The 113312-nt window shown below is 41.5% G+C and overlaps 2 protein-coding genes and 2 long non-coding RNA genes across 5 annotated transcripts in view; 1 reads left to right on the top strand and 3 right to left on the bottom strand.

Moving 5' to 3' along the window:
• Positions 1-13397: 13397 nt before the first annotated feature.
• Positions 13398-82728, top strand: pafah1b3. Its single transcript, XM_034173989.1, has 6 exons — positions 13398-13497; positions 13755-13848; positions 72049-72138; positions 72279-72395; positions 72567-72689; positions 81697-82728. The coding sequence occupies exons 2-6, from the start codon at positions 13768-13770 to the stop codon at positions 81955-81957; spliced, it is 672 nt and encodes a 223-aa protein (XP_034029880.1). The 5' UTR covers positions 13398-13497; positions 13755-13767; the 3' UTR covers positions 81958-82728.
• On the bottom strand, positions 35966-47507 carry LOC117513761. The gene is made up of 3 exons (XR_004561706.1): positions 46805-47507; positions 36091-36096; positions 35966-35976 (listed from the first exon to the last, which is right to left on the bottom strand). It is a non-coding gene; the product is annotated as an uncharacterized LOC117513761 (long non-coding RNA).
• Positions 70178-81311, bottom strand: LOC117513762. Its single transcript, XR_004561707.1, has 3 exons — positions 81010-81311; positions 70303-70308; positions 70178-70188 (listed from the first exon to the last, which is right to left on the bottom strand). It is a non-coding gene; the product is annotated as an uncharacterized LOC117513762 (long non-coding RNA).
• Positions 82729-98997: 16269 nt separating the features above from the next.
• The window catches only part of LOC117513752 (carcinoembryonic antigen-related cell adhesion molecule 5-like), a 55809-nt gene continuing 41494 nt past the window's right edge, over positions 98998-113312 (bottom strand). Inside the window, exons 6-11 of one of the 2 annotated variants that reach the window (XM_034173985.1) lie at positions 111207-111458; positions 110820-111095; positions 109842-110093; positions 107214-107486; positions 100289-100543; positions 98998-99916 (exon numbers count right to left, since the gene is read on the bottom strand). In XM_034173985.1, coding sequence (XP_034029876.1) covers positions 99825-99916; positions 100289-100543; positions 107214-107486; positions 109842-110093; positions 110820-111095; positions 111207-111458 — 1400 coding nt within the window. In that variant the 3' untranslated portion in view covers positions 98998-99824. The remainder of the gene's footprint in view (positions 99917-100288; positions 100544-107213; positions 107487-109841; positions 110094-110819; positions 111096-111206; positions 111459-113312) is intronic. The other variant, XM_034173987.1, reaches the window with a different exon arrangement.

Below are 113312 nucleotides of genomic sequence, written 5' to 3'. Positions count from 1 at the left end.
CACGGCTCATCCTTAGCCAGCAGGTGCTCCTTCAGGACCGGAGACAGTCCATTTACGAAGGAGGCGCGGAGTGCAACGTTATTCCAGCCGGACCTCGCAGCCGCGATGCGGAAGTCGACTGCGTACTCGGCTGCACTCCGACGTCCCTGTCTCATAGACAGCAGCACAGTCGAAGCGGTCCCGCCTCTATTGGGATGATCAAACACTTGTTTAAACTCCCTCACAAACCCAGTATATGTCTTAGGAGCCGTGAGTTTTGCTCCCAGAGTGCTGTAGCCCAGGCGCATGCCTCTCCTCGAAGCAAATTGATGACATAAGCCACCCGGCTAGCATCTGACGCGTACATGACGGGACGTTGTGCAAAGACGAGCGAACACTGCATTAAGAAGTCCACGCACGTCTCGAGACAACCTCCGTACGGTTCCGGTGGGCTTATGTATGCTTCAGGGGATGGGGGGGTTCGTTGAATCACCACTGGAATGTCTGTATTTTGTGCTCGGTCGGCTGGAGGAGGTGCTGCAGCAGCGCCTGGACTGCGCGCTTCCACCTGGGCGGTGAGAGCCTCCATCCTCCGATTGAGTATAACGTTCTGCTCGGTTACTAAATCCAACCGAGCAGTGAAGGCGGTTAAGATTTGCTGCAGCTCTCCTAACACGCCTCCTGCCGACGACTGTGCACCTTGTGTTTCCATTGGCAGTTCAAGCGATGGTTGACGCCCCTCGGGATCCATGACGCTGGCCGAGAAATCCTGTTGTGAAAAGTGTAGGAACACGGACCCACAACAAGGGGCGCAAATGAACGGACAATGGAATAAGCCAAATATAACAATTTAATGTTGTGAATGTGCACAACAGAGCAACAGACAACACAATTGAGATCAACAGTCAAATAAGTTACGGTGATGTGTGAGCAGGCTCGAGGATAGAAGACGCCCGTCCAGAAAAGAGCCGGATCCCACTCCACCGGACCTGAAGCAATCCTGAAGCCACCAAGCGCTGGGTCCCCAGGTGGCCACTGCCTCCGGCTGTCAGATCGGGTACTGCTGGCAGGAAGAACAGACAGGTGATGGTGGGTGCGTGAACACCCAGCAAACAGTTCAACATAAAGGTGGAAAGCACCTCCACCTCTCAATCACAATGCACACGGAGCTCATACAGATCCTGAAGTCACACTAAACAGAGTCTGCAAACTCAGAATTATGTCAGTCAGCACAGAAGTAAAGACGTTACCACTGTATGACACCAAAAAGGCTGAGACGTTTACTTGTCGGTAGACGATTTCTCGGCAGTGAGGTGAAGATGCTGCCCGGCTCTTATGGAGGTGTGGATGATGGTGATGAGTGACAGCTGGCGTTGTCGATGAGTGACAGCTGCCACTCCCGGTTGCTCCGGCGCCCTCACGTGCCTGAAGCCCGCACTTCAGGCAGGACGCCCTCTGGTAGTGGGCCAGCAGTACCTCCTCTTCAGCGGCCCACACAACACAAATTCATCGAAGAATTTAGAATATGGGCGAGGAGGCCTATCTACAGTGACAAAGTAATACGGCTAATTTTTATTCTTCTGACCTTGGCAATGCGTAATATTCTGAGCAGAGCGGAGAATCAGATGCTTAAATGAGTTATATTTGTGACCCCCAACAGCTAATAAGCTAAACCTTGATTTATAAATAAGAGCAACACCCCCGCCTTGCTTCGTATCACGAGGGACGTGACTAAATGTATATGCCGGTGGGCAGGCCTCATGTAAGGGGAGGACAGCTGTAGGTTTAAGCCAGGTTTCACATAACCCAATCATATCTAAGTGATGTTCAATAATTAGATCATTAATCAATAATGATTTTGAGGATAGTGATCTTATGTTAATGAGACCCAGACTAAGGACCTCAGTGGGGTTGACGGACTGTTTGGGTTTAGGGGTGGTTCCTGAGTAGTCTATATAAGATGCCTAGAAGTAGGTTTTGGTTTGAGACATTCCACACAAGTTGTAGGTAGCAGACACAAAATCTATGATATTGCTGGAACAACCATTGGGCCATCCTCAATTTTAACATCATCTAATGTAGTAATGGGTATTATTTGCAAAGCATATCCCTCTATGATTTTTATGGCCATGTCTACGGAAGCAGGCCACAGTCTCAACTTGTTGAATTTCTCTCCCTGGCATTTAACTGCACTATCATCATAGTGGGTTTTCTGCACTAATTTCCCTGCTAAACTAATGGATTCCACACCCACATTCGTCATAAGCCTTGCAGGGTCTCTAATCACCTGCTCCGTAGCATGTGATTTGGTACCCGCACTCTTTTACTATGAAGCCATGCTGTTGTAACACGTGCCGAATGTGGCTTGGCACTGTCTTGCTGAAATATGCAGGGACGTCCCAGAAAAAGATGTTGCTTGGATGGCAGCATGTGTTGCTCCAAAACCTGGATGTACCTTTCAGCATTGATGGTGCCATCACAGGTATGTAAGTTGCCCATGCCATGGGCACTAACACACCCCCATACCATCACAGATGCTGGCTTTTGAACTTTACATTGGTAGCAATCTGGATGGTCTTCTGCCTCTTTTGTCCGGAGGACACGACGTCCATGATTTCCAAAAACAATTTGAAATGTGGACTCGACAGACCACAGCACACTTTTCCACTGTGCGTCTGTCCATTTCAAATGAGCTCGGGCCCAGAGAAGGCAGCGGTGTTTCTGGATGTTGTTGATGTATGGCTTTCACTTTGCATGGTCGAGTTTTAACTGCACTTGTAGATGTAGCGACGAACTGTGTTAACTGACAATGGTTTTCTGAAGTTTTCCTGAGCCCACACGGTAAGATCCTTTACACAATGATGTTGGTTTCTAACGCAGTGCCACCTGAGGGATCAAAGGTCACGGGCATTCAATGTTGGTTTCCGGCCTTGCCGCTTACGTGTAGAAAGTACTCCAGATTCTCTGAATCTTCTGATTATATTATGGACTGTAGATGATGGAATCCCTAAATTCCTTGCAATTGAATGTTGAGAAAAAGTGTTTTTAAATTGTTGCACTATTTTTTCACGCAGTTGTTCACAAAGTGATGATCCTCGCCCCATCTTTGCTTGTCAATGGTTGAGCCTTTTGGAGATGCTCCTTTTATACCCAGTCATGACACTCACCTGTTTCCAATTAACCTGTTCATCTGTGGAATGTTCTAAACAGGTGTTCTTTGAGCATTCATCAACTGTTGGAATCTTTTGTTGCAACTGTCCCAGCTTTTTTGAAACGTGTCGCAGGTATCCATTTCAAAATTAGCAAATATTTGCACAAAAACAATAAAGTTTATCAGTTTGAACATTAAATATCTTGTCTTTGTGGTGTATTCAATTGAATATAGGTTGAAGAGGACTTGCAAATCATTGTATTTTGTTTTTATTTACATTTTACACAACGTCCCAACTTCAATGGAATTCGGGTTGTATATCACCAGACATAAAGTCTTCGGGTTTTAAGCAGAAAAATATTGTGTCCTCTGTGTTGATAACCATTTGTAAAAACCAGGCGGCTTTTGATGGCTTTCAGTAGAGTATCTGAGAAATTGTTTAACAGCTGGACATGTTCCAACTTGTCCTTAAGGCTTCCAACGGAGGTGTTTTTCCTGTGGCGGCGCGCCACGCTGGCTGCCTGCCAACGCGCCAATCCGTCCGCACGTCTTTCATTACAAAATCTCCTTTAACAGTGGAATGTCCGGATAAACTGCTGATCCCGACCTCTTCTGAAAGTTCTCTGTTCTCTCACGACGTCCTGGGTCAACAGAGGCTTAAATTTGGAGGTTTTCAGCTCGAAACAGGCTGACAACGGCACCTCAGAGCGCGGCGACGTCCCACTCCGTGGGAAGTCCTTAAAGCGACAGTAAGACTCCATAATCTCTCATCAGCCGTTAAAATTTTCACCGAAAACCAGTTGAATTTCTCGAATGGTGTCCACTTCGATTTGCCTCACAGGTTCTGAAAAAATTTTGATCAAGCAAAGCGCCAGTCTCTCAGGAAGAAGTCAGATAAAGGAATTCCGACGAGGGGGTAGACCACTCCTCACTCAAAGCCTGCCCAGAGGCGAATGACGTAACCGACAGGCGTGAAAAAACTCTTGCATGCCCACGAGGGTTCAAGCTTGTTTGATGTAATTGCACGTGATTCAAATCCATATAGTTTTTGAAAAAAATAAAAAGGTCCGATACTTTTCTCACAGACCTCGTATATATACACTCGACAAAAATATAAACGCAACACTTTTGGTTTTGCTCCCATTTTGTATGAGATGAACTCAAAGATCTAAAACTTTTTCCACATACACAATATCACCATTTCCCTCAAATATTGTTCACAAACCAGTCTAAATCTGTGATAGTGAGCACTTCTCCTTTGCTGAGATAATCCATCCCACCTCACAGGTGTGCCATATCAAGATGCTGATTAGACACCATGATTAGTGCACAGGTGTGCCTTAGACTGCCCACAATAAAAGGCCACTCTGAAAGGTGCAGTTTTATCACACAGCACAATGCCACAGATGTCGCAAGATTTGAGGGAGCGTGCAATTGGCATGTTGAAAGCAGGAATGTCAACCAGAGCTGTTGCTCGTGTATTGAATGTTCATTTCTCTACCATAAGCCATCTCCAAAGGTGTTTCAGAGAATTTGGCAGTACATCCAACCAGCCTCACAACCGCAGACCACGTGTAACCACACCAGCCCAGGACCTCCACATCCAGCATGTTCACCTCCAAGATCATCTGAGACCAGCCACTCGGACAGCTGCTGAAACAATCGGTTTGCATAACCAAAGAATTTCTGCACAAACTGTCAGAAACCGTCTCAGGGAAGCTCATCAGCATGCTCGTCGTCCTTTGAAAGGTGCAGTTTTGTTTTATTGGGGGGATACCAGTCAGTATGTGGTGTGACCACCATTTGCCTCATGCAGTGCAACACATCTCCTTCACATAGAGTTGATCAGGTTGTCAATTTTGGCCTGTGGAATGTTGGTCCACTCCTCTTCAATGGCTGTGCGAAGTTGCTGGATATTGGCAGGAACTGGTACACGCTGTCGTATACGCCGGTCCAGAGCATCCCAAACATGCTCAATGGGTGACATGTCCGGTGAGTATGCCGGCCATGCAAGAACTGGGACATTTTCAGCTTCCAAGAATTGTGTACAGATCCTTGCAACATGGGGCCGTGCATTATCCTGCTGCAACATGAGGTGATGTTCTTGGATGTATGGCACAACAATGGGCCTCAGGATCTCGTCACGGTATCTCTGTGCATTCAAAATGCCATCAATAAAATGCACCTGTGTTCTTTGTCCATAACAGACGCCTGCCCATACCATAACCCCACCGCCACCATGGGCCACTCGATCCACAACACTGACATCAGAAAACCGCCCACCCACACGATGCCACACATGCTGTCTGCCATCTGCCCTGAACAGTGTGAACCGGGATTCATCCCTGAAGAGAACACCTCTCCAACGTGCCAAACACCAGCGAATGTGAGCATTTGCCCACTCAAGTTGGTTACGACGACGAACTGGAGTCAGGTCGAGACCCCGATGAGGACGACGAGCATGCAGATGAGCTTCCCTGAGACGGTTTCTGACAGTTTGTGCAGAAATTCTTTGGTTATGCAAACTGATTGTTTCAGCAGCTGTCCGAGTGGCTGGTCTCAGATGATCTTGGAGGTGAACATGCTGGATGTGGAGGTCCTGGGCTGGTGTGGTTACACGTGGTCTGCGGTTGTGAGGCTGGTTGGATGTACTGCCAAATTCTCTGAAACACCTTTGGAGATGGCTTATGGTAGAGAAATTAACATTCAATACACGAGCAACAGCTCTGGTTGACATTCCTGCTTTCAACATGCCAATTGCACGCTCCCTCAAATCTTGCGACATCTGTGGCATTGTGCTGTGTGATAAAACTGCACCTTTCAGAGTGGCCTTTTATTGTGGGCAGTCTAAGGCACACCTGTGCACTAATCATGGTGTCTAATCAGCATCTTGATATGGCACACCTGTGAGGTGGGATGGATTATCTCAGCAAAGGAGAAGTGCTCACTATCACAGATTTAGACTGGTTTGTGAACAATATTTGAGGGAAATGGTGATATTGTGTATGTGGAAAAAGTTTTAGATCTTTGAGTTCATCTCATACAAAATGGGAGCAAAACCAAAAGTGTTGCGTATATATATATATATATATATATATATATATATATATATATATATATATATATGGCTGTACCTTCAAAAAGGCAAATGCAACACTCCTAAACCCCTTGAATTGAAGCTTAAAGTCTACACTGCATGTACATCTTGATTGTTTCATTTAAATTTCATTGTCGTGGTTTATAGAGGCTAATGTACTTAATGCATGCTTTCCTATATTACGTAAAAAAGTTATACAGACATTAACTTACCTCATAAGTGACATTCTTGTCTTGGTCCTCAGCCTTTGAGGTTAAGAGATACACAAGAAAAGCTTGTGATGTCATGAAGTTGCTGTTCAGAGATGTCTAACAATGCCTAACCTTTGCAACAGAACAGAGATCTACGTTTTTAGGGTCCTGGCACTTCTTTTCGAGACACATTATCTTTGGAACTGAGTGTTTATGGATGGTCCTTGGGTACTGCTTCAATAACTGTGTCAAATTAACTTAGGGAGACTGAGGTGAGAAGTGGCAACAATATTTTTTTCACACAGCACACTGTTGTTAAGGATGCCAATGGCTCTACAAGTCCAAGAGAATGCCTGCCTTTCATCTGGCTGCAGCAGATAAGATGGTTACTTTTAAGAGGTGGAAACAGATAGTCTGCCTGGGTGGTCACCATGCATGACCCCAGGGTTCTCAGCAGGATTTTTTCCTCAGCGTAATGGGATGGAAAAATCACCTTAAGAAGCCAGGGGTTTGGGGCCTGCTTAGGCTTTGACCCCGCTGAAGCTTTTGCTTAATGGGCTTATAAAGGGCCTTCTTTGGTGTTTTTTTTTTTTTAAACTTCAAAATGTAATCAGAAATTAATCTAAACATTTGGGTCATTCCATATAAAAATCACCAAAGGTCCCAGTTTTATGGTTTTAGAATTGCCTGGTTTTGATATATTTTGTAGCCAGTGTTGAGAGAATAAGAATGGTCTTGGCGGCAACTCAATATCTTGTTTCATTTAGATTCTATGGAGGTTTTAAAAAGGGGGCGTGTCCGTGTTAACCCTCTGTGTTCCGTTTGTAACCATGTTTACTTGAACATAATTCAAAAACTAGAAAATATGATCCCTGTCACAATCAAACCAATGCAAGGTGAGTCTGAAGTCAACATTAAGGAAAAGTTCCATTCATATAATTAATAACCACCTTTGTATGAACTTAAGTTAGTTCATGCATGGGCACAGCTTATGTACAGCTAGCTACACGTTAGCTTTGTTTATTCAGTGATACAGACATTGTTTATAATGTAGCAATGTATGTGTATACACGCTGGATGGATTTCAGAATGGCTATCATACAGACTGTCATATTTCCTGTACATTTATCTACATTTTCATGTACATTTTGATTAAGCTGAAAACTGAAGATTACCAATAAAGAGGGCACTTGTTTTCCCATCAAGCCTCTTTGTTAGATGTTGGTAGTACCAGGTTTAATTTGAAGTTCCAATGAAGACCTTTCATTTGAGACCAACAAAACAAAAATCAAAAGATTCCCACATGCCCAAAAGGGGGCGCCAAAGGAACATATTTGGTAAAAATAGCCGGAAAAGGGTTCATTTTGGGCAAAATCTAAAGACATTGTGGTGTTGTTCTTTGCATCTCAAGGAAGCCTAACATTAGTACTACCAACATGCCAAAGAGCATTTTTCACATGACAAGGCAAATAAGGTTAAATGCACATCAAAGTCAGCACACTTTCGGTACATTTTGTCCAAATTCCATTTTTTGGTAATTAATTGCATGGCCCCCAGGGGGTTAATTTCTTCAACTGTACATTTTACATCAACTTTAAGACAGAATAAACAAATACTGAAAATATCAAGTTAATATCTTTTCTAGTTTTTAATTTATGGCGAAGTAAACATGGTCACAAATGGAACACAGAGGGTTAACACAGACATGCCGTCTTGTTCAAATCCCCATAGAATCTAAACGAAACAAGATATTGAGCTGCCGCCAAGACCATTCTTCTTCTTTTAACATGAGCTACAAAATATGTCAAAACCAGGCAATTCTAAAACTATAAAACTGGGACTTCCCCTTATTTTGGATGATTTCATATGGAATGACCCATTTGTAAGGATTTTTTATAGTAAACTCCTGTGTATAAATTAGCAGTTCTGATGCTCCTGTGCAGTGACACACATTTCTACACTCTTCCATGTTTTGGCCTGATGCCTAGTTTGTTTTGACTTTAAAGTAAGGCTGAAACAAAGACAAAAAACAAAAAAAACCTATGGCTTTCCTTAAAGTAGACCTGCATTGAAATAAATGTGGTCAGATTTCAGAAAGAAATAGCTGATATGTATTTATAAGACCCTTGTGAATGCAGTAAAGTAAATCTGTAAGCCAAAATTTGTAATTCAACGGAGTAATCTTCGTTTAAAAATGACAAATTTGCAGCTAAAGTTTAGCCCTCTGTGAAAACAGTTTGTACATCCGTATCATTTCCATGACGTCAGGGACAAGACGATGCTCTCCCGCCTTCAGTCCGATCCCGCACTGAAATTGATTTTATTTGTTAGTAATGTTACTTATACACGTCCTGGTTTCAACATCTAAAAGTAAGCTGCAATGAATGTGAGATACAGATCTGTGTGCTCAGATCAGCACCGACATCGACAGCGGGCGCCGTTCTTCCTCTCCCGCTCTCTGCCTCCGCTGCGCTTATTAAGTCTGCAGGCTCGTTAACGAGCTCATTAACCGCCGACGCGGGCCACTCACACCGCCCATGTCTGCTTTGCAGCCGGTGTGCCAGATTCAGCGCACAACACCGGCATCACCTCTCTGTCTACTGAATGGAGCTTCAGCACACTTGGCACAAGTCCTGAGATTACGGTCGTTGTTTTAATGCGAAGCGGCCAGTACACCTGTTGCTGCAAGGACAGACTTCTTGCGGCAAAATCCACAGCACCGCACGTCTCGGCAATCGGAGCCCCAGAGCTCCATGGACGCTGAGAGAGGTTTATATATTTTTAATGACTGGGATTCTTTGCGGGTCTCGCCTCCATATCCCGCGATGGTACCGGAAGCGAAAGACAGTAGATTTTCATTGCGACACCACTCAATCAAACGGGCGTATGAAAAAGTCCCCCAAAATAATTTTCAAGCACAAATAAAAGAAATGTGTACTCACCAAACGTGCCACAAGACAATATGAAGTTTTAAAAAAGTAGATCCTTCCGTATAAGACAAGAAAAAATGTGCAGATACAATCTGACGTAAATCCACAAATTACAGTTGGTGCGCAATGCATGCTGGGAGAGGGTCTTGTCCGTGTTAGCTGTAAATTTGTCATTTTCAAATGAAGATTTCTCCGTTGAATAACAGATCTGGGCTTGCAGATTTACTTTACTACATTCAGAAGGATCTCGTATAAATGTAAGTCATTTTTTGTTCAAAAAATCTGACTGCATTTTTCTCAATGCAGGTCTCCTTTAACAAAATTTGGCCCTCCAAATGCAGGCAATAGGCAATACTCGCACCTGGAGCGCTGCAGCGCGGTTGTGCTCAAACTGGAGCGCCGAGACTTTGACATTGGGATAAGGTCTCCCCGATGGAACCGAGGACGTCTCATTTTGGGAAAAAACTGTTTTGGTCAGTTGTAGTATGTCTGTCTGTTTTACAACGTTTGGAAAGAGATGTCATTTGATTTAAAACGGTGATTCGCTTTGAAGTTATTGATTTCTGAATGATCAGGCTTTCCAACTTTACTCGGCAGAGAGCCGCAGCAAATCCTGCAACACGCACACACACGAAGCAGAGGATATTATCATTATTATTATTTTCATTAGGGACAGTAACTAAAATTTACAAACCAGAGAAGCTACAGATATTAATGTTCCAGTCCACGACAGAGAACCGCGTCGTTGGCTGCCCCACAAAAAAAAACGCATATTAATGACGAATGAATAAAAACTGTCTGTGTGATACGGTGGATGATTCTCGCCCCTGCCTGGAACAGCAGAAAAAGAGTTTAATCAGTTTCATTAGAGACTTTAATCAGCAGAAAAGGTGAGTCACGACTGACATATTTAAATGGCTTTGATATTGGTTGATGAACAAACAATCAATGCAGAAAAATGAAAATTTTCCCATTACACACCCTCAAAAACATCGTAATGGCCCAACTGCAGTGTCATTTTTTATTAGAACAGCGTAATGGACCGTTACGCTGTTATAATGCTGGTGAGAACTCTGGACCCACGGTAGTTCTGTGGTGTGGTGGATGCCCGACACCAGTACATGCTACCAGACCTGACCTGATTTGCATTTCAGACAAGCTACAGTAGAGGATAGATATGTTCCATGAATTATGTGAACTGGGATAAACCCACCTCCACTTCTGCACTCTTTCAGTGTTGAAATTAGGCTCCAAACATTACTTATCAGCAGCCTAGCAACTTACTTTATTTTAATAGTTTCAGGTAGGGGTTAAGATAAAGGGTTGGGTTTAATTTCTCTGAAATGCAAAAAACTTTGGAAATTTGAGCAAAACTTTCGCTGCTCCCAGAAGTGTTGTTCTGTAAAAGAATTCCAATGTAGTCCAATCTCAATTAAAGAATAACAGACTTTATTATATGGCTACGACGCTACGTACACTCTGAATGGTTGACTTCCGGTCTGATATTTTCCCATATCAGACTGTTACCATGACAATTGGTTTGGATCGAGTATCACATTTGCGAGTTTATTTACAATTTTCACGATGCAAAATAAAACAGAACAAAAAGCGAACAAAGAAATTATGAGCGACAAAGAGGACCATTCTCTGAGCGAATCTTACTACACTGACGAGTTTGAACTGGAGGAATTAACAGCTTATTACACTGACGAGTTTGAATTGGAGGAATTAACAGCAAACAAGCTCGAAGTACAGATGCAAAATGTAGGTACTCGCGTATGACCTAAATATGGCGTCCGTTGCTGTGGATGTATCAGCGGTACATGGCCTGAGAGACTTTCCAGGCAGTAGTGGTGAGTTTGCAATTCGTGGAATGTGTTTATTTTTTGACAATCAGGAATCCCCCTATTTGATGACGCAGTTGAAATACCGCCTGCAACCTCATTTTCGAGCGGCATTCCTGTGACAAGTAGAAGTTGGGAAATTCCGTGATTGAAAAATTGCGTTGATAAAGTCGAAGAAATTCACCTTGAAGGCGAGTAAGATCGGTTTTCAAATCATACAGAACATGTCTTTCATGTAATTACATACCTTTCTGCGAGGTTTGGTGGTGATCGAAGTCTTCGCATGCGTATTATTATGATCTGCAAAACTGATGTCGAGTCAGCAAGACAACGGACATGGCGAAATTTATGTTTTTTTTTAACCTTGGAAACTACTGTCAAAAAACAGTTTATACAGCTGATTGTTGCAAATCACACATTTAAATGAGATAATAATTTGGTTTGACAGAATGTCCATAATTTTAAAATGTAAACAATGAGACACCGGCCACGGCTTTCTGGTGTTTGTCCCTTAAAGCACACAGACGTAAATTACCAAGATCGTCCCACCTTCAAATGCTCATAACTTTCTTCATATTTGACATAGAACAAATATTTAAACACCATTTTGAAGGTCTCTATAAGCTCTCTATAAGCTCAACCAGCATTTCTGTTTCAATTCCTTTAATTTTTTTTTGTCACGTACCTACAAAATGAAGACCAACAAGATGAAAGCCAGCTTCGAACAGGCATATAATAAACAAATTGGTAACCTCACTTAGTCGGTCTGTACAGGAATATCAGACCTCTGTGTTTTTTTGTTTGTTTGTTTTTTTTTTAATGTTAACACCTCGGACTGATATTTTCCCATACAGACCTCATGCTTGGTTCATAAACCTTTAGTATTTATAGTGGATTGTTCCCTTTGATACAGATGCTGAAAATGCTTTAAAGTTTTTCAAATATGCTTACATCCACTTCAGAGATTGTGCATTGTGTAATTTGGGAGATATTTAATATAGGAAGTGGGTGTCTACCATGAAAAAAAAAAACCCCACCCCATGCAAAAAAGAAAACTGCAATATATACTGTAATTTTAACATCTTTCGAAATATTAGAATGTAATTGTTTTGACTTCATGATTAGTTTTGATGAACCCTGCATTGAACCCAACATTCAAGTTTATGATATATAATGCTCCTGACTTGGTAGTACTTGTTTTAGAGAAGTCACAAAAGCTACATAAGTACTGATATTATTACAGTGATCATGCAATTACACATGTAATTTCAAGTCACAGCATGGCAAGTTGTAGTAAATCAAGTGTCATGGCCAAGCCAAAACCAAAATCTCAGGCTAAAGAATTTGATAAAACCTTTGACAATGGTTTATGTTTTTAAAGTTTTTGAAGAGCATGGCCTCCTCCTACACATAGCGGAATAGCCAGATAATTGAAAATAGACCATACTTTTTTACATTAAAGGGGGTATTTTCAAGATATAGGATTAATTTTGATGCCAAAATGCTGGTATTAATATTGTGAATCATTTCCCAAGTGGATGTATTGAAATTCTGACTTGTGATTTTACCACCTCCTGTTAGTCCATCAAGATTTTTCGTCATTTTTTATTGATTTAAAAAGAGCAATATTAGCCAACGAGCCCAGGGGTGCCTAAAATATTTAATTAATCTCACCCAGGTGCAGCAGTCACAGGGCGTGAGGCGGAGGTAGGTACACCCTGGACAGGACGCCAGTCTGTTACTCAGGTACACCAACGTTAATTGTTAGCCAATTAGCCAACAGGTGAACATCAACCACCAGGTGAGAAATGGTACAGTCTGTCAACTGTGAGCTGGTGACTTCTGGAATTAAAACATTTATGTCTCACTTAACCAGTTACTTTGTAGGAAACTAATTTGCTCTTTTTTATTTTTTGTTTTTAAATTCCCGGTGTGAATAAAACGTTACTCACCAAAAAAAACCTCATTCCTTCCAACACGATCATGTCACGTTGCTCAGCAACATGCCGCAGGGAGCGCAGCACTGACTTCCTCGAACGCCAGGTGGAGGACGAGTCCACTTACCCTGACGGGGAGGTACGATTTGTTCTTTCTTTATATATATTGTTCTGCATTTGAAGGGCGTTTTACCTATCATCTTGTTTTAGATTACATATTTTTCATTTATATTAAAACACAGGATGACAATAAAACATCCGAACAGGAAATACGTCAATATATATGTTATTAGCATATTAACCCACGAAGCAAATGGTACATTCAAGTCTGGCTATCAGGAACTGAATTGGAAAACCATATGACAACGGTATTTTTTATTTTTTACATCATTTGTTGTTTTCTTTAAGTCAAGTAAATTATATGCCGTCTATATTATTAAGCATAAGCGCCATATAACACGCTTCACGTTCATAATCAAATTTGTGTTAGAAGATACTATTTATTTCACGGTTTTAACTTCACCTAGCTGTTGTTTAGCACGCTAGCTAGCACATTTTATAGCTGCAGCGAAGCTTTGAGTAGTATCAGGCCACTTAAATACACGTTATTGCTTTCCGTTTCCAGAGAGAAACACAAGATGAGTGCAGGAGACTGGAACCCAGCTGCCATACCTACGAGTTGTGAGGACGTCCATGGAGATTGTCGGTGGATGTCTATGGTGTGTCACATAACTTCCATTTATTTCAAGAACTGCAAGAGCAGCTGAAAATTTAAAGTGCACTTAATTTCAGTAGGAATAATTGTTCATTATTACCGCCACCATCTCAAGCTATGTCTTGTGCAGCATGCATGTAGATCTTTGTGATATCACAAAAGTTTAATATCCGAAGATATAAAAGGAAAACAAAGTAAAACAATTTTGAATCAGCTCTCCATATCTACCTCAAATTGTAACGAACTCATCCCTGACTCAAGGACCATATCCCCACAAAATTTCCTCTAAATTCATCTTTCACTTTTTGAGTTATTGTGTCCATAAACCACAGGCTACATATACTGGACAAACTCTCCGTGATGTCACCCATAGGGTTTCTATAATGACCCAGAAGAGCTGTTTTGGACCTCAGAAAAATAATACTCTGCCAGTGCTTCTGCTTCTTATGTACGTCACAGTTAATGCATAAGTAGGTAAAAAGGCAGTGCATGGTTGAGAGCATGCATAGCCTGTGTAGGGAGAATGAAGCCTGAGCACGCCATGGACTATGATGTTTACAGATGGCATTGTGTTCTATAGTGAGAGTAGAGAGCAGGTTGAGTCCAGCCTGAAAAGGTGGAGATATGCTCTGGAGGGCAATTCCACGCCGAAGTGGACAAATGAAAAAATGTAAAAGTCATCAGTATTTGACTGGCATCAGTTGGGATGATACGTCTAAGGTCTATACCTCATTTATTCATGGAGATGAATTTATTTCAATATGTGTTTTGTTTTTTTTTTGTTTTTTCAGCAGATCATCATGCAATTGAAAAGTACAAAAATAAAATTGAAATAAAGGGTTTATCTACTCAGACCCTAACACTTAAAGACAGCAGTAATTTAAAGTGTTTTATGCTTACTGAAAGGTTCAAGGCCTTGTCTAATGATTTCACAAACATTCAATACCAGATATTTGTCGTTTTTTCTGAAAATGTATTTCCTGGCATTGAAGTAAAATATGTAACGTCAGTGACTAAAAAGGTTCTATGTTTATGCTGCAAAAATGCCTTTGGAGATATTAATGTGACCTATTAATTTCTCCTACTAGGCACTGGGAGAAGCCTGTTGAGTACTTGTTTCAAGCTCTATGAGTTTTATGTAGGACGTTATGAGGGTGTAAAGTTCGTAACGTCAGTGACACTAAAACTTTGATGGTTAAGAGGAGTGACTGTTGAGACAATGGATAATTATCTTCATCAACACAAGATGGCAGCACATTGGAAACAGCAGCAGTTTAGCCTGTTTACAGCTGCACTGTACTACTCGGGCGAACTTCATGCTAAAGTTATCACATCCGATAATCTGACTCACCAAAGAGACTTTGATTGCTTACTTGAGCAGACTGCTCAAAGATATGCCAGCATCTGTGCAAACAGTCTAAATTTGGTCCGGGTTGGTCCGACCTGCATGACTTCAGATTACTTCAATTTATATGATTGATGATTTAGTAGTTTGATACATGCAAATAGACGTATATATCACTATCAAACATATTTGTCAACTGTCAAACATATTTGTTTAATTATCATATTCTCATCATAAATGTGGCTAAAATCAACTTCATATAGTTCTTTATACTTCAATAAAGCCACAGTATAAGGTATGGCACATAATACCTGATAGTTTTCATGCACTCTTTAGATGTTTAGAGGTCAAGAATCCGTAACGTCAGTGACCCGTAACGTCAGTGACGCAATTTTCCATTCGTACCAAGTTCAGAAATCATTAATTTTGAATTAAAGTATTGTGGATGATTTTGTCAGTATTGTCGTGGTCCTTCTTTTGGTCGTCTCAGGATGACTTCTTTTAGCTAACATAAACTAATTGCAAGTGATTTGCTAGAAAAGGACACAACACTTTGGAATAATTCAGCCTTAAGCAAGATAAAATGCACAGAGTTTTTAAGTTTATTTAAGCCTTCGACACAGAGCTTATACAAACTGAGTCCTCTAGAGAGACTGAATATGTGACGACCGCGCTCATCTATTTATTGGAGACCCGCGGGCATCGCTCCTCCTTCGACTTTTTTATTTATTTTATTCCCAAAACATGGTTTTCTATTGGAAGCGTCCTCTAGTGAACCCTAAGCAGGTGTTAGGCCATTATTTCAATGTGACAAACGCTCCCATTAAAACTTGAAGGATTTACAACTGATTTTTTTAAAAGACCTTCGGCCACAGGTGCAGCTGGCCTGAGGCCCCCTGCACGTGGCCTGCGGGAAAGCACCTAAAAGGCCTTGGAAAGCCCCTGACAGACCGAATGACTAATAGAGCCCCTTTTTTTGGGGGGTTGAACACCTGCTAGTTCAGCCAGAGGACATACAGTTCAGATCAGGACACTTGATAGTTCATCATAGTTCAAATAAGGACCTAAAAATTCTTCTACAGTCCCTCCTCTGGGACTCGAAAGAGTCCCATTACATCAACTATACTCTTGGGTTGTTTACTGACAAGACATCCTCATTTGTGTATTGCAATAATAAAAAAAAGAAAAACATCACTCGACTTACTGATAACTCTGGTGCGGATATGAATATAAGTGATACTTCACACGGTAAATATATTTAAGTGCAGGTGAACCTATATACTAAAGCACAAGGTGATCAATTAGCTGGATTATATCAACGCAAGGTGACATTCAAACATTGAGTTTTGGTGTAATTCAAGGCACTTAAAATGGCCACATAAAACAAGTTACATCAACCTCTTAATCATGGCAAAGTAAAGGCATTACATTGGCATTAGTGCAACCAATCATCTTCTGGCATCTATTGTCTCACTCAACCAGAGGCTCCAACCCATTATACTTGGTTCTACATATTATTTTGTTAAAGCGTCACACATTTATTACTTAAATGCATCAAATAACCCCTATGTTACCACTATTTAGTCAACCAATCAAGAAACTATTCTAAGGTTAGCGCAGCTATATCTAGTTAAATGATAAACACAATAAATGGTTTCCCTTCATGTCCGTCCTTAAGGCATTTGCCTTAATCAATCATATAATGGTTTTCATTATAGGCCATTTCTCAACATTTTCCACTTTGTTTTTCGTCTTTTTCAGCTTGTTTTCTAATGCCCTTTTTGGCCAGACGCCAAATTTAGGCGATGCATGCCTCTTGAGGCATGCTATAATTTAAGAAAAAAAAAAAGGGGTCCCTATGGTGCATTTTTACTACTAAATCTCCAAACACGCCGTGTAAGGGTCCCCTTTTTATAACTTTGCAATGTGATATCTATGTGTATGCATTTAGCTTTATTTGTGTTACGCAGATGATGGTAAGGACAGACATTTACCCGACCTTCGTTACTAACATATATCCTTCTTTGTTTTTATTTACACTCAGATTTCTGAAACCAGTCCGCAATTCAAACTCAAGAACCAAGATCATCGTCCGTTTTCAGTGCCATTACGTCAGTCCGCGCTCCTTAGCATTTACTCAGCGTCTGAAGTTTTGGGAGAAGTTGGGGAATATGGGGAGGTTGGCCTTTCAGGGGTAGTGGGGGAAGGATCAGGAATTCTGGCTTTCAGACAGTCGCGCAGTTCTCTGATGGATCTTTCCAGCTCCTTGTGCTGCTTGGCCAGGTTGTACAGGGCCCCCAGAGAATTCTTGCCCACATTCAGGGTGGTGGTGGCCAGCCCTAGGTGTTCCCTCTCCATATGCTCCATCATGCTGGCTAGCATGTCCATACTAGACTGAAGACCACACAGTTGAGTATGGAGGCCCTCTTGAGCACAAGAGATGTTGGCATTGTCACGGTGTATCCTTAACAGGTATGCAGCTGTCTGACTCAGTTGTGGCATGAGTTCCTCAAATAGTCCATGGGGAATGTGATTTGTGAGGGGCAGGAGCTGCTCCAAGGTTTTTGGAGCAGACTCTTGTGGAAGACAAAGCTCTCGAACCAAGATTGCCATGTCCTGTGGGGTGACCATGACCAGATTAAGGTTGTGCAGTCCAGGGGACAGGAAGTACAAGGGGGAAGGCATCTCGTGTGTGGGGGGAGTATTGCTGATGTCGCTCGGGCAAGTGGTTGGGACACTCTGGGCATTTAGCAGCCTGTACAAAGCTCCCCTCTGTCCTGGTCGGTGAGTTCGGCTAAGGTCCACCCCTGCTGATCCTCCTCCAGAGGTACTGGGCTGATCGGAATATCTCTCCTGCCTTGGGGGTGGAAAGCTGGGGACAGGTCCTAGCAGTGAATTGGGTCTAGGATGCACTCGGGCGGTTGCTGCATATGGCTGACCTTGGCTGCCTCCCCTGGAGGGTATCGTTGCCACTGGCACATGTGACTGTCTCCATGGCATCTGCGGAAGGGGTGTGTTCCCGTGGCCAAAGGGTCCTTCAGATGATGGTGGAGTCCTCGGGCCGACTCTTGCTGTAGGCAGATTCTGTGAAGCCGTCATCGCCAGGTGCTGGAACGATGAGGATCTTTCTGTTGCCAACTGGTTTAGCTGCTGGATGGATGGCGGCTGTGGCGACCAATCATGGCTCGACCGTCCCTCCAGTATATCCTCTTCTCCAAACAGTTCTGAGAGTCCAATCAGACTTGATAGAGGCAGATCAGGCATGAGTCCCTGATCAGGGGAGTCTGGTCTCTCAGCCATACTCCTGTGTCCTATTAATATACATATACGTTCATTATTACAGCTCCATGTCATTCTTTCAGATACTGTCTATCCTATCCCTCATTGTTGTGGGTGCATGTGTGTGAATGTAAATGTGCGTGCATGTCTTCTTCCTCGTCTACAATATCACCAAGCATGGTCCATCCCAGTCCTCCCTATCTGGGGTATACGCCACAATATTAGGTAGCGGGGGGCTGTCGGGGAGGATAATTGGTATTTCATCCATTTCCATATATTCTGGTTCTCTGTCTATTTCGTTTGTGCTTTCTTCTAGGGCTCGGACGGCTAACAGTGGGAGCTGTCCTACTGCGGATGAAATCAACTTATTGACCAGAAATTTTATCAAGGGAATACCACAACATATTACCAGCAAGACCGCCACCCCTGTTAGTGCCAAGACTACACCTATCTGATAACCAGTCTTTCCATGATATCCACCCTCTCCTTAGAGCCCCAAACAGTGAAAATAGTGGGCCAATATTCATTCCATTCCCTACAATGTATCCAGAATCGTCAGTTTCATTTCTCCCTCCTATGGAGTTACTTAATAGTTCCTGTTGCATCTCTTCAAGTGTGATTAAGAGCTCTGTCAAATTTCTGTCTTCCCCTGTACGCATGGGAATAGCTGTGCAACATTCGGTGGCTTTGATCATAATACAAACTCCTTGTTCATCAGCCATCATCATCTCGATAGCTAATCTATTTTGCATTGTCATTAGCGAGGTGGCGTGCAGTTCGGTTAATGCTCCTACAGCTGCCAATGTCCAATTCAAATATCTTTGTTGATTATACCACAAGTAATTAATCCACTGCACCTCCTGGAACCTAGAACGGACTTTTGGAGTAACCCCGAACAGAGCCAATGCCCATCCCCATTTATCCCCGTCTTCATCTGCTTTAACTCTGCTACTGTCTATGGCTTCTAATTGTCGGGGTATCCCTTCTGATATCCCGTTTCTTACTGTGACGTTGTAGTCTGTTTTAAGTGTCATTATTCCTCTTACGAAGTTCCTGTGGCATGGGTTGTATTGAATTTGGCATTTCAATTACTGTTATTGCTCCTGTGAGCATCACGGGAGCACAAAGGCCTTTCCAATTAGGGGGCAGCGATGACAGGAGTTTCCTTTTTTGTCCGCATATCCAAAAGATGTCAGCCAAGGGTACCGTTCCCTTAGCTAAATTTGGAGTAGATACCCATGAAGCATGGGTGAGATTCAGTCCAATTACAGACCCCCCTGTGGCCGGTACTATTTGTTCACACTGTATGCCTGCTCCTGGCAGGGTGTGACATACGGTAATGTTCCATGATGCTTTGGCCGGTTTATATTCTTGCTGCTTTTGCATACACTGTATGTGGTGTTTTGACTGGGTCGTCCCTACCTGCCAATCGCTTATGTATTGTGCTACTAAGCCTTTAGCTATACAGAATGGGTGTATCATCCCTTTCTCTATTTTAATCATAGGTGGAACGGTTCCTTCTGTACTTAGGGGCACTGGACAAAGTTTACTGTCGGCAGCATATTTTTCATCACCTACTGCCATTTTCATAACACATTGTGTATAGCATTCTGCTTGGTCTGAGTTATGTTGGGGGCTCCTATAACAGTTGTTGATATCAGGTAGGGGTTTAGCCTGAGGTATCACACCCTTCCGGTGACAGGCTATGCAAGGCTTTTCACTGATCTGCCTAGCCGAAAATTTCAACCATTGGTAAAATAAATTGGTCTTCAACCCTTGTGTGCGGGCTAGGTCTGTACTGGGATCCCATCTCCCTAAGTGACTGCTTGTTTCTAGGCTTCTAATTGTCCTCTTTTTCCTTGGTTTGATTTTTACCCATTTTGTGGCTTCATGTACTGTAACAATTACGTCTTGCTTGGTTTCCCTGCATCCTCTTTTATCACAAATTACCTCTATGTTGAGTGTTCCCTCCTCTTCACATTTGATGCTAATGGCTTCGCCTAATATGTAATCCCCCAGCTTTCCCTGTATTCCTATGTTCTTGTAGGCTTTTGATTTAATGTATACCAAATTATATGTTTTTCCTGTGTTTAGAATGCCTTGTTAGTTGCTATTGCGGCCATGGCCACGGCACAGTCCGTTGTATGTTTTGGATGTCTATTTTCTCCCATACTAACCACCAGTAGTATTGTCAATCCCTTGAATAATTCCTTAATCATTGTTCTGGTGACTGGTGAGATGTGCTACTAGATGTGCTACTGAGTGAGCCGTCGCTAGATGAGCTGTCACTAGGGATGTGTGGTGTATCTGTGCTTTGTCTGGGTTGTACTTCCTGTGGTTCTTCTGTTGGTAAATCTACTGAGTTGCTGTCAGAGTCTGATGTCTCCTGTGGCCTGTCTATCTGTCGGTCTGTATCTCTGTCTGTCTGTTGGCCTGCGCCTCCAGTTGTTTCTGAGTCTGCCTCTGAGTCTGTCGCTGCTCTATCTGGCAGGGATCCACTACTCTCTGAAGCTGTGCGTCGTCTTTGTTCAATCAGTCTCTGTAAGCACCTTGGCCGGTGTTCGCCTGGCTGCAGGGAGGCGTGGCCTTCCCTCTGTGCTGCTTCTGGCTGCAGGGAGGCATGGCTGTCCCTCGGTGCTGCTGTAGGGTCTCTGGCTTCTCTTGCTTCCCCCCTTGGCCCGGCGGCTCTGCCAAGACGAGCTTGCCGAGGCCGCAGGGGCGCTGGGCCACCAACCCTACAGCAGTGGTTTAAATGAAACCAAGTGTCCTTACCGTCTACTTTGACTGCTGTACGTGAGGCAAGAATAACTTTAAAAGGACCTTCTCGGCGGGGCCTGTCCCACTTCTTTTTGAACACTTTGACGTAAACCAGATCACCAGGCTGGATGCTCTGATTTTCAAGTGGAATCTCTGCTTCTCTGTCTTCTGTAGCACCTTTTACCTGCAAAAAGATAGTTTTGTGTATTTGGGTTAACTGTCTCAGATAATTATGCCATTCGTCTTGTAGCTGCTCCAGCGATGGTCCTTCGTAGGGTCCTCTCAGGTATGGAATAGGCATCGGTCGACCTGTAAGAGCTTCAAATGGTGTCAAATGGGTTAGTCGGTTAGTTTGTGAGCGCATTGACAATAAAGCAAGCGGCAACGCATCCAGCCAGGTTAGTTTGCCATTGCTGTCTGCTATGATTTTTGCTAGTTTGTTCTTTAAAATGCCATTAGCCCGTTCCACCGCCCCATTTGATTGAGGGTGATAAACACACCCAAACTTCTGTTTGATACCCAATTGTTTGAATGTTTCTTGTGTAACCTTGGCTACAAAAGCCCTACCGTTGTCAGATGAGATAGTATCTGGAATGCCAAATCTTGGAAAGACGTCTCGGCACAAGAATTTGGCTACCGTTTTATGGTCTTGATTTGCAGAGGCTACTGCCTCAATCCATCGGCTGAACCTGCATATCACTACCAAAACATATCTCATTCGTTTAACTCGGTTTTCAGCTCCCATGTCTATGAAATCCATCATAAGATGTCTGAATGGCCCATCAGGGACCGGAATGTGGGCTAAAGGGGCTGTGAATGATTTCCGGACATTGTACTGTGCACATACCTCACACTCATTCAACAAACGGTCCACTGTAGCTGCCATATATGGTGACCACCAGACAGCTTTTAGTTTGTTCATAATTTGGACTCGCGAACAATGATCGGGTCCGTGGGCCCAAATGATTGCATGTCGTAATAAATTGATGGGTAACACAAAATGTCCATGACTACTACGCCACAGCTTGTCTGCTGGCCCCTGACTGCGTGTCTCAATAGCGCCTCGTTTAACCCACATTCGTTTTTCTTCTCCACTGGCCCTACTTTGAGCCACTATCAGTGCGTCAAGTGAAACCAGTGGGGCACAATCTTGGATGGTTAGTAGGGGAAACATATTTTCCCCTTGTGCTCCTTTGCGAGCTGCGTCATCTGCTAGGTTGTTACCTTGAGCTATGATGTTATTATTCTTTTGATGACCTGCACATTTAATGATGGCTACCTCAGACGGTAATTGGAGAGCTTGTAACAGTTGGGAAATTGCTTCTCCATGAGTGACAGGGGTGCCATCTGCTCTCAGGAATCCCCTTTGTTTCCAAATGTTTGCATGTACATGACATACGCCATAAGCGTAGGCTGAGTCTGTGTAGATATTAACACGTTGATCTTTAGCTATCTGGCAAGCCATAGTTAAGGCTTTGATTTCTGCCAGTTGGGCTGAACAAGGCTGATCAATTCCTTGGGACTCCAGTAATTCAAAGGTCTCGCCATCCGTGTTTAGTTTAACAATCCCCATACCTGCATGCAATCCCGCGGCATCCCGAAAGCATGAGCCGTCCACGAACAGGGTTAGATCTGCATCTATGGCGTGATTATACAAATGTTCTCTGGCTCTCAAAAATTTCTCTGTCTCTGCCACACAGTTATGTGGAGTACCATCTAACGGTGTGGTCAATTTGGTGGCGGGATTCACCATGTGACAACGTTGTATTGTTATTTCTGGAGCGGACAACACAACTTCATATCCAGTGCGTCTAGCTTGTGTTAAGACAAAACGTTGACTGGTTAGCAGGGCATGTAACTGATGCGACGTGTACAACGTTACTGCATGTCCCATGATTATGGATGATGCTTTTGAAATGCAAAGGCAGCTGCTGCTAGACCCTGATAGCATGGTGGCAATCCTGTTTCAATGTTGTCAAGCTTTGTAGTATAATAGGCCAATGGTTGTTTTCCTTCATTTGTTTCCTGCATTAGTACAGCACAAGCATAACCAGCTTTTTCAGTAACATACAAATGGAAAGGTTTCCCATAATCTGGGTTACCTAACGCGGGAGCAGATTGCATGTCTGTTTTTAGGGCCTCAAAAGCTCCCGTTGCCTCATCTGTCCAGACGAGGAGAGCTACATTGCTTGTTTGCCCCACTGCTCTAATCATGGCACGCAAAGGTGCAGTTTTTATAGCATAATCACAAATCCACGGCCGACTGTACCCTGCCATCCCAAGGAATGAAAGCATCTGTCCCACTGTTTGGGGTTTGGGAGCCTTGATTATAGCCTTCACTTGGCTTGGGGCTATACATTGCATGGTCCCACACAACTGTCTTCCCAAGTATTCTACTTGTTGTTTGCAGAACTGCAATTTGTCCTTACTTACTTTATGACCTCCATCTGCCAATGCATGCAATACAATTAATGAATCTTTTTCACACTGTTCTTGAGTCTCTGATGCAATAAGGAGATCATCCATATATTGCATCAATGTACTGGGTATGTCAAGGTGTTGTAAATCTTCAGCCAGGACTTTGTTAAAGATGGCTGGGGACAGGTTCAGTCCCTGAGGTAGCCGTGTATACGTTAGCTGTTGTCCCAGAAATGTGAATGCAAACAAATGTTGTGAGTCTGGGTGCACAGGCACACTGAAATAGGCTGAACACAGATCTATTACTGTGTACCATTTTGCTCCAGCAGGGATGCTTGATAGTATAGTATGCGGATCAGGTACTATAGGTGCATCCATTTCTATTATTGCATTGATAGGACGCAGATCATGTACCAGCCGATACTCTTTGGTATGTTTTTAGGGATAGGATAGATAGGAGTATTGCAGGGGCTTGCAGTTTTATTAAAACTCCAGCTGCCATTAGTCCCTTAATTACTGGTTTTATGCCTTCAATAGCCTGAGGTTTTAATGGATACTGCCTTTGGTGAGGCAGTTTTGCTCCCGGTTTTACTTTTATTTTTACTGGTAAGGCTGTTTTACTAGTCCTACATCTGTTTTGCTTTTGGACCACACCACTGGTGGTATTTGCTCTAACAATTTCTCTTGTTGGGCCGATAACACCATCTGTCCCTCTGGTCTAGGATTGAGCTCCACTTTTTGAGCTATAGCCTCATCATTTACTTTTAAGTTAATTCGTATAAACTGCTGGTCTTTTGACAGATGTACTTGTGGACTTTCCATGTTTTGCCATTCTTCAACTTCTGAGGCTGTCTTTACCATTGGACCTAGGTCATGGGATTCGTACTTTTCTGAGACTAAAAGGGTCACATGAGGCATGGCATTCGGCACTTGATATCATTGTTGTTCAGCTGAAGTTAGCTTGACAGAAGCTGCGGCCCCTTGGGGGCCTAAATAAATTTCTGTGGTGGTTATGTGAAACAGCTGTTGATTCATCAATGCATCCCAGCAGCATGCATAGTCAGTCTGTTCTTGTTTGGCATCGAACATCAGGGTGACATGTAAAGGTAAACTAGGTGTATATACTGCTGCATAGTGTTGTTCTGCTCAGGGCTTCCATTTTTGCCATTCCAGTTGGAGATTTGAATTTTCTGATTGTAACTTCAGCCAGTATACCATGGGTTGCACAGGTCGGACCTTGTTTTCCATGTCTATAAGCACCATAATGTTGGTGAGTGCTTCGTCAGGAAAGTGTATTTGCAGTCCTTGATGGGTACACACTATCTGGGTTTGTAGCTTACATAAAATGTCTCTTCCCAGCAAATTCACAGGTGTATTTTGTGAGTATAACGGGTGCTTCAATTGTTTTTCCTGCAATTGTTACAGGAAGTGGGTGTGTAAAAGGTATTATTTGAGTTTTCCCAGAGAAGCCGATGGTCTTAATTACAGACCCAGAGAGGGGGAGATGAGCGCCCATTTTCCCTATGCAAGAGTATGTTGCCCCTGTATCCACCATGAAAGGGAAATCTCTGTTTTGTATATTAACGGTGACGGTTGGCTCTTCCTTAGGTATCATAGAAATAGCCAATGCCACCGTTTCCCCCTCTGTCTTCTCTAGGCCCCCCTATTGCCAATAGGCAGAGGGTCCAACCCAAGGTCGGGCTGGATAATTTCTCATTCGATGTCCAGGTTGTCCACAGCTCCAACACTCATTAGAGGGTTGATCCCCTATTGGGGGTGTTGGTCCCATAGGCGGTCCCGCTTGACTGTTCCTGGGAGCTGAGTTTTGGAATCTGCTTCCAAATGAAGGTTGGTGAGATCCTCTTCGCCACCCTCCTCTTTGACCTTGAAAGTTCCGTGACTCTCCTCTCCACCCATGACTGTAGGTGGGTCCATTTCCGGGTGTGCCAGTGCTATGGTAGTGATAGTGATGCTCCACTGGTGCTGAGACTTCTCCTGTAGGAGTGCTTCCTGCTGCTCCTTGGGGGCTCTGTGTGGCTGTTACCACAGGTGCCTGTATGGTGGCAGCAGTGTTTGCCATAGGGCCTGTGCTTGCCGGCTCAGAAGGAACAGGGGTCATCATTGGTGCCTGGGTCTTTGTTTTTTCTTTCTTGCCTTTGGTTAGTTCTCCCAACTGCATCTGCACCAATTTTTTTCGTCAGGGATTTTGCTGCATCTTCTTCTTTTTGTTTTTCTTTCTTGTAGATTTCAAGATGGTGACAAATATGCTCAGAGTATAAAGCCCAATTCATTTTCGATAGTCCCACGACTCCATCTAGGGCTTTCTGAACCTCATCTGGTAGAGCCTTTTTTTACAGTTATTTTAAACAGGATTTCAGTTGCTGGAGAATGGTTCCATGCATTTCCTGTTTCCTCCGCCCATCTCTTCTGGAATCGGTGCAGGAACTTCTTTGGGCACTCTTCAGGTGTCCACTCCTCATCATCCAATTTAGAGGGATCCAAGACCTCAGGGTACTTTCTTCTCAGTCCTTCCCACATGGAGTTTCTGTAGCGATTAAAGGGGACTTCATCATGTTGATTAGTGCCCATCATCTGTGTTAGTCCAACCTTTCCTGCTAATTCTTCAGTGTCATGTTTTCCCATTACATGCATTAACAAGGCTTTTATGTCACCTAAAGACAAGGTTACCCCAGCAGTGCCTTCTTCTAAGGCAGTTATCCATCTCCCAGCTCCTTGGGTGATGTCTGGCCGCCTGTTGGCCAGCCCCACCATGTCTGTCCAGCTCCATGGGGTATACACATGATGACCATTTCTGACCACCAATGGGCATATGAGGTCTTCGTCCTCCTCTTCTTCTGTGGTGGCTCCATACTGTCTTCCAGACCGAGTGCAACTGACTGGTTCCAGGCGGTCCATCCAGTTGGTTATATCCTGTTCTAAAGCCCTTATATTTTTGGCTACACATTGTTGTCTTTGCCTGAGTCGGGCTTCTCTTGCACGCTCAATGACGACCTCACCAGAAATCTTCCGGGTGGGCGGCTCTATAATGTGATTCCCTCGATTGGGCGTCGATTGTTGTAATATTCTTCTTTCCTCGGCGTCCCTATGTCTTTGTATTCTTTCCTCCGCTAGCCGAAGTTGCTCAGCTAGTTCTTCATTATCTTTCTGGCTAGATCCAGTGTGTCACAGAAGCTCTTGTGCCACTCTTTGGAACCTTTATAGCCTGAGAAGGTCCAGTTGGCTGACTTATGGTGGGAGGGGACGGTTTTCAGTGGACCTCGGGGCGCAGGTGGAGACTTCAGGTCTTTCTCTCTATCTTCTTCTACTTCAGTGTTACTGTTATATGTGGCTCCCCCTACTGGTCGTCATGGGAAACCACTTACTTCTGGACTTGGAGACCTTGTATGATCCATTTGACAGATCGAGGACCTGTCTCCTTGTGGCTCTCAAGCTTTTAGTGTCAGTGTGAATTTGCCCTCCACATCCATGCCTTGGTCCTCTTCACGAGTGCCTAATACAAACTGTCCAGCTGTCTTTCCCATATCATGACGTTTGTATGGGGGTGGCTCTGCTTCCCAGCTCGGTGCACTGGTTTTGGTCTCTTTGGATTTTTCCTCTGCCATTTTTTTTCTCTTTTCTGCTGTAGCCTTTGTGCTTCCTGCTTGAACAAGGCCAAGACTTATTTTCTTCAGTGCGTTTTTTGTTGTTATTCACGTTCTTCTGCTGATCTTTAATTTCTTTTTTCTGTATTTCTACCGCAACTGCTTCACACATCACCGGATCAAATGATCCCTCCAAAGGCCATTGCCTGCCCCCATGTGACCTTTGTGCCACTTTCTCATACATTGGTTGGCCTTAGTGCGTTTTCCTGGATATTTTCTTAGTACTAAGTCTAGCGGGGTACTTTCCCGACCTTGACCTTGAGAGTTACCCATGTAACCCTGACAAACGCTATGTGAGGTGTTTCTATGGTGCTCTGGTAGTCCCTCAGGGGCTGTCCTGATCCAGACCAATAACTTGCCGGCTGTAACACCTGTTTTGTATTTTAAACCCTTAAAAGGATTAAATTTCCAACTGTTATGCCCGTCTTCTTTTTCTTTAACTAAATATGAAAATTTACCTGTTTCCCACCGAACCTTCCTTGAGACCACAGTCAGAGTCAACCTAGGAAACAGTTCTTCACCTGGATCGGTTGGCAGTGTTATTAAATGATTTAATGGTATGCTAATTTCTTTATTAGGATCAGCACAAAGCAGCTCCAGCCACGGGGTTAAACCCTGATGCCACAGACGTCTTATCAGCAGCTCCCAATTAATTAGAGGGAATTGTTCTTTCTTTTGCTTCAGATTGATTACCTTAGTAATCTGCCATAATTTCTGATTGATCTCTTGTTCGTCCTGCCAATGTTCTGCTCCTACCCTGTCAAAATAGGTCCTTTCCAGCCAAAAATGTGTCCTGATTCCATGGGTTTCGATGTCTCTGTCAGTCAAGTAATGTTCTGGGAGTATTATTTCATCATCACTTAAGTCTCCCATCAATGACTGTCCCAAGCATTGATCAGTCTGTCAGCTTTTTCACTATAATCTAAGCTTTAACTCTTTTGATTTATAACCAACTTTATTTATTTAATCCTCTTACAACCCTAACACTTCCTAATGTCTTTGCTCCCGACTTTCTATTTTTCCTTCAAGTTTTCTTTCTTTGAAGTAATATCTACCTTCTCTGTATTTACATAGCAGTCTCTTCTCCTGTCTTTTTTCCCCACTGTCTCTGTTTCTCACTTTTCCTCTTTGCCTGTCGTGCACCTCCCAAGTCCTTCTGTTGGGTCTAAACACCTCCTCCTCTCTTTCACATTAATCTTGTATGTCAGCCAGCCTGCAAGCCCTCACAGCTTGCCTGTAACTCCCCGCTTACTCTCCGCTCTCCCACTCAACAATCTTCAAAAGCTTTATACACAAAAATTATTTAAAACAAATTTCTATATATCTCTATCTAGACTTCTGCCACTTTTCACTCCGCGGCTTTAAACAACCTTTTTAATCACTTAACACCAATGTGTTCTGTTTAAGTATGTATCTCTTCTTCACGTTAGACAGCTTCTCCGGCGCTGCCAGCAACTCATATATTATTTTTTAACAAGCCCTCTTTGAGCGTACAATATTTCATTTACTTCTACGCCTTACCGCGCCTCGCGTGCGTATCCTTGGTGCCTTACTGCACTATTTTCTGCTTCATTAATTCTCATGTATTCTGCACTAACTCTCTATTTATTTATTTATTTTATTTTTTTTTATATAGTTTTTCTCTTTTCTTAAAAAATGACGTCCTTTATTGAGCTCTTTTTACTTACTGCCAGCTGTGCTTCTTTGCACTTTTCTCTTTAAATCTCTTTAACACGTACGGTATTTCTACTGCGCCCCCTCAGGCGCTTATCTTGTGCTTCCTCTGCACGTATTCTCTGTTAAACTCTTTTTCTCACTTATTTCACTTCAGTCTCCTTTTTCTTTAAATAACCTTGTATTACCTTGTACCTATTTGTCAGTATACTCCCCTAAATTAACCCCTACAGCGCATGCTATCAGCCGGCACGTTAGTAACGAATTTCAACACCAATTATTCCCCAAGCATCCAGGTTATTTCTCCATGCACTCTTTTCCGCACCAGAGTTCATGAACATTCCTGACCTTTCACTCACACAGACATTCTTTTTCCCGGGAACACACACACCTTCTGAGCATTTTATCTACAAGGCCTGATAACTTTTCAATCTTATCTTTTTTAGTCTCTTATCAATTTTCTTAGTCCAGGTTCTTTTGGGTAAGAGGCAATTAAAAATATCACCTGTCAACTTGGGCGGAAATCCCGACTCACTCCTCCAGATCGTGCAGAAGTTATAAAAGGTTTCTGCTTACCTTTTAGTCGTGATCACTGTTATTTACGGTCTGGAGGGATGAACTGGACCGTCCCAGGCTGCCGGAATGCCCCTGGACCCTCCTGAAGCTGGCTCGCCAAGTTCTGTCGTGGTCCTTCTTTTGGTCGTCTCAGGATGACTTCTTTTAGCTAACATAAACTAATTGCAAGTGATTTGCTAGAAAAGGAAAGGACACAACACTTTGGAATAATTCAGCCTTAAGCAAGATAAAATGCACAGAGTTTTTAAGTTTATTTAAGCCTTCGACACAGAGCTTATACAAACTGAGTCCTCTAGAGAGACTGAATATGTGACGACCGCGCTCATCTATTTATTGGAGACCCGCGGGCATCGCTCCTCCTTCGACTTTTTTATTTATTTATTCCCAAAACATGGTTTTCTATTGGAAGCGTCCCTCTAGTGAACCCTAAGCAGGTGTTAGGCCATTATTTCAATGTGACAAACGCTCCCATTAAAACTTGAAGGATTTACAACTGATTTTTTTAAAAGACCTTCGGCCACAGGTGCAGCTGGCCTGAGGCCCCCTGCACATGGCCTGCGGGAAAGCACCTAAAAGGCCTTGGAAAGCCCCTGACAGACCGAATGACTAATAGAGCCCCTTTTTTTTGGGTTGAACACCTGCTAGTTCAGCCAGAGGACATACAGTTCAGATCAGGACACTTGATAGTTCATCATAGTTCAAATAAGGACCTAAAAATTCTTCTACAGTATGTTGGGTATAAATGAATATCATACTTGGTTTGAACTCATCAATAGTTTGAGGAGAAACTTTGAATAAAGTTGCTTAATTTTTCATGATGTCCTTTTTTCGTAATGTAATGTAAACACACTCTTTTTCTGCCCTGGCACTAAGCACAGTGGGAACAGTGATCAATTTGTAATACAGTGAGAATAAGTAAAGGTAAATTGTCTCTTACTGTAAAACTCTAGAATCTAAGTAGAGGAACTTGGGAGCTATAGGGCTAAATGTCCGAAAATTCGTAACGTCAGTGACGCCGGAATTGCCCTGGAGAGAAAGGAAATGTAATTCAGTAGAAGCAAGACTGAGTACTTGTGTGTGAAAGAGAGGGAGCTCAGTCGAATAGTGCAATTACAAGGAGTTGAAGTGGTGAAAGTAGATGAGTTTAAATACTTTGAGTCATCTGTCCAAAGTAATGTTGAGTGTGGTAGAGAGGGGAAGGAGAGTGCAGACAGCGTGGAGAAAGGTGTCAGGAGTGATTTGTGACTGAAGAATATAAACAAGAGTGAAGGGGAAAGTTTACAAGACAGTAGTAAGATAAGCTGGAGGTGGCAGAGCTGAAGATGTTGCAATTTTCTTTGGGAGTGACGAGGATGGACAGGATTAGGAATAAACATATCAGAGGGACAGCTCAGTTGGGACGATTTGGAGACAAAATCAGAGAAGCGAGATTGAGATGGTTTGTACATGTGCAGAGGAGGGTCCCAGGTTATATATGGAGAAGGATGATGAGGATAGAGCCACCAGGCAGGAGGAGGGTTATGGATGTGGTGATGGAGGACATGCAGGTGGTTGGTGTGACAGAGGAAGTTACAGAGGACACGGTGAGATGGAAACGAATGATCTGCTGTGACAACCCCTAACAGGAGCAGCAGAAAGAAATGATGAAGGCAGAGCGCAGAGACGAACACACAGCGTGCCCCGTGTTTCAGCAAGTGACGACAAACTAAATGTAGCCTGAACCACAACTGTTTGTAATTTTCCATTATCCAGCCAGCATCCACTGACCATCCAACAAGTAGCAGACACGTCTGTGGTTATATTACATAGGAATAAACAAAGTTGCTTTTGGAATTGTTCTGGTGTATCAAAGGCCTTGTTCAGACTGCCAGTAAAAATCTGATTTATGTGCATATTTGTGTAATATGAAATGCAATTCAAATCTCATTTTGTCAAATCTGTTTTTGTCTGAACACTCAGAATGGATTCTGACTGTTTTGTTACATCTGTGACTATTTTATGCCACGTAAAGCCTGTGAGCTTACGCAGTCAGAGCTGGTGGCTCTCCTCTTTTTTTTCTGCTTCCCACAGCTGGAGAACAGGAGCAAAAGTAAAACAACTCACAAGCCCAAACTATAACCTGTTAAAATCATTTCCAAAAAAAAAAAAAAATCTGACGGACCGCACAGATGACACCTCATGCCTGAAACACACTGCACGTGGTGTCACGCATGAGTCTTGTGCACATGTATTTACATTGTAGTGTTTCAGCTGCTGCTCTTCTCAGTTTGTCCACATCATTTGCCTTTGTTAAATCCTTTAATTGCCCACTGCATTTGTGTGGCTGTTTCTGGACATGACAGCTGTGCACATTTGGTTTGGACTTTCTGTGTTTGTACATTTTTTGTATTGGCTCATTTGGCTGATTAAACTGTCACCCAGCAGCCTACCTCCTGTTGTTTTATGATATATAAAGTTAAAAATATAATTTACATTAATACATATAAACTCACCAATTTGGTTATAATCCATATTCCATGAGTCACAACTCTGGAGCTGCCGTGTTATAGCCTTATAGCAACAAGCGTGGGTTAGATGACAGACGGTCACTGAAATCAGATCTGGTAACTTTCTGTATATTATTTTGTCAGTCAATTAGTGAAATTTGATTTTAATTAGATACATTGCATCTCAAAAGTATTCACAGCACTGCACTTTTTCCACATTTTTTATGTTACAGCCTTATTCTAGAATGGATGAAACTTATTTTTTTCCTCAAAACTGTACACACACAATACCCCAAAATGGCAATGTGAAAACGTTTTTTGAGGTTTTTGCAAAATAAATAAATAAATGAATATACAGTGGCTTGCAAAAGTATTCAGCCCCTTGGTATTTCATGCAATTTAATTTGTTTATGGCATTTCAAATACAAAAAGTAAATCAGGTTTCTCAATGTAAATATTTCTAAAATTCTCTTCCTAAGGCCCTTCTCCCCTGATTGCTCAGTTTAGACGGACAGTCAGCTCTTGGAAGAGTCCTGGTGGATCTGATGATGGAGGCCACTGTGCTCATTGGGACCTTCAAAGCAGCAGAAATGTTTCTGTATCCCTCCTCAGATTTGTGCCTCACAATTTTGTCTCAGAGGTTTACAGACAATTCCTTTGATTTCATGCTTGGTTTGTGCTCTGACATGCACTGTCTACTGTGGCACAGGCGTGTGCCTTTCCAAATCATGTCCAATCAACTGAATTTACCCCTGGTGGACTCCAATTAAACCGTAAAAACATCTGAAGGATGATCAGTGAAAAACAGGGTTCACCTGAGCTCAATTTTGACCTTCATGGAAAAGGTTGTGAATACTCATGTACATGTCATTTCCTAGGTTTTTTATTATTATTTTTAATAAATTTGCAAAAACCTAAAAACCAAAAAAAACAAAACAAATAACCTTTTTCACATTGTCATTATGGGGTATTGTGTGTAGAATTTTGAGTGGCCATTTTGGAATAAGGCTGTAACATAACAAAACGTGGAAAAAATGAAGTGTTGTGAATACTTTCCAGCTCCGCACTATTTGGGCACAGTACCGTGTAAGTTGTGTTCGTGTCCTTTTATGATTCCCATTTCTTAACAAAATGGTAAATGGACTGCATTTATATAGCGCTTTTCCATCTGCATCAGATGCTCAAAGCGCTTTACAATTATGCCTCACATTCACCCCGATGCCAGGGTGCTGCCATACAAGATGCTCACTGCACACCAGAAGTAATTGGGGATTAAAGGCCTTGCCCAAGGGCCCTTAGTGATTTTCCAGTCAGGCGGGGATTTGAACCAATGATCTTCTGGACTCAAGCCCAACACCTTAACCACTAAACCATCACCTCCCCAGTGTATAGAAGAACAAGAGTATGGATATGTACAGAAGGCTTACCTCTGGAACAAAATGAGCTCAGGCACATTGGGCCTCATGTATCAATGTTGCGCACTTGTGGCGTAAATTTACGGCGTAAAGTTGAAATACACCAAAGTCGGCATGACATGTATCAAGCAGTGCGCACCTGCGCATTTCTGGTGTACGCCTGACGTGATCTTGATAAATGTGGCAGGTGGAAACGATCGTAATTATAATAAACACGCCCATAAATATTCGGACTCCGCTTCAGACACACCCTCATTTTACGACATGGAAGCCGGAAAGACGGCAATGAAAAAGAACTCCACCAATCACGACGCGTGCCAATAGAGCGTCAAAAGCGGCTGCCGTATCAATTGTTTTGTAGTATATAATCAATAAAGGTGTTACAGTGGTCCCTCATTTATCGCTGGAGTTACGTTCTAAAAAATAGCCCGTAATACGCGAAACCGCAACGTAGTCAGTGTTATTTTTTTACAATTATTATAGACGTTTCAAAGCTGTAAACCCCTCACTACACAGTTTATACACTTTCTCAGTCAGGCATGAACATTTTCTCACTTTTCTCTCGTGTGTAAACACTCTCAAAGTTCAGACCTTAGTAGGAAAATAATACCAAACTGTTTTCAGGCCCAAACATTTGTTTGAGAAATAAAAAATAGAATGTTTTCCTATAAATAATTCTGATGGCATTTAGAACTAACTAATTAATTTTAACGATCAACGAACGAGGTCGGACACATAAGAAATTATTAATAGTGACTGACCAGTATTTCACAGATCGGGCCTCTGTGTCAAAAAACCTGGTTGCAGCATGGGCGAATTAAGGGAATGATGAAACTACAGTTATTATCAATTTCATAGTCTACAACGATCACACCACATGAAGTTAAGCTCAGCACTGCTCTGGCTCTAGGCTCGAAGTCTGGAGAAAAAAGGCGAGCAGCGCTTTCTTTGCAGTAACACTGTGGCCACGGATCATGCTCCATAACAATCCCGCAAAGGCGGGATTTGTATTGATTATTATGTAGTATAATCAGGAAAGTGTTATTTATGTAACATATGCATTGATTTGTATAATGGCACTGTTTATCATGTTGATCATCTTCATTTTTATGTGGATTCCAGCACTGGTTCATTTTGGTGTATAATTTACGCCACCTCCTCGACCTGGTGTATATTTCAGTGCAGCGTACGCCAACGACCACATTGATAAATGCCAAGTAGCGCAGCTGTTTTGGCGTACACCCCATATACGCTCAAATATGGCCGTACGCAACGTTGATACATGAGGCCTATTGTGAGGGACATATTCCGACAGCTGTGTAAGAATGCCATTCGAATACTTAAAATGTGGGCCAAACTCGCTTCAAATGATTCTTGCACATTCTTCGTGTATTAGTTTTCGAATGCAATTCAAATGTAGTTAGAACACAGTAGGAATACCTAGAATGCAGTAGGAATGCAGAATGAACTTCAAATGCCGTATGAGTGTGGTTCGATTGCCATCCGAAGTCTGGTTGGAAGAACAGAAGAACAGTAGTACATGTAAATGCAAAAGATTAGAATATTGTGGTCATCAGATCACTAAAAGGCTCATCCATTATTACCAATGCAGTCACCAGTAATAGCCAACTGTCCATGATGCATTTCATTAATCCCATAATCAGAAGAACCTGGATTACATGTTTCAATTCATAAATTTTGATTCCTTTCAAAATCCAGAAAAAAGGAATGGCAGGTCCTGATGAAAATACAAAAGACAGCACGTTCACTCTCCCTGCCACTGTCGCTCTCTCACTCTCTCTCTCTCTCCAGAGAGAGAGAAAGATATGTACAGTGGGGTAAAAAAGTATTTAGTCAGTCCCTGATTGTGCAAGTTCTCCTACTTATAGTAGAGAAGCTTGAATCTTCGACTGGACTGGGTTGCTTGACCCTCCTGATGACAGGGTAGCTGTCCCTCCTAGTGATAGGACTGACGCCTCTACTGATGATGTGAATGACTCATTACCATGAACAAAAGACTGAAACTGCTTTGATCTGAGTACCCCATTGTAAACGGGACAAAGCGTGTCTCAGACACCCCTCCCCGGTTAAGGCTGGGTTTCAACTGTTTGACATAGAATGCCTCCTTCACCCCTCTCTCAACCCATTTCTTCTCTCTGGCTAAGATTTTAACTTATTTGTCCTCAAACGTGTGGTTCGTGTCTTTAAGGTGGAGATGAACTGCAGACTGAGGTCCACTGGCGCCCTCTCTGCGGTGCTGGTATAGCCTTTTGTGTAACGGTTGCTTAGTCTCACCTATGTAGTGTTCGTTACAGTTTTCCTGACGAACACTGTCATCAGGAGGGTGCTAACAAGAGCACAATAAGTGCTAATTAAGCAATTCTTTAGTCACTAGCCATAGCAGTCTGCCTCTCGGTAGGAGGGGTCTGGTTAGGTTTAAAAACTCCAGCTTGTGTGGCTTCTGTTTTTCTTCTCTACAAGGGTCAGATAGAAGTCAGACTACCAGAGCAAGAATTTTAGCTGAGGAAGCTTCTGCGATTTGAAGCGAAACGTCCTCGCGTCAAGCAACCCAATCCAGTCGAAGATTCAAGCTTCTCTACTATGGAAACCACCTGGACAACTGAGAGCCTACACAGAAACCTCGCCTACTTAGAAAGATGAGAGAGGTCTGTAATTTTCATCATAGGTACACTTCAACTATGACAGACAAAATGATGAAAAAAATTCCAGGAAATCACATTGTAGGATTTTTAAAGAATTTATTTGTAAATTATAGTGGAAAATAAGTATTTGGTCAGTTACAAAAGTTCAACTCAGTACTTTGTAACATAATCTTTGTTGGCAATGACAGAGGTCAAACGTTTCCTGTAAGTCTTCACCAGGTTTGCACACACTGTAGCTGGTACGTATTTTGGCCCATTTCTCCATGCAGATCTCTTCTAGAGCAGTGACGTTTGGGGCTGTTGCTGGGCAAGACAGACTTTCACTCCCTCTGCAAATTTTCTATGGGGTTGAGGTCTGGAGACTGGCTTGGCCACTGCAAGACCTTGAAATGCTTTTTACGGAGCCACTCCTTCGTTGCCTGAGCGGTGTGTTTGGCATCATTGTCATGCTGGAAGACCCAGCCACGTTGCATCTTCCATGCTCTCACTGAAGGAAGGAGGGTTTTGGCTTAAAATCTCACGATACATGGCCCTGTTCATTCTTCCCTTAACACGGATCAGTCGTCCTGTCCACTTTGCAGAAAACAGCCCCAAAGCATGATGTTTCCACCTCCATGCTTCACAGTAGGTATGGTGTCCTTGGGATGCAACTCACCAATCTTCTTCCTCCAAACATGACAAGTTGAGTTTTTACCAAAATGTTCTATTTTGGTTTCATCTGACCACATGATGTTCTCCCAATCCTCTTCTGGATCATTTATATGCTCTCTGGCAAACTTCAGACGGGCCTGGACGTGTACTGACTTAAGCATGGGGACACGCCTGACACTGCAGGATTTGAGTCCCTCTCTGCGTATGTGTAGCCTTTGTTACTTTGGTCCCAGCTCTCTGCAGGTCATTCATCAGGTTCCTCCGTGTAGTTCTGGGATTTTTGTTCACCGTTCCCATGATCATTTTGACCCCACGGGATGGCATCTTGCGTGGAACCCCAGATCGAGGAGATTATCAGTGGTCTTGTATGTCTTCCATTTTGTTACAATTGCTCCCACAATTGATTTATTCACACCAACCTGCTTGACTATTGTAGATTCACTCTTCCCAGCCTGGTGCACATCTACAGTTTTCTTGCTGGTGTCCTTCAACAGCTTTTTGGTCTTGGCCATGGTTGTTTGGAGTCTGACTGTTTGAGGCTGTGGACAGGTGTCTTTTGTACAGATAACGAGTTCCAACAGATGCCATTAATACAGGTAACAGGTGGAGGACAGAAGAGCTTCTTAAAGAAGAAGCTACAGGTCTGTGAGAGCCAGAAATCTTGATACTTATTTTCCACCATAATTTACAAATAAATTCTTTAAAAATCCTACAATGTGATTTTTTTGGATTTTTTTTTTTTTCTTATTTTGTCTCTCACAATTAAAGTGTACCTATGTTGAAAATTACAAACCTCTCTATCTTTCTAAGTAGGAGAACTTGCACAATCAGGGACCGACTAAATACTTTTTTACCCCACTGTATACATACGGACATGTGTATACATATGTGTAGCAATGTGCGTTTATATGCAATAAAGAAAATCACATGAAAATTGTTTCACTGTATAAAGCTTTTTTTTTATTCCTCTGACATGCTTTTAGAGTTGCAAGTAGATGTCATTGACCTGGAAACCTGTCTGTGAAAATACTGTACGAATGTTCATTCATTCTTTCTTTCACTCTGTATAGCACCAACCGTTTTGTGTCAGAGAGCAAAGGCAAAGAACTGACGTCTTGTTTGTGGGAGACTCTCTGATCCACTTATGCACGAGTTTGGGGTAAAACATTACATATTTCTGTGTCTGTTTCTGTGTACATTGTTGAAGAACTTGTCTTGTTCTTGTAAATGTCTGGACAGCAGTGTTTTTTTTCAGTATGTTTAGTTAGTTTTTTTGTTTTGTTTTTTGCTTTGTCTTTAGGTTTGGCGGAACCTCTTCTCTCCTCTACATTCCCTAAACTTTGGGATAGGCGGTGATTCAACGCAACATGTACTGTGGAGACTTGGCAATGGAGAATTGGATTATATCAGTCCCAAGGTTAGAATTACTGTAAATCAGAGGACATGAACAGGCCTGCTAACAGGCACAATACACTGAGCCACCTTTCTTTTTGTTCAGGTCATACTGTAATCCAAAACCCTGTTGAAATAAACCTATAAATGTGATTGGTAGATTTTTTTTTCATACCTTTGTCTTTTGTTGTTCCAGGTTGTGGTGCTGTGGGTAGGCAACAACAATTACGGTCACACCTCTGAACAGATCTGTGGAGGCATTATGGCTATCGTCCAAATCATCAAGAACAAGCTCCCCATGCCCACACGCTTGTACTTGTAGGTTTTCAAAACACATTCCTTAAAGAAATGGCATATCTTACCCTCATGTTAGTTGAAATGATAAATGAGGCTCTCTGAACCAAACGTCAACAGTTATATCTTCCTTGTAGTTCCATCACAGCTGTTGGCACTTACAGCCTGGATAAACAAAGTGCAAACAAAGTTTTATACAGTGCAGTGCTGATTTGTTTTTCATCAGGGTCATTGCACCATTGGCCTTTGCTTCAACCTGCCAAATGAACTGCTTTGCATCTGGTATGTCCAACCATGTGGGTGATGGTCCCTGCGTAATGGTGCATATATTCACCATTTTGGCTGAATCTGACCAGATCCCATAGAAGCAGGTTGTCTGTCAAGAAAGCTCCACCACAGGTTAGGTTCCAGGAACATGTCACTGGTTTCCGCATTCAATGTGAGGTGAATAAATTATGTTTTAGCCAATCCCTAATTACAAATCATGCTTATTCTTGCCACTTATTTTGGGTCACTACCCTTGGTGGACCATATTAGCATAAGTGTCCTTGACAACACTTATTTAATGGTTTACTGGGGTATACAAAACTCCTAAGAGTAGGCAGATTTTCAAGGGGTGGTGTTGAGGGACAGAGAGTGTCCCTTGTAATGGCCTCAGTACTCTGCTACATTTTGTGAATGATGTAGTCCTGATGATGTCTTCGAACCAGTAGATTGCTCATTCAAGGATTGGTATGAGGTACTTGGGATCTTGTCCATAAGGCACGGTAAGTGTCAACAGGAGTGTAGGTGTGGTTTTGGACTGTTGGCGTGACAAAGCAGTTAGGTCTGTAGGCAGAGTATATCAGTGCTCCAGTCCTCACCGGTGAAAATAACTGCAGACATAAATGTCCAAAAATGAGATGTCTTTGCAAGGTGGCACACACTCGTTTGGGACTGTATGTAATTACATCTGGAAGAATGTCAAACTACTTTATTGTAGAATAGTTACTTTTTCATGTAAGAAAGGAGAAACTTTATTTTGTTGGGGTATCTGATGCAGACACCTACTGTTTGTCTCCGTTATGAGGAGTTCTGGTTGGATACTTTAAAAAATATCAACACTGAAAATCAATACCTAAATCAGTTTTGTAGAAAGAATACAGAACAATGAGCTGTGAAGGAAATTTGGTTGTATTATAAATGCTTAACATGTGGGAAGGTTTTTTGCTTAATTGGATGAACATATACACGTATGAAAACACTATAAATGATAAGTATCAAGTTCAATCTGTTGAATTCTTAATACTAGGCGAGACTCTATTAGTTTCCAGATTGTGCAAATTAAAGAAGCGAATTGAAAATAGACTTGAATGACATGACATATGGCATTATGAGATTATTGGATTTTTTTTTTATTACAGAAAAAAAAAATGAAAAAAGTAGGGCTGCAGCTATCGAATATTTTTGGAGTATTCTATCGATTATTTTATTGATTAATCGGATAAAAAAGTACTTTTGTATTTTTAAACAATATCAGTAGTGGCAGGGCTCTCCTTAAGCAATGGCACAATGTCACTGTGCCATCATGCAGATTTTTAGTTTAGGATGTTCCCTCTCTCTCTGTTTTCCCAGGTAATTATTTATTTTTTCACATTATTAAGAGTTTTGGAGCTTTGCCAAACCATAAGCCCAGGCGCTCTGTGAAATCTTCAGTCTGCGGACAGGACATTTTTTTTTTTCTTTCTTATTGCACATTTCATTTGTACTTTTTATTGCTGTGATTTATTCAGTGTTTAGTGTATATTGCTACATGCCGTACAGAGCAGCTCAAACCAAAGTCAAATTCCTTGTTTTCTGTGGATACTTGACAAATAACAAAGCCTTTGAAAAAAACGGCTGCGGAGTGCAACATTTCCACAACAGCTGCACTGATAAATTAACTCTACAGCCTGTTGATTAAAAACTCTTATCAAGTCTGAAATATAGGCATTTTTTTGAATAGTTAAACATTCATTTTAAGTGCGCTTCCTTTCGCTTCATCTGCGGAGGTGGAGAGCAGCCAGTTTTTAAAAAAAAAATATATAAACACACTGCTTCACTTTAAACGCATAAGTCCATTTCAGATGATCAACACAGACCCTTTCTCTTAAAAGGCTTTATTTTACTCAGCATGTGGCTTTGTAAACTTGTAGCATCGCCTGCTACATTGATTATGCTTACATTAGTTTTGGGCATGCTCTACGATCTTCTTCTCATTTTTTTGTGGGAGCATTTCAGTGCCACCCACAGGCCTGGCATATGTACTACAGCTTTAAATGAAGCTTCGAGGCAAATTCTTTGCCTCAGACATTTTTTGTAATCGAATTATTCGAATTACTCGGTTAATCGTTTCAGCCCTAGAAAAAAGGCAATATTTAGCAGGACTTACCATTCTGTCGCCATGACTTTTGGATTTAAAGTTCTCACAAAAGCCTTTCTAGAAAACAGTTATTGTGAGAACACTGAACCCAGCAGTCATATTAGTCATCAGTTAATACATAGAAATGCTGTCATTTCACTATTCTGCTTTGTCAGCATTGTGAAAATCTCGCTAAATGTTTGTGCAAATCTGTAATGGAAACTCAACTAATATGACTTTTTGGAGTGACAAACAGCTCCTGTATGGGCTGATGAATTTACAGTTTGTCATACATTTGCATACATCTGGTTATGTGCTTCAAACTCAATTATCCCCAATTTGATACATTGTATGAACTCTGTTAAATTGTCATATTTATTTCATCACTCATCTTCAACCGCTTATCCGGGATCGGGTCGCTTGTACACGTGATCTAGTTCTTTCGGTCATGACCCAATCCTCATGACCACAGGTGAGAGTAGGAATGAAGTTTGACCAGTAGATTGAGAGCTTCGCCCTTTTGGCTCAGCTCCCTTTTCGTTACAACAGTACAGCAGAGCGAATGCAATACCACCCCTGATGCGCCAATTCTCTGGCCAATCTCACACTACATTGTCCCCTCACTCGTGAACAAGACTCTGAGGTACTTGAACTCCGTCACTTGGGGCAAGACCTCATTCCCTACCCAGAGCAGGCAATCCATCGGTTTCCTGCTGAGAACCATGGCCTCAGATTTAGAGGTGCTGATCCTAATCCCAGCTGCTTCATATGCAGCTGCGAACCGATCCAGTGAGTGTTGGAGGTTACACGCTGATGAAGCCAACAGAACCACATCATCTGCAGAAAGCAGTGATGAGACCCTGAGCCAACCAAACTTGGAAACCCTCCTTCCCCCGACTACAATTCGATATCCTCTCCACAAATATCACAACAGGATTGGTGGACAAAGTGCAGCCCTGGTGGAGGCCAATCCCCACCTGAAACAAGTCCAGCTTACTGCCCAGCACAGAACCACAGCTCTGCTTTGTGAGTACAGAATTGCATGGCCGTGAGAAGGGACCCCTCACTCCATACTCCTGCAGCACCTCCCACAGTATCTCCAGGGGTACCCGAACATACGCCTTCTCCAAGTCCACAAAACACATGTAGACTGGATGGGCATACTCCCAGGCACCCTCCAGGATCCTTGTGAGAGTGAAGAGCTGGTCCCTCTGATCCAACTCACCACCAGATGATGATCATTTGATAGCTCTTCCCCTCTCTTCACCCAAGTGTCCAGAACATGCGGTCTCAGATCAGATGATACGATCACAAAATTCATCATCAATCTTCGACCTAGGTACTATGCACACTTAAGAGCGTCCTTATGTTCGAACATGGTGTCGTTATGGACAGTTCATGACTAGCACAGAAGTCCAATAACAAATGACCATTCGAGTTTAGATTGGGGATGCTGTTCTTCCCGGTCACGCCTCTCCAGGTGTCTCTGTCATTGCCCACGTGTGCGTTGAAGTCCCCCAGCAGAACAATGGAGTCCCCCACTGGAGCCCCATACAGGACTCCATTCAGGGACTCCAAGAAGGCCGAATACTCCAAATTGCTGTACGGCGTATACACACAAACAACAGTCAGATTTCCCCCCTGCCCACCGAAGGCACAGGGAGGTGACCCTCTCATCTACCGAGGTAAACTCCAACATAGCGGCGCTCAGCAGGGGACTTGTGAGTATTTCCACCACCCGCCCGGTGCCTCACACCCTTGGCAACTTCAGAGGAGAATAAGGTCCAACCCCTATCAAGGAGACTGGTTGTGGAGGCGAGGCCCACCAGATCTAACTGGTATTGCTCCACCTTCTGCACAAGCTCCGTCTCCTTCCCCCACAGCAAGGTGACATTCCTCACCCCCAGATCTAGCCCTGCTGTCCAGGTCTGGTCCGCCGAGGCCCTCGACTTTCACTGCTACCCAAGGGACAGTGCACCCGACACCAGCAGTTCCCCCTGCGGGTGGTGAGCCCACAGGGTGGAGATGGAAGGTCCACGTATTGTTTTCAAGCTGAGCCCGACTGGGCTCCGTGGCAAGCCCAGGTTGCTCGCTGACGGGCCATCCATCCAGGCCTGGCTCCAGACGGGGGCCTGGGCTTCCTCCTGGCCGGGTCACATTTCCTTTGTCTTGTTCTGTCACGGTTGTCCTTGTGAACTATTCCTAATCTGGCCTCTTGCCTGAGACCAATTTGCCATGGGAGACACTACCAGGAGCACACAGGCTCCAGACAGCACAGCTCTCAGGTTCATAGGGGCACACAAACCTCTCCACCATGATAAGGAGATGGTTCCTGAAGAGGCATATGTATTTATTTATTTATTCATTATTATTATTTTTGCAAAATAAGGGCAATGCTTACCTTAACCTGCATCAGCAAGTCCAACATCAAACTAATGCAAGGTGTTAGCAAGGTGGCGAGTTCCATTACGGCCCATGAAGTACTTGTGGTATTGTCATGTACACTAGATTTCAGAGCCTCATCTCCCTGGTCGCCAGAATGAGAGTCAAAATGTTTCACATGTTGAACTTGTTCCACGTCTTATTGAAGAGAGCTGGTGTACCAAGTTTCACCTTGATATAGGAACTCTGTCAAAATATGGCTTGGATGAGGATTTAACTCGGTCCCCTGGTGGTCATAATTAGAATTGAAACCCATCCAATGCTGAATGTACAGTACATTTTCCTCAGACTGCCATCTGATCTGAATCTGGACAGGCTTCGAGATATGACTGTTTTCTCTGATAGTTGTAGACAGTCTGGCTGGATCACATCTCAGGTTTAGGAGGACTCATTAAAATCAAGCACACATATTCACACCAGTCCAGTCCCAGCAGAAGACTGCCCCCCCTGAGCCTGGTTCTGCTGGAGGTTTCTTCCTGTTAAAGGGAGTTTTTCTTCCCACTGTCGCCAAGTGCTTGCTCACAGGGGGTCGTTTTGACCGTTGGGGTTTTTCTGTAATTATTGTATGGCTTTTGCCTTACAATATAAAGTGCCTTGGGGCAACTGTTTGTTGTGATTTAGCGCTATATAAATAAAATGATTTGATTTGATATCGACAGCCTCTGTTGATATTCACAATGTGTTTGGTTCAGTTGATCGGACTGCTGTCTGGAAAAATCGGAAAATTTGCAGCAACAAGCGGTTATACTTCATAACCTGAGGTTGAGGATATAGAAGACAGCTGATGTGCCGCAATGCACTTTTTTTAATATTCAAAATAGTGGACCACCCTAACTAGGCATGTTGGGAGAGCACAGTACAGCAACAAGCCATCCAAGTAGAACACAAAGCTCAGCAGACATCACCTGGAATCCACCAAGCTATGGTTAGGATTAAAGTGATGACAGATATTCTTTCCTCTTTAGCTGAGGCCTGCAAAAGCATCATTTGTTCACAATCATTGTCAATACTGTGCCATAATGATGAAAATATGTAACATACTCCCTATTTAAGAGAGATTTTGGTACACTTCCCCTGCTCTGATCACACCACTGCTGTGTTGTGATGACTTCTCGTCAGTGGTGGGTGAGGCACTTTTGTCAGTCAAATGGCCATGGACCATAAAGAACTCCATCAGTTCCGTTGTTGTCTTTTGTTAGACCTTTAGAACTGAAGTTCATTCATCCCTGGGTGTTCATTTACACCTCCTTCTTGAATGATGTGCATCAACACTGTATTTTCCCAAGATTCTTAAATGTCTGTACAATAGACTGTTTGTTTGTGTTACCTTGAATTTTTTTTGCAGTGCTTCCAAAGATACAAAAATTTTGTGCCGGATGCCTTGACTAGGTTAATTTGTTTTTAGTCACCCACCCCCCACCCCCGTGTTCTTAAATGCAGGAAAGCACTTGTTCTCTGCCGCTGGCTGAAGTCCTGAAGGGGAATTATGTTGTGGCGATTTCTGCCTCTCGGCCCGTCCCAAATAGGGTATAAGCTTTCTGAAGTCAGATTCTCTCACACTTTTAGGAGTCATAGGCACTGCAGTCTCGTTTGAACCCCGCGAGATTTGACCACTTATCGGGACATAGTTTATTGCAGACTGAACGGTCCGCCCTACCTTCACTGTGCATGCGTCCATTTCTGTGCATCAACTGATTACCTCGTTTCTGCTTAAACTGCACTCCAGTCATCATCTATCTCAGCACAGATATCTGAAGCTTTTGTAGAACAATCATTACCACATAAATTCAGCATTATTTCATCATAAAAGAAACGATCAAAGTGCAGCAGCAGCACGAGCCTCCGTCATTTCAAAGCGTCAGTAGTGACTGACGATTATCGCCTCATTTCTGCTTAAAACTGACTTTAGAATGATTTAAGAGGTTTTACTTTGTCATCTGATGGTTAACAATCACATTATTCCCTTTGATTGCTTTGGGTTGAAGAGAGTCCCTTCTCAGACGAGCTGCTGTGGTCCCAAATGACGCATGCGCAGTGGAGGCAGGGCGGACCAATTTTTTTTTGGGGGGGGGGGGGACTATTTGGTCTGCAACACCGGTTCCATTGTGCGTTATATACACAGCATGACATCACAGGAAGAAATGGTATACTGTTTTATTTTCGGCTGCAATCACTGCCGTCATTTGGACGTTCAAAATTTTAGGAAAGACGGCCAGTTACAATAGTGGCCGTCTTGTTCAAAGCCATGTAAAATGCGCAGTTTACCGACGGAGCTGTGTGCGTGTGCGTGCGCACGTGGAGTCAACTGGCTGCAAACTGCGAGGGAGGGAAATTCTGGAGGCACGAGACGTTATATACTGCTGAGAACCATCAGTCCAAATGAGACAGCGAGCACGGAGCAGAGAGATGAGGATTTTAACCCGATGGAACATGTTAAAAAACAAACACCCCCCCCCCCCCCCAAAAAAAAAACAAAACCGTCCTGTTCACACCATGTGCACCTTGTATACTGAATTTATGAGATCATGAGATGAAATAAACAGTTAAATGTCTTAAAAATATCTTTAAAAATGAGACTATATAAATGAACTGAGCAAAAATTATGCATACATGGGTTAAAAATAAAAACCCTGCTGTGGAGAAGCTGTGCAGTGATGTTCAGAGGTACAGATCACAAAAAAGCAGGTGAGAACTCTGAACTTTAACGGCTGTTATTTTCCAAAGGTATGTATTTCTTCAACCCTGAGCTTAATGTAGTGTTCAAGCACAAAACGTGACTGATGAGGAGAAAAAAAATGACTTCATCACACTAAAATGAACTGGAGTCAGAATAAAAATACAAGCTGCTGATTTTTGTTATTTTTCAAAGTTATTATAAGCTGCAGCTATATGTTTTATTCATTTGAAAGTGAGTTACCTATTTTATTCTGATTTATTAATACAAAAATATGGAGAGTCAAATCAGCCTGCATTGTTCTGTTCAGCTTATATCAAAGTTTGCTTGCACATGTCCGTGCATTTTTTCCTTGTTTATAAGAGTTTGGTGTTTGCATTTGCTCCACACAGTTTTAAAACAATAAAATGTTAACACTTTTCTTTATAGCAGTTCTGTAATTTCAGAAATGCAACAAAACAACCACAAATCAGAAAAAGTTGGGACTATATGTAAAATGATAAAAATAAAAATGTTGCACTATTCCCAGTTTCTCCACTCACAGAAGCCAAAAGTTCTTCCAGAGTTGTGTCTTGGTGGCTTCCCTCATTTGTCTCCTTCCAGCATGGACATTTAGTTTTTGAGAACTGCCTACCTGAGACAGATTTACTACACACTGTTTGTATTTCTGAATGATTGATGCAAATGGAGTCTAAGAAATAGTCACTGATTTGGAAATGTTTTCATCCCCTGATGTTACTTGGAAAATGCTGCAGGCCTTAAATTTAGGAAATTACGTATGATCCGACTAGTCGTAATAATCGTTGACTAGGACTAGTCGACTATCAAAATAGTTGTTTGTGGCAGCCCTACTTGGTACAAGTCCTTGTTATAGGTTCGTAATATGCATATTTTCATATTGTTCCAGTTGGGCTTATTTTACCTGAATTATGGCCCACCTTGAATAACAGATCTAGACACTGCCAGTTGCATGAGTTGGTGCCTGCATTCTGAAATCATCTGTCACATTTTTAGGATGAATTTTGGGAAACTTGGTGCAATTCCTTGAACTGTTATCAAAATGTGGCAAGCACTTGTACCAAAGCAGCATTTGCCAGTGGGGGATATTTTGCTCTCGGAGCACTCCTGTTCTGCATGTAGGTCCTTCAATACAACCCCCCATGCCCAGATTTATCTCACTTTGTTCTTCAGAATGTGTTTAAAAGTAATTCCATCAGTTTTGGGAAACTTACTGTTTTAAGGAGGCAGTCGTCTTGACCAGTGTAAAACTTTGATCCACTGAAATGCTTGACAAACTGAATACTACCGGAAATCTCTTAATAATTTTAAATATTTTATATGGAAATAAAAGAGACATTCTAACTGTATTAACGTGCAGATAAGATGATCAGATGTCACGTGTGGACTTTGAGAAAATTGACTTTTGAGTGAGATATTTGTCCAAGATTTATGTAAATTTCTGATCTGAATGGCATACTTTGCTGCGGAGGGTGTGATTCATTGACAGTTTTGACAAATGCATCCATGTGTGCTTCCTAGGGTCTACTGCCCAGAGGTAAAACCCAACCCTCTGCGAGAGAGAAATGACAGCGTGAACAAACTGGTGAAGGAGGCTGTATCAGCCCTCCCTCATGCTTCTTTCCTCAACGTGGACCCTGGCTTTGTCCTCTCAGATGGTAGCATCTCCCATCAGGACATGTATGATTACCTTCACCTGACCCCTCGGGGCTACCAGTCTGTGTGCGAAACCCTGCATGACCATCTCAAATCCATGCTCGACAAGCCTGGTGAGAACTGAGCAGCATGGACACGGTAACACTACTGCAGCGGTCTGGTCGTGTGTGTGTTGGTGGAGAGTGTCGCATGGTTGGGGGATGATGGATAACGGGAACACAAACCTTTCCGTCAGAAAATGAATGTGCTGTGCTGTAGAGAGCTGAAGCCCCATTTTGTTCCACGTTAGTAACCCTGCGCTTTTGGATTGTCACAGTATTTTGATATTGAGAGTCCTTTAAACAGCCACATTCAGCAACAACTGCTTTCATGGTGCTTGATTATGTTATCCAGGTCATTTTGCTTTACTACATGGACAGTTTTTCCAGCTTTTAAAAACATTTATACAATTTCACTTAAAATCAGTTTTCTGTCAAGCTGTTGGAAAATTGAGACTTATAAAAAATATATCAAATGTAAACATATTGCTTTCTTATTTTCACTGAGTTTCATTCATGTGTTTGTAGCTTTGTCCCCTCTGATCTGAGCTTGTGCTTTCAAATGACCATTGAGTTTTGTTTTTATAAACCAGCTGTAAGTTTACTGTTATGTTATACTTATTATTATGTAACATTTGGATTTCATTATTGTCTTTGTACATTTTGCTTCACCTATTGCATGAATGTTTTCGCGAAAGGCAGTTTACTACAATGAATGGATGTATTTGTAACTCAGAACATTTGAAGATGACAGAAAGGCACGTGAAGCTCTTAAAAAAGGATTATGGTGTACAACAATTTTGTGACAGCGGCTCATTCTGTAAGTGAAAGAAGGATATATAAACATGAAAACATGATGGTTCTTGTCTTTTCCTTGTAGGCCAGAACAGTGTGTTGATTTGGTGACATATCAGTTGTCAGTTACACAATACATTTTTTTTTTTTTTTTTTTTAAGGCTTCCAGAGAATATTTCTTGTGAGTACATAAACAACATCCACTAGAGAATAACCGTTTTTACACCCACGCTCAGTGGTTGGTATGGCATATGAAGGGATCGTTTGTGTTAAAAATAGTCAAGATCACAAGTTTAGGTAAATATGCATACATATTGGGGATATTAAGACTTTTCCATCTGAATCACAAGCTCAAAGTGCTTTGCAGTGATGCCTCACACACACACACCACACGCCAATGCAAGGTGCTTGACTGCACACCGGGTGAAACTAGGGGATTAAGGCATTTGCCTGAGGGCCTTTAGTGTTTTTCTAGTTTGGCAGAAGTTTGAACTGAGGATCCTCTGCTCTTAAACCCAATGCTTAACATCTAGATTATCACCTCTCTCTGTCATTACTAATACACACTGATATGAAGTCATATTAACTTTCTGTTTGGTTACATAACTGTTGTACTTGGTAACCATGTCAGTCAACCCCTTAAAGGTCAAACTGTTGAACTCAAACAGTTGCACATCTGGACTTACACTCTGGGACAGGGTGAGAAGTCAGGATATCTGTGAGGGACTCTGACTACAGCTGCTGCTTGCTCCCACCAAAAGGAGCTTTCACCTCATGAAATATTCCATTGAACTCGAAACATTCATTATTTGTATAATACAAACAGTATGGTGCCGTATGGTAAATCTCTGGAGCAGACAGTTCTCAGAAACACCACAAATTAAAGCTAAAAGTCTACACTGCAGCCACAACTTCATTAGTTCAATTCAGCTCCACTGTGACAGGTGTGTATACAACCCCAGTTCCAATGAAGTTGGGACGTTGTGTAAAATGTAAATAAAAACAGAATACAATGATTTGCAAATCCTCTTCAACCTATATTCAATTGAATACACCACAAAGAAGATATTTAATGTTCAAACTGATAAACTTTATTGTTTTTGTGCAAATATTTGCTCATTTTGAAATGGATGCCTGCAACATGTTTCAAAAAAGTTGGGACACTGGTATGTTTACCACTGTGTTACACACCTTTCCTTCTAACAACACTCAATAAGCGTTTGGGAACTGAGGACACTAATTGTTGAAGTTTTGTCAGTGGAATTCTTTCCCATTCTTGCTTGATGTACGACTGGGAAAGTTGATGAATGCTCAAAGAACAGGAAACAGGTGAGTGTCATGATTGGATTTAAAAGGAGCACCTCCAAAAGGCTCAGCCGTTCACAAGCAAAGATGAGGTGAGGATCACCACTTTGTGAACAACTGCATGAAAAAATAGTCCAGCAGTTTAAGAACAATGTTTCTCAACATTCAATTGCAAGGAATTTAGGGATTCTATCATCCAGTTACAAAAACACTGTGTCCAGTTTTAGACGTTTATTTTTTGCTATCTTTTACATAATACATGATAAATGTATTATATTTAGCCAAAAATAAAGCAAAGTTATCAGCTAGCAACACCAGGAAGTGACGTCACCACGCTAATGTCCGTGAGATCATACTATAAAAAATAGCAATAGAATGTGACTTTTTAACCTCTTAAAATACATCCAGGTTAGGCCTGGTTCACATGGCAGGAGAATTAGGCTGATATTGGACATGATCTTCCATTTTCTAATAATTACACCAACAGTTGTTTTCTCACCAAGCTGCTTGCCTGTTGTCCTGTAGTCCATCCCAGCCTTGTGCAGGTCTACAGTTTTGTCCCTGGTGTCTTAAGACAGCTCTTTGGTCTTGGCTATGGTGGACAGGTTGTAGTGTGATTGATTGTGTGAACAGTTGTCTTTTATACGGGTAACAAGTTCAAACATGCAGTTTAATACAGGTAAAGAGTGCAGAATAGGAGGACTTCTTAAAGAAAAATGAACAGGTCTGTGAGAGACAGAATTCTTGCTGGTTGGTAGGGGATCAAATACTTATTTCATGCAATAAAATGCAAATGAATTATTTCAAAATCATACAATGTGATTTTCTGGATTTTTTTTTTTTTTTTTTTTTTAGATTCTGTACCTAAGATAAAAAATTACAGACCTCTACATTCTTTGTAGGTGGGAAAACGTGCAAAATTGACAGTGGATCAAATACTTATTTTCCCCCACTGTACCACTGTCCCAGGTTTTTTGAAACGTGTTGCAGGCATCCATTTCAAAATGAGCAAATATTTGCACAAAAACAATAAAGTTTATCAGTTTGAACATTAAATATCTTGTCTTTGTGGTGTATTCAATTGAAAATAGGTTGAAGAGGATTTGCAAATCGTATTCTATTTTTCCATTTTACACAACGTCCCAACTTCATTGGAATTGGGGTTGTAATTATAGAGAAAAAAGGTGTGAGTTACACTTCAATGTGACTTATATGATTTTTTTTTCTTCAAGAGGCATTTTTTGACAGGTGCAACTTAAACGCAGTGTAATTTGTACTCTGGAAAATGCAATAATAAGGACTGTACATATCAGACTATGTTGGTTAAAATGGAAGATGGAGTAACCCTCATGTTGACACAGTACTGGTTGTGTTCCTACTTGTCCCCATTGAATTACTAGTGGTTCAAATAAATCTTTTCGTTTTCATGGGGGTGTTTCCTGACGTTGAAATTCTATACCCCATAATACTTTTGACCCTGAATAGGATCTGTAGTCGAGTGTTAGAAAATACCAGCATACAGACTTTCGTATTATTTCATCTTTTCCCTGGATCATATTACAGAAAAACAATCACGATCCTATTTACTGGTGTGCAGAATTATCAGTGTGACCGATTCTTGGACGTTCTAATGAAGTCAGCAGTTCCCATAAAAAATATGCTGGCAAGAAGCAGCCAAATAGACCATCAAATAAATAGTTTCCTGGTACAAAATTCCCTTTGACTGCTGATAAGACACTGGTTTTACAAGAAGTGAAACTTGCCACATGACAGCTAACGAACATGTTGAAATGGTTGCAGGTAAATGTGAAGCAATGAGCTGTTATTCAAATGTACAGTTGTTTTTTTTCCTTCCTTTTGATGACAGTCAGCCAATGGAGAGGCTCAGACCAGACTTGGCTATAATCCGAGACCTCAGTCAACTTCATGAGGTGCTGGTTCCCTCACTGGGACTGGAGTCGGTGCACGTGAATGATTGGTTTTAACCTGACTTACAGCATGGGATCCACGATGTTTGTGCTCTTCCTACTTGTACTGTCACTGCTCCTGGAGCACAGCAGAGGTATTGTCATTACATTTTCCGACAATCTGTTTTTCACGTCAGTTTCTTACCGTCTGCCGTTGTATTTCTAAAGGTGTTCCTGAGACTCATGAGCAGTCTGTCAGCACAGTCATCAGAGGTATGCGAGTGTGCAGTGGATTTTAAACAACGGCGATGTATAAGTAATAATCTCATATTTTATATTATCAGAGTTGTTGGATTTGCTTTTGTGACTTTAAGCTCTCTTATAATTTTAGCTTCTGTCAGCAGAGACCCAGCTGCAGCTGCAGCTGTGGTTGGAGTGCCAGCGCAGCGTGGCAGGCTGTGCCACTGCAAAGGTAAAAGGATTTAAAACAGGGCATTTCGTTTGCACTATCCCAGATCTAACTTTAGCCTAAGGTCTTTGTGTGTTTGTGTGACTCAGGGGCGGGAAGAGAGACTCAATGCACGCTGCCTTTGTCGACTGACTGCAAGAGTCAAATGTGAGCCATTCAACACTTCGGATGATAATGAAATATTTGATCATTTCAGCATTTACTGAGAAAAGTCTTAAGAAAACTGCTGCAAATGATTTTTGAAATTACTTTATCTTTCTGGGTTATAGCCAAGTCAAAGATGCCACAGTTCTGCATGAAAAAACATCAGATGAGGTGCCACAGACGTCGTCAAAAGGAGAAGAATCCAACAAAGGGGAAGCCTCGCAGTGTCCCTATTTGAATGACACAACTCAACGCTCCTCGTACAACAAACCCTGTATAATAACTTTCACATTTTTGTCTGACGCCACACGATTTTATATCTGTTTCAGTGCATGGCTGTACGGTTGTATGTGCTTTGTGGGTGAGGTACCACAGGTTTATCACATTTTTTTTAAACATCAAATCAAAATAATACTAAAATAAATTTCTCTTCACATTTTGAATTTTGGTTCGGTGTCAATACAGTTTTTTTTTTTTTTTTTTTTACATGTAACAAGGTGAAGTCCAGATTTGGCTAACTTGGTCGAGCCTTGGTCTCAAGCGATCTGGTGTTTGAACCCTGCTATGGCCACAAAGATATGCCATCTGCTCACAAACACATTTTGTATTTGGGAGCATGTACAAATGACCTCTGTTAACCCCCAAAACGTGAATCAGCTGCCAATTGTGAATTATCAGCAAACTATTAATTGCAAAATGTGAATACTACTGAAAAAATATCTCCCAAAACATGAACTCAGGTCTCACAAAATTTCAGTTTATTTATCAATTACTGCAGGAAATCTTGATTGCAAAACCTATCACTGCAATAATGATTTTTATTTATTTATATTTTGGCGACAGCCGGTGAGGCAGGGAGGTGATCCGAGCGGGCTCAGTTTGGAAAAAAAAAATTGCCTTTTTAAAAATTTACAGGAATTTTTCATTGTTTAAATTTACACAAAATTTACAGCACACACCAATTCACTAAAATTCAATTTTTGCGCATTTGTCCAAACTGAGTGCTGTAGTATATCCAGCAGGAGAGCACTGATGTGATGAGTGAATTTGGTGACACCACACCTGAATTTAGTGAATATTTTTCTGGTGTCTCTTTTGGTTTATGCACTTTGTAGACGGTCCCTACGCTTCAGTTTCTCAGCCCGCGTGTTCATTCAGATAAAATAAGGTGGTAGCTTGTTGTCTAACTTCCTGAGGTTAGAAACTAATGTTGTTGTTTTTTCTACAACATTTCTCTTAAGACTGAGCCGTGAACTTCGACTCTGTGGATATCTTTCTAACTTTACCGGAGTCTCCAGGGGAGGTTTCTGTCCTCCCTGAGTATGACACATTCATTCCTGTTTGACAGGTGGACCGCCCCAGTCAATCACCACACCTGACACTGTCCCCAGAGTGGGGTGGACACTTGACACCAGAAGCGAGAGCCCCCACCGACCCACATACACACAATTTCAACATCTTTGTGTGGTTCTTTTTATTCTTTTACACATTAAGTTGGACTCAAATTCACAGAGTTGGTTCATTTTTTATTTTTTTTTTTTTTTTTCTTCAAGTACTGGACTTTCAGCACTTAAATTTTATGTTCAAACAATGCTCATTTTAATTATTAACTCCATTTAACACAGCTGCCAATGAGGGTTATGGGTTCCCAAAAGATCGTATTCAGATTATGCTGCCAAGATAATGGAAGAATGAGTACACATTTGAATCTGAGGATGTATGTATTTGGTTTATTTAGTAGTTGTACTTTTCAACAGGCTAATGAATGATCATGTTATGCTCTCATTATTGATCATTTGTCATCAGTTAAATTAATTTAACCGCCCCAAAATGGCATTGCATCTGAAACAGTTCTTCCAGTGTATATACATCTGTAAAATTGTTGTATTGTTATTTTAATCAGTCATAAACTAGTACATCTGACATGTTTTCAGGTGGCTTAATGTTAGCACAATGAGCGGTTCCCAGCTTTGCTTCCAACCTGGTCCTTTGTGTGTGGAGTTTGCGTGGGTTCCCTCTGCATGCTCGAGCTCCTTCTCACTTCCTAAGACATGCAGCTTATGCCTGATTCACACAACAGGACTTTAAAATTATGTGTAGGTTTCCAAAACCTGACACCCACACGTGGAGATAAAAAAATCATACATCTAACAGGTTTGGTCGTACACAAGGTTGGGTAGGATTACTTTGAAAGAATACATGAGGATTACATGTATGTATGTACAAACATTTGGATTACTTGTAACCTGATTACTTTTGGATTACATTTCAAAGTAATCCTACCCAACCTTCACTCGTACAGTGTGTGGTGTGCAACTACACAATAAAACAACACACCACACACAAACAGATTTCACATACTGACATTCCCAGGTCACACAGGAAATCTCGCAAAACCTCTGGAGATTCAACGTGACTTCAGAGTAAACAAACGGAGATACTTTGTGGACTATTTAAAACAGAGGGGGAAAAAAGGACACAAAAAGAAAAAAAAAGGCGTTCTTTAAAGGAGTGGCGACTGCGACCACCGGACTTTCTGGTAAGTCAGAACAGTTGTTTTGATTTCATTTTCCGCTTCGTGCATCTGTCATCTCGCTTTCTGATTGGCTGCCCAACACATTCAGCAGGCTGCATACTCGTTTGTGGTTGGGGGGACGCAACACACACTGCGATATCAGGCCAAGACAGTCCAACATGTTGGATATCCCCGATTTGCGATCGGAGCACTCCTGACGTCCTTCCGAGCAGATCAGAGCGCTCTTAACACACCACACACGGCAGGAATATCTGATAAGATTATCTTTAGCGTCATCACGACAATCGAGGCATCCTTAAGATTGTCGGAAGAGGAAGATAGGGTCCGGTATTGGTATTAGCTGAATGAATTTGTTTGTCTATGTGTGGCCCTGTGACAGACTGGCAGCTTCTCCAGGCTCTACCCTGCCTCGCACCCATTTGCCGTTGGGATGGGCTTCATCTCCGTTTCCCTTAACTTGAATATATGGGTTCAGAAAATGAACAAGTTAATGTTTTCAGTTATTTCTTTGAGACTGAAGTGAAATACATATAATTTACATTTCCTTTTTATTGCTTATCAAATCAAATTGCATGCCATGAATTGCAAATAATTTTTTTATTTGACCCATCTTAGGGCCCCTTCACACATAATGTGAAGTTTGGAAGAAGTGCATGCTTAGTGCCCATGATGCAGGAATCGTGTGCAAACCGTGTAATATCGTCCCTGTCACCAATGCCTCGTACACCTGTTGCTACAACTATCTGCACACACAAGCGCCTGAAAGACAGAGTGTGTGCTGTGCAAACCCATCACACCCTCTCATGGCAAGTGCCGGCCAAATTCCAGGTGACATGCACAAACATCTAACACCGCTCGCATGGCACTTAGCAAATGTGTGGCCAGTCGCACTCTTGGCATGACGACAGACTGCAGACAATCACTGTTCTACTGCTGTGAAATTTGTCTAAGTTCCCCACGAGTGTGACTTTGCAAACACACACACTGACACGTGGGTGTGTGCGCTCCACTAACGGGAGGTGTGGCTTCTGATAGAAGCAGCTGTGGTGATCTGTCATTCTGGACATTCCAGCTGGAAAACACCTACTGTGTTTGGACAGTTATGGACTAACAACTGTACACTGTGAGGCACGTGTGTCTGATTGCTGTATTTTGCGTGGACATAAATCAAAATCACTTCACTATGTATGTCATCAGTTGATGTGTATATACTTATGTACATGTCCCGTCTAAGTGTACAGTAGACGAATGATGCAAGTGCAAATTTGTTTGAGCCTTTGCTCATAACTTTTTTCTCTCAGTGAATTCGCAAGAAGACGTAAGGAGGATGGAGGCAGCTGCACTGTAAAACTCAATGAGTTTGTTGAACTTAAACCATTTGAGGAAACCGATTGCCTAAAACCATTTGAGTTTGCCAACTTACATAAAATAATTTTCAAAAATTTAATTAAAGTTTTAGTAACTTAACAGTTTATAGTTAATTAAACTTATGTAAATGTAGTTTATGTTTTTCAATAAAAACAGTGACAAATAAATTTCTGCCTAAAAAATTAGCATTACATTTTTTGATGCATTCTTTGGTTTACTTGTTGACTCTGCATTGTATTGTTATGACTCAGCCCATTCACTCCCCTCTGGACGCGAACTCATGATCTCCGGCGTGGAAGTTGGACTCTCTAACCAGAAGGCTAAAACCCAGGACTCTGGCCTTTTGACCAGAGAATTCTTTTGAGCTGCTGGGAGTGAGGTTTACTAACTACATATGCACAGCGACATCTGCTGGCCTCAGTTACATAAACACAATTAAAATGAGTGAATGGAACGAATTAGGAATACATCACCAACACTTAAATGCCTCAAAACTTTAAATGCACTTAAAAAGAACTGGGTTGTTATGACAACAATTCATTTTTGAGTTATTTATATTTAATGGAAATGAGTGACTATAACTTTTTCAAAGTTTGAGTTACATTAACTTAATTATTGTATTAAAATGGAGTGTTCTGTTTAACAGTGTGTTTATCCAACTCTTTACAAGCTGGACAAAATCTGTCTTCATATGCTGCCAACTTCTGTGCCGTGTGAGTCTTGTCGAGTAACAGACTCAAGCCTAACACCGCTGAAATTATCTTGTTTTTAAATAAAAACATTTGAAGACCCAAATCCCCTTCATTTTGTACACCTGTGGTTCCAGCAGTCGCTAGTTGCACAAGCATTTCACAATTTATATCTCTATTACATACAGTATTTTATGGCACAATCACATTGTAACTCAAGTATATTATTAATGTCTTTAAATGAAAATATAGTGAAAAATTTCAAGATGCACATAGAACCTTTATTATTTAACACATAACAGTGCCTGTTTCATCGTAAGTGCTATGTTAAATGTTGGCCAGCAGATGTTGCCATATATAATTGTATCAAATGCTTCAAAACACAATTGCGTCATATTGATTCAGTGGTTCAAAATGCTTTGGTTTCTCCGTCACTAATATTAGTAATAAAACACATCAGCGACCACATATTTTTAGTGCATGTGTTCAGATAGACTTACGATCATGAATACTTGCTATCCAGGATATTAAATAATGTGTGACATGCCCTTTGAATTACCTTGACCCTACATATATTGCACATCAGACATTTGCAACTGTCTCAACACACAATTAGATTGATTAGGCTACATCTGTAGTGACAAGAGATCCAATTTTATTAGACAATAGATTATTCAATTGTTAGGCTATTGATGGGCTTACCTTGTCATCCAAAACTTTCTATCGTGCATCAGTGGCCGACTCAGGACCAAGCTATCTAGAGTCAGCCACTGATGCAGAAGAGTTCAGAGAGAGAAAGTTCGAGCATAGTTTTTATAGCATAATCACAAATCCACGGCCGACTGTACCCTGCCATCCCAAGGAATGAAGCATCTGTCCCACTGTTTGGGGTTTGGGAGCCTTGATTATAGCCTTCACTTGGCTTGGGGCTATACATTGCATGGTCCCACACAACTGTCTTCCCAAGTATTCTACTTGTTGTTTGCAGAACTGCAATTTGTCCTTACTTACTTTATGACCTCCATCTGCCAATGCATGCAATACAATTAATGAATCTTTTTCACACTGTTCTTGAGTCTCTGATGCAATAAGGAGATCATCCATATATTGCATCAATGTACTGGGTATGTCAAGGTGTTGTAAATCTTCAGCCAGGACTTTGTTAAAGATGGCTGGGGACAGGTTCAGTCCCTGAGGTAGCCGTGTATACGTTAGCTGTTGTCCCAGAAATGTGAATGCAAACAAATGTTGTGAGTCTGGGTGCACAGGCACACTGAAATAGGCTGAACACAGATCTATTACTGTGTACCATTTTGCTCCAGCAGGGATGCTTGATAGTATAGTATGCGGATCAGGTACTATAGGTGCATCCATTTCTATTATTGCATTGATAGGACGCAGATCATGTACCAGCCGATACTCTTTGGTATTGTTTTTAGGGATAGGATAGATAGGAGTATTGCAGGGGCTTGCAGTTTTTATTAAAACTCCAGCTGCCATTAGTCCCTTAATTACTGGTTTTATGCCTTCAATAGCCTGAGGTTTTAATGGATACTGCCTTTGGTGAGGCAGTTTTGCTCCCGGTTTTACTTTTATTTTTACTGGTAAGGCTGTTTACTAGTCCTACATCTGTTTTGCTTTTGGACCACACCACTGGTGGTATTTGCTCTAACAATTTCTCTTGTTGGGCCGATAACACCATCTGTCCCTCTGGTCTAGGATTGAGCTCCACTTTTTGAGCTATAGCCTCATCATTTACTTTTAAGTTAATTCGTATAAACTGCTGGTCTTTTGACAGATGTACTTGTGGACTTTCCATGTTTTGCCATTCTTCAACTTCTGAGGCTGTCTTTACCATTGGACCTAGGTCATGGATTCGTACTTTTCTGAGACTAAAAGGGTCACATGAGGCATGGCATTCGGCACTTGATATCATTGTTGTTCAGCTGAAGTTAGCTTGACAGAAGCTGCGGCCCCTTGGGGGCCTAAATAAATTTCTGTGGTGGTTATGTGAAACAGCTGTTGATTCATCAATGCATCCCAGCAGCATGCATAGTCAGTCTGTTCTTGTTTGGCATCGAACATCAGGGTGACATGTAAAGGTAACTAGGTGTATATACTGCTGCATAGTGTTGTTCTGCTCAGGGCTTCCATTTTTGCCATTCCAGTTGGAGATTTGAATTTTCTGATTGTAACTTCAGCCAGTATACCATGGGTTGCACAGGTCGGACCTTGTTTTCCATGTCTATAAGCACCATAATGTTGGTGAGTGCTTCGTCAGGAAAGTGTATTTGCAGTCCTTGATGGGTACACACTATCTGGGTTTGTAGCTTACATAAAATGTCTCTTCCCAGCAAATTCACAGGTGTATTTGTGAGTATAACGGGTGCTTCAATTGTTTTTCCTGCAATTGTTACAGGAAGTGGGTGTGTAAAAGGTATTATTTGAGTTTTCCCAGAGAAGCCGATGGTCTTAATTACAGACCCAGAGAGGGGGAGATGAGCGCCCATTTTCCCTATGCAAGAGTTGTTGCCCCTGTATCCACCATGAAAGGGAAATCTCTGTTTTGTATATTAACGGTGACGGTTGGCTCTTCCTTAGGTATCATAGAAATAGCCAATGCCACCGTTTCCCCCTCGTCTTCTCTAGGCCCCCTATTGCCAATAGGCAGAGGGTCCAACCCAAGGTCGGGCTGGATAATTTCTCATTCGATGTCCAGGTTGTCCACAGCCCAACACTCATTAGAGGGTTGATCCCCTATTGGGGGTGTTGGTCCCTAGGCGGTCCCGCTTGACTGTTCCTGGGAGCTGAGTTTTGGAATCTGCTTCCAAATGAAGGTTGGTGAGATCCTCTTCGCCACCCTCCTCTTTGACCTTGAAAGTTCCGTGACTCTCCTCTCCACCCATGACTGTAGGTGGGTCCATTTCGGGTGTGCCAGTGCTATGGTAGTGATAGTGATGCTCCACTGGTGCTGAGACTTCTCCTGTAGGAGTGCTTCCTGCTGCTCCTTGGGGGCTCTGTGTGGCTGTTACCACAGGTGCCTGTATGGTGGCAGCAGTGTTTGCCATAGGGCCTGTGCTTGCCGGCTCAGAAGGAACAGGGGTCATCATTGGTGCCTGGGTCTTTGTTTTTTCTTTCTTGCCTTTGGTTAGTTCTCCCAACTGCATCTGCACCAATTTTTTTCGTCAGGGATTTTGCTGCATCTTCTTCTTTTTGTTTTTCTTTCTTGTAGATTTCAAGATGGTGACAAATATGCTCAGAGTATAAAGCCCAATTCATTTTCGATAGTCCCACGACTCCATCTAGGGCTTTCTGAACCTCATCTGGTAGAGCCTTTTTTTACAGTTATTTTAAACAGGATTTCAGTTGCTGGAGAATGGTTCCATGCATTTCCTGTTTCCTCCAGCCCATCTCTTCTGGAATCGGTGCAGGAACTTCTTTGGGCACTCTTCAGGTGTCCACTCCTCATCATCCAATTTAGAGGGATCCAAGACCTCAGGGTACTTTCTTCTCAGTCCTTCCCACATGGAGTTTCTGTAGCGATTAAAGGGGACTTCATCATGTTGATTAGTGCCCATCATCTGTGTTAGTCCAACCTTTCCTGCTAATTCTTCAGTGTCATGTTTTCCCATTACATGCATTAACAAGGCTTTTATGTCACCTAAAGACAAGGTTACCCCAGCAGTGCCTTCTTCTAAGGCAGTTATCCATCTCCCAGCTCCTTGGGTGATGTCTGGCCGCCTGTTGGCCAGCCCCACCATGTCTGTCCAGCTCCATGGGGTATACACATGATGACCATTTCTGACCACCAATGGGCATATGAGGTCTTCGTCCTCCTCTTCTTCTGTGGTGGCTCCATACTGTCTTCCAGACCGAGTGCAACTGACTGGTTCCAGGCGGTCCATCCAGTTGGTTATATCCTGTTCTAAAGCCCTTATATTTTTGGCTACACATTGTTGTCTTTGCCTGAGTCGGGCTTCTCTTGCACGCTCAATGACGACCTCACCAGAAATCTTCCGGGTGGGCGGCTCTATAATGTGATTCCCTCGATTGGGCGTCGATTGTTGTAATATTCTTCTTTCCTCGGCGTCCCTATGTCTTTGTATTCTTTCCTCCGCTAGCCGAAGTTGCTCAGCTAGTTCTTCATTATCTTTTCTGGCTAGATCCAGTGTGTCACAGAAGCTCTTGTGCCACTCTTTGGAACCTTTATAGCCTGAGAAGGTCCAGTTGGCTGACTTATGGTGGGAGGGGACGGTTTTCAGTGGACCTCGGGGCGCAGGTGGAGACTTCAGGTCTTTCTCTCTATCTTCTTCTACTTCAGTGTTACTGTTATATGTGGCTCCCCCTACTGGTCGTCATGGGAAACCACTTACTTCTGGACTTGGAGACCTTGTATGATCCATTTGACAGATCGAGGACCTGTCTCCTTGTGGCTCTCAAGCTTTTAGTGTCAGTGTGAATTTGCCCTCCACATCCATGCCTTGGTCCTCTTCACGAGTGCCTAATACAAACTGTCCAGCTGTCTTTCCCATATCATGACGTTTGTATGGGGGTGGCTCTGCTTCCCAGCTCGGTGCACTGGTTTTGGTCTCTTTGGATTTTTCCTCTGCCATTTTTTTTCTCTTTTCTGCTGTAGCCTTTGTGCTTCCTGCTTGAACAAGGCCAAGACTTATTTTTCTTCAGTGCGTTTTTTGTTGTTATTCACGTTCTTCTGCTGATCTTTAATTTCTTTTTTCTGTATTTCTACCGCAACTGCTTCACACATCACCGGATCAAATGATCCCTCCAAAGGCCATTGCCTGCCCCCATGTGACCTTTTGTGCCACTTTCTCATACATTGGTTGGCCTTAGTGCGTTTTCCTGGATATTTTCTTAGTACTAAGTCTAGCGGGGTACTTTCCCGACCTTGACCTTGAGAGTTACCCATGTAACCCTGACAAACGCTATGTGAGGTGTTTCTATGGTGCTCTGGTAGTCCCTCAGGGGCTGTCCTGATCCAGACCAATAACTTGCCGGCTGTAACACCTGTTTTGTATTTTAAACCCTTAAAAGGATTAAATTTCCAACTGTTATGCCCGTCTTCTTTTTCTTTAACTAAATATGAAAATTTACCTGTTTCCCACCGAACCTTCCTTGAGACCACAGTCAGAGTCAACCTAGGAAACAGTTCTTCACCTGGATCGGTTGGCAGTGTTATTAAATGATTTAATGGTATGCTAATTTCTTTATTAGGATCAGCACAAAGCAGCTCCAGCCACGGGGTTAAACCCTGATGCCACAGACGTCCTTATCAGCAGCTCCCAATTAATTAGAGGGAATTGTTCTTTCTTTTGCTTCAGATTGATTACCTTAGTAATTCTGCCATAATTTCTGATTGATCTCTTGTTCGTCCTGCCAATGTTCTGCTCCTACCCTGTCAAAATAGGTCCTTTCCAGCCAAAATGTGTCCGATTCAGGGTTTCGATGTCTCTGTCAGTCAAGTAATGTTCTGGGAGTATTATTTCATCATCACTTAAGTCTCCCATCAATGACTGTCCCAAGCATTGATCAGTCTGTCAGCTTTTTCACTATAATCTAAGCTTTAACTCTTTGATTTATAACCAACTTTATTTATTTAATCCTCTTACAACCCTAACACTTCCTAATGTCTTTGCTCCCGACTTTCTATTTTTCCTTCAAGTTTTCTTTCTTTGAAGTAATATCTACCTTCTCTGTATTTACATAGCAGTCTCTTCTCCTGTCTTTTTTCCCCACTGTCTCTGTTTCTCACTTTTCCTCTTTGCCTGTCGTGCACCTCCCAAGTCCTTCTGTTGGGTCTAAACACCTCCTCCTCTCTTTCACATTATCTTGTATGTCAGCCAGCCTGCAAGCCCTCACAGCTTGCCTGTAACTCCCCGCTTACTCTCCGCTCTCCCACTCAACAATCTTCAAAAGCTTTATACACAAAAATTATTTTAAAACAAATTTCTATATCTCTATCTAGACTTCTGCCACTTTTCACTCCGCGGCTTTAAACAACCTTTTTAATCACTTAACACCAATGTGTTCTGTTTAAGTATGTATCTCTTCTTCACGTTAGACAGCTTCTCCGGCGCTGCCAGCAACTCATATATTATTTTTTAACAAGCCCTCTTTGAGCGTACAATATTTCATTACTTCTACGCCTTACCGCGCCTCGCGTGCGTATCCTTGGTGCCTTACTGCACTATTTTCTGCTTCATTAATTCTCATGTATTCTGCACTAACTCTCTATTTATTATTTATTTATTTTTTTTTATATAGTTTTTCTCTTTTCTTAAAAAATGACGTCCTTTATTGAGCTCTTTTTACTTACTGCCAGCTGTGCTCTTTGCACTTTTCTCTTTAAATCTCTTTAACACGTACGGTATTTCTACTGCGCCCCCTCAGGCGCTTATCTTGTGCTTCCTCTGCACGTATTCTCTGTTAAACTCTTTTTCTCACTTATTTCACTTCAGTCTCCTTTTTCTTAAATAACCTTGTATTACCTTGTACCTATTTGTCAGTATACTCCCCTAAATTAACCCCTACAGCGCATGCTATCAGCCGGCACGTTAGTAACGAATTTCAACACCAATTATTCCCCAAGCATCCAGGTTATTTCTCCATGCACTCTTTTCCGCACCAGAGTTCATGAACATTCCTGACCTTTCACTCACACAGACATTCTTTTTCCCGGGAACACACACACCTTCTGAGCATTTTATCTACAAGGCCTGATAACTTTTCAATCTTATCTTTTTTAGTCTCTTATCAATTTTCTTAGTCCAGGTTCTTTTGGGTAAGAGGCAATTAAAAATATCACCTGTCAACTTGGGCGGAAATCCCGACTCACTCCTCCAGATCGTGCAGAAGTTATAAAAGGTTTCTGCTTACCTTTTAGTCGTGATCACTGTTATTTACGGTCTGGAGGGATGAACTGGACCGTCCCAGGCTGCCGGAATGCCCCTGGACCCTCCTGAAGCTGGCTCGCCAAGTTTCTGTCGTGGTCCTTCTTTTGGTCGTCTCAGGATGACTTCTTTTAGCTAACATAAACTAATTGCAAGTGATTTGCTAGAAAAGGAAAGGACACAACACTTTGGAATAATTCAGCCTTAAGCAAGATAAAATGCACAGAGTTTTTAAGTTTATTTAAGCCTTCGACACAGAGCTTATACAAACTGAGTCCTCTAGAGAGACTGAATATGTGACGACCGCGCTCATCTATTTATTGGAGACCCGCGGGCATCGCTCCTCCTTCGACTTTTTTATTTATTTTATTCCCAAAACATGGTTTTCTATTGGAAGCGTCCTCTAGTGAACCCTAAGCAGGTGTTAGGCCATTATTTCAATGTGACAAACGCTCCCATTAAAACTTGAAGGATTTACAACTGATTTTTTTAAAAGACCTTCGGCCACAGGTGCAGCTGGCCTGAGGCCCCCTGCACATGGCCTGCGGGAAAGCACCTAAAAGGCCTTGGAAAGCCCCTGACAGACCGAATGACTAATAGAGCCCCTTTTTTTTGGGTTGAACACCTGCTAGTTCAGCCAGAGGACATACAGTTCAGATCAGGACACTTGATAGTTCATCATAGTTCAAATAAGGACCTAAAAATTCTTCTACAGTATGTTGGGTATAAATGAATATCATACTTGGTTTGAACTCATCAATAGTTTGAGGAGAAACTTTGAATAAAGTTGCTTAATTTTTCATGATGTCCTTTTTTCGTAATGTAATGTAAACACACTCTTTTTCTGCCCTGGCACTAAGCACAGTGGGAACAGTGATCAATTTGTAATACAGTGAGAATAAGTAAAGGTAAATTGTCTCTTACTGTAAAACTCTAGAATCTAAGTAGAGGAACTTGGGAGCTATAGGGCTAAATGTCCGAAAATTCGTAACGTCAGTGACGCCGGAATTGCCCTGGATGAGAAAGGAAATGTAATTCAGTAGAAGCAGACTGAGTACTTGTGTGTGAAAGAGAGGGAGCTCAGTCGAATAGTGCAATTACAAGGAGTTGAAGTGGTGAAAGTAGATGAGTTTAAATACTTTGAGTCATCTGTCCAAAGTAATGTTGAGTGTGGTAGAGAGGGGAAGGAGAGTGCAGACAGCGTGGAGAAAGGTGTCAGGAGTGATTTGTGACTGAAGAATATAAACAAGAGTGAAGGGGAAAGTTTACAAGACAGTAGTAAGATAAGCTGGAGGTGGCAGAGCTGAAGATGTTGCAATTTTCTTTGGGAGTGACGAGGATGGACAGGATTAGGAATAAACATATCAGAGGGACAGCTCAGTTGGGACGATTTGGAGACAAAATCAGAGAAGCGAGATTGAGATGGTTTGTACATGTGCAGAGGAGGGTCCCAGGTTATATATGGAGAAGGGATGAGGATAGAGCCACCAGGCAGGAGGAGGGGTATGGATGTGGTGATGGAGGACATGCAGGTGGTTGGTGTGACAGAGGAAGTTACAGAGGACACGGTGAGATGGAAACGAATGATCTGCTGTGACAACCCCTAACAGGAGCAGCAGAAGAAATGATGAAGGCAGAGCGCAGAGACGAACACACAGCGTGCCCCGTGTTTCAGCAAGTGACGACAAACTAATGTAGCCCTGAACCACAACTGTTTGTAATTTTCCATTATCCAGCCAGCATCCACTGACCATCCAACAAGTAGCAGACACGTCTGTGGTTATATTACATAGGAATAAACAAAGTTGCTTTTGGAATTGTTCTGGTGTATCAAAGGCCTTGTTCAGACTGCCAGTAAAAATCTGATTTATGTGCATATTTGTGTAATATGAAATGCAATTCAAATCTCATTTTGTCAAATCTGTTTTTGTCTGAACACTCAGAATGGATTCTGACTGTTTTGTTACATCTGTGACTATTTTATGCCACGTAAGCCTGTGAGCTTACGCAGTCAGAGCTGGTGGCTCTCCTCTTTTTTTTTCTGCTTCCCACAGCTGGAGAACAGGAGCAAAAGTAAAAACAACTCACAAGCCCAAAACTATAACCTGTTAAATCATTTCCAAAAAAAAAAAAATCTGACGGACCGCACAGATGACACCTCATGCCTGAAACACACTGCACGTGGTGTCACGCATGAGTCTTGTGCACATGTATTTACATTGTAGTGTTTCAGCTGCTGCTCTTCTCAGTTTGTCCACATCATTTGCCTTTGTTAATCCTTTAATTGCCCAACTGCATTTGTGTGGCTGTTTCTGGACATGACAGCTGTGCACATTTGGTTTGGACTTTCTGTGTTTGTACATTTTTTGTATTGGCTCATTTGGCTGATTAAACTGTCACCCAGCAGCCTACCTCCTGTTGTTTTATGATATATAAAGTTAAAAATATAATTTACATTAATACATATAAACTCACCAATTTGGTTATAATCCATATTCCATGAGTCACAACTCTGGAGCTGCCGTGTTATACCTTATAGCAACAAGCGTGGGTTAGATGACAGACGGTCACTGAAATCAGATCTGGTAACTTTCTGTATATTATTTTGTCAGTCAATAGTGAAATTTGATTTTAATTAGATACATTGCATCTCAAAGTATTCACAGCCACTGCACTTTTTCCACATTTTTTATGTTACAGCCTTATTCTAGAATGGATGAAACTTATTTTTTTCCTCAAAACTGTACACACACAATACCCCAAAATGGCAATGTGAAAACGTTTTTTTTGAGGTTTTTGCAAAATAAATAAATAATATGAATATACAGTGGCTTGCAAAAGTATTCAGCCCTTGGTATTTCATGCAATTTAATTTGTTTATGGCATTTCAAATACAAAAGTAAATCAGGTTTCTCAATGTAAATATTTCTAAAATTCTCTTCCTAAGGCCCTTCTCCCCTGATTGCTCAGTTTAGACGGACAGTCAGCTCTTGGAAGAGTCCTGGTGGATCTGATGATGGAGGCCACTGTGCTCATTGGGACCTTCAAAGCAGCAGAAATGTTTCTGTACTCCCTCCTCAGATTTGTGCCTCACAATTTTGTCTCAGAGGTTTACAGACAATTCCTTTGATTTCATGCTTGGTTTGTGCTCTGACATGCACTGTCTACTGTGGGCACAGGCGTGTGGCCTTTCCAAATCATGTCCAATCAACTGAATTTACCCCTGGTGGACTCCAATTAAACCGTAAAAACATCTGAAGGATGATCAGTGAAAAACAGGGTTCACCTGAGCTCCAATTTTGACCTTCATGGAAAGGTTGTGAATACTCATGTACATGTCATTTCCTAGGTTTTTTATTATTATTTTTAATAAATTTGCAAAAAACCTAAAACCAAAAAAAACAAACAAATAACCTTTTTCACATTGTCATTATGGGTATTGTGTGTAGAATTTTGGTGGCCATTTTGGAATAAGGCTGTAACATAACAAAACGTGGAAAAAATGACGTGTTGTGAATACTTTCCAGCTCCGCACTATTTGGGCACAGTACGTGTAAGTTGTGTTCGTTGTCCTTTTATGATTCCCATTTCTTAACAAATGGTAAATGGCCTGCATTTATATAGCGCTTTTCCATCTGCATCAGATGCTCAAAGCGCTTTTACAATTATGCCTCACATTTCACCCCGATGCCAGGGTGCTGCCATACAAGATGCTCACTGCCACACCAGAAGTAATTGGGGATTAAAGGCCTTGCCAAGGGCCCTAGTGATTTTCCAGTCAGGCGGGAGGATTTGAACCAATGATCTTCTGGACTCAAGCCCAACACCTTAACCACTAAACCATCACCTCCCCAGTGTATTAGAAGAACAAGAGTATGGATATGTACAGAAGGCTTACCTCTGGAACAAAATGAGCTCAGGCACATTGGGCCTCATGTATCAATGTTGCGCACTTGTGGCGTAAATTTACGGCGTAAAGTTGAAATACACCAAAGTCGGCATGACATGTATCAAGCAGTGCGCACCTGCGCATTTCTGGCGTACGCCTGACGTGATCTTGATAAATGTGGCAGGTGGAAACGATCGTAATTATAATAAACACGCCCATAAATATTCGGACTCCGCTTCAGACACACCCTCATTTTACGACATGGAAGCCGGAAAGACGGCAATGAAAAAGAACTCCACCAATCACGACGCGTGCCAATAGAGCGTCAAAAGCGGCTGCCGTATCAATTGTTTTGTAGTATATAATCAATAAAGGTGTTACAGTGGTCCCTCATTTATCGCTGGAGTTACGTTCTAAAAATAGCCCGTAATACGCGAAACCGCAACGTAGTCAGTGTTATTTTTTTACAATTATTATAGACGTTTCAAAGCTGTAAAACCCCTCACTACACAGTTTATACACTTTCTCAGTCAGGCATGAACATTTTCTCACTTTTCTCTCGTGTGTAAACACTCTCAAAGTTCAGACCTTAGTAGGAAATAATACCAAACTGTTTCAGGCCCAAACATTTGTTTGAGAAATAAAAAATAGAATGTTTTCCTATAAATAATTCTGATGGCATTTAGAACTAACTAATTAATTTTAACGATCAACGAACGAGGTCGGACACATAAGAAATTATTAATAGTGACTGACCAGTATTTCACAGATCGGGCCTCTGTGTCAAAAAACCTGGTTGCAGCATGGGCGAATTAAGGGAATGATGAAACTACAGTTATTATCAATTTCATAGTCTACAACGATCACACCACATGAAGTTAAGCTCAGCACTGCTCTGGCTCTAGGCTCGAAGTCTGGAGAAAAAGGCGAGCAGCGCTTTCTTTGCAGTAACACTGTGGCCACGGATCATGCTCCATAACAATCCCGCAAAGGCGGGATTTGTATTGATTATTATGTAGTATAATCAGGAAAGTGTTATTTATGTAACATATGCATTGATTTGTATAATGGCACTGTTTATCATGTTGATCATCTTCATTTTTATGTGGATTCCAGCACTGGTTCATTTTGGTGTATAATTTACGCCACCTCTCGACCTGGTGTATATTTTCAGTGCAGCGTACGCCAACGACCACATTGATAAATGCCAAGTAGCGCAGCTGTTTTGGCGTACACCCCATATACGCTCAAATATGGCCGTACGCAACGTTGATACATGAGGCCTATTGTGAGGGACATATTCCGACAGCTGTGTAAGAATGCCATTCGAATACTTAAAATGTGGGCCAAACTCGCTTCAAATGATTCTTGCACATTCTTCGTGTATTAGTTTTCGAATGCAATTCAAATGTAGTTAGAACACAGTAGGAATACCTAGAATGCAGTAGGAATGCAGAATGAACTTCAAATGCCGTATGAGTGTGGTTCGATTGCCATCCGAAGTCTGGTTGGAAGAACAGAAGAACAGTAGTACATGTAAATGCAAAAGATTAGAATATTGTGGTCATCAGATCACTAAAAGGCTCATCCATTATTACCAATGCAGTCACCAGTAATAGCCAACTGTCCATGATGCATTTCATTAATCCCATAATCAGAAGAACCTGGATTACATGTTTCAATTCATAAATTTTGATTCCTTTCAAAATCCAGAAAAAAGGAATGGCAGGTCCTGATGAAAATACAAAAGACAGCACGTTCACTCTCCCTGCCACTGTCGCTCTCTCACTCTCTCTCTCTCTCCAGAGAGAGAGAAAGATATGTACAGTGGGTAAAAAAGTATTTAGTCAGTCCCTGATTGTGCAAGTTCTCCTACTTATAGTAGAGAAGCTTGAATCTTCGACTGGACTGGGTTGCTTGACCCTCCTGATGACAGGGTAGCTGTCCCTCCTAGTGATAGGACTGACGCCTCTACTGATGATGTGAATGACTCATTACCATGAACAAAAGACTGAAACTGCTTTGATCTGAGTACCCCATTGTAAACGGGACAAAGCGTGTCTCAGACACCCCTCCCCGGTTAAGGCTGGGTTTCAACTGTTTGACATAGAATGCCTCCTTCACCCCTCTCTCAACCCATTTCTTCTCTCTGGCTAAGATTTTAACTTATTTGTCCTCAAACGTGTGGTTCGTGTCTTTAAGGTGGAGATGAACTGCAGACTGAGGTCCACTGGCGCCCTCTCTGCGGTGCTGGTATAGCCTTTTGTGTAACGGTTGCTTAGTCTCACCTATGTAGTGTTCGTTACAGTTTTCCTGACGAACACTGTCATCAGGAGGGTGCTAACAAGAGCACAATAAGTGCTAATTAAAGCAATTCTTTAGTCACTAGCCAATAGCAGTCTGCCTCTCGGTAGGAGGGGTCTGGTTAGGTTTAAAACTCCAGCTTGTGTGGCTTCTGTTTTTCTTCTCTACAAGGGTCAGATAGAAGTCAGACTACCAGAGCAAGAATTTTAGCTGAGGAAGCTTCTGCGATTTGAAGCGAAACGTCCTCGCGTCAAGCAACCCAATCCAGTCGAAGATTCAAGCTTCTCTACTATGGAAACCACCTGGACAACTGAGAGCCTACACAGAAACCTCGCCTACTTAGAAAGATGAGAGAGGTCTGTAATTTCATCATAGGTACACTTCAACTATGACAGACAAAATGATGAAAAAAATTCCAGGAAATCACATTGTAGGATTTTTAAAGAATTTATTTGTAAATTATAGTGGAAAATAAGTATTTGGTCAGTTACAAAAGTTCAACTCAGTACTTTGTAACATAATCTTTGTTGGCAATGACAGAGGTCAAACGTTTCCTGTAAGTCTTCACCAGGTTTGCACACACTGTAGCTGGTACGTATTTTGGCCCATTTCTCCATGCAGATCTCTTCTAGAGCAGTGACGTTTTGGGGCTGTTGCTGGGCAAGACAGACTTTCAACTCCCTCTGCAAATTTTCTATGGGGTTGAGGTCTGGAGACTGGCTTGGCCACTGCAAGACCTTGAAATGCTTTTTACGGAGCCACTCCTTCGTTGCCTGAGCGGTGTGTTTGGCATCATTGTCATGCTGGAAGACCCAGCCACGTTGCATCTTCCATGCTCTCACTGAAGGAAGGAGGGTTTTGGCTTAAATCTCACGATACATGGCCCTGTTCATTCTTCCCTAACACGGATCAGTGTCCTGTCCACTTTGCAGAAAACAGCCCCAAAGCATGATGTTTCCACCTCCATGCTTCACAGTAGGTATGGTGTCCTTGGGATGCAACTCACCAATCTTCTTCCTCCAAACATGACAAGTTGAGTTTTACCAAATGTTCTATTTTTGGTTTCATCTGACCACATGATGTTCTCCCAATCCTCTTCTGGATCATTTATATGCTCTCTGGCAAACTTCAGACGGGCCTGGACGTGTACTGACTTAAGCATGGGGACACGCCTGACACTGCAGGATTTGAGTCCCTCTCTGCGTATGTGTAGCCTTTGTTACTTTGGTCCCAGCTCTCTGCAGGTCATTCATCAGGTTCCTCCGTGTAGTTCTGGGATTTTTGTTCACCGTTCCCCATGATCATTTGACCCCACGGGATGGCATCTTGCGTGGAACCCCAGATCGAGGAGATTATCAGTGGTCTTGTATGTCTTCCATTTTGTTACAATTGCTCCCACAATTGATTTATTCACACCAACCTGCTTGACTATTGTAGATTCACTCTTCCCAGCCTGGTGCACATCTACAGTTTTCTTGCTGGTGTCCTTCACAGCTTTTTTGGTCCTTGGCCATGGTTGTTTGGAGTCTGACTGTTTGAGGCTGTGGACAGGTGTCTTTTGTACAGATAACGAGTTCCAACAGATGCCATTAATACAGGTAACAGGTGGAGGACAGAAGAGCTTCTTAAAGAAGAAGCTACAGGTCTGTGAGAGCCAGAAATCTTGATGCTTATTTTCCACCATAATTTACAAATAAATTCTTTAAAAATCCTACAATGTGATTTTCTGGATTTTTTTTTTTTTTCTTATTTTGTCTCTCACAATTAAAGTGTACCTATGTTGAAAATTACAAACCTCTCTATCTTTCTAAGTAGGAGAACTTGCACAATCAGGGACCGACTAAATACTTTTTTACCCCACTGTATACATACGGACATGTGTATACATATGTGTAGCAATGTGCGTTTATATGCAATAAAGAAATCACATGAAATTGTTTCACTGTATAAAGCTTTTTTTTTATTCCTCTGACATGCTTTTAGAGTTGCAAGTAGATGTCATTGACCTGGAAACCTGTCTGTGAAAATACTGTACGAATGTTCATTCATTCTTTCTTTTCCTCTGTATAGCACAACCGTTTTGTGTCAGAGAGCAAAGGCAAAGAACCTGACGTCTTGTTTGTGGGAGACTCTCTGATCCAACTTATGCACGAGTTTGGGGTAAAACATTACATATTTCTGTGTCTGTTTCTGTGTACATTGTTGAAGAACTTGTCTTGTTCTTGTAAATGTCTGGACAGCAGTGTTTTTTCAGTATGTTTAGTTAGTTTTTTTGTTTTTGTTTTTTGCTTTGTCTTTAGGTTTGGCGGAACCTCTTCTCTCCTCTACATTCCCTAAACTTTGGGATAGGCGGTGATTCAACGCAACATGTACTGTGGAGACTTGGCAATGGAGAATTGGATTATATCAGTCCCAAGGTTAGAATTACTGTAAATCAGAGGACATGAACAGGCCTGCTAACAGGCACAATACACTGAGCCACCTTTCTTTTTGTTCAGGTCATACTGTAATCCAAAACCCTGTTGAAATAAACCTATAAATGTGATTGGTAGATTTTTTTTTCATACCTTTGTCTTTTGTTGTTCCAGGTTGTGGTGCTGTGGGTAGGCAACAACAATTACGGTCACACCTCTGAACAGATCTGTGGAGGCATTATGGCTATCGTCCAAATCATCAAGAACAAGCTCCCCAATGCCCACACGCTTGTACTTGTAGGTTTTCAAAACACATTCCTTAAAGAAATGGCATATCTTACCCTCATGTTAGTTGAAATTGATAAATGAGGCTCTCTGAACCAAACGTCAACAGTTATATCTTCCTTGTAGTTCCATCACAGCTGTTGGCACTTACAGCCTGGATAAACAAAGTGCAAACAAAGTTTTATACAGTGCAGTGCTGATTTGTTTTTCATCAGGGTCATTGCACCATTGGCCTTTGCTTCAACCTGCCAAATGAACTGCTTTGCATCTGGTATGTCCAACCATGTGGGTGATGGTCCCTGCGTAATGGTGACTATATATCACCATTTTGGGCTGAATCTGACCAGATCCCATAGAAGCAGGTTGTCTGTCAAGAAAGCTCCACCACAGGTTAGGTTCCAGGAACATGTCACTGGTTTCCGCATTCAATGTGAGGTGAATAAATTATGTTTTAGCCAATCCCTAATTACAAATCATGCTTATTCTTGCCACTTATTTTGGGTCACTACCCTTGGTGGACCATATTAGCATAAGTGTCCTTGACAACACTTATTTAATGGTTTACTGGGGTATACAAAACTCCTAAGAGTAGGCAGATTTTCAAGGGGTGGTGTTGAGGGACAGAGAGTGTCCCTTGTAATGGCCTCAGTACTCTGCTACATTTTGTGAATGAGTAGTCCTGATGATGTCTTCGAACCAGTAGATTGCTCATTCAAGGATTGGTATGAGGTACTTGGGATCTTGTCCATAAGGCACGGTAAGTGTCAACAGGAGTGTAGGTGTGGTTTTGGACTGTTGGCGTGACAAAGCAGTTAGGTCTGTAGGCAGAGTATATCAGTGCTCCAGTCCTCACCGGTGAAAATAACTGCAGACATAAATGTCCAAAAATGAGATGTCTTTGCAAGGTGGCACACACTCGTTTGGGACTGTATGTAATTACATCTGGAAGAATGTCAAACTACTTTATTGTAGAATAGTTACTTTTTCATGTAAGAAAGGAGAAACTTTATTTTGTTGGGGTATCTGATGCAGACACCTACTGTTTGTCTCCGTTATGAGGAGTTCTGGTTGGATACTTTAAAAAATATCAACACTGAAATCAATACCTAAATCAGTTTTGTAGAAAGAATACAGAACAATGAGCTGTGAAGGAAATTTGGTTGTATTATAAATGCTTAACATGTGGGAAGGTTTTTTGCTTAATTGGATGAACATATACACGTATGAAAACACTATAAATGATAAGTATCAAGTTCAATCTGTTGAATTCTTAATACTAGGCGAGACTCTATTAGTTTCCAGATTGTGCAAATTAAAGAAGCGAATTGAAAATAGACTTGAATGACATGACATATGGCATTATGAGATTATTGGATTTTTTTTTTTATTACAGAAAAAAAAATGAAAAAAGTAGGGCTGCAGCTATCGAATATTTTTGGAGTATTCTATCGATTATTTTATTGATTAATCGGATAAAAAAGTACTTTTGTATTTTTTAAACAATATCAGTAGTGGCAGGGCTCTCCTTAAGCAATGGCACAATGTCACTGTGCCATCATGCAGATTTTTAGTTTAGGATGTTCCCTCTCTCTCTGTTTTCCCAGGTAATTATTTATTTTTTCACATTATTAAGAGTTTGGAGCTTTGCCAAACCATAAGCCCAGGCGCTCTGTGAAATCTTCAGTCTGCGGACAGGACATTTTTTTTTTTCTTTCTTATTGCACATTTCATTTGTACTTTTTATTGCTGTGATTTATTCAGTGTTTAGTGTATATTGCTACATGCCGTACAGAGCAGCTCAAACCAAAGTCAAATTCCTTGTTTTCTGTGGATACTTGACAAATAACAAAGCCTTTGAAAAAACGGCTGCGGAGTGCAACATTTCCACAACAGCTGCACTGATAAATTAACTCTACAGCCTGTTGATTAAAAACTCTTATCAAGTCTGAATATAGGCATTTTTTTGAATAGTTAAACATTCATTTTAAGTGCGCTTCCTTTCGCTTCATCTGCGGAGGTGGAGAGCAGCCAGTTTTAAAAAAAAATATATAAACACACTGCTTCACTTTAAACGCATAAGTCCATTTCAGATGATCAACACAGACCCTTTCTCTTAAAAGGCTTTATTTTACTCAGCATGTGGCTTTGTAAACTTGTAGCATCGCCTGCTACATTGATTAGTGCTTACATTAGTTTTGGGCATGCTCTACGATCTTCTTCTCATTTTTTTGTGGGAGCATTTCAGTGCCACCCACAGGCCTGGCATATGTACTACAGCTTTAAATGAAGCTTCGAGGCAAATTCTTTGCCTCAGACATTTTTTGTAATCGAATTATTCGAATTACTCGGTTAATCGTTTCAGCCCTAGAAAAAAGGCAATATTTAGCAGGACTTACCATTCTGTCGCCATGACTTTGGATTTAAAGTTCTCACAAAAGCCTTTCTAGAAAACAGTTATTGTGAGAACACTGAACCCAGCAGTCATATTAGTCATCAGTTAATACATAGAAATGCTGTCATTTCACTATTCTGCTTTGTCAGCATTGTGAAAATCTCGCTAAATGTTTGTGCAAATCTGTAATGGAAACTCAACTAATATGACTTTTTGGAGTGACAAACAGCTCCTGTATGGGCTGATGATTTACAGTTTGTCATACATTTGCATACATCTTGGTTATGTGCTTCAAACTCAATTATCCCCAATTTGATACATTGTATGAACTCTGTTAAATTGTCATATTTATTTCATCACTCATCTTCAACCGCTTATCCGGGATCGGGTCGCTTGTACACGTGATCTAGTTCTTTCGGTCATGACCCAATCCTCATGACCACAGGTGAGAGTAGGAATGAAGTTTGACCAGTAGATTGAGAGCTTCGCCTTTTGGCTCAGCTCCCTTTTCGTTACAACAGTACAGCAGAGCGAATGCAATACCACCCCTGATGCGCCAATTCTCTGGCCAATCTCACACTCCATTGTCCCCTCACTCGTGAACAAGACTCTGAGGTACTTGAACTCCGTCACTTGGGGCAAGACCTCATTCCCTACCCAGAGCAGGCAATCCATCGGTTTCCTGCTGAGAACCATGGCCTCAGATTTAGAGGTGCTGATCCTAATCCCAGCTGCTTCATATGCAGCTGCGAACCGATCCAGTGAGTGTTGGAGGTTACACGCTGATGAAGCCAACAGAACCACATCATCTGCAGAAAGCAGTGATGAGACCCTGAGCCAACCAAACTGGAAACCCTCCTTCCCCCGACTACAATTCGATATCCTCTCCACAAATATCACAAACAGGATTGGTGACAAAGTGCAGCCCTGGTGGAGGCCAATCCCCACCTGAAACAAGTCCAGCTTACTGCCCAGCACCAGAACACAGCTCTTGCTTTGTGAGTACAGAATTGCATGGCCGTGAGAAGGGACCCCTCACTCCATACTCCTGCAGCACCTCCCACAGTATCTCCAGGGGTACCCGAACATACGCCTTCTCCAAGTCCACAAAACACATGTAGACTGGATGGGCATACTCCCAGGCACCCTCCAGGATCCTTGTGAGAGTGAAGAGCTGGTCCCTCTGATCCAACTCACCACCAGATGATGATCATTTGATAGCTCTTCCCCTCTCTTCACCCAAGTGTCCAGAACATGCGGTCTCAGATCAGATGATACGATCACAAAATTCATCATCAATCTTCGACCTAGGTACTATGCACACTTAAGAGCGTCCTTATGTTCGAACATGGTGTTCGTTATGGACAGTTCATGACTAGCACAGAAGTCCAATAACAAATGACCATTCGAGTTTAGATTGGGGATGCTGTTCTTCCCGGTCACGCCTCTCCAGGTGTCTCTGTCATTGCCCACGTGTGCGTTGAAGTCCCCCAGCAGAACAATGGAGTCCCCCACTGGAGCCCCATACAGGACTCCATTCAGGGACTCCAAGAAGGCCGAATACTCCAAATTGCTGTACGGCGTATACACACAAACAACAGTCAGATTTTCCCCCCTGCCACCCGAAGGCACAGGGAGGTGACCCTCTCATCTACCGAGGTAAACTCCAACATAGCGGCGCTCAGCAGGGGACTTGTGAGTATTTCCACACCCGCCCGGTGCCTCACACCCTTGGCAACTTCAGAGGAGAATAAGGTCCAACCCCTATCAAGGAGACTGGTTGTGGAGGCGAGGCCCACCAGATCTAACTGGTATTGCTCCACCTTCTGCACAAGCTCCGTCTCCTTCCCCCACAGCAAGGTGACATTCCTCACCCCCAGATCTAGCCCCTGCTGTCCAGGTCTGGTCCGCCGAGGCCCTCGACTTTCACTGCTACCCAAGGGACAGTGCACCCGACACCAGCAGTTCCCCCTGCGGGTGGTGAGCCCACAGGGTGGAGATGGAAGGTCCACGTATTGTTTTCAAGCTGAGCCCGACTGGGCTCCGTGGCAAGCCCCAGGTGCTCGCTGACGGGCCATCCATCCAGGCCTGGCTCCAGACGGGGGCCTGGGCTTCCTCCTGGCCGGGTCACATTTCCTTTGTCTTGTTCTGTCACGGTGTCTTGTGAACTATTCCTAATCTGGCCTCTTGCCTGAGACCAATTTGCCATGGGAGACACTACCAGGAGCACACAGGCTCCAGACAGCACAGCTCTCAGGTTCATAGGGGCACACAAACCTCTCCACCATGATAAGGAGATGGTTCCTGAAGAGGCATATGTATTTATTTATTTATTCATTATTATTATTTTTGCAAAATAAGGGCAATGCTTACCTTAACCTGCATCAGCAAGTCCAACATCAAACTAATGCAAGGTGTTAGCAAGGTGGCGAGTTCCATTACGGCCCATGAAGTACTTGTGGTATTGTCATGTACACTAGATTTCAGAGCCTCATCTCCCTGGTCGCCAGAATGAGAGTCAAAATGTTTCACATGTTGAACTTGTTCCACGTCTTATTGAAGAGAGCTGGTGTACCAAGTTTCACCTTGATATAGGAACTCTGTCAAAATATGGCTTGGATGAGGATTTAACTCGGTCCCCTGGTGGTCATAATTAGAATTGAAACCCATCCAATGCTGAATGTACAGTACATTTTCCTCAGACTGCCATCTGATCTGAATCTGGACAGGCTTCGAGATATGACTGTTTCTCTGATAGTTGTAGACAGTCTGGCTGGATCACATCTCAGGTTTAGGAGGACTCATTAAAATCAAGCACACATATTCACACCAGTCCAGTCCCAGCAGAAGACTGCCCCCCCTGAGCCTGGTTCTGCTGGAGGTTTCTTCCTGTTAAAAGGGAGTTTTTCCTTCCCACTGTCGCCAAGTGCTTGCTCACAGGGGGTCGTTTTGACCGTTGGGGTTTTTCTGTAATTATTGTATGGCTTTTGCCTTACAATATAAAGTGCCTTGGGGCAACTGTTTGTTGTGATTTAGCGCTATATAAATAAAATTGATTTGATTTGATATCGACAGCCTCTGTTGATATTCACAATGTGTTTGGTTCAGTTGATCGGACTGCTGTCTGGAAAAATCGGAAAATTTGCAGCAACAAGCGGTTATACTTCATAACCTGAGGTTGAGGATATAGAAGACAGCTGATGTGCCGCAATGCACTTTTTTTAATATTCAAAATAGTGACCACCCTAACTAGGCATGTTGGGAGAGCACAGTACAGCAACAAGCCATCACAAGTAGAACACAAAGCTCAGCAGACATCACCTGGAATCCACCAAGCTATGGTTAGGATTAAAGTGATGACAGATATTCTTTCTCTTTAGCTGAGGCCTGCAAAAGCATCATTTGTTCACAATCATTGTCAATACTGTGCCATAATGATGAAAATATGTAACATACTCCCTATTTAAGAGAGATTTTGGTACACTTCCCCCTGCTCTGATCACACCACTGCTGTGTTGTGATGACTTCTCGTCAGTGGTGGGTGAGGCACTTTTGTCAGTCAAATGGCCATGGACCATAAAGAACTCCATCAGTTCCGTTGTTGTCTTTTGTTAGACCTTTAGAACTGAAGTTCATTCATCCCTGGGTGTTCATTTACACCTCCTTCTTGAATGATGTGCATCAACTCTGTATTTTCCCAAGATTCTTAAATGTCTGTACAATAGACTGTTTGTTTGTGTTACCTTGAATTTTTTTGCAGTGCTTCCAAAGATACAAAATTTTGTGCCGGATGCCTTGACTAGGTTAATTTGTTTTTAGTCACCCACCCCCCACCCCCCGTGTTCTTAAATGCAGGAAAGCACTTGTTCTCTGCCGCTGGCTGAAGTCCTGAAGGGGAATTATGTTGTGGCGATTTCTGCCTCTCGGCCCGTCCCAAATAGGGTATAAGCTTTCTGAAGTCAGATTCTCTCACACTTTTAGGAGTCATAGGGCACTGCAGTCTCGTTTGAACCCCGCGAGATTTGACCACTTATCGGGACATAGTTATTGCAGACTGAACGGTCCGCCCTACCTTCACTGTGCATGCGTCATTTCTGTGCATCAACTGATTACCTCGTTTCTGCTTAAAACTGCACTCCAGTCATCATCTATCTCAGCACAGATATCTGAAGCTTTTGTAGAACAATCATTACCACATAAATTCAGCATTATTTCATCATAAAAGAAAACGATCAAAGTGCAGCAGCAGCACGAGCCTCCGTCATTTCAAAGCGTCAGTAGTGACTGACGATTATCGCCTCATTTCTGCTTAAAACTGACTTTAGAATGATTTAAGAGGTTTTACTTTGTCATCTGATGGTTAACAATCACATTATTCCCTTTGATTGCTTTGGGTGAAGAGAGTCCTTCTCAGACGAGCTGCTGTGGTCCCAAATGACGCATGCGCAGTGGAGGCAGGGCGGACCAATTTTTTTTTTGGGGGGGGGGGGACTATTTGGTCTGCAACACCGGTTCCATTGTGCGTTATATACACAGCATGACATCACAGGAAGAAATGGTATACTGTTTTATTTTCGGCTGCAATCACTGCCGTCATTTGGACGTTCAAATTTTAGGAAAGACGGCCAGTTACAATAGTGGCCGTCTTGTTCAAAGCCATGTAAAATGCGCAGTTTACCGACGGAGCTGTGTGCGTGTGCGTGCGCACGTGGAGTCAACTGGCTGCAAACTGCGAGGGAGGGAAATTCTGGAGGCACGAGACGTTATATACTGCTGAGAACCATCAGTCCAAATGAGACAGCGAGCACGGAGCAGAGAGAGAGGATTTTAACCCGAGTGAACATGTTAAAAAACAAACACCCCCCCCCCCCCCCCCAAAAAAAACAAAACCGTCCTGTTCACACCATGTGCACCTTGTATACTGAATTTATGAGATCATGAGATGAAATAAACAGTTAAATGTTCTTAAAAATATCTTTAAAAATGAGACTATATAAATGAACTGAGCAAAAATTATGCATACATGGGTTAAAAATAAAAACCCTGCTGTGGAGAAGCTGTGCAGTGATGTTCAGAGGTACAGATCACAAAAAGCAGGTGAGAACTCTGAACTTTAACGGCTGTTATTTTCCAAAGGTATGTATTTCTTCAACCCTGAGCTTAATGTAGTGTTCAAGCACAAAACGTGACTGATGAGGAGAAAAAAAATGACTTCATCACACTAAAATGAACTGGAGTCAGAATAAAAATACAAGCTGCTGATTTTTGTTATTTTTCAAAGTTATTATAAGCTGCAGCTATATGTTTTATTCATTTGAAAGTGAGTTACCTATTTTATTCTGATTTATTAATACAAAAAATATGGAGAGTCAAATCAGCCTGCATTGTTCTGTTCAGCTTATATCAAAGTTTGCTTGCACATGTCCGTGCATTTTTTCCTTGTTTATAAGAGTTTGGTGTTTGCATTTGCTCCACACAGTTTTAAAACAATAAAATGTTAACACTTTTCTTTATAGCAGTTCTGTAATTTCAGAAATGCAACAAAAACAACCACAAATCAGAAAAAGTTGGGACTATATGTAAAATGATAAAAATAAAAATGTTGCACTATTCCCAGTTTCTCCACTCACAGAAGCCAAAAGTTCTTCCAGAGTTGTGTCTTGGTGGCTTCCCTCATTTGTCTCCTTCCAGCATGGACATTTAGTTTTTGAGAACTGCCTACCTGAGACAGATTTACTACACACTGTTTGTATTTCTGAATGATTGATGCAAATGGAGTCTAAGAAATAGTCACTGATTTGGAAATGTTTTCATCCCCTGATGTTACTTGGAAAATGCTGCAGGCCTTAAATTTAGGAAATTACGTATGATCCGACTAGTCGTAATAATCGTTGACTAGGACTAGTCGACTATCAAAATAGTTGTTTGTGGCAGCCCTACTTGGTACAAGTCCTTGTTATAGGTTCGTAATATGCATATTTTCATATTGTTCCAGTTGGGCTTATTTTACCTGAATTATGGCCCACCTTGAATAACAGATCTAGACACTGCCAGTTGCATGAGTTGGTGCCTGCATTCTGAAATCATCTGTCACATTTTTAGGATGAATTTTGGGAAACTTGGTGCAATTCCTTGAACTGTTATCAAAATGTGGCAAGCACTTGTACCAAAGCAGCATTTGCCAGTGGGGGATATTTTGCTCTCGGAGCACTCCTGTTCTGCATGTAGGTCCTTCAATACAACCCCCCATGCCCAGATTTATCTCACTTTGTTCTTCAGAATGTGTTCAAAAGTAATTCCATCAGTTTTGGGAAACTTACTGTTTTAAGGAGGCAGTCGTCTTGACCAGTGTAAAACTTTGATCCACTGAAATGCTTGACAAACTGAATACTACCGGAAATCTCTTAATAATTTTAAATATTTTATATGGAAATAAAAGAGACATTCTAACTGTATTAACGTGCAGATAAGATGATCAGATGTCACGTGTGGACTTTGAGAAAATTGACTTTTGAGTGAGATATTTGTCCAAGATTTATGTAAATTTCTGATCTGAATGGCATACTTTGCTGCGGAGGGTGTGATTCATTGACAGTTTTGACAAATGCATCCATGTGTGCTTCCTAGGGTCTACTGCCCAGAGGTAAAATGCCCAACCCTCTGCGAGAGAGAAATGACAGCGTGAACAAACTGGTGAAGGAGGCTGTATCAGCCCTCCCTCATGCTTCTTTCCTCAACGTGGACCCTGGCTTTGTCCTCTCAGATGGTAGCATCTCCCATCAGGACATGTATGATTACCTTCACCTGACCCCTCGGGGCTACCAGTCTGTGTGCGAAACCCTGCATGACCATCTCAAATCCATGCTCGACAAGCCTGGTGAGAACTGAGCAGCATGGACACGGTAACACTACTGCAGCGGTCTGGTCGTGTGTGTGTTGGTGGAGAGTGTCGCATGGTTGGGGGATGATGGATAACGGGAACACAAACCTTTCCGTCAGAAAATGAATGTGCTGTGCTGTAGAGAGCTGAAGCCCCATTTTGTTCCACGTTAGTAACCCTGCGCTTTTGGATTGTCACAGTATTTTGATATTGAGAGTCCTTTAAACAGCCACATTCAGCAACAACTGCTTTCATGGTGCTTGATTATGTTATCCAGGTCATTTTGCTTTACTACATGGACAGTTTTTCCAGCTTTTAAAAACATTTATACAATTTCACTTAAAATCAGTTTTCTGTCAAGCTGTTGGAAAATTGAGACTTATAAAAAATATATCAAATGTAAACATATTGCTTTCTTATTTTCACTGAGTTTCATTCATGTGTTTGTAGCTTTGTCCCCTCTGATCTGAGCTTGTGCTTTCAAATGACCATTGAGTTTTGTTTTATAAACCAGCTGTAAGTTTACTGTTATGTTATACTTATTATTATGTAACATTTGGATTTCATTATTGTCTTTGTACATTTTGCTTCACCTATTGCATGAATGTTTTCGCGAAAGGCAGTTTACTACAATGAATGGATGTATTTGTAACTCAGAACATTTGAAGATGACAGAAAGGCACGTGAAGCTCTTAAAAAAGGATTATGGTGTACAACAATTTTGTGACAGCGGCTCATTCTGTAAGTGAAAGAAGGATATATTAAACATGAAAACATGATGGTTCTTGTCTTTTCCTTGTAGGCCAGAACAGTGTGTTGATTTGGTGACATATCAGTTGTCAGTTACACAATACATTTTTTTTTTTTTTTTTTTTTTAAGGCTTCCAGAGAATATTTCTTGTGAGTACATAAACAACATCCACTAGAGAATAACCGTTTTTACACCCACGCTCAGTGGTTGGTATGGCATATGAAGGGATCGTTTGTGTTAAAAATAGTCAAGATCACAAGTTTAGGTAAATATGCATACATATTGGGGATATTAAGACTTTTCCATCTGAATCACAAGCTCAAAGTGCTTTGCAGTGATGCCTCACACACACACACACACACGCCAATGCAAGGTGCTTGACTGCACACCGGGTGAAACTAGGGGATTAAGGCATTTGCCTGAGGGCCTTTAGTGTTTTTCTAGTTTGGCAGAAGTTTGAACTGAGGATCCTCTGCTCTTAAACCCAATGCTTAACATCTAGATTATCACCTCTCTCTCTGTCATTACTAATACACACTGATATGAAGTCATATTAACTTTCTGTTTGGTTACATAACTGTTGTACTTGGTAACCATGTCAGTCAACCCCTTAAAGGTCAAACTGTTGAACTCAAACAGTTGCACATCTGGACTTACACTCTGGGACAGGGTGAGAAGTCAGGATATCTGTGAGGGACTCTGACTACAGCTGCTGCTTGCTCCCACCAAAAGGAGCTTTCACCTCATGAAATATTCCATTGAACTCGAAACATTCATTATTTGTATAATACAAACAGTATGGTGCCGTATGGTAAATCTCTGGAGCAGACAGTTCTCAGAAACACCACAAATTAAAGCTAAAAGTCTACACTGCAGCCACAACTTCATTAGTTCAATTCAGCTCCACTGTGACAGGTGTGTATACAACCCCAGTTCCAATGAAGTTGGGACGTTGTGTAAAATGTAAATAAAAACAGAATACAATGATTTGCAAATCCTCTTCAACCTATATTCAATTGAATACACCACAAAGAAGATATTTAATGTTCAAACTGATAAACTTTATTGTTTTTGTGCAAATATTTGCTCATTTTGAAATGGATGCCTGCAACATGTTTCAAAAAAGTTGGGACACTGGTATGTTTACCACTGTGTTACATCACCTTTCCTTCTAACAACACTCAATAAGCGTTTGGGAACTGAGGACACTAATTGTTGAAGTTTTGTCAGTGGAATTCTTTCCCATTCTTGCTTGATGTACGACTGGGAAAGTTGATGAATGCTCAAAGAACAGGAAACAGGTGAGTGTCATGATTGGATTTAAAAGGAGCACCTCCAAAAGGCTCAGCCGTTCACAAGCAAAGATGAGGTGAGGATCACCACTTTGTGAACAACTGCATGAAAAAATAGTCCAGCAGTTTAAGAACAATGTTTCTCAACATTCAATTGCAAGGAATTTAGGGATTCTATCATCCAGTTACAAAAACACTGTGTCCAGTTTTAGACGTTTATTTTTTGCTATCTTTTACATAATACATGATAAATGTATTATATTTAGCCAAAAATAAAGCAAAGTTATCAGCTAGCAACACCAGGAAGTGACGTCACCACGCTAATGTCCGTGAGATCATACTATAAAAATAGCAATAGAATGTGACTTTTTAACCTCTTAAAATACATCCAGGTTAGGCCTGGTTCACATGGCAGGAGAATTAGGCTGATATTGGACATGATCTTCCATTTTCTAATAATTACACCAACAGTTGTTTTCTCACCAAGCTGCTTGCCTGTTGTCCTGTAGTCCATCCCAGCCTTGTGCAGGTCTACAGTTTTGTCCCTGGTGTCTTAAGACAGCTCTTTGGTCTTGGCTATGGTGGACAGGTTGTAGTGTGATTGATTGTGTGAACAGTTGTCTTTTATACGGGTAACAAGTTCAAACATGCAGTTTAATACAGGTAAAGAGTGCAGAATAGGAGGACTTCTTAAAGAAAAATGAACAGGTCTGTGAGAGACAGAATTCTTGCTGGTTGGTAGGGGATCAAATACTTATTTCATGCAATAAAATGCAAATGAATTATTTCAAAATCATACAATGTGATTTTCTGGATTTTTTTTTTTATTTTTTTTTTAGATTCTGTACCTAAGATAAAAAATTACAGACCTCTACATTCTTTGTAGGTGGGAAAACGTGCAAAATTGACAGTGGATCAAATACTTATTTTCCCCCACTGTACCACTGTCCCAGGTTTTTTGAAACGTGTTGCAGGCATCCATTTCAAAATGAGCAAATATTTGCACAAAAACAATAAAGTTTATCAGTTTGAACATTAAATATCTTGTCTTTGTGGTGTATTCAATTGAAAATAGGTTGAAGAGGATTTGCAAATCGTATTCTATTTTTCCATTTTACACAACGTCCCAACTTCATTGGAATTGGGGTTGTAATTATAGAGAAAAAAAGGTGTGAGTTACACTTCAATGTGACTTATATGATTTTTTTTTTTCTTCAAGAGGCATTTTTTGACAGGTGCAACTTAAACGCAGTGTAATTTGTACTCTGGAAAATGCAATAATAAGGACTGTACATATCAGACTATGTTGGTTAAAATGGAAGATGGAGTAACCCTCATGTTGACACAGTACTGGTTGTGTTCCTACTTGTCCCCATTGAATTACTAGTGGTTCAAATAAATCTTTTCGTTTTCATGGGGGTGTTTCCTGACGTTGAAATTCTATACCCCATAATACTTTTGACCCTGAATAGGATCTGTAGTCGAGTGTTAGAAAATACCAGCATACAGACTTTCGTATTATTTCATCTTTTCCCTGGATCATATTACAGAAAAACAATCACGATCCTATTTACTGGTGTGCAGAATTATCAGTGTGACCGATTCTTGGACGTTCTAATGAAGTCAGCAGTTCCCATAAAAAATATGCTGGCAAGAAGCAGCCAAATAGACCATCAAATAAATAGTTTCCTGGTACAAAATTCCCTTTGACTGCTGATAAGACACTGGTTTTACAAGAAGTGAAACTTGCCACATGACAGCTAACGAACATGTTGAAATGGTTGCAGGTAAATGTGAAGCAATGAGCTGTTATTCAAATGTACAGTTGTTTTTTTTCCTTCCTTTTGATGACAGTCAGCCAATGGAGAGGCTCAGACCAGACTTGGCTATAATCCGAGACCTCAGTCAACTTCATGAGGTGCTGGTTCCCTCACTGGGACTGGAGTCGGTGCACGTGAATGATTGGTTTTAACCTGACTTACAGCATGGGATCCACGATGTTTGTGCTCTTCCTACTTGTACTGTCACTGCTCCTGGAGCACAGCAGAGGTATTGTCATTACATTTTCCGACAATCTGTTTTTCACGTCAGTTTCTTACCGTCTGCCGTTGTATTTCTAAAGGTGTTCCTGAGACTCATGAGCAGTCTGTCAGCACAGTCATCAGAGGTATGCGAGTGTGCAGTGGATTTTAAACAACGGCGATGTATAAGTAATAATCTCATATTTTATATTATCAGAGTTGTTGGATTTGCTTTTGTTGACTTTAAGCTCTCTTATAATTTTAGCTTCTGTCAGCAGAGACCCAGCTGCAGCTGCAGCTGTGGTTGGAGTGCCAGCGCAGCGTGGCAGGCTGTGCCACTGCAAAGGTAAAAGGATTTAAAACAGGGCATTTCGTTTGCACTATCCCAGATCTAACTTTAGCCTAAGGTCTTTGTGTGTTTGTGTGACTCAGGGGCGGGAAGAGAGACACTCAATGCACGCTGCCTTTGTCGACTGACTGCAAGAGTCAAATGTGAGCCATTCAACACTTCGGATGATAATGAAATATTTGATCATTTCAGCATTTACTGAGAAAAGTCTTAAGAAAACTGCTGCAAATGATTTTTGAAATTACTTTATCTTTCTGGGTTATAGCCAAGTCAAAGATGCCACAGTTCTGCATGAAAAAACATCAGATGAGGTGCCACAGACGTCGTCAAAAGGAGAAGAATCCAACAAAGGGGAAGCCTCGCAGTGTCCCTATTTGAATGACACAACTCAACGCTCCTCGTACAACAAACCCTGTATAATAACTTTCACATTTTTGTCTGACGCCACACAATTTTATATCTGTTTCAGTGCATGGCTGTACGGTTGTATGTGCTTTGTGGGTGAGGTACCACAGGTTTATCAAATTTTTTTTAAACATCAAATCAAAATAATACTAAAATAAATTTCTCTTCACATTTTGAATTTTGGTTCGGTGTCAATACAGTTTTTTTTTTTTGTTTTTTTTACATGTAACAAGGTGAAGTCCAGATTTGGCTAACTTGGTCGAGCCTTGGTCTCAAGCGATCTGGTGTTTGAACCCTGCTATGGCCACAAAGATATGCCATCTGCTCACAAACACATTTTGTATTTGGGAGCATGTACAAATGACCTCTGTTAACCCCCAAAACGTGAATCAGCTGCCAATTGTGAATTATCAGCAAACTATTAATTGCAAAATGTGAATACTACTGAAAAAATATCTCACAAAACATGAACTCAGGTCTCACAAAATTTCAGTTTATTTATCAATTACTGCAGGAAATCTTGATTGCAAATCCTATCACTGCAATAATGATTTTTATTTATTTATTTATTTATATTTTGGCGACAGCCGGTGAGGCAGGGAGGTGATCCGAGCGGGCTCAGTTTTGAAAAAAAAAATTACCTTTTTAAAAATTTACAGGAATTTTTCATTGTTTAAATTTACACAAAATTTACAGCACACACCAATTCACTAAAATTCAATTTTTGCGCATTTGTCCAAACTGAGTGCTGTAGTATATCCAGCAGGAGAGCACTGATGTGATGAGTGAATTTGGTGACACCACACCTGAATTTAGTGAATATTTTTCTGGTGTCTCTTTTGGTTTATGCACTTTGTAGACGGTCCCTACGCTTCAGTTTCTCAGCCCGCGTGTTCATTCAGATAAAATAAGGTGGTAGCTTGTTGTCTAACTTCCTGAGGTTAGAAACTAATGTTGTTTGTTTTTCTACAACATTTCTCTTAAGACTGAGCCGTGAACTTCGACTCTGTGGATATCTTTCTAACTTTACCGGAGTCTCCAGGGGAGGTTTCTGTCCTCCCTGAGTATGACACATTCATTCCTGTTTGACAGGTGGACCGCCCCAGTCAATCACCACACCTGACACTGTCCCCAGAGTGGGGTGGACACTTGACACCAGAAGCGAGAGCCCCCACCGACCCACATACACACAATTTCAACATCTTTGTGTGGTTCTTTTTATTCTTTTACACATTAAGTTGGACTCAAATTCACAGAGTTGGTTCATTTTTTATTTTTATTTTTTTTTTTCTTCAAGTACTGGACTTTCAGCACTTAAATTTTATGTTCAAACAATGCTCATTTTAATTATTAACTCCATTTAACACAGCTGCCAATGAGGGTTATGGGTTCCCAAAAGATCGTATTCAGATTATGCTGCCAAGATAATGGAAGAATGAGTACACATTTGAATCTGAGGATGTATGTATTTGGTTTATTTAGTAGTTGTACTTTTCAACAGGCTAATGAATGATCATGTTATGCTCTCATTATTGATCATTTGTCATCAGTTAAATTAATTTAACCGCCCCAAAATGGCATTGCATCTGAAACAGTTCTTCCAGTGTATATACATCTGTAAAATTGTTGTATTGTTATTTTAATCAGTCATAAACTAGTACATCTGACATGTTTTCAGGTGGCTTAATGTTAGCACAATGAGCGGTTCCCAGCTTTGCTTCCAACCTGGTCCTTTGTGTGTGGAGTTTGCGTGGGTTCCCTCTGCATGCTCGAGCTCCTTCTCACTTCCTAAGACATGCAGCTTATGCCTGATTCACACAACAGGACTTTAAAATTATGTGTAGGTTTCCAAAACCTGACACCCCACACGTGGAGATAAAAAAATCATACATCTAACAGGTTTGGTCGTACACAAGGTTGGGTAGGATTACTTTGAAAGAATACATGAGGATTACATGTATGTATGTACAAACATTTGGATTACTTGTAACCTGATTACTTTTGGATTACATTTCAAAGTAATCCTACCCAACCTTCACTCGTACAGTGTGTGGTGTGCAACTACACAATAAAAACAACACACCACACACAAACAGATTTCACATACTGACATTCCCAGGTCACACAGGAAATCTCGCAAAACCTCTGGAGATTCAACGTGACTTCAGAGTAAACAAACGGAGATACTTTGTGGACTATTTAAAACAGAGGGGGAAAAAAGGACACAAAAAGAAAAAGAAAAGGCGTTCTTTAAAGGAGTGGCGACTGCGACCACCGGACTTTCTGGTAAGTCAGAACAGTTGTTTTGATTTCATTTTCCGCTTCGTGCATCTGTCATCTCGCTTTCTGATTGGCTGCCCAACACATTCAGCAGGCTGCATACTCGTTTGTGGTTGGGGGGACGCAACACACACTGCGATATCAGGCCAAGACAGTCCAACATGTTGGATATCCCCGATTTGCGATCGGAGCACTCCTGACGTCCTTCCGAGCAGATCAGAGCGCTCTTAACACACCACACACGGCAGGAATATCTGATAAGATTATCTTTAGCGTCATCACGACAATCGAGGCATCCTTAAGATTGTCGGAAGAGGAAGATAGGGTCCGGTATTGGTATTAGCTGAATGAATTTGTTTGTCTATGTGTGGCCCTGTGACAGACTGGCAGCTTCTCCAGGCTCTACCCTGCCTCGCACCCATTTGCCGTTGGGATGGGCTTCATCTCCGTTTCCCTTAACTTGAATATATGGGTTCAGAAAATGAACAAGTTAATGTTTTCAGTTATTTCTTTGAGACTGAAGTGAAATACATATAATTTACATTTCCTTTTTATTGCTTATCAAATCAAATTGCATGCCATGAATTGCAAATAATTTTTTTATTTGACCCATCTTAGGGCCCCTTCACACATAATGCGAAGTTTGGATGAAGTGCATGCTTAGTGCCCATGATGCAGGAATCGTGTGCAAACCGTGTAATATCGTCCCTGTCACCAATGCCTCGTACACCTGTTGCTACAACTATCTGCACACACAAGCGCCTGAAAGACAGAGTGTGTGCTGTGCAAACCCATCACACCCTCTCATGGCAAGTGCCGGCCAAATTCCAGGTGACATGCACAAACATCTAACACCGCTCGCATGGCACTTAGCAAATGTGTGGCCAGTCGCACTCTTGGCATGACGACAGACTGCAGACAATCACTGTTCTACTGCTGTGAAATTTGTCTAAGTTCCCCACGAGTGTGACTTTGCAAACACACACACTGACACGTGGGTGTGTGCGCTCCACTAACGGGAGGTGTGGCTTCTGATAGAAGCAGCTGTGGTGATCTGTCATTCTGGACATTCCAGCTGGAAAACACCTACTGTGTTTGGACAGTTATGGACTAACAACTGTACACTGTGAGGCACGTGTGTCTGATTGCTGTATTTTGCGTGGACATAAATCAAAATCACTTCACTATGTATGTCATCAGTTGATGTGTATATACTTATGTACATGTCCCGTCTAAGTGTACAGTAGACGAATGATGCAAGTGCAAATTTGTTTGAGCCTTTGCTCATAACTTTTTTCTCTCAGTGAATTCGCAAGAAGACGTAAGGAGGATGGAGGCAGCTGCACTGTAAAACTCAATGAGTTTGTTGAACTTAAACCATTTGAGGAAACCGATTGCCTAAAACCATTTGAGTTTGCCAACTTACATAAAATAATTTTCAAAAATTTAATTAAAGTTTTAGTAACTTAACAGTTTATAGTTAATTAAACTTATGTAAATGTAGTTTATGTTTTTCAATAAAAACAGTGACAAATAAATTTCTGCCTAAAAAATTAGCATTACATTTTTTGATGCATTCTTTGGTTTACTTGTTGACTCTGCATTGTATTGTTATGACTCAGCCCATTCACTCCCCTCTGGACGCGAACTCATGATCTCCGGCGTGGAAGTTGGACTCTCTAACCAGAAGGCTAAAACCCAGGACTCTGGCCTTTTGACCAGAGAATTCTTTTGAGCTGCTGGGAGTGAGGTTTACTAACTACATATGCACAGCGACATCTGCTGGCCTCAGTTACATAAACACAATTAAAATGAGTGAATGGAACGAATTAGGAATACATCACCAACACTTAAATGCCTCAAAACTTTAAATGCACTTAAAAAGAACTGGGTTGTTATGACAACAATTCATTTTTGAGTTATTTATATTTAATGGAAATGAGTGACTATAACTTTTTCAAAGTTTGAGTTACATTAACTTAATTATTGTATTAAAATGGAGTGTTCTGTTTAACAGTGTGTTTATCCAACTCTTTACAAGCTGGACAAAATCTGTCTTCATATGCTGCCAACTTCTGTGCCGTGTGAGTCTTGTCGAGTAACAGACTCAAGCCTAACACCGCTGAAATTATCTTGTTTTTAAATAAAAACATTTGAAGACCCAAATCCCCTTCATTTTGTACACCTGTGGTTCCAGCAGTCGTTAGTTGCACAAGCATTTCACAATTTATATCTCTATTACATACAGTATTTTATGATGGCACAATCACATTGTAACTCAAGTATATTATTAATGTCTTTAAATGAAAATATAGTGAAAAATTTCAAGATGCACATAGAACCTTTATTATTTAACGTACATAACAGTGCCTGTTTCATCGTAAGTGCTATGTTAAATGTTGGCCAGCAGATGTTGCCATATATAATTGTATCAAATGCTTCAAAACACAATTGCGTCATATTGATTCAGTGGTTCAAAATGCTTTGGTTTCTCCGTCACTAATATTAGTAATAAAACACATCAGCGACCACATATTTTTAGTGCATGTGTTCAGATAGACTTACGATCATGAATACTTGCTATCCAGGATATTAAATAATGTGTGACATGCCCTTTGAATTACCTTGACCCTACATATATTGCACATCAGACATTTGCAACTGTCTCAACACACAATTAGATTGATTAGGCTACATCTGTAGTGACAAGAGATCCAATTTTATTAGACAATAGATTATTCAATTGTTAGGCTATTGATGGGCTTACCTTGTCATCCAAAACTTTCTATCGTGCATCAGTGGCCGACTCAGGACCAAGCTATCTAGAGTCAGCCACTGATGCAGAAGAGTTCAGAGAGAGAAAGTTCGAGCATAGCAACTCTCTCTGAACTCTTCACGCGCAGCTGACATATCAGGTGGATGTTTTTCAGCGAATCAACAATCAGAGAATACTGCAGTGAGAATATTGTAAGCAGATGTAAGCACCTGTTCCAGAATGCCAATTGTGGATGACAGTTTTCTAAGGTGAAATACTGTGTTTCAAGTTTCATACCTTGACAGTTTGTTGTGAAAGTGTTGGAACACGGACCCACAACAGGGGGCGCAATGAACGGACAATGGAGAAAGTAAATAACAAGATTTACTACTGAACAAGCAAGAGTAATACAACAAACACAATTTAGGGTCGAATCCGCTGGTGTCGTGTGGGCAGGCTCGAAGGTAGGAGACGTCCGTCTCAGTCGAACCGGAACCACCCAGATCTCCTCTGCCACCGAACCCTGGAAATACTGGAACCGCCAAGTCCCGACTTCCCAGGTGGCCACTGCCTCCGCTCGTCGGATCCGGTACTGCTGGCAGGAGAGAGCAACAACACACAGGAGTGGATGAACGCACCCAGTTACAGAGAGGGGAGAAGCCGCCTCCACCTCTTGACAAAGTTCAGCAGGAAGGTGAGTACTTATCCAAGGAATAAGGTTCTTAGTAGTCACCAGTCCTGAAAAACGGTTTTGACAGTCTTAGTTAATAATGCAAAGTATACCTGCAGAGAATACTACCTTGGTCTTAGGTGATATCTCGGCACTGAGGTGGAGACGCCGTCCTCCTGATATACCTCGGTGCTGAGTGGAAACAGCTGTGTTTGGTGATGGGTGACAGCTGTCACCCAGATTACTCCCATGATGCGGCAGCGCCCTCTGGTGCCTGGAGCCCGCACTCCAGGCAGGGCGCCCTCTGGTGGTGGTGGGCCAGCAGTACCTCCTCTTCAGCGGCCCACACAACACAGTTTGCTGATTACAGCTCAGCAGATTGAAAGTAAAACTGCAAAACAGCCTACCCTGGCTAAGATAAAACTGTTTTGTCAGGATGGCAAAAACATGTCTGATGAAAGCTTTCAGCTGTGTTTGAGGAAAAAATTTGATCTAACAGTGGAAATTGAGTGTTTGTTCTAGTGATTTCAAGTAATTATCCCAGATAGTCTGAAAGATAGGTTACTTGCAGAGCTACATGACAGCCACTGGGGAAGGGTCAAAATGAAGTCCCTGGCTAGGAGCGTAATGTGGTGGCCTTTTTTGGATGAAGACATTGAAATGGAATGAATCAATGTGAAGTCTGCAAATATCAGTGTAATATGCCAGATAAAGCACCAGTACATATGTGGAAATGAGCATCAGGTTCATGGGAAAGAATACACTTGGGCTTTGCAGAATCAAAGGGTCAGGTGTTTCTGGTATTGATTGATGCATATGCAAGATGGCCAGAGATTGTCCCGATGTCGACTACCATCACGTGCAAAGCCATCGAAGTTTTGAGAAACTTGTTTGCTGCTTATGGGTGACCTAAAGAGGTGATAACTGATAATGAACCTCAATTCATTTCAAGTGAATTTGAGACATTCCTAAATTGAATACAATCAAAACTCCACCATACCATCCAGCATCGAACGGAATGGCTGAATGGCTGGTAAAAAATTTCAAAATATCTTTGGCAAAAAGCAAAGCAGTTGGTGGTCAGACACTGCAACACTGTGTTGCACTTTTTTTTGTTTGGTTACAGAAATGTACCACATGTGACAACTGGAAAAAAAACCCAGCTGAACTGTTTTTGAGGAGACAGGTTCGCACATGGTTGTCTGTGGTAAAACCAAATTTTTTTAAAAGTGGTTCAAGATCAGTTGGCACAGAAAGAGTCAAAACGTAAGGGCAGACTCGGGAACATCTCTGTTGGACCAGCAGTATCTGAGAAAAAGCAATCTCACAAACCAGAACCTGAGAACTATGAGGCACTATTGTTTCTCCCAGAGGTCAGGGAACCAGTCCTTGCAGTTTAGGTCGAGGGAAGACCTAAGAGGACCATTAAGCCTCCAGACAGATTGAATTTTAAGAAAAAGGGATTACTGCACCCTGTATGGGTAAAAAAAAAAAAAAAAGAAAAGAAAGTGAAGCAGGTGGATTATAATGAAGTTGCTGTTTCTTTCAAAAGACGCACTGTTTTTCCTGGAAGACCCACACACTTCTGTTAAACACACCACCATTCAACAAGGAAGCTGAGTTGAATGGAACATTCTATTTTTTACCTCATGAAATATTCATATCATTGAACTCATAACACTCATTATTGGTATAATATTCAATACTAACTTTCTTTTTCCATGTTCTCTTCTTTCTCACAGACTGATCCATCTGTGATAAGGCTAATGAGCAACGTTAACTTGGCAAAGTACATTCCTAAATCATACGACCGTTTAGCTGTGATGGAATTTTGAAGGCAAGCTAGCACAGCCAGTAATTCAAGAAGAGACCATATACTGACTTGACTGTGCCAAAGACTATCAGTGACTACAACAGCAGCAACACCTTTAAAAAAAAACAAAAAAAAAAAACAACCTAGAATGGGAATAAGAATACAGCAAAAACAGAAGGGGACTGAATTAGGATGGATGGAGTTTGATTCTAAACATCAATGCAAGCAGGTGAAAGCAATTAAAGGTGGAGGAACCAGACATTTGACCATCAATAAAATATCGTCCTTAAAATTGTCGGAAATGAATCAACCAATCAGTATGAGCAGAGGCTAAGTTTACCCATAATCCCTTTGGGCATCGGTGTGTTAATATTCAAATCTTCAGAATTAGTGCATTATTTTAAAATAATGAAATAAATAAAAAAAAAGATATGTGTTATATATCACTTTGTACATTTTAAAAGTTTGCATTAATGTAGTTATTCTATTTGAAATAATTTTATTTATAAATCAAAACCATAATTCAAGCCTGCTTTCCATTTCAGGACCTCTGCCTTTTCGCTGGAGCACTGCATCCTGTCAGGTTAAATGATACTTCTCTATAGCAGAGGGCAAAGTGCACAAAGATAGAAGCGCTGGCTCATTGGCTGTTTGGGTTTGTGATCACCTTTGATTCTATTAGATGTTTTGGCGGTGTTTAAACTCAAAATCAGCTTGTTAGCAGCTAAGAGTGTATGGGTGGCAAAATTGAAAGTTATTGATTAGCTGTAGCTTTTGATAAGTTTTTAGGCAGTTTATCGATTTAGTGTTATAAAAGATAGCTTTTCACTTAGCTGATTACCAGTTATCGAAGCTAACTTTTTGGTTAGCTTCGCCCACCACTGCTTTAAACCAACCATTAATTACAGGGGTGGATCCCACAGTTGCAGGAATAGGCCTACAGCACACTCTCTCTTCAACATCCAGTCAATCCTTGCCATGTAATACTGTGTATTCCTCAGTTGTTGACCTGACCACTACTGAATCTCCTCCCCAAGACTCTGGGATGTTGCAACCTTTTGTTGCAGAGTCTTCCCTCAGTCAGACAGTGACCATGTGCCCAGTTTCACATTAATTATACAGAGAGGATGCTGATCTTATCCAGGCATTTAAAGATCCTCCTGTTTTAGAGTCAGAGATCTACTTTAAGATGCGACCACCTAATGGGCAGCTTGAGGAAGGAGAAGGAATAGGATTGTTCTGTGATTGCATCATGGAATTCTGGAAGGAGTGTTATGAGAGGTGCACAATGGAGCATGATGCCAAAATGCCTTTTATCAGGCACAGTTTTCAAATTGAAGAATGAAAGGCTGTTGCTAGAGTGCTTGTTTTGGGATGGAAACATACTGGCTACTTGCCAGTGCAGCTAGCAGTCCCATTCCTGGATGAGATACTGTATGGATCAGCACTTAGCAGCTGGAAGGATGGATTTTACAGTATGTGTCAGAACAAGAGAGGCGGATTCTTCTCCGTACCTTGGATGACTTCCATTCAGTCGAAATGGAGAATCCGCTTGACCTCATTGATGTCCATGAGTGTCACCAGGTGCCAAATAAAGATAACCTAGTCCCATTACTCACACAAATGGGTCACAAGTCTATAATCCAAGCACCAATGTACATCATTGAATGCTGTCACCCCATAGTTGATACCTTAGCCCACTCTCTCCCGATCGAAGTGCTGCATCAACTGTTAAAACAAATAAAACCAACTTCAAAGACTGTGAAAGAGCTTCTCCAGTTCCCAGATGAGATGACAACAATGCAGCATGCAGTTGCTCCCCATCTGAAAGATTACATTGTGGAAGTTGACCATGAAACTTTACAAAACTTCCAGAGGTTTTCCACTGGCTCAAATTTGGTTGGGAATTCCATTAAAGTTGAGTTCACTGGAACATCTGAGTTTCAGCGAAGGCCTCAGGCTCACACATGCGGGTGCATTCTTACCTGTTGGTTACTACAACTACCCAGACCCCAGGAATGATTTCAGTAGTGTGCTGACTAGTTCTGTCTGGGTAATGGATATTGTGTAGATTGTCTCATCAGCTACATAGGGTCAGTTTGAAGTTCTCAACAGTTTGGTTAGCTTTATGAAAAAACTGCAGTGCTCCAAAAGCTGTTCTGATACTAACATAACAACTCAGGTTACTTAATTGTTAAATAATAATGTTAAGTAAACTGTGAATGTGTGCAAAACATTTTAATTTTGAATGACCAGTGTTATAATCATTCCTGGATTAAACAGGTGTCAGCTTACACGTGTTCAAAACAGGTTTTACAGGTTTTAATGTACCAAAGAAACAACACATTTTATTATGCATACATTTTTATTCTTTTTTCTGAACCATGTGCATGTGCAGTGCTTTACATATGAGCAGTTTTTTTTAGTTTAAGAGAACACATTTTTATCAGGGTTTTTTTTTTTATGTGTAGTATACCCTGTATTGTTATGCTGAGGAACTGTTACTTGTTCAAGCAGTGCCATTTAAACAATAAATGATGTGCTCTTGCAGAAGTCATCTTATGTGTACTCTGCTTTTATTACTGTATTCTACTGTATTTTTAGGCTGGAGCTTAAATCGTGTGTTCAAAATAAATACATGAATTTCCTCACCTAATGTTCTTCAGATTTACTGTAAACACAGGTGAAATGGTTGTCTGTTTATCAGTCCTCTTTATAAAGCCATACTCGAATTAGTAGTGGATGAACAAAGTCCAAAGTCATGTACAATTCCCATGCCTGTGGACAGTTTTGAAGAAAACTCCAATCCCCTATCCAACATCACATTTGTGCAAAAACCAAAAGTATCAGCATCTCATGGAACAGAACTTAAGAATGTGGAGCTTTCTTTACACACAGCAAAATCATCTGCATTAAGAGACACGAGATCACTGGCTCTCCACAAATGTGATGCCACATACATTGCATCAGGTACAGCAGATGGCACACTCACGTTTGTAGAGGGGTTGATGCATGCTGGGTGGCTAGAGTTCTCAGTATGTCCTTGTATCCCATGTCCAAACTATGGTATGCCCTGGGCAGGTCCATTTGTAAAGAGGAAATGTAAACTACACTATCTCCCGGATTGTTGACTAATAGTCAACGTTTATGTGTCAAGACAATATTGAGTGCACGTTTTGTAAATTGTGACCACATTTAAATAGATCATGCCCTCGATTTACTCAAACAATGCTTAAAACAAGCATAGTAAAACGTGGGCACAATTTAGCAAAATTACCGCACAATGTAGTAGAATGTAGGCACATTCAGCATTGCGATGACACTTCAGGGCTCTGTACTATAGAAATAAACAAATGATTATTATTACTATTATTATTATTATAAAATATCCTGGATCTTTTATTTTGACTTGATGTTGCTCTTCATAAAACATTACATTTTAACATCTTCAGCAGTGCCAAAAGTTATACAGCTGCAAATTTCTAAGCAATTGCAAAGCCTTACTGCATGAATATCAAGAAATTCCCCAAAGACCAAATATGTTAATGATTTATTGATTAATAAGTGAGTACTTGTGGTTCATATATGATCATGATTAATTGCAGAGCTGCAGATATTAAGAGTAAAGACAGTAAGTGACAAAACAATACCGTGGAAGAAAATTATTATATCCATTACAAATATTTGTGTACGGAGAACTGGACCCTGTTCCTCGTACATAAATTCCTCATCGTGTTCCAACAGAAGCTGTTGGTCTGCTGCAAACAGAACACTCTTGTGATTCCTCAGACTACTGTCTCACACACACTTCTCCCCACGGTTCTGCCATTGACAGAAGTATTTCTGGAAGTCCACTTTGGAATGGTGTCCAGCTGGACCGTCATATTCCACACAAAGTTTTCTCATGACTCAAATCAGCTCCCTTTTAGTGTCACTTTCAAAAGCCAAAAACAAGAGCGAGCCATATCAAGAAGTCTGACGAATTACAGGAGTTATGCATTTGGCCAGAATAGCCTGAATGAATTTGCCACATGCCAAAATCTTCCGCCAAAAGTCCCTACCTTAAATCATCCCATTATGTTAAAATGCTACAGAGGCACTGTATATGTCTGCATTTTTTGGCTTGGCACTCATGATTGTGGAGTTGAAAAAAATTCACGCATGCTCAAGAAGGTTCCATTCACCTCTTCACCAAATGACACCTCACATGCTGCATTTGGTTCTGTGGGATAAATAATGTCAGGTAATTTTTGGATACACCTCATGCACTAGTCAATGACCACTGTGCATGTCATCACCATGGATGATTGTTGCCAGGTCATCTGATCAAAGCCTCACTTGTGTTCAATGAACCAAATTAATTGGATCTGCATGGAAAGGTTTAACAGATTCTGGATCACCCACACAGTAAATTTTGCTGAGTAAAATATACTCTGCTGAGATAACATTTGGTCCTAGTATAAACAGAGTAAAATACACTCTATTATAGAGTGAAATCAGCTCTACCATTGTCGCCGACCGAACAGTCCCCCCCAAAAATTGGCCCGCCCTGTCTCCACTGCACGTCATTTGTAACCACAGCAGCTTGTCTGAGATGGACTCTCTTCACACAAGGTGATCAAATGGATTAATGGGATTATTAACCATCAGATGACAAGGTAAAACCTCTTAAATCATTCTAAAGTCAGTTTTAAGCAGAAACAAGGTAGAAAGTAGAAATGAGGCGATAATCGGTGACGCTTTGAAATAACAGATGTGCAGTGAATGCAGCTAGCAGCTCATGAGGCTGCGGCACTCTGATCACTTCCTCCGTCTTTTATGATTAAATAATGCTGAAATTATGTGTAAATAATTGTTGTATACAAGCTTCAGATGACTGGAGTGCAGTTTTAAGCAGAAATGAGGTGATAATCGGTGAACAGCGGTTAATGATGCATGTGCAGTGAAGGCAGGGCGGACCGATTTTTAGGGGGGACTGTTCGGTCCGCGACACAGTCTTGTCAATTCAAGTGGTTCCGCTCCAATAAGAGTTGATTTTACACTGTGTTAAGTTGATTTAGCCCTGTGGTAGAGTATATTTAACTCTATTTGGACTGGGACCAAATGTTATCCCAGCAGAGTAAATATTACTCTGCAAAATTTACTCTGCAGTTAATCTGGGATCTTTGAATTGAGATACGAAGAACAGGGCTCAGATCAGTAAAAACATCAACAGCACTAATAATTGACACTAATAACAACAAACACACAAACAAACAGGAGAGGGAATACCCTGCTACTGTTAAACTTACTAAACTAAAGAAAAGGGAAATAAAGTAACTGCTTCAAGATCACACAACTTGATAATTAAATCAAATTCAGTCCTGTCATGTAATCCTTTTTTCCACCACATATGAAATAATAAAATGGCATCAGCGATCACCATGCTACATGTAAAATCACAACTTCAACCTGGGTATGAATATTTATATGATTAGCAACACACTGTATAGGGAGCAATATGGCTTTTAGTCATCACAGATCTTTGAATGAGGAAACCTCAGCCGATCAGCAGCACAGGCAGAGCCAAAGCAAAGACCCCCAAGAACATCAGACTTCCTTTGGACAGAGAGCACAGGACACATGCACGATCTGAGAAGGAGAGAGGGAAGAAAACAAAAACAAATCAATCTCCAAAAGATTGCATTTTACTAAATTGTGTACGCGTACACGCTCAGTTTGCTAAATTGTGCGCATGTTCTACTATATTGTAACAACATGAAATCCTGATTTGATGGAAATACTGGAGCAAAGAGTTCTTCGATGATACTTTAAGACAATTAACTGAACACTAAGCATGTTCAAATCATGCAAGTGTGGCCATTGGCAGAGGTATCCACTTCAGTGAGTACCCTTCTAATTGACCATTCTCTTCATATTTTTGTGAGTCCAAGAGATAATACAGTCTGTCTTGTGGAAACTCTAGTTATTAATGAAACATGAGAATACTGTAGTATCACTCACCAATAATAACAGCTTTTGTGTGCTTCATTGCAATGTTGGTTACAGGATTGGTTGCCTCACAGGTGTAGTTCCCTCCATTTGCACGTTTGGCAACGAATTTTACAAAAGACTGAGTTGATATGGCTGATGACCCAGAGTTGAAGAACCACTTGAAGCTTGTTGGGCGAGAATCAGCAAAACATGTCAGGACCACATCAATGAGCGGGTTCTCCTTCAGATAGTCTATACCAGAGATACCCACACTGAGAGGGCCATCTGCAGTGAGAAAGAATCCATCAGAATAAATACATACAAAAATTACACACGTTTTAATTGCAGGGACCTCTGCTGAAGCTCAAACAGGAAGTACTGAAGTTAGTTGACAAAATATAGTGCTGATTAAATCACTCACCCTGTGGGCTTGTACATATTAGGATAGATTAGGATATTAAGTTTCTTTGATACAACATTTCTGAATAAGAAACACGAATTGCCTTATGTCAGCTATGTGCAAAACATTTGGATAAGCCATCCTTTAAAAATTCTGTCTGCCATATACTGTATGATCAATGGGTTAACATATTCACAAGAGAAATAATTCTTCTTCAATAATGTGAAAATGTATTGCTATCTATTGCTCATAATGTACTTATAATGCATTTTTTGAAGCGCCTATGTAATGATACTGAGTTATTCACTTCACAATAATGTCCACAGACAGATTCAGGCAAAGGATTGAAAATATGTTCACTAACCTCAAAGTAAAAATCAACCCAATCCGCAAGATAGTCACAGAAAGTAGTATTAAAGAAAAAAAAATTGATTGCATATGCATTCACTCTCTTGAAGCAACACACCAAATTATCAGGTTTAGTTAGCCATTTTAAACCAGTCAGTGGATGCAAGAGCATTTAACTCTTGTAATTTCTTATCTATTTCAGTTAAATTAATCATTAAGAAATATAAGACCAAGGGAGAGGAAAACAGGAATTAAGTCTACATAAATAGTTAAACATACAAAAGTATAAATAAACTGATAACTAACTAACTAAATATATAAATAAATAAATACATACATAAATTTTATTATTTGTATACTTTAATGCATGTATATATACATATTTAGATATTTATTTATATTTTTATACATGTATTTTTACCTTTAGATATTTCTTTAGTCTTAATTCATGTTTGGTCCTCTGAAGCATAAACAAATGGATAAATACATAAATGTATGAGGCAATTATCATAAAGGGGTGTGCACCTCCCCACTCAGCAATAAAAGCTTCCAGGGCCGGTTAACATAAAGGGGTGTGATTATCAGAGGCCATTTTTCTAAGACTGCAAGGGAAGCTCACCTTTCCCTAAATTGTCAAAAATTAAATGGTCAAATATGTACAGTTGTTGGCAAAGATATCAGCATTTGGGCCAGGTTTTTGACTGTCTTAGCCAGGCCAACCTCATGCTACAACCCACCAAATGTTGTCTCTTCCACAGTCAGGTGGCCTACTTGGGCCACATCGTTTCAGAGGACGGCGTGGCCACTGACCCCAGTAAGATCTGGAAGGCGAAAGAGTGGCCAACACCTACATCAACCCAAGAGGTCCATCAGTTTGTGGGCCTTGCCTTATACTATCAGCGTTTTGTGAAAGACTTTGCCATTGTGGCTGAACCCCTCCATGCCCTTAATCTATATACATAAAGGGCTACGTCTGTCTGTCCGTCTGTCCGGGATAAACTGCCAAACTATAATATGTAGCCCTAAAACTATATATATTCTGAATCCTCATGATATGGGGAACAAACTGGTACCATTTTTTTAAAGTTGAACTGAAAATTACCCCCAAAATAGGCATTTATGTAAGATCATACAGTCTTGTACCATGTGCGATAAACTCCCAAACTATGATATATATAGCCCTAAAAACTATATATATTCTGAATCCTCATGACATGGGGAACAAACTGGTATTATCTTTTAAAAAGTGGAAATGAAAATTACCCCCAAAATAGCTTTTTATGTAAGACCATACAGTGTTACCATGTGCTTTTCATGCTGCCACTTCTGTCTGTCGTTCTGTCTGTCCGGGATAAACTCCCAAACTATCATATATATTCTGAATCCTCATGACATGGGGAACAAACTGGTATCATTTTTTTAAAAGTTGAACTGAAAATTACCCCCAAAATAGTCGACTGTGAGTATGACCAGACAGATTCAAATTTCCAGCCCTGTGTATATGTTGGCCATCTCTGTTTATTTAATCCCTTTCTACAGCACACTCAGCACAGCACAGCCACAGCACACTCAGCAAAACAACAACATGCTTAGGCTGAGGCTGTGGGTATGACTAGGCAGAGTCAAATTTCCAGCCCTGTATATGTGTTGGCCATCTCTGTTTATTTAATCCCTTCCTTCAGCTACTTTATGTTCTCAACTGTTAAGCACCTGACTGTCCTGTACAACCCAGTTTGCCTTCCTGTCTGAATACATTCTTTTTATGTTTGTAAAATTGCAATGAAAAACAGTGAAATACACCAGTACCTCAATTTTGATTAATTTATATTTACATTTACTGTTACCTACCTTTTGTGTGTAATTTTCTTATAGATTTGATTGCAAAACAAAGTCTGCATGAAGGACTTCAAATGTGTTTGTCTTTTAACCAAGTATTTCCACTTAGTTTGGGTAGTCCACCTCTTATAGTTCTGCTGGACAAACTTTAGCCCATTAACTATTATATTTATAAGACATCAGCATTACAAAAACAAATGTTGGGCAATTGTTTTGATTAAAATGATTGACATTTGGCTTATGTCTAAAACAGGTTAACCCCGGCAGCACCGGGTACACCAGCTAGTAAGAAATATGCCCAGTTCCAGTGGAGTGCAAAATGCCAGGCAGCATTTGATGAACTTAAACACCGGCTGACCACAGCCCCTGTCCTGGGCTATCCACTCCACCAAGGCAACATGATACTGGACACTGATGCGGGCGATGTGGGCATCGACACTGTGCTCTCACAAATCCACATGTTAACCTAGGAGTCGCAAGTTTTCAAAAAAACTGAGCAGAATTACTGCACCACAAGGCATGACCTGCTGGCCATGGTGGAGTTCACATGACATTTTCAGCATTATCTCCTGGGGCGGCCCTCCATTGTACATACAGACCACAGTAGCCTTTGGTGGCTCACAAGGCTGAAAGAGCCTGAGGGACAGCTCTCCAGATGGCTGGAGAGACTTGGAAATTGTCCATCACCCGGCCGGTTGCACAGTAATGCTGATAGCCTTTCTAGGAGGGGGTACACGAGGATGTCCTCACTGATGTGGATGGTTCAGAGTTCACTGAAAGAATCTGTAGGTCTGAGGCGAATAACTCTGAGCTTGATCAGCGGTTGGTCTGCAGAGGAGCTGGAGCAGACTCACAAGGCTGATCCAGATATTATGTCTATCAGGACATGGGTGGAGGCCAGTGAAGAACGACCACCCTGGCTAACAGTCTCAGCACACAGCCCAGCCACAAAGACATACTGGAGCCAGTGGAAGTGGCTCTACAACAGAGATGGAATACTGGTGAGGCATTTCTACTACCTGGATGATACCCAGTTCTACCTGCAGGTTCTGCTGCCTCAGGCCCTTTGATCTGATGTCACGAGACAGACGCATTGATTTGATTTGGTACAGTATGAGAGAGGACGTTACCCTCTGGTGCAGCACCTGTATCAGCTGTGCAGCCAAAGCCAGGCCCTGGATGACACTGCAGGCACCTATGGGTACTGTCAGGGTTGGAGCCCCCATGGAATGCATTGCTTTGGACATCATGGAACCATTGAATGAGACAGAATATAAACAGTCATTTGTGCTTGTGATACAGAACTATTTCACAAAGTTTGCAGGTTAGGGTTAGGGACCCTACAGAGCAACAAAACACAGCACAACTGGTTTCACTCCCAACTTCATGATGTTTGGCCGGGAAGTGAGCGAACCGGTGGACCTGGTGGTCGGCCTGCCCCCAAGCACTACTACAACCCCGTCAGCTTCCAAATTTGTCCAACAGACCTGAGAGCACTTGGAGCTGGCTCATAAAATTGCCAGGGAAGTCCTTGGTAAGTCTGTACAATGTGCAAAGCGATAAACTGACAAAAACTGCTGCCGCACACAGTACCAGATTGGCGACACTGTGTGGTACCTAATCAAGGGCAGCTGGAAAGTCACAAACAAGGTTAAAAAATTCTTGACATCCTATGAGGGCCCTTACTTCATCTTGGGACATTGGATGATCTGGTGTATCACATCCAGAAAGGCCTGAACACCAAAGAGAAAGTAGTTCACCACAATCAGTTGAAGCCGTACTGCTGCAATGACCTACTGAACAACACCTGTGCTCTGGAGTGGGCTCACAACTGGGCACCTGAGGAGTTGTCACCCTCGGTGTTGGATGCAGATCCTGCAAACTATACCCTGGGTCTGACTCAACTGTTCAACAGCATTGACTCTGCAGCTGGGGAGGCTCCTGACTGCAACTCTTCAGATCAACCATGGCCACCACACCTATTCTCTCCACATTGCCTCTGGACCTGGCTGCTCCCATTGACTCCCAGGACAGTGGGGGCGGGGTGATAGAACAACATCAGAGGCCTCACCTGTCCGGTTTGGTGAGTGGGTTGACTGAATTCATGGTTCATAAACAGTTAAAAAAAACAACAACAAAAAAAGTGCACAGGTTGTAAGCACTTAAACAAAAAGAGTTCTGAGAATGGAATGTTTTGACTTTTGCACTGATATTGCACTTGCTGTTATTTTGCTGTCCAAGGTGAAGTTTGAGTGGTACAAATGTCCCATCCTGAAATATTCTGCTAATTGCTAACAAAGAGTCCCAGATGGAATAGTTTTACCCATGTAACAGGTGTTACTAATCCTGCTTTTACTTCCAGGTTCATGCTCCGTCATGATGTGTTAATATGTGTATTGTCATGGAGTGGAATTATGTACATTGTCATCCATAGTGGGAGTAGTGTTATGAGAGCAGCTAACAATCCAAGAGTGTATCCGAGCTCTGTGTGCTGTGACAGTGCATGGGCACAGCTAACCAAAAAGTTAGCTTTGATAAGCGCTAATCCATTAACTGAAAAGTTAACTTTTATAACGCTAAACCACTAAAAAATTTAGCAGGAGTTACAGCTAACCGCTAACTTTTAGTATCGACTCAGTACGCAGTCAGCTAAGCCAGTTTCAAGTTTAAGCACCACAAGTGCTGCTGGGTAAATTGAAAAACAAACAAAAAGCCAGAGCTTCTGTGTTTGTGCACCTGGCTCACAGCTACAAAAAACAAAAAGAAGCATCATTTACTTTCAACATAAATCCACTCAGATAGTGGGCAGGAGACATGAAGCGCAAAGCACCTTTCACTCATGTTTCATTTAAAACCAATGAATTACGGACAGTTTAAATTAATGGCAACTCTGTAAATTTTACAAAGTGAAAATATGATAATGCACATATTTTTTTAAAGTAATGCACTAATTCCTGAAGGTTTGAGCTTTAAACAGACATGTACCGAAAGGCATTATGGGAAATTCAAATGATCTGCTCTCATCACTTCCTTCTTCCCCTGCTCCCCCCGTCAAAATGCAGAGAACACTGCCATCTACTGGATAGGAGTGTAAATAGACCAACATATTGTGAATCTCAAATGCAGTTTTACACTCAGAACGTCTCAATATAAGTGGATCACCAATCACAGGCATTGTAAAAACCAACACACAAGTTACAGTAACTTTACAGGGGGTGTCAAAATTGGCATGTTTTTTTTATTCATTTCAATTTCACGACAGTATATCATTTTAAAGTGCCACAATTCGACCCATTGAAACATCCCATAATCCCTTGCCCACCAGAGAGTTGTTGCAGTCAAAATAACACTGAGAAATCACATGATGACAATTGTAAGTGAACATTATATGACTAAAATGTAACTTTTATGCCTTTCATAACATTTTTAAGAGACTGCTGCATGAGACCCTGAAAACTTGCTAAAACAAATATTCCAAATATTCCGTGTCTGCTATGTTTAACCTGTGTGGAACATCATACACACAAACTAAATTTCAAACATTTTATATATTACTCTAGAACAAACAGTGCTGTAAAGGACAATAAACAGGATGCTAAAGAGCAAACTTTAGTTTTTTCCAGAATGACATGAACATGCAGCGATCACGGCTCACAGCGATTCCCCACCCACTGTAAATAATGGTGAAACAACCTAAGCTGAGTTAACTGGGTCAGTTCCGCCCTTGAGGAAAACAGAGTGTTTTCCCCTACGCTCCTGAACCACAGTCTGTTTCAGGAGTTCAATATTGGGAAAACTTGCAAAATCAACAGTGGATCAAATACTTATTTGCCTCACTGTATATCTCAACAACCAAGAAGCCTTGATGGATGATGTAAACCATGTATTTATCAGCACAATGTAGGAGATTGGTTGGTATGAATGACTTCATAATGAAGTAATATAGAAGTCATATGATGGCGAATACTTAGTAAAAAAAATACGAATACAGACATATTTACATTTACTTGTACATTTATATTGTGGTGTACAAAGAATACAGGGTATACATCAGCCAGTTCATTTAATTATTTTGCTCTTTCTCTGTCTTAGTCAGACACACACACACACACACACACACACACACACACACACACACACACACACACACACACACACACACACACACACACACACACACACACACACACACACACACACACACACACACACACACACACACACACACACACACACACACTCAGAGGAGCTATTACAACACTCTGGTTTCACAGTGGGGCACAGGGTAGTTACTTTGAAAATGAAAGCAGCGACAGTTGAGTGAATGCTAGTTTTCTCTGTAAAGAAAAGAAAATGTTTTGCGACACTTACAGTTTACAAGGAGATTGTATTCAGCGCTTCGATTGGAGCCAAAATAATTGACAGCCTCACACTGATATATCCCTTCATCGGACAATGTCACTGGAGTGAACTGAAGCGTGTTGTTTATCATCTGCTTGAGGGTTTCATTGGTCATGCTGAGCCACGTGCCATTCTTCAGCCAGTAGATGGTGTTGTAGAACCCCATAACTTCACATGTGAGGGTAAAGTTTTTGTTGTTAATTGGAATCATGTTGTTTTTGATCATCACTGACTGTATCGGCCCTGTATACACAAAGTAGACGGAATTAACATTTTATAATGATTTTAAACAAAATAGAAATTTACCTGATTGAGTTGCACCATGGGCAGCATGGCGGCTAGCTCTGTTGCCTCACAGCAAGAAGGTCATGGGGTTGATTTCGACCTGTGGCCTTTCTGTGTGGAGTTTTGTCAGAGTGTTCCATGATGCAAATCACAAAATGGCTGATGCACATCCAAAATGTCCTTGTAACTATCTGATCTTAACTTAGCTGCTTTTCAAAATGGCTGATGCACAAAATGTCCTTGTATTTGGCACAACCATCTGATCCTTTTATATCTGTCTAAATTGATAAAACCATCTGATATTTTTATAGCTGTTTAATTGATAAAACCAAAGTATTCACATCTATTTGAGCAGCATGATGAAACACTGATTTATTGTTTGGCACTGACACACAAAGACTATAAGATTTCTACATACCAACCTTGAACTCAACATGAGTAGATACCCGCTTATAACCACCTACTTCACTCTGCAACCAGTTACATAACCGCTGATTCACCACAGGCTAACCGCCTGTGACCAAAACAAAATTTAGTGTAGAGAGAAATTCTGGGCTCTTTGTTCTAGATGTTTGCATGCAATCTGTTCAGAGACCCCAGCACTGCAGATGACTCTCTGTATCAGTGTTTAAACATTTTCAATACAACATCTAAACTTTAAGTCCATTTCCTGTCCAGTTTTTTTTAGATCACTCACCACATAAAAGAACCTAACAGTTTTCATGTTCACACCCCTTGGGTGCTCCAGTTTCCTCCCACATTCAAAGATGTGCAGGAGCACAGTTTTTGGGTTTTGCACAGTTTATTATTTTATTTTATTTTATTTTTTTTTTTGAGTGGTTTTTCCATTGTTCTGTTGTCTTTTAGATCCACAGTTGTTTTGCATTTCGTCACTTGATGTGCCTTTTGGCTATATGTCTTTTGTCATGTTCACTGTTAAGTTTTATTTTCATATGCTGTCAGCTGTTGTTTGTCTACTTGTGGTTTCACATGTCCCTGTGGATCCGTTCCTTTGTGATCATTGCACCTGTTGTTAATTAGTTCAGTTTGTTTAAAAGCTGCACCTTTTGCTCTGTTCAGTGATGGTTGAATGCTTCAGTTTTGTTAGTCTCTTCTCTGGTATATTGTGTCTTATCAAGTATATTGTGTCATTATTCCCCGCTGTGTTTCTGCCCTTGTTAGTTAAGTCAGCTCCTGGCACCTCCCATGTGCTCTCCACCCTGTTTCCTTGTTTGTACACTTTTTGTATGTTCACCTCATCATGAATGTGATTGTGATTGTTTGTTACTTGGATTCTTAAAGCACTGGGGTTTTTGCCCTTCACACTTTGTCTCCTGGCTGCCTGCATCTTTGGGTTTCAGTTTGACTCTGCCCACAAACGTAACAGTTGTATCCTAGGATTCCTAGGATACAACAGGTACCTATCCTAGGAATTGTACGCTAAGTTTGCCCAGAGGAGCATCGAGCTGTGTTGAGCTTCCATGAGTCACCTTGACCAGATGTGGGTGAGGCCTTGGTGACCTGGTTTCACAGCTTTTCCCCACTTTAGCACAGTGGCATCCTTCCTCATAAGGTCTAGATGCAAATGTTGCCAGGTAAGAAGTGCTATGTGGAAAATTTTAACTCATTCCATTACGGCACAAATTGGCACCATACTTAGCCAAGTGTAAGAGCAGCTTTGCTGTTCTTCGTGATCAAATAACTACATAAACTAGCTTCTTCCAGACTGATTCTTTTGAAGCAACATCTTCTGGTTTGTGCAGCAGTCACAGTATCACAACATGAAGTGATGTCATAGGTACTGGAGGTGTATATGGTGGAGCTACTGAGATGTACTTACAAGTGTCCGGTGATGCTACAACCTCCAAATTAACATGGAGTGCTTGTTCAAACATGCTGCTGTGTCATTTCATGCTTTCATTTAAATGTAATAGTATCATCACTGGAAATAGTGTCAAGATGGCGCAACTGTATGTTTAATGTGGATTTTACTCTGGATATTTAATGAGATTTTTAAAGAATTGGTCAGTGAGAGATACACAAATACCAGCAACTAGTAAAGTGCACACACTGTGAAATCTACCAGAAGGAGTATTTCATTGGCATAAAAAGAAACCCTCTTGTTAGGTCTCAAGACACAGCAGGAGCCACCACAAATATATATATATATATATATATATATATATATATATATATATATATATATATATATATATATATATAGGCATATTTTACTGATGGGTTGTAATTTTTGCTCAGTATGCAGTCACATGCATTCTCATCACACTATCAAACAAGTTGGAGTTTTCTTACCAATGACTGTGAGTACCACAGAGTTTGTGTTGTTGTTTTTTGTCACATCATTGTTGGCCATGCAGGTGTATTCTCCACTCATGCTTAAAGACAAAGGGCCAACTTGTAAAGACGCTGTTTGAGCCAGCAGGGAGCCGTTGAACCACCAGCTGATGTTACTTGGAGGCACAGACACAGCAGAACAGTTGAAGTTGACATGTTCTCCTTGTTTAGCCATAGATGGCCCCTCAATTATGGGTGTTTGCGGTCCAACTGAAACATTCAACATAATAAATAACACTGTAAAACCGCCTTTAGATAAGGTTGGACAGCGCAGCATATAAGACATTAAGGGCCTGATTTACTAAAGGTTTGTGTATCTTATAACCTGAGCAAACACCACAGCACTCACAAAAGCAAAAAAGAAAAGAAAAGTGCATACTGATTTACCGCTTGTTTCTTTAAGAAAAAATGTCCCCATGTGTAACAGGTGCAACATAGGTTACGATCATTGCTGTCATTGATGTGTCACACAAATAAACATATGTGCATATCTCGGAGTCTGTGTGGGATGATGCACAGCTGTCTATGTGCCAGCTGCGTGTCTATGAGCAGTTATCTGTGTGCGTTCCACCGGCAGAATGCAGCATAATTATTCACCGGTTTGCTTAAATCTTTTTTAATTCTGGTTTTTGAACAGGCTCAGTTATGTGGCAGTTTGTGCTTAAGAAAGCACAAGGCGCATGGTTACAAGTGACTGATTTAGTTTCATTTTGAGCTTACAGTTATTAATATGCGCAAAATCCTCATTTACATACTGATGTCTATATCACATTACCTATCAACTGCAATTAGTAAATGACTCACAAAACTGTCTCCACCCCAACGCACAAAAATTTGGATTGATCACCCAGTTCAATGCATGTTGTCTGAGATCTTAGTAAATCAGGTTCCAGCAACTTTGTGGGGCTGCATAAATCAGAAACATGGAATACTCACAGTTTACGGTGAGTGCATATGCAGGGCTGGTCTCATTTCTCACAGAACTCACTGCCACACACTTATAGTTTCCGGTGTCATTCGCCTGTGTTGGGCTGAAAGTGAGCATCGTATTTTGATTTGAAAGGACTATTCTGGGGTTTACTTGCAGGAAGCTGTCATTCTTCATCCAGTAAATGTTATCATCAAATCCAGTCACACTGCATGTCAAACTATATGTTTGACCACTTATGGCAGGACCTGATGGTGCTTCTATTTGGACATTTTGTAGAGGTCCTGAAAAATTAAACACATGAAACCAAAATCATATACATTGTTGTTGTTTTTATTTGTCTTTTGTGATGACAAATTATACATAATCATGGAAAAAGATGATTCAAATCTCACCAAGCACAGTCAGCATCGTGTTGGCAGTGGCGTTCTGGCCAGTGATGTTGTTGTGAGCCATGCACGTGTATGTCCCGCTCATGTTAAAGGTAAGAGGAGGTGTTTCATACTTAGATGTGTTGGCCACCAGAGAACCATTGAAATACCATTTAAAGTCACTCATAGGCCACGATTCTGCAGTACAGTTGAATGTGACACTGCTCCCCACCAACGCGGTCTTTGGCCCTGTGATCCTCAGATTGTTCGGTCCATCTGAACACACACATACGAGCATGAGCACCAAGAGAAGACAGCTAACAGTTCAACGGCTATTTATTGATACATTGGTTTAGGAGATATCATGAAAAAGGTGTTTGGTTTTTCAACATGATTTTACTGTTGTTCTCTGGCAGCACGGTGGCTTAGTGGTGAGCAGCGGTGCCTCACAGCAAGAAGGTCATGGGTTTGATTCCCACCAGTGGAGTTGCATGTTCTTCCCTTGTCTGTGTGGGTTCCCTCCGGGTGTTCCGGCTTCCTCCCACATCCAAAGACATGCAGGTTAGGTGAAGTGGAAAGTTTAAATTGTCTGTAGGTGTGTGTAGAGTTGTGAATGTGTCTGTCTGTCTATAGGTGGACCTGTGCTGGCATCTTGTCCAGAGTATACCCCGCCTTACGTCCTGTGACTGCTGGGATAGGCTCTAGCACAGCCCCCCACCCCCCCACCTCAATTGGAGTAAGCGGGTATAGAAGATGGATGGATGGATGACCTATTGCACTTCACACAACCGCTGACTGGCTTACTTTGTCAAGATGACAGGATCCCTTGAATAAAATATTAATTTCATCTGATGTCAGACTGCTGCAGTTGCTGTGTTTTAAACATGAGCAAAATGCTAGTGCTTCCCCCTTGTGTACACCAGCGATGGATTATACAAATAAAGTGAATTATGTATATTCTAGCATAATTCCCAGGGAGAAATCCACTCAAATTTATCAGAAATTTCCAAAATAAAAACACTTAAAATATACAATATTTTAGTATTTTTTTAATTAAGTATTTAAAATCTTCCACTTAATTATAGCTAACTATTTTAGTAGACTTTTCAAGTCGTAGTATTTATGAAATATGAGTTGATAAGATATCTTTTATTATGATCACAGAGAACAAATTTGGCTATAATCTGTTGGAGATTAGTCTTTCCTTAAAGCAATTATTGGGAAAACACTGAGAAACATGTGCCAAGGTCCCTAATTATATTTCATCCAGTTGCAGGCCATAATTGGTAAAAGCAGTCATAGACTGGGTCACAGATACCCCCATCTCTGATGCATGCTGGGAAGGCAAGAGGACAGACAACGACAATTCCAAATTTCACTACTTTACAGTGGAACAACTGAAATAATTCATAAAAATTTTATGATGCAAAACTATGAATGCAGTCTCGGCTTCTTCTTCTTCTTCTTCTTCTCATTTCGGCTACTCCCGTTAGGGGTCGCCACAGCAGATCAGTCATTTCCATCTCACCCTGTCCTCCTTTTTTCTCTGTCACACCAGAGTGCCTTTATTAGAGAGAGTGGTGACATGACGAGTCGAAAACAAATTGGTCACGTGACTCATGGTGCCATCTTGGGTTCAAAATAGCGTTGGCTGTTAATCTGTCTGCATGTAAACCCAGCTGTTTTATTTATATATTTGCTGAAAATGCCAGGTTGTTGTGCATTTGGATGCACAAATAGACACTACAAGGGCTTCAAGATGTACAGATTCACCTCAGGTCCAAACAGAAGAAAATTTTGGGAAAATAAAGTCAGCTGTGTGGGATGGAAGCCGACATCATCGTCAAAGCTTTGATAAATGGATCAGAAAAGTTCGCATCACATTTACAGCATTAAGTCCTTTGATTTGGAGTCGATGATTGTAGAAAGAAAAGCTTGTTGAGGGTCAAATTAATCCAGAATAAAGCATAATCCAGAGACGGAGAACTTTAAAACTGTCGCGCACGTCGTTGTATGACACGGAGCTACAGAGCAGCTGCATGAATCAGCGCTGTCCGACTAGCACCCGAGGGCCGCTCGGAAGGCTCCCAGAATGTTGTACGAATGGACCACAAAGGTGCACAGAACACT

Source organism: Thalassophryne amazonica, chromosome 7 (assembly GCF_902500255.1).
Source record: "Thalassophryne amazonica chromosome 7, fThaAma1.1, whole genome shotgun sequence".
In the NCBI taxonomy this organism is placed as follows: Eukaryota; Metazoa; Chordata; class Actinopteri; order Batrachoidiformes; family Batrachoididae; genus Thalassophryne; species Thalassophryne amazonica.
Note: the sequence above shows the minus strand (reverse complement) of the source record. Positions and strands in the feature narration are given on the sequence as shown.

Coding starts and splice junctions, on each gene's coding strand:
- pafah1b3 (XM_034173989.1), top strand. CDS start 13,768: ATGAGTGCAGGAGACTGGAACCCAGCTGCCATACCTACGAGTTGTGAG. Junction 13,849..72,048: donor ATTGTCGGTGGATGTCTATG/GTGTGTCACATA, acceptor TCCTCTGTATAG/CACAACCGTTTTGTGTCAGA. Junction 72,690..81,696: donor ATGCCCACACGCTTGTACTT/GTAGGTTTTCAA, acceptor TGTGCTTCCTAG/GGTCTACTGCCCAGAGGTAA.